Consider the following 123,144-nt stretch of genomic DNA (forward strand, 5'->3'; position numbering starts at 1 on the left):
GCCTGTCTGACCTTCAGGCTGCTTCCCTGTCACATGACCAGAACGCTGCATTCTTCTCGTTCAGGAGGGTCATGAGCTCTTTGGTGACCCAGGGCTTTTTGTTCATGATGCTGTTCTAATCATCTTTAAGGAACCAGTGGTGTCCACACAGACCTTGATGAGGTCTGTGATGCAGTCCCTGGCGAAGACAGGAACCGGGACATGGACAGGGCTTGCAATAAAAGGTCCTCTTCAATCCACCCGATGATCTGGCCCTTCAACAAGGTCTCTTGGGGACTTTGGACGTCACTCACTTGCCAACTGGGGTATTTCATTAAACATCGTGGAGAGACTGTTACTCCACATTGAAAGGTGACTATCGATAGTTTCTTGGTGAAGGTAAAGATTTAACTCCTGTCAAATTCGTAGTACGACCTTATTGCATTACTATTTTATCATGGTCATTTTCTTTTTAGTATAAGTCAAAATGGAGGACATCATTACAACATTAAATGTACTATTATGGTTTTGGACATGACTAAGAACATATCTATCAGAGGGACAGGAGCAAATACAGCTCAAAACAGTGCAAAGAAATGTTTGCACTAGTGCTTCTCTTCATCCGTCTAAAAAAAGGACATGGTCTGGCACTGTCTGTGGCAATTCTGGAGATATTGGACAGACCAGATGTTCTTGGACAAAGCTTTTAGGAGTTGCTGCTGCTGCCAGTGGCAGAAACTGCACATAGACACTTACATTCTTGAGTTCCATTCAAGACCTCAAGATGTGGTGTTGAAATCTTTCATATATTGTAAATTATAACCTACTATAAAAATAACAATCCATTTAATAGCCTGCTTAATAAAATATTTAATATAGCAGTAGTTTTTAATATTGTCTTTACTTTTTACGTTTTTTCAAAAAGTGGATACACTACTACAGCCCAAAGGCGTCTCAAAGTAGAACAGACAGCGCCCCAATAGTGTTTGAAAAACTGCCACTGGTTGTCTTGGAAACTAATGCACAATCCACAGTTTGGGACAGCGGGGCTGTCAAGTGTCTCTAGTTTACAGGTTGATCTTTTAGTCATTCCCAGGAAACCGTTGATTCAGGCCTCATCACATAACCAAGAGTAACTAAAACATTTGTTTTGACAAGTTGCAATTACATAAGTATTTATTTTTACCAGTTTATGTTTTTAATCTATGAAAACATTTTGCTCCTTTATGAATAAATTGTCGAATGGTTGTCACCCTTTAAATCAAGGAGTTGGAACCGATATAACTGATTCTGATACAACCTTTTGAACTTAAAGATAATACTTGAAGATAATACACAATGGGATGGCCCACGAAAATAATCTGCATGCATGAGTCATGCATACAGTATTCAAAAGGTACTGTATGCATGACTCACGATTATGCCACAGGTATATTATATTACACACGGTTAAGGTATTATTATGCAAAAAAAAGGACTCGTTCAGAAAAAGATAATCCATATTTGATTCAGCCAGATATTTAATGTTAGGTTTAAGGTGCGTGTCGAAGTTGGAGTAAAGGTTGCAGTGCAAATTCATGATTGTCAAGCTGCAAAATAGACTAAATTCTAAAATACAAAAATAGCATTTCCGTCTCCTTCAAGCAAAACAAATACATTGAAAAATGCAACATCATCTTACAATAGACTTGTGTGTGAATAAGCATAACCAGACAGGTGAGTTTGGCGGTGAAGCTTAAAGCTCGGACTGGATAACAATTAGGACGCAGTGCGGACACAAACCCTTCCCCCTCTTTTTCTGCATAGACGGCTGCTGCATAATCGTCACACTTCACTTAATATCACCAGGTAGGACTTATATCCAGACATTGAAATTCCCGTATGTGAAAAGCACAGAAGAGGAAACAAAGCAATTTATGACTGACTTCCAGCTTCACAATCAGTCAAAAACGTTCCATTACTATAATCGGTTACATTCATTACAGGTTAGTTTGAAAGATGAACCCAAAAAAATATGTCAAAGGCTACCCTGAAACATATTACAGGGGCATTATCCTGAGTTTGACAAAGAAAGCGCTCTAATGTTCTGTACACCTAGCATGTTCAGTACAGCTAACATGTTATCTGTACAGCTAACATGGTTCTGTACAGTTAGCATGTTCCGTGCAGCTAACATGTTATCTATACAGCTCACATGTTATCATTACAGCTATAGCATGGTTATGTACAGCTAGCATGTTCCGTGCAGCTAGATTGTTCCATACAGCTAGAATGTTCTGTACAGGTAGCATGTTCCGTACCACTAAAATGTTATCCGTACAGCTTACATGGCCTCAACTGCTGTTCTTATTTAGGTGATTAGTAGGCCTAATGGTTTGTGCAAGGATCACAAGTTGCCATTACTCAAATGGCACACAAGGCTGGTATTGTCAGTGCTTTGGGCTACATTTAGAAATATTAAGGCAAATTTTTAAATTAGCTTGTGGTTTGTAAAAGAAGGGCCTTTTAGGCAGTGATGAGTAATGAAACTAAAATCTATTCCAAAACTTATCAGGCACACAGATTTTTCTTATTTTTTTTAAGAAACAACACTTGGATTGCTTGAGTTCAAAAACATTTTCAGTCCTCACAAGCATGTTTTGGCACAATATGGCACCCCACTGTCAAACAGCAGAGCACTCAACAAGGTTACACAATGCCATGTTTACAAAACAAAAAACATATTTATGAGTAAAGGGAATGTCCATCCGGTAGCTCATCTGAATGTCAGGCATTGTCATTATTATACACTAACCTGGCTTCCTGTTTCACTTCAACCATTTCTTTCATAACTTCATAACTAATAGTTAAACTTTTGTTAAAAATACAACAGGGAGTAATTGATAGATCAGAGGTTCACAAAGTCCCTTTTATACAGGGTCCTCCAGAATGTGCCAACCCATGGCTGGGGCCCTCAATGCTCACCCCCCGCTGACTATCCAAACATACATCTGTACATGTTGAACGTTGATGTCAATCCAGAGACTAAGGCCAATGAGTGAGTGTTTATATATTGTTTAATAGCTAAAGCTAAAATGGTGTATGATATGCGTTTTGATATATTATGGTATTACGTTGCTTCTCTGTCCAAATCACTGCTCTAGATCATCAAATGGCATTATTGATAATCAACTTAAAGGTTGAAACACCCCCTTACAAGGTCGCCATTAAGTGTCATTGGGGAACGACAACTATTAGCTCTGTAAACAAATGTACACATCTGTAGACAAGCGATTTAGGCTAGACAGAACAGAGAATGAAGCAATGGATGCAGAGTAGGAAATGTTGCCTGCGCGTGAGATCTACTTATTTATGTAAAACTTGTCTGTGAAGAGGGGATGGTGTATGGTTGCGCATCTGTAATATGTGGACGCTGGACACTAACCCATCCTTACCCATACATACCGAGGGATTTGTGATGTCAAATCCTAATCAGGGTAAATATAGCGTAATTTAGGTCAATAAAAACGTTGCTTTGCCACGTCTTGCATGAGAAACGCTGTGGCAGATCCAAACATAACAATATCTCCGTATGACAAATCATGTCACAATTAATGACAAGACAATGACCAGAACACCATTACTACCAATAAGCTTCCCATATGCTCCTATAACTCTGAAATGGAGTCGGATCATTGTGATCAGGCATCATCCTTGTAGTTAACTTCAAATAAAGACATGACGTCGGTCAGGTGGTCAATCAATTGCCATGCTAAGAATAACAGACTTAGTAGACTGTTATCTTAGTAGCAGTAACTACTCAGCTGCCTCGTTATGATAGGGGGCTAAATAGAAATGTTCACAGAACACCAGACTCTCGGTCTATTAATATGATGTCTGGGGTTAAAGTAGCAGGCCAAAGAAGAGCAATTAGTCGGCCGTTTGGCGGCTATAAAACACCCCTCATTTTCTCTTTATGCTTCCTAAATTTAGTCCAAAGCATTTCTAAGGGGTTAATTGGCGCCCACTGTATCATCATTCATTGTTTATTTCCAATAGCAGAGCACCTTATACTCAATAATTTCAGTATTTATGAATTATTGGCTGCATGGCTGATGGAAGCGGTGTCTCGCGACGATGCTGCACCACTGCTAGATGCAAGAAGGGGTCACACTGACGGTAAGGGTGGAGCCGGAGAATGGGTGAAGGAAAAAGAAAATAGGAGGCAGTCTCCTCCCGCCTCTCCCCCGGCCGGCTCTACTCCTGCTGGTCCATGCTGCTGCTGGTGGGGGTCCAGGTGTGGCTGGGACCCGTGGTGGAGACCAGGGGGGGCGGCGCCGGGGGTCTGTCCGCCTGGGGGGGCTGGTCCGGCCCGGCGGGCTGCGGCGGGGGGCAGGGCAGGCGGGTGCTGCTGTGCATGATGTGGGCGTCCAGCATCTCTAGCAGCAGGTCGTACAGCGGCACCATGTTCTTCATCTTCATGCAGTGGAGGTGATCCATGCCCTTGTTGCTGCACCGGGAGACAGAGAAAGAGAGAGAGAGAGAGAGAGAGAGAGATACAGGGAGATTGTGATAAAAACGTTTCCTTGACGCAAATGGTTGTTGTTAAAAAGCATATTTTTACTTAAAACAAGTAATACAACCGTCGAGTCACTTGCACAACTCAAGCCTCCCCCCAGTCTAAAACTCAGGCCCTCTTAAGGAGCACCAGAATGGGTTTGGTTCAATTAGCCTATGAGCCACAGCTGCAGACTATTACGTCTAACAGCCAGACAGGAATATGTGCATCTTTTAAAACATGGTTTAAAACAGTGAAGATGCCATTCAAATCTTCAGAGAGACACAGAGACCAAGACAGAGATAGGGAGAGAGAGAGAGATACAGGGAGAGAGAGAGAGATACAGGGAGAGAGAGAGATACAGAGAGAGAGAGAGAGAGAGACAGCGGAAGAACAGAGAGAGAGAGAGAGACAGAGAGAGAGAGAGAGAGAACAGAGAACAGAGACAGAGAGAGAGAGAGGAGAGAGAGAGAGAGAGGAGAGAGACAGAAACAGAGAAGAGAGAGAGAGGAGAGAGAGAGAGAGAGAGAGAGAGAGAGAAACGGAGAGAGAGAGAAACAGAGAGAGAGAGAGAGAGACAGGGAAAATGACAGAGAGAGAGACAGACACAGGGACAAGGAAAAAGACAGACACAGACCCAGAGACAGAGACAGAAACCCAGAGAGACAGAGACAGAATCAATTAAGTATTAATGATGTAAAATTAACATGTGATTTATGTAGTATGTGCTTCGTTAAGGATTTGTGATGCAACAAAAGAGGAATATATGAAACATGACTATTTTGGTCAAAGTTCTTTGACCTAATTAGAGAGAATCATAACTTGACACCATCAAACCAAAAAAAAAAAGCTGAAAAAGCTGAAAAAAACTGGAATAGATTACCTACATTGGTGCGCTCGAAAACACGGACCGGAGTTTTGAAAACAAACTGGATCGGGAGTCCGGATCGGGATTTTCCCGTGCAGGCCGATCCGATGATATGATATACATTTTTTTGCTAATATTGGCGGCCGATCCGATCCAAATATCGTATCGGGACATCCCTAACCAACAGCTCATTATTTTCGATGTTGTAGTTAAGGCGGCGAACGTGTGTTGGCTAGCCGGCCGCCTAAGCTGTAAAGTTCTGTGGGAAACCCTACAAATTACCTATTCTAATTTATGGTAAGCCTTCAATATTCATACTTCATATTCTGTAATGAAAATGCAATTGTCCGCATTTTGTTTTTCATACAGCGCTTAGCGTGAATTATTGCAAAACAAATTCACAAAAAAAAACATGCATAACACACCAATGATATTGTGTGAAACGTCTTTTAAATCACTGCTGAGTTGTGGTGGTCCATGAATGAGGACGTTGTGGCTGTTAAGTGACTTGTGTGAGGGGGACTGGAGAGCCGTGGTCCGGCCTACCTGACGTGGCGGATGTGGGAGAGCAGCATGAGCAGGTGGGCCAGGCGGGTGTACTGCTGCCTGTAGGTGAGGCCCGTCTTGCTGATGACCCACACCAGGGCGTCCGTCACCGAGTCCAGCAGATGCAGCAGCCTGGAGCGACCCTTTATCTCTCCGTCGCCGCCGCTATCGCCGCCATCGCCGTCGTCAGACGAGCTGAGGCACATGTCTGGTGGGGACGAGGAGAGAGGTAGAGGTAGAGAGAGAGAGAGAAGGGGACAGACAGAGACATAGAGAGAGACAGACAGGGATACATCCAATGAAAGAGAGCGATAGAGTGACAGACACAGACAGAGATAAAGACAGAGAAGAGAAGAGAGAGAAGAGAGAGAGAAAAAAAAGAGCGAGAGAGTGACATGTTATTATTAGACGATGTGAGCGTAACCTGTTACTTATGTGCTTCCGTATCAACGCTGATACAGCTGTTCATGGAACAACAATAATATCTCTTCACAATAATAAGAGACGGGGAGAGAGTGCTATTGAGAGAGGAACAACTAGAGAGGAAGCACTAGAGCGGGAGGGAGATGGAGGGGTTGGGAACAACACAGTGTTCTCATTAAGTTATGTATGTTCAGTTATGTAGCTGTGGAACTCCCTGCAAAGCCTCCCTTCACTCACTCCCACAGAACGGAGTCTATCTAGAGCAACCATGAAAGACCTCTGAAAGCACCACGCAACTTAATTGTATTAATGAAAAGCTGCACTCACACATAAAATAACACAACGCACCTGGACCCACTTGACTGTTGGAAGCACAAACACACACACACACAGACGTACACACACACACACACACACACAGATGATGCGCTGGGCCCCGTAAACAATGACAAACCAATTTTCGTCATTACACAGCCACATTCATATATTCACATGCACAAACACCTTTCCGGCGCAGACAGTCTAATGAAAACAGGTTATTGGTGGTGTTGCTTTTCTCAAAAAGACAACAGTACAACCGTTTCCATGTCTGCCTCCAGTCACATACTATGACAGGGGTCGGCAACCCTAGGCACGCGTGCCAACACTGGCACGTGGCAGCATAATCATTGGCACACTTAAACCAAAAAAATCGTATACTTTATTTTATTATTATTAAAAAATTGCACCGCACAATACAGCAGCATAATTATTACTACCGATTATTTTTGCACTTTATTCTGTTTTGGGCATTTCCTCCAAGTGCAAATATGATTAAATTAGTTACTGAAAGCAGTGTTCTGCAATAGGATCAATTGAGAAGAAAATATTTAAAATATTGTTGCAAGTGCCCTGTATGCATCGCCTTAACATGGTTTTGCAAAGCTGTACATGTATTAAAGATATTGATGTGGATGGTTCCAACATTCTCATCTATTCTTGTTTTTTACATTTCTCACAGTGCAAATATGTTTTTATTTTTGGATGAGTTTCTGAAAGTGGTGTTTTAAGATGGGACACATGTAAATATAATTTGTAAGCCCATGCATGTAGCAAATATAACAACAAAAAAAACATTTAAAATGTTGATGCATGATTGTGGACTATTTGAAATAATACAATTCCAGGAAATGTTTTTGGTCGCCGTGTCCTTAATATGAATCTATTGTTGCTAAAGGCACACTCATTAAAGAGAAAATGTTCCATGGAAGGGGTTTACTGTGTGTAGCCTAATGTACACACGACCAAAACCCCATAACAAATGCATCAAGTTCATTTAGCTTCCTTCAACAAATACCTCAAACAATTATTTGACTGTACAAATAGAAGTGCACTGATAAATATGTGCAATCAAGGCACTAACATAGTCTAAGGCTACTTAACACATAAACATATATCCATGATTGTGCCATACAATGAATGCAGAGGCTGAGCTGTGCTGTACTGTGGTGTTCTTCATAAGAGGAAACGGTGGTTTGGAAAGGGCTTTGGAGGCTTTACATGCCATGCTCTTCTCTAATAGGAAGGTATGCACATGCACTTGCATGAATAATATTACATTTCTCTGATTAATCACAGACCGCCTTCGGACCTCCCACACACATACTCACTGGAGTTGAGCAGGATCATGGCCTTGAGGCAGACGTACTCCTCCTTCTGCAGCTTCAGTTCTCTGAGGCGCGCCGTCGCCGCCACCAGCATGTCAAAGATCTCCACAAAGCCCTGCACACAGCTGCCCTCCTCTCTGGCAGGACGGACACACACACACACACACACACACACACACACACACACACACACACAGCACCACAGCGCAGCGAGCACATCACACACACAGCACACACACACACACACACACACACACACACACACACACACACACACACACACACACACACCTCTGATACCTTGGCCAGCAGTAGCCTGGCAAAAATAGCGTAGAGCAAAATGCATCTGGAGGCAATTGGACGCGATTGGGTGGACCTAGCACCAATCAGAGCAACAGAACACGTCATACTTCGGGCAGCCATCTAGGTTGATAGATTAGGCCTTATCGGCACTACCATAGGGTCATGTAACAAACCTGCCTCTTATTAGATAAGTGGTTATAACTGGTCTGACGGCTGAATGGTCTGCTAGTAGTCTGTCCAAACAGCCAGATGCATATGCTAGAGCAAGGTCCATAGATCTTTATATTTGCGGAGCGCACTCACTAAGAACGGAAGTAGTAAAAACTCAATAATGTGAAGCTAGCTACTAAAGTCTGCAGTTAAGTTATTCCTTTTTTTGATTCAATTATACTGATTGCATTCAATGGTGCACAATGTAGCACAAACAAATTACAATCGTTAAATTTTACTATAACCATGACATTCAAACAAGTTACAAGATGTTCGTAAACAATGTGTCAAAAGATGCTCCAAACAAGCAAATCTTTTCTCAACTGTGAATTATGTTAGTTGTACGTTTGTAATTTTCTCTCTTGTCGTCCATTGTCCATGAACTATGATAGTATAATTAACAATCTTTTTTTTTTTTTTAAAGACACCTATTGAAAACTCAATATAGTTATTTACTGTTATTTGGGACATTTGCTCTAATTTGATCACTTAAGGGACTGTTTAATATAGTTAAGTTTTCTCTCCTCAATGTTAGCTGGAGAAACCCGAGTGTACCTGCTCAGACAGAGGTCTGGCGAGAAGATGAGCTGGCCAGGGTGGTCCACAGACCTCCACATCAGCCCAATCATCAGCACCTCCAGCCAACAGCACTCCAACAGGTGCACCTGGTCCAGCAGGCTGAGCTCCACAAACCCTGGGATGACGTGGAGACGTCAGATGGGTCACGCACGCACACCCACACCCACATAGACAGACATACAACATTCTGTCCAACAGACATGTTGGACAGCATTAAGTTCCTGGGGGTCCACATCACCAGAGACCTCACTGGGAGGAGCCACACCAACCAGGTGGTGAAAAAAGCACAGCGGCGCCTATTTCACCTTAGGTGGCTGAAAAAGTTTGGCATCACTGCCTGGTACGGGAAATGCACTGCCCAAAGCCGCAAAATGCTGCACAGGGTAGTGCGGACAGCTGATAGTTTCAGCGGATGTGAGCTTCCCTCCATCCAGGAAACCTACAAGGCCCAGTGTGTCAGGAAGGCCCTCCGAATCATTGGGGACCCCAGCCACCCCAACCAGAAACTGTTTTGAGCTACTGCCGTCAGGGAGGCGGTACCAAAGCCTAAGGGCCCAAAACCCAGAGGATGAAAAACAGTTTTTTCCCCAAAGCAGTCAGACTCCTGGAGAAACACACTACCCCCCAACCATCCACACACACACACCACAACAACAGACTGGTATTTAACCATCGATTGTATTGCACAGCATTTATCTATTGCACAATAACCCTACCGGTGGCTGCTATCACTACCACTTGAACACCCTACACTTCACACTTTATTACACCTCATTACTTTTTATTATTATTGTTGCTGCTACTTACTTATTTATTTTTATACTTATTTTATATTTTTTACTTTGTTTCTTTTCATATGGTTTCTTATCGTTATTTATTTTTATCTTGTACTGTTGCTGCTATGTGAATGTGGAGGAATCAAGCCTAAGAATTTTACTCTTGTGTACTGTACAATAAGATGTAATAAAAGTAATTCTGATTCTGACGTAATAGGCAAGTAATTCAGCAGTGGCTGGGCGTTAATATCTCAAACTTAAACGTATTTATTGTTGCTTTATTCCCGTTCGCACTATTTCATAATTGACCACCAACTTCACGTCATAAATCATGCTCTGCTCCTTCTCTACTCTGCATCCATAGTGGCATTGCTGGAACCTTTTTGAAAGAAGAACTTTGAAATGTTTCTCCTTGCATTGGCTGTGGCAACAAGCTCCCTGCTTCAGGAGTGCAAAGTAACTAATGGCTTGAAGCGTTACAATTAAGATCACACTCTTGGTTTTGTTGAAAACATACAGCCCAAATCTTAGATGGAACCAGCTTTCCAGACGTTGACAATATTATTATTATTATAAATGACATGATTATCAGACAAGCATGAAAATGACCTATATTACAACCCCTCAGCAAAACTACTACAGCAACAAACCAGTTTGGTGCGTACTGATTCCTGGCCCAACAGGCCTCCCACAACACCTTTATACCACGGCCTCCGGCTCACCACATCACACAGGAAACCAAATCACATTTAAGGGGTCACGGCGGCCTTCACAGCCCCATTTAGATCAAATGGCCAGTTTGGCCACTAATGAAGGGGAAACTGCACTGACACACACACACACACACACACACACACACACACACACACACACACACACACACACACACACACACACACACACACACACACACACACACACACACACACACACACACACACACACTACCTGGAATCTTCTTGGCCCAGCTGATCATGTGAACCAGCTCCTTGTCGGCGAGGCGGGTGAGTGACATCATGACGCCGGCCTCGGTCAGCGGCCTCTTGATGTCCCCCAGGAGGTAGATGTCTGGCGGCTCCGCCTCCATGATCCGCTCGATCAGCTGCTTGGGCGTGAGCTCAGCGGAGACCAGTTCCACCAGAGCCCCTCCCCCGGCCGCTCCTTCGCCGCCCAGGGCCTCTCTCCTCGGACGGCAGGCCCCGCCCCGTGACGAACCACGCCCTCCCCGCCGCAACTGGGGGTTGCGGATGTTGCTGCGCTCTCGCCGCATGCCTGAGACAAAGACGGAGCAGAGTCGTGGGGCCAGGAGAGGGTCTGCCCTATATTTGATGTGTTAAGAGCTGACGTGGCCTTAAATAACACCTCTTCATTCTTTCACGTGGACATTTCCCTGTGTGAGATATCCTACTTCACTAGGAATGGGAGGGTTTCGCCCACTCAAATTCTCGGTTACTTACAGCACCATCGGTTCCCAAGGACAAACAATAAAATGAACATAATATATTCCTAGAAACGCTAAGTGGGCTGCAGCAGCAGGGTGGCATACAGGTACAATGAGCTGCAGTCCATTTAAAGATATTTGGTCATGATAAAGACAAGGTGAAAATAGGTGAGGCATATTGACAAAACAAGTCAATAAAACCAAATGGAGGATAAACGCTTGGAGAGTTATGCTGAAGTTACCAAAACTTGATCATATTATCATATTTGCAATGTATCCCACTTTATAGCATGCATATTTGTAGGTATATTATAGTACAACTTTTTGTATCTGTATATTTTTCTTTTAATATCAGTATCGCATTATTACAATTACAATTGTAAGTATTGTTAGCGGGCCATCAAAACAAAGGGAAGGAGAGGATACACACCACACTTGGTCATGCCAACTTCATAGCACTTGCGGAGACGGCAAGCCTGGCAGCTCTTGCGGCGATTCTTGTCGATGGTGCACTGGTTGGTGGCGGGGCAGATGTAGTCCGTGTGCCCTGGCGACGAGACAGGGGAGCGCGTGAGACAGAATGTCTTAGAACAGGTCAAATGCAGCCTCCATTCAACCTGTTTAATTGTCATTTTTAATACTCTATACTCGCAAAATGGATCCCGAATTGGGAGGGAGTGGAGAAGAAGAAGATAAAGTGGAGAGATCTATGGAGCATGGAGGCTAGCAGGATCAGATTTATGATAGGTGCCACTTATGATGTGCTCCCATCTCCCCAGAACTTAAATCAGTGGTATGGTGAGGATGAGACATGCACACTATGTTCCTGTGTATGCAGCCTCCGCCATATCCTATCAGGGTGCAAGGTAAGTCTCTCCCAGGGGCGGTATACGTGGCGTCACAACCAGGTATTGAAATGTTTGGCAGAGGCTGTTGATGCTAAACGGGGAGAAGCTAATTCATCAGCCGCTAGTAAAGAGGGTAGGCAAATTAACTTTGTGCATCAGGGGGAAAAGGCTAGACCATTTAGAGGCAGGCACAGAGGCGGGCGGCTAAGTAATGGAGGAGCCTGGGAATTGAAGGCGGATCTTATTCAGCAGGTTGTTGTGCCTCCACACATTGTTAGCACTCGGCTAAGACCAGATATGCTATTGTGGTCAGACTTAGAGAAGATTGTTTATTTTATTGAACTTACAGTTCCTTGGGAAGACAGAGTTGAAGTAGCTAATGAGCTTAAGAAAGCGAAGTATGCTGAGATGGCTGAAGAGGCAGCACAGAGAGGCTGGAGTTCGCGACTAAGGCCTGTTGAAATCGGTGCACGGGGGTTTGTGGCTAGATCTGCTATTAGCTTGCTGACTGAACTGGGTATTTGTGGACGAAGTCTGAGGCAGGCGGTTAGTAACATGTCCGTGGCAGCAGAACGAGCAAGTGAATGGCTGTGGGTAAGGAGAAAACATACTTCCTGGGGTGCAAGCTGAGGTAAGCCAGCTGTGCTAACGTGAGCTAATATGCCAACGTGTTTGTGTGGTCAGGGTTAGGGGTAGGGCTAGGGGTACAATGCAGGAAAGAGTGTTTAGATGCTTTAAATGTGGCAATGTGGTGGCAGCATTGAGGGGGGTGAATCAATCCAGGACGCTGGTTTCATTGTTAAGCCTTCAGGAGGTGTCGTGGGCCTAACTTAAACGAAACATCTGTGAAAGAGGGTGCCCACTTGATAACCCCAATGATATTCTGCTTACTGCTTACTGCTGTATTTACTGCTGTTAATTGGGCTAGTTGTCTCGTGTTTTTTTTCACCTTTGGTTGGTATCTCAGTAGCCAGCGTGCTTATAAGGTTGGTTTGGACAGGGGCTTCTGAATATGTGTTTTCCTTGGATTTTGGCACAAGGGATTATAACATCTGATCCTGTGTATTAATGAATTACATGAGGTTTTTTTACCCAAATTGATTCGTTTGAATTTAAGGAGTGATATTATGCAACCAGGTGTGACTGTGATAAGCCATTACAAGCCGTTTTAAAATCAGTGTTTTAGTGAAATCAAAAGTTGCAGTGTCGACCTCAATGTATGATGGATAGATCACCAACATTTGTTAGTCCACTGTGTAGGCTGGTAGACTGATCTATTCAGCAGACATCTAGGGGGACACTCCCACTTGGGTTGTGCCAATATTCAGACGGCTTGTAAATGGCTCATCACAATCACACCTGGTGGCAAAATATCACACCTTTAAGTCCGACTAGGTTGAGCAATTCAATACTAGTTTTATAAAAGAGGAGTAGTGTACATACGTACTGTATATTATACAGACACTGTTGGAACAAGCTGATTGACATCTAATCTACACATAATTTCCTGACTGTGACTTCACTGACTGAAAGGCAATATTTTAATTGGGTGATTAATGAAAGCACTTTTGCTATTTTTCAACCTTGACTAAACCAACTGTCATAGCATATTTGGAAATACTATTTAACTATATTATGATTATACTAATAATCAAAAAATGTCCTCTGATAATAATATATAATAATAATAATGTAAAAGCACTAATGTCATTCACCAAATACGCCACATATTTGCTGGGGTTGCTGTATCATCACTTATTACGTAAAGGTTACATCAAATATATGTCCAGAAGCCATAAACAGGAAGACAAGAGAGTAGGGGGCAGACTGAATCGTATATATAATAATAATAATATTATAAAAATAATATTAATAATATAAGCAAAACATTACAACCGGTACGATGAGGTAGTTTATAATAACGTTACTCCTCTTTTGTTTTCCTGTTTGAACCTGCAATATGTGAAGGGACTTTGTTTGACCGGGAGGAGTTGATTGGCTTTGCTCTGGCAGTGTAGCTAGTTCACAAATAAGAGTGTCACAAATAAGAAAGCTTGTTTTTAGCTGGGTTTATGAAAACCATAAACCAATATTACAATCAAAAGGTAGGATAGGCTGTACCTTGCAATGATTGGGTTAAGGGTTAAAAATTAATATAATGGTTTATTATTATATCCTAAAACAAGAAGAATGAACAAAAACAGGATTATTTCGCCTTATTTACGCCTATTTCCACTTTTATTCTAATACAAATAGTTCTTTGGCCTCAAGAAATACAGATAAAAATACAAATAATGGGCTCTCTGCACATCGCTAAAAGAATACGTCACTCTGACCGCCTGGAGCTTTTTGAAAACGTAAGACTGCTGGCAATGTTTGGAAAGCAATTACTATCCAGCCAAGGCCAGGCAGATATTCAGTGTGTAACGCAAACGTGATATCGCGATGGTCTCACAAGGCAACCCTGTGCCTCCTCTCTCTCTTATCTCTTATGCACTGAATCTGTGGGAGTGTGTGTGCGCACAGACACACACACACACACACACACACACACACACACACACACACACACACACACACACACACACACACATAAACCCAGACCCAGACCGGACCAGCATACCCTGGATGCTCCTCTTGAAGAAGGCCTTGCAGCCCTCACACGACCAGACCCCATAGTGGTAGCCCGACGCGTAGTCGTGGCACACAGCGCAAAAGTGCAGGTCAGCCTTCCCCCCTGACGACACCACACTCTCCTCGCTGTCCTGGGGGCACTTGGTCAGGGCCTTGCTGAAAAGATGAGAGGGAACGACACAGAGTGAGAGATAGGAGACGGGTGGGAGAGAGGCTGAGGGAGGCATTCATGAACTGCAAAGGAACATTTAGTGCAACAATAACTCTGCTGGCGCGGGCGGATAGCGGGGGGGGGGCAGGGGTGTAAAGATGATGCCAGGGTTATGAGTTACGCTGTGAACATTGATAAAGAGGCCTGGGGAAGATATGTAGATATCTGACCCTGAGTGAGTCAGTGAGTGAGTGAGAGAGGAAGTGGCAAGCGGTGTTTGACAAGGTAGGGTTCATTTTAGGACCAACTGTCTGGTACTCTCTCGTGTAAGGAGCCCCTCTGGGCTCTAATGGCAGAAAAAAGGTGTTTGTTATCTGTGCCCTAAGATTTGTTTTTTCACAGCAGAGAATCAAGTGGACCAGATTTATAAATCAGTTGTTATTGTTTTTAACCATGTGAACCCAGAGGAAAGCCGTAGTCCATACTGGTGGAAAAAGACTGGGACATTTCTGTACAATGTGATTCATGCTGTTATGAATAAAACATGGGCAGATCAGAGGGGGGTGGTCGGGGGAGGCCGGCCCCCCCATCTTAACATCCCTGCACCGCTAAGAACCATCTGCGACATGGAAACAAATTAGGGCGAATTCTAAATGAAAACCATGTGTCATAATAATAACTTACATACAATATTTTGTTAAAGACAAATCTAGTCGTAGCTGGTCTACTTCACCAATCTTTCCTTCACACAGTACCCCACACAGTACCCCATTATGTTACGAACCACACTTTGGGTCACACCCCGGACCGAGTAACACAAACTGAAAGTCAGGACTTACGTTGAAAACAGACGTTTTATTTTGTAGACGCTGCCTTGTACATGGCGGGACGGTTGTTAAATCAACGAAAGGAAAGATAATAAAACAGAAGGAAAACCCTAACTAACCCTCTCTGGGGGACCCAACTTGTCCTACTCAGAAAGTAAAAGGGAATGTGAATTAGTCGGGACCTATAATAATAATAATAATAATAAATTTTATTTATAATGCACTTTATATTCAAGAATCTCAAAGTGCTTCAGAGAAAAAAATACCAAAAAAAATATTAAAAAGGGGGAACCTCAAAGAAAGTTTAGCTAAATGCTCTTTTAAAGAGATGGGTTTTGAGGTTCCGTTTAAAAAGAGCTGTAGTCTGTGGAGCCCTCAGGTGGTCAGGGTCTAGGGGCAGCAGCAGAAAAGGCCCGATCACCCATGGTGCACAGCTTCGTATGTCGGGTTTGGAGGGTGTGAGTGGATCCTGAACGGAGTGTACGTGAGTTTGTCGGGGGGGTGAGGAGTTCCTGAAGGTAGAGGGGGGCAAGTCCGTGAAGGCACTGGTGGGTGAGGAGGGAGACCTTGTACTCAATTCTGAGTGAGACAGGGAGCCAGTGCAGTGATTTCAGGATGGGGACTATATCTACTCTGCTCCAACCTAACCTAAAACGTGAAAACAACCATCTCCAACCAACAACGTATAAAGTGAAGTAAAAAGCAATAATGTTCCCACATGGGAAAAGGACGGCACTGGACCGCAAATTATTAACACAAGAGAAACTAGTTCACACATGAACGATCGGTGACTTCCTTGTATCGCGACGGAGAAAAACAGTAAGCGTGCGGGACCAGGAACGAATTCCCCCCCCTTGCAGTCTGGGCTGGGCGGTCTTTTAGGCGACGTCAGGCCGCGGCGGGAACAACCAGCCTATAGGAGGAAAGGAATGCAGAACAGCGCAGCTGCGCAAAATCTCACATTTGTCCGTATAGGAACGTAACACCCCCACCCTTAAGAAAATAAATTGGGGGTTAAGTTTGTAAAATCAAGCTGAATATTTACAAAAATACAAATATACACAAATGTACATAACATTTCTTTTTTTTTTTTTTTTAAACATCTTAACAAACAATTTATCTTCACTAATCCAGACGCTAAACCCTAGACAGGGCATCTGCCACCACACCACCGTGACCCTTTGGAGACCATTGAATGGATCTCCATCGTTTTAGCAAGCCCCTTCCACTCAGCTGAGTCAATGGAAGTGCAATTCTCCCAGCCAAGGCAGTGGACAAAATAAACACTTCAGTCCAGTTGGCTAAGCCAATCCTCACTCTGAGTTCTTGTTTGCCTTTTATTTGATGAACGATGGGGAGACCCTTCGCAGAAATTGTCATTAGTATTTCAAAAGTGTGATTATATATACAAACACATTTTTCAACTGTCGTTGTCGGGCTATGATTTGGTTATCAGTTCGCTGGGCAGTGTTATCGACTTCAGTGGGCAGCAGAGGAATTTACAAATTATGCTTTTTAATATTTATCGATATAGCTCAGGGTACCGAATTGAGTTGGGGGCTTGTTTTGTGTATTTAATGTAATCAACGGTAATAGAACATTATGTTAAACAACCTCTTCTCTTGCCAGTCCCAGCTTCTTTCAGACACATAACAGCCCCATCATAGCCCCACGTAGAGCATAGTACACACAAGGACACACTGAGCCACCGCTCTCACCTGCTGTCTGCGAGAACGCTTTCCTGTGGGGACAGCTCCGCCCACGAACCGTGGAGGGGCTGAGCGCGTTGGCAGGACAGGGCGCGGTGAAGGGGGATGGCCGGTCCCATGTGGGCGTGGCCCGGCCAGAAGAAGGAGGGGCTGAGAGACTGCCGAACGGGCGAGCGATCCGGTAAGCCGGGGCCGGCGTAGCTGAAGATGGTGGGGCCGTAGAAGGGCACGGCGCCAAAGTCATGGCCCAGGTCGGTGTAAGGGGACGGGATGCATATGGGGTGGCTGGAGTCCAGGGCCAGGCTGGGGGAGGGGGGGGATCTGAGGACGGGGGTGAGGATGTGGGCTGAGCTCATCTTGCTGGAGTGCACTTCTTGCAGCTGGAGAACTGGTTGCTCCCGCTTTGGGGAGGAGGTTGCCATACCAACCCCAAAGAAATGTGTAGAGTAAAAGAAATTCAATGAAACTATATCATGATCGGAAATACTAGACTAAGGCAGCATTAGTAAAATGGGGTTGCGTTGTTACACATGATTTACAAATCAAAGATGTCATGGTACATGGGTCATCGGTCTAATCCTTATGTCCACCTGCTGAAGGGTACCTTCAGGTCTTTGCTGTGAGCTAAAGGTGAGAGATGTTCGACTGTCAACATTAGATGTCCGGCTAGCATCGATGAGGGAGTGGTTCTCTCAACATGAAGCGCTCAACACAGAGCCCTCAGACATGATGGGAAGGTGCTCTGAAGTCGCAGATCACAGGAACACTCCAGAGGTCCTAGAATAGACACAGGGAGTTGGAAAGTTGGTTACAAAATGAAACATTCCTTCACAGTATCAATATTGATTCATTACTATGGTGCGTCTCTGTGAAAATTGAAAATATCTGAAAATGTTTCTTTGTCCACACTGAGTGTGGACAAATGTACCAAGTAGCCGCTAGAACAAATATGGAGAATGGTAAACACACACACACACACACACACACACACACACACACACACACACACACACACACACACACACACACACACACACACACACACACACACACACACACACACACACACACACACACACACACACAGTTAAGAGATAAAAGAGAGGGAAAGGGAGTGAGGAGGTATGGAGTGACCTGAGGACATGCATTTCTTACGACACATTTACATAATAATTGATGGTGCAGCAACTTCAACGGTTAGTTAATCATCTCTGGAACAGCTGTCGGTCACTGTCTGGCCATTGTTGTCCTAGTCTAGGGGATAGCAAAAGTCCATTTTTGTTCATTGTCTTCTCTTTTGTCGACTATTACTTTGCGTCTGCAAAAAATGATTTTACAAAGTTCAAAGAACTGAATAATAAGGAAGCACTGATACTATTTAGTTTTATTAGACCAACAACATCAATAAAAAGTATTCCTGCCAGCTAGTTACAATAGTTATTGCTTGCAAATCTGGGGTAGCCAGGTAACAAACATCAATCCACTCATGATTTCTCTCCTCTGTTCAACAGAGTTACTCAGGAATCTGCCATGTGAAGGGCCAAGCCATTAACATAAGTAAATATAGGTTTGATATTTATTTGATTTGTCTCAATATTATTTGTGTGAACAGACTAACTAAAATCTGTGCCCTCATTGGAAATTTGTGTGCATTTTTTTATCTGTGTGAATATATTGCCAATCCACTTGAACCTATCGATAATCCCTGTGTACATTTGTAATTTGTATGGATATATTTTTTTCAATGGCTCACCGACCGTGTTTCGGAAGGCGTCTACATCGCGAGAGTGGATGAGTGGAACACAAATCAAGTACGGTTTACATCTCGACATAAACACCATCACTGATGAACCCGGGGTATTAGCAAACCGGCCAAAGCCCTTAAAGTGGCAATCTCAAAGATCTCAATTTCATTGTGTTTGGCGACATCTATTGTGAAAAAACTCCCAGTACACCACTACAAACAGGTGGGTTGAGGAGCGGGTCTGCTGCAGTATGTCTACCAGACCCTCTGGTTGGACCACCCATGCTGGGGGATGGAAAGTAGCCACTAACTGCACCACCATAAATGCATAGATGGTTCATTTATAAATTGTTATATTTCATATAAATCTTTATATATAACATGAGCAATTGTTCTCAACCAAAAATGTTCCTAGCTCATTGAGATACATTAAAAAACAACAACAAATGTACATGTGGCCCATATCATCCATTGTGGGGACAGGAAGCACGGCACCAAAGCGTACATCCACAGGTGAGTAAACTGACTTGTCAATTGTAGGTATAGTTTAGTTTAGTTTATTGTTTATTTGTCAGGGACCATGTACAATTCACAGTCCCACCAGAATTAACCTCACTCTAGTTTTCCTTCTGCATCATTTCCTCCAAAAACCTGCCCAAATTTTTTGGTAAAATAATTGGGAGAGATCCTTGCTTTGACTACTTGACAGTAGTCCATTATTTATATTAAAAAGAAAAACATCTCACTTTAAGCTTCCAGGAGGTTTTCCGGTAAATTAAGACAATTATGCTTTTTTATGTCTTAAACCACCATTTAGCAGGGTTTAGATGCCCATAAACAGTTGTCGTTAGATGTCTCACAAACTGTGTGTGTGTGTGTGTGTGTGTGTGTGTGTGTGTGTGTGTGTGTGTGTGTGTGTGTGTGTGTGTGTGTGTGTGTGTGTGTGTGTGTTTTAGGGGGAGGGGGGGAGGGGGGGAGGATCTTTTGATGCTTTGACCTTGACTTGAGATCTACCTCCTGACTCGTCAACCCTCCCCTAAAATAGGAGTACTCCAACCTAAACCTGAGCTAAAAAGATTGCGATAATGAGACAGAAAAATACATACAATGTAAAATGCTTATTATTAGTATGAGACATGTTTGTATCATATTCAGCAGTTTACTGTTATTCTGTCTGAAGAATCTCTGATGATGAATCACTCAAAATACAAAAAAATTAAATATTCACGTTATACATGTAAACAGATGTATAGGTGGCACACCTACACAAACACACACATGTGGCGAAACACTTTCCCGGAAAACCACAGACGTAGAATGCAGCCAAAATAAGCCGAAATGTGGAGCGAAGAGAGGGATCCCGGCCACAAGCCAAAGGTTTGTCCATTTTAAACAAAAGCCCAAGGCCACTGCAATGTTCCCATCCTCCATGCTCGTTGACTCCCTAACGCCGGGCGGAAGGGGAGAAGGTAAAATGTCTCTTTCAAGAGGCTTTGCAAAAGGAAGTGCTTATATATTGAGGGGTGAAGGGGGAGGCTGTCGCTACGGATGCAAGTTGAAAAACATGTGTGAGACGGATGCAGGAATGAGTATACAAATCTATTTTTGCATAGCATTTTTTGCTGCATATTTCGTATAGGGAGCAAAACAAATATGCTGCCCTGAACTCCCTCTTTGAGGGAACGCATGAGCCAGAGAATATATTTGTAAAATTATATTTTAGATGAAGGTGGTTGAATATGGTATGGAGACTTTTGAGGACAGCAAGAAAAAAACAGTGTGAGCATAAATATGGTATGGGGTTGAAGAGTCAGTTGTATCATGCATACAGCTGTTTCACATTGATCGCTTTGGAAATGACTTAAAAGTGTATTCCACTCACATGAACAGAAGCTAGGCTACTGTACTATGCTAATGGATCAACCAAAAGCCAATGCTAACCCAGAGACGGCACTTATGGATCAGCAAAGATGAGTTTGGAAGTTAACAATACGTCTGAATCTTAGTAAGACAGGCACACACAGATTTACAGATATCGTGGTGTATCCCTTTAAGTTTTGCTAAACAAGCACTGCCATATACTGCCTATCAATGGATTCACACTTACATTCAAATTGACCAGTCAGGAATAGTACTTGAATAGGAAAATGTTTGAATATATAGCTAAACATTGATTTATTTCAAGTGCTCTATTGTTGCAACAGTTGTTCAAGGTTCTACCACACAATACAATTTTGGGTGGGTTGCCAATAGGGAAGAGGGTTGCCTTATCATATCTTGATAGTTATTTGATAACCATATCCCTTAATTCTATTAACTCTACCATTAACTTCCCTTTCCCATTTCAGTAATTCAGTCATTTGCATGTCTAAGAGATTAGTGATTTATGAATAAATGGCTTTATAAAAGTTGCTACAACGATTAAAGCCAGGCTGCTCAGCCATGAAAGTGTTCTTCGAATTTGCCTTGCCTTGTGATTTTGCACAGAAATTTGGTTTTAATGGTAGGGAGATGGAATTTCTATGGCACCCATGTCCTCAGCAGAGCAAAGCTTTTTTTCTTTGTGGTTCCAGTTTTCGAACCTTCCGGAGAGCAGAGATCTCTCAAGATGTCATTCCGTGTACACATGCCCTGCACATCAGAGCTGAGGCTGCACGTTAAATAGCCATAAATATTTGAGAACAGAAAGTAGCTTGTTCAAACCAGAACGTTCATTGTTTATTTCACTAAGAAAATCCAATATCTCACCCTTTCCAGTGATATCAACGATCTATCATTTCACAAAAAAACAAATACACATAAGTAGTCATTGTCACTGTCACATTTCATTTTTCATTAAAAACTTTTGTTTACCGCAGAAGCAAAACCTGTGGCTTGTGTAATCCGTTAACGCCATGATATTAACAAGCAACATGGGAGGTTTACAACACCATTTTCTAATTAAATGGTTAGTTTAAGGAAATCAAATAATGTAAACTTGGGGGTGAATAGGGTTTGTTGGGAGCAACTGAGGTCTTGCTTGGAATACAATCTGCCAGCTGGCAGATCAGACGAGCTTGTTTACACAATGGTAAGTTCTTTCTGAAGTACTCTTGGTCTCATACGGCTTGTTCAGATTGAAACCGGCAGTATCATCCTCTGTAAACACAGCCAGCTACTGCAATAACGTGAACACGAACACATGAAAGAACCAAGAACTCAAAATTATAACTATTTTTGTTAACGTGATATGTAATATACAAGGGGTATCACGTTAATGCAAAGTGAAATCCAGATGTTTTCGCACACCAGCGATACGACCATATATATACTGTCAGAATAATGTGATAGCAGGCCCAACTGCAGCGAGTCAGTGTTTCCGACGTATTGTTCAGCTGTCAAGTGCCCTGGTTCATAGTACGAGCAGGTGGAAGGTCCCATCAACGCCAAACCGATTGCCATTAAATGTGTCTGTTTGGTTTCGCTTGTTCCTGACTCACAAGTGAATACTCGAAGCAAAGGTGCGAACAGCTCACACTCTGACCCCGTACAGCCTGATATGAATGCTGCGTGTTGTCAACAGACGCTTAAATGGAGTCCTACCTTCAGTCACCGGTCCGGGAGCACCTGTTGCCAAGTAACTTGCTTGTCATGTTTGGCTGCTTAAGGGTAGGCTAAAACAACCGAAAAAGCCTCTCTCAAGTGTCGTCCGTTTCAATCTGTATCAGTCGAGTCTATTCGATAAAAGCTTACTGTCTCAAAGTGCAGATATCCGGAGCAGTGGGTGAGTTTTGTGATGCTGGGACCGCACTACCAGGCCGTTGTTTTAGCTCTCCATGTCTGTCTGCTTAACTTAAGGCGCGAGACGTGCGGGGACATTCTGCTCGCAGAGGGCTACGTCACAACAAACCAAACCCGCCTCGTGCCCGCCTTCAACTGGCTGCTATCTCGTCTGGGTTTTGTTTTGCCTCACAGTCCCACGTCCCGTTTGAAGCAATGCATCCGTGGGTTGCGAGTGCGACTTATCTAATCTTTTGACTATCCATAAATAAAGCAGTTCGGGTGTATCCATTTTGCTTTATTTATGGAAGAAAAAAGGGGGAACGGGGTGTAATGCAATACATTGTTGTTTAATCGTTTGTTGTGCCTAAAGGTCCCAGGGCATGAAAATCTCACTTTGAGGTTTCTTACATAAATAGGAGTTCCCCTGGCCTATGCAAGCATATATGTAGCAAAATTGTAATGGAAATGCAATTTGCAATTCAGTAAGTCATTACATTATGCAATTGACAATTCATTATGCAATTTGATAATGTAATTTGTAAAAACGTTATTCAAAGTGTATCTCAAAGTGACAATGAAATCCTCAATAAAATTATAACAAAAATAGAATAACATTTTGTAAAAGACTTTGCAAAAAGTTTTGCAAAAGATAATGTAAAACGCTTTGCACGCCCTTCTCCGGTGCAGGCATGTTGGTCGCTCTTTCGTACCCTGCATCCCGTTGGTCGCTCTTTCGTACCCTGCATCCCGTTGGTCGCTCTTTCGTACCCTGCATCCCGTTGGTCGCTCTTTCGTACCCTGCATCCCGTTGGTCGCTCTTTCGTACCCTGCATCCCGTTGGTCGCTCTTTCGTACCCTGCATCCCGTTGGTCACTCTTTCGTACCCTGCATCCCGTTGGTCGCTCTTTCGTACCCTGCATCCCGCTGCTCCCCTAGAGCTCCACGCGTGGATGATCAGCTGATCTGACGAGGAAGTCACCTAGTTCCCGCCCAGACGCGATTGGCTGATTTTTTTGCAAAGCGTTTTGCATAATCTTTTGCAAATCGTTTTACAAAAGTTTTTCAAAATCTTTTGCAAAGCGTTTTGCATAATCTTTTTCAAAACGTGTTTTGCGGATTGAAAGGTAATTTGAATTTCGCAACACATGGAGCGTGGCGAAGTGCATTGCAATCACGGGGACGCTATAGCTTTTCAATTTGAATAAAGGAAATCCAAAAATTTGTCTAAATGTTAATCTATTTTTATTGTTATAACTTTTGCAAATTCTATTGAGGATTTCATTGTCACTTTGCATATTAAAATACACTTTGAATAACGTTTTTACAAATTACATTATTAAATTGCATAATGAATTGTCGATTGCATAATGTAATGACTTTGAATTGCAAATTGCATTGCCAATTGAATTTTGCTACATGTATGCTTCCATACTAGCCTGCCTATGGTCCCTCAGTGTCTAAAACTTGCGTTCGGTGTAAAACGAGCACTATACTAGGTGTTCTGCTCGCCTTTGAAAAAATGAGGTTCAAGCACGCTGATTTGGAATGTGGTCCCTTATGTTGTCATAAAGGATCTAAAAGGTCGGAATAATGGAGCGTCAGAGAAACGACATGGAGCCTAACTGACAGCTGTCTACTGAAAACATCTATATCGAACTCAGAGTTTGTTGTTGCTGGTGACGTAAAAAGGTCAGCCCGTGGCTCTACTACCACAAGTTGAAATGGGTACAGCGTCACCTTTTCTCACCGTCATTTATACTCGGACAATTGCAGTTGTCCAATTGAGGAGCATAGTCGAACTATGGCTCTAATCGGATTAAGCTGTGCATGTAAACGTTCTGATTGACAACAAGCCATCTGTGAATAACCCTTCCTCTCTGAATCAAACATGATCAGGTGCTGGAGGAAGGATTGTTGATGGCTTTTCCACACGGAAAAGACTGAGTTCACAAATCAGTAATGATGTGCCAGAAATACCCTCTAAATCTCAACAAATGCTTGTGTAATCGTTTTGTATGTGGTTTTTTTGTGTGTTAAAAAAATGTGATCGTTTGAAGTAATGTAGCATTTACAATTGGATAGTCTAATCACGTCTGAGCAGGAATTGTAATCCATTCGAAATATTTGGAAACGTGAGACGTCTCCGGTTGAATTGCATTTTAGTGAGGCTATTGTTAAGGGAAGGGTAATTTGAAATTCGCCTACTATGTATAAATATTGACAAAAAAATGGCTCCATAAAGGATGCTGCTGCCCATCAATCCCTTGGCAGGTATAAACCGCTAAACAAGGGAGTCGTACCGGTGATCAATGTGAAGTTCCCCACGTCACATCGCTGTGTTTCCAAAAAAGTCAACTGTCTGTTGAAAAGCCAACATCTTTCAAACTTTGTTTTAATTTATTTAATGTTACAAAATCCGCCCAAAAATACTTATAAGTAAGTATTCTGTGGGAAACACTGTTATGTAAATGGTAGCGTTAGAAAGTTACAACAACGTTCAACATGCTCAAGTATTTTTTTGTATTATTGTTTTTACCACAGATAACAGCGATGGGCTAACCCATAATTTAATTCCCCACACATTAGCTATAGCTGTTTTTTGGGTAGTCTACTCATCTATTTCTAGGTTAGAAATAAAAAAATATTATGTTTCTTCCGGCAATTAAATTTGAATCAAATTACGAAATAAAACGTGTGGGGAAAAAACTTGAATACATTCAATCGTTTGTGAAAAGCAAAGGATTTCACTCAAGACAGATTTTCTCCAGCATGTTGGGTAAGAAAACAACTCCCAATTTCCCACGCTTCTTCATGACATCATCAAACTACACCTTCTGTTATGTTTAGATTGAGAGACCTCTAGCGGCAGAAGTCATGCCTTTGAGTGATATATTTATATTATATAATGTTATGCTAATGAATTCAAAGTAGAGTTCAGTTTAATAACCCATTACTTTGATAAATTGATGGCAATGTTTTCGAAAAGGCTAATAATTAATATGGATTTTAATGGCCTTACAATACCACTCTGGGATAAGGCAAGCATACAGATTGCTATTGCTTTTTTGTAAACTAAAATAACAATAGCATTCAATTATTGACCAGGCCTACAGATAATGAAATGGATAATCGATCAAAACCATACGGTGCAGATGACAGCTCGGTAGTATGATAAATGCGTACTTCTTTGAACCAACGTAGAGGAATATGAGTAGCCTATAAGAACTCAGTGTGAAGGGTGCCTGGAACAGAAAGTGTCAGCCACAAGGCCGGCCACCGTCCACACCGAAGACAACATACGCTTGCTAGATACTATTTCATATGATTTCTCTTTTATTTGCAGGGCCATGCAACCCTGAACCTTATCTTATAACCCCAATATAAAATATTGATTTAACCTTGATTTATGGTCAGACTCTTACAGTTCTAAACAACATTGAACCCAAGATAAAAGATGGCCACTATTCCTCTGTAAATGCATGCAAATAATGCAAAGTAATAGTAGAAATATCTTAATAGAGGCAAACCAAAATCATGATCTTACCGGATACCATTATTATTAATACTTAGTTGATAATCATGCTGAAACTGCAGCCCAATCACACCACTGCAAAGTTTCTCAACAATAGCAGAGCTATCCAGGGAAGATTTTCCCATTGCTAATGTGTGTGTTTGTGTGTGTGTGTGTGTGCGTGTATGTGTGTGTACATTGGTCTGTGCGTGTGTTTCCGTGAGTGTGTAGGGAGTATTGGACATGGACATTTCACGATGTCCATGTTATCTTCCTATGAGTGACAGAACTAGAAGGTCAGGAATGGTCAGAATGGTCATGTTGATAACATTTACAATAATGCTTGGAGGGAGAAGTGAGCTGGTTAACCTTGTAAGTATCTTAACATGGATGCAGTCAACCATTTGAAGCCAGTGGAAAAGGAACACTACACAGGAGGGCTGGGGGAGCTGCTGGAAGAGAAATCAGATACAAATTGCTTTCTCGGGCTCAAAACTTTATTTTCTGAGTGCATTTGCATTGCCTGACATTTCTTTAGCTATTCAAATTTAGTTATTTAGCTGAACATTTTTCTCACAGATGCCTACAGGCAGATTGTTGTCATCAGGGATCAATCCCAGGAGTGACTACACTATCCTTCTCCTACGTTACAGTCTTAGTGATGGTGGTTGTTCATGCTTCAATGTGCAATCCTTTTTTTCGGGAAAAAATGTTCTGGCTGTGCTACCAGCCAACCACGGTTCACTTCTACAGATGGTTCCAAATGTAGCAAGAATCTTATTTAACCCCATACAACGCCTGATCAATAATGTTCCACGAAATGCAATCTTTTTCAACAACGGGACGCCTTTTGATGGTTCCGACTCAATGCCCTACAAATCCTGCATTAAAAACAACGGTCAACTAGAACTATCGTCCAGATGTTTCCTTGACAATGCAACAAGCAATCTGCTCAAAGCGCCGAATAAGAACATATTTGAATTGCAGTGGACTTAAGTCAATGAAAAGCTTATTATAGATTATAGTAATGGAGAAACCACTCCAGGGTTCTTCTGCATTGCTAAGCAACCTTGGCTTCGCCCTGGCCGCATCACACGGGACACGGCGTGATCGTTTATTCCTTCCAAAGCGGCACACCGATTTTACGCTTTTCAATAGCTGGCACCCTGTCGCGGGCTCAAGTTATAAACTTGGCCCCCGCTTCCTCAAACTTGCACCCATTATCAAGCCCGGTGCCCAAGCTGCCCCCGCCCATGTCATTAGCCCATTTATAAATGTCGACCGCCATTCCCTTTGTAATCCAGACTCCTTATATCTTGATGGTGGAGTGAGCCACGAGCTCAGTACATTCGTCTCAGGGCTGGATTCTTAGCCCTTATACCGGACCATTGTACCAACACGGCCACCTCATCATTCCCTGCTGTCTAATTGGATAGGGTAATTTGCTCACCTCTCCACTGTGATAGCAAGTGAGTGATGAGTGATCTGGCACAAACTAAGTGTGATAACTCCCACGCAGACCCTTCTTTTTATCTCTGTACTGATTGGACTATTAACGTATTGCCATATGCTGCATCATAGGCACATTGTTTTCCATAAAATAAACACACACACACACACACACACACACACACACACACACACACACACACACACACACACACACACACACACACACACACACACACACACACACACACACACACACACACACACACACACACACACACCACACACCAGAGTGTTTTAATGTATTCCTTAATGTATTACTAACATTTATTAAGTTTATCTTTGTCTTGTTGTTTCTCTAGATGGGAGGGAGTCTTATAATCGTTCCGGGGTATCCACACCATCCCTGCACTTGCTTTTTCTTCTTTGAACATGAACTTTCCTTGTATTCTTTCATTGTGTGGATCAAAAGACAGAAAGTACGTTCATTGCTGTATTTTCCATGCACCAACTCAGCAATACGAACTAGGCATTGCTTTTTAGGCTAGCAATGCTGCATTCACATCCAATTTATTTTGGAAACATGGGTTGTGGAGCACTTCTAATTGTAGCTGCCTAAATGGTTGTTGATTGTATGCTTTTAGAAAATGTATTAGAAACGTTATAACTGTTATCACTGGCTCAGTTTTACACTGAATTATTTGATTGTTACATTTTCATCACGTTACATTGGTTGTAGATAGTCAAACAGGGAGGTAACTATTTACTGCCAACTGAATTCCCAATTTCTGCATCTAATCCCTTGGGAGGAGTCAACTTTTGATTGCATTTGCCGGTGTGAGCCTGAGAGAGTCCATGCATATGCACTTTCAAGCACACCTCTTTCCTCCCTTTGTTTTGCAAAATAAAATACCAGATCTTCTGGAAATACCGTCCTTACACCCGCAGATATAATCATGCAGAATTAGGAATGCGCTCGTGTCAAACCCTCTTGAAATCCTATTTTGGTAATTACTATTTTCTGCTTTGAACCGTTTTATGTGACTTTTGAAAAACCTCTTTGGCATCACATAACAAGATAATCTTTGTGCTGTGGCAAAACCTGTGTGCCGGCACCAGGGAAGAGCAGGGACAAGGTGTACACTGTCTTGTGTGACTAAGGCGCCGCCATAGTATTCCCCTAATTGGTTTGGTGAGGACCTTGAGATCCAGCTTACCCTCATATTAAAAGCTGACCTTCCTTTTTTTTCATGTTGTGTAAAAATGGCCACGATATATAAACAAAAATTCTCCAAATTGTATAGATGGGTTTATGGCAACTGTATTATCAAGAACTGATTTGTTTCATATTATTATCGATTTAACTTTAAAAATCAATGCATCTACACTTCTAAAACATTGTGATACTATATAATTCACAATTGAACATCCCTCTAATCACAAATTGAGAAGATCAATTCATGATGTATCGATCAGCCTGGGTTAGGTTTTCAACAGGTCTGAGAAGGTAGGACCTTTCAAATACTGTAGCTTAATAAATATTAATAATAAAAATAATGCAAAAGTGGTGCCCTCAGAGCGGAAACAGCTGGTCAACACTGTCAGAAAAAGGAGAAGTGCATCAATAAGAGGAACATATCAGGGTTATGCCCCATAATCTCAGAAATCATGGCCCAAACCGTAGGGGTCAAGAGGTCATTGCTGCTGACAGTTCACATCTGCATCTCTATAAGGCAGAGGGGGCAAGTGGGCACCCATTCCTAATGTTAGAACCCTGCCAGGGCTTCTTTCACAAGCTTTGTGAGGTCTTTATCTAGTCGGCAGTCTATCGTCCGAGGACCACCCTCCATGCTGAAAATAATTGAACAGCATAGGAGGGTCAGGACATTCCTAAACGAAGAGCAACCCGTTTCTGAACTTCAGGTTCCCCTATTATGCAGTTCATATAGGGCGCAGTGAAGAACGCTGTGCACGGGCACAGTTTGAAAGAGCAGAAATGGGAATCAAAACTAAGTGACATCCTAGGGTGGCAAGGTCCCTGAGCGGTCACAGGTTCGAGCTGACCGCAGTGGGGCACGGGACTGGGCTGGCATCACATGTTGTCAGCTTTGTAGAAGTGAGAGTGGGAACTTGTTGTTGTTAAGCTGAGGGTGGTGCGGGGTCAGGCCTGGTCAACGTGCGGGGGCATGGCATATTGACGGCTGGCATCGAAGTTCTGATTGGGCACAGGGTGGGAGAACATTTTTTACAGCGATTTATTTACGAGGCCCTGTTGTGTTTCTGTCGAGGGGGTGAATGTCAGGATGAACTGCTGATGTCCTTAGCCTCAGGTCACGGAAAAGTGTCTTTAAAGATGATTCGCCTGAACGGCTCAACTGAACCAGGATTGCCGCGATTCCCCTAAAGGTTAGTTTAGGGTGCTAAGAAAAAGGTTTTCTTTTATCTTTTGTGTCTGATTCGTAGCAATTCAGGTAAGGGCCAACAATGCTTCCATGCAGGTGAGTGACCGAGAAAGACAGAGGGTCAGCGGGTGGGTGGGCGTTCTGCCGGACAAAACAATCATTGGAGACGATACACAGTGTCGAAAGGAACATCTGTTTCCACTGCATATCAGCAACAAAGACAAAACGCCTCTTCCACCTTGTTAAGGTGCAACGCGAGTACAATCGTCTCCATGGTGATCCAACTGTGAACAAACAGCAGGTTCCGGCTAGACAGTATCGGTTGGTTACTTCCAGGTCTGCAATTCTGGTAAAGGGATGTTTGGTGTCTAGGATGAAAGAACAGCCTGTAACGGAGCAGCGTGAGTCGATGATGCTACATTTATTTTAGAGTAAGATGGGACGGATGCAGGTGGGGGGGGGGAGAAGAGGACGGGAAGGGTAGGCAAACGAGAAACAGAAGGAAAAGGCAGGGGGAAAAGAGACCCAAGAAATTCCGTACGAAATGGAAGAGCAATGGCCAAACAAGGAAATCCTCCAGGTTTATGAAGCCGGATTTACAATTCAAACGCACAATTTGGATGGGATTAGAATCTAAGTGTATCTGCAAATGCATAAGAATCTATGTATTTGCTTGATATTTGTAGACCCGGCTGTTAGACGTTTGCTCTGACAAGCTTCAATTCCTTCAGAGGTTTAGGCAGAGAGAGAGAGAGAGAGAGAGAGAGAGAGAGAGAGAGAGAGAGAGAGAGAGAGAGAGAGAGAGAGAGAGAGAGAGAGAGAGAGAGAGAGAGAGAGAGAGAGAGAGAGAGAGAGAGAGAGAGAGAGAGAGAGAGAGAGAGAGAGAGAGAGAGAGAGAGTGTCCCTGGGAGTTGCTTCCGCTGCTTTCTGTGAAGGCCGAAGTTATTTATGACTGAGTGTACCGTGCCTCACATTCTCCCCTGGTACACAGTGTGACGTGGGAGTAATGCTGCTTTTCCCAAAAAGCAATTAAAAAACAACGGCATCCTCAGAAAAAATAACCCTAAAAAACTCAAAACCCACAGAACCAGCCACTGTACGGCACGAAAAAAAAAAAAAAAAAAAAAAGTATGAGGTAGAGAGTTCACTTTAATTATTATGAGATAGGGTTCAATTTTGATTCATATATTCTACATAAATTATTGAATTATGTTGCTATAATATATATTTACATTAGAAAAATTTTGGTTTCGACTTAGGGACCTGTCAGCCTCTCAGGCAGACCACCTTATTTGTCGTATAAAATTGGGGTTAATTGGATGGAGTTTAAAAATATTAAGCAGACATGAGCATATATCTTCTATATTCTTCTATATTTTTTGTTTTCATACCTTTACGATCATACTGTATAGGCACGTTATAGGCAATGTAGATCGCGGTTTAAGGCTTTAGATCAATATTGGTGTCTTGATTCAGACTGTCAGTTCCATTAACTTTGGTGGTTGCTTATTCTTCTTTGTGTAGGTGCGTGTGTGTGCATGTGCATGTCTATCCAGTCTGTTCATGTGGTGTATGGTGATTTATGTAAAACCTTTCAGGTTCCCTCCAAAGGAAAGATTCTTTATATCCCCCTGGTCCATTTCCCCCTCTTTTTACACACGATAAAACCCTGACCATGCAACAACCAAGATGTGTCGTTTTTTTTTGTTCAAGCTAAAAGCCATTTAATGGTGTTGTTAAGTTTCAGCAAGTCAACAAATCATGTCGAATTGACATGCATTGAAACAAGAAGAGGGGAGGGCAAGGGCATTTTATTGATTCTTTTTTAGTTTTTACATCACTCATTATGCGTTCCCATGGCTACAACCAAAGGGAAACGTCACAGAATGACATTATTTATTACAGCTTGTCAGCTGTGGATGCAAGCACTCCCTGCGCTAGGCTTGTTTCAAATTTGGAGCGCCAATTTTATTCCTCTGTTGACTTGATTTAGCTTCGCTAAATGCTGCACATGGTTAAATGTGTTTACAACAGAATGTTGCTGCCCTCTTGTGGCTTTTTAAAAAAAATAATAATAATAATATATATCGGGCGCACACACGTATTAGTAGCCGTTTATTCGTTAATCTTACTAATACTCAGCATCATCAGTAGTGTTGCCTTAGCATCCCTTAACTCTCTTAGGTTACTACTTTGGTTACTGCTCGTTTAACCTGATGCTTTAAAATGATTCAATGGGTCAGGCACTTGGCCTTAAATGTTTGATAACAAGGTTATAAGAAAAACATTTAAAAAAAACACCCATCTAAAACACTATATATATGATATAGCCCCCTTCTTGGAATGAGATTCGAAAAAATCTAAATTTCCATGAGCTTGAAGTTAAACAGTTATGCATCTGCAATTAAGAAAGCAGTTTCTAATTTTCCCGTTGATCAGGTGAGCCATTGGTCAAGATAATCTATTTTTCAGGTGAGCGTCAACCATTGGTCAGGAGAAAGCATTGGTTAAGAGAACCATAGATCAGGAAGCCTGGTGGAGGTCTGGACTCGGACCACAACACCTCGCTTGAAGATACCCTGCATGTACCAAAGGCAGCCCAAACATGGGCGGTATTTCCCCCTCAGCATTATCATGGATAATGCTGAGGGGGAAATACCGCCCAAACATGTGCGTGGGCGGTATTTCCCCCTCAGCATTATCCATGATAATGCCCACCTGGTTTATGCCATCAGGGCATATTTAGTTCAGCAGATCAACTTTTGCAGTGACCTTTCATTAATGGAGCCGATATTTATATTACAAAAGGCACATAGAGGAGGACGATTGGGGGGGGGGGGGACTAGGGTTTAGTATTGGCCCTGAGTGAGTAGTAAAGTTTGTTTGCGTAGCCGTTGAAAGGTTTATGGTTATGTGTCACCCCGAAAGCCAGAAAATCCTGCATGACTCCTCACTCATCACTCCATTACGATGGAGACTGCCAGAGATTTCTGTCGGCCAAATTAAAGTCAAGCCGTTAAAAAAGCAGCTACGCCAGAGTTTCACTTTGATGATGCTGTTGAAGTGAATTACTGGTGTTGATGAATGGGTTCTACTGAAGGAGGGCTCTTCAGAACTTGTGAATTGAGCACCAAATGAGATTCGATTCAAATGTTTCTTTGGTTTGATTTTAAAGCAGACATTTATTTACTGCACATCCCCTATGTAAAATTAGAAACTACTTACCATATATACACCATATAATATATTATATCTATACTTTATTGACTCAGTGGTGTTATTCGACCAAGGTGGTCTTTTCACTCTTTGTCGAAGTGAGTCTCAGCAGTGGCTGAATTTGAGTGTAATTTTTCCATTGCCATGCCTTGGCTATAAGTGAGTGAAATGATCTTTGAGAATATAATTTTTGGTTGACTCTCTTCTTACAGTTTTCAAATCTTGCCTACCGCACCTCAAAGACGGCACAATCACTGTCACAAAGTACAAAAAAACATATCAGAGGAGCTGCCACAATACCACAGTCAAGGTGATGTGTCGCTAAGACAAGTGTTTCTTGCTATCACCAGATAACATTTGCCCCGCCATGCAGAGCTGCAAAGTCTGCCCATATGTGGAAGCATTCAACAACCACTTTTGGGGGAATAGACACAGCTGTCACGCATACCTTCAAGTAATTAAAGCACAGTCCAACTGTGGCGATACGATTATATTCTTTCCATGAAAAGTTGAACACTCTGAGTCTGATGGGCCCTTGAGGCTTTGGTTTTGTAATGAGAAAAAAAGTGTTTATGAGTTTGGATGGGACCTACTTTCATGACAAATCCATTGTTTCTTATAAGTGCATTATTCCTGTAAGACAGTAGTACAATTACAAAAACTTTTTCCAACCGTCCACGACTATAGGAATAAGGTTGAACATGATAGAGGGGCAAATTTGTATTTATGCTTTAAAGGTTAGGTGACAAACAGAAACAAAAAACTGTGGATACAATGGCTTCTTGTGCTCCTACTCCTACTTGCTCGTTTTCACTTTGAGCAACAAATGGCTCTACCTCCCCTGCATCAAGTGTAATGGCTATGCAATGGTAATGAATGTACTAAATAATCACATCAATCTGAATGCTCGATAACCCGTCTTTCTCTAACTTTAAAGTGCCATAAATTCTAAACAGAGCACACTAGAAAGTAAATGGAAACAATAAAACAAATCATAAAAAATATAAGAAGATATATAAGATCATTATTAACAAGCGGGTGCAATATGAAGAATACATTTCCGTCAAAAGTAATTGTGTGTGTGTGTGTGTGTGTGTGTGTGTGTGTGTGTGTGTGTGTGTGTGTGTGTGTGTGTGTGTGTGTGTGTGTGTGTGTGTGTGTGTGTGTGTGTGTGTGTGTGTGTGTGTGTGTGTGCGCGCGCGCGTGCGTGTCTGTGTGAGAGTGTCTACTCTTCTGGACATAGCGGTCCTCTCTCCCTGTGATGTGAGTCCTCTGGAAAGCCAGGTTTGGCTTTTTTTTTTAATGGGTGCCGTCAGTTCAAGGAGTCTGGTTCACCAGCCCGCACGCACACATACACGCGCACACGCCGCACACCCACACACACACACACACACACACACACACACAGTGTAGCAACATGATTCAAGCTAGCTTGTAGGCTGAGCCACGCTATCATTCAACGTGATATATATTATAGCGCACCACGCAATGTAACCCTCTAAAGGGAAGACCATAAACAGTACAGAGTGGATAGCATCTTTTATAAATAACGTTAGGTGCAGTGCCTCCTGTGAAAGTTCTCAACGGCGATTTGGCAACCTCTGTCAGTTTCTAGATCAATTTGCATTGATGTAACATTTCTTTAATAAGGCATGAAGCATCTTATTTAACTCACCATCTAGGGCTGGGCGATAACCCTATTTCATCGATTAACTCGAGTGTGTAGCTCACGTCGACTTGTTTAAATGAAAATCGGTTTTCTCTTCAACATCCGCCAACGCTTCCATCTCAGTTCCCGTAGTTCGGAATGGGCTCAGCCCTCTCCCCGCACAGAGCGCGCATTTACCAAAGTGATACACAAACATGGCAGCGAGTGTGACAAGTTGTATGCAACAATTTATTTATACATGTATAATCAATTTTAAGGTGAATATAATTAATTTGAAATAGATCTGTGTGGTTTCATAATTCGTCGATCTGTTGGTAATTCGTCGATCTGTTGGTAATGCCTCCATTAGGGGGATCGCGCTCCTCTTCCTCATTCAATACAGACGAGTGAAGGAAAGAGCTGCGTGTGTTTTTCTCATTCTTCTCCCGTTACTATTCCCTTTTTTAATGTAATTACCGTTTGCAAAACACTGTATATTTATGAACACATGTTGAAAGTTTGAATGTTATGTTGCCACTTTATCGCCTCTTATCATTAGTAATACTTTATGTTTACAGAAATATTTTATTTTATAGTTTATATAATTTACATTTTATGTTATGTTACAGGTTACAATGTTTACAATGGCAGGGCCTGCCATAATGCATTTTTATGTAAATCGATTTAAATCGGAAATCGGACTTTTTGTGAAAAATCGGGTTGTTTTTTTTAGGCAATATCGCCCAGCCCTACCATCAACGTGTGCCTGTGTTTGGAGGCAGCACAGCATCGCCCAGCGCACACACGAAAGGTTAATAGTCGTCTCTCTATGGTGAACTACGACAATACTGCCCTCTAGTGGTCATTAAAAGATGCAAATGTGCACACACACACACACACACACACACACACACACACACACACACACACACACACACACACACACACACACTCAAACACACTAAACACACACACACACACACACTATCAAACACACACGCACGCACGCACGCACACACACACACACACACACACACACACACACACACACACGCACACACGCACACACACACACACACACACACACACACACACACACACACATACAGTAATTAACTTTGCAAACACCACCGTTTATATACGGTTACACTGAACCAAGACACAAACGTATGTCTCTGTATTATGGGTGTAGCAGTTTGTCCCTAAAGCAATTCCATCAAGTAGATCAGTAGAATACACTCTATGTGGCTTTGTGTTGCTTTCTTCTGTCACTCAATGAATGGTGATCAGTCGGGACTGTAGAAATGCTTTTGTCTGCCTCCCCCTGCCATCTGGCCAGTCTTACTCCAAGTAAGAGACTCCCACCTGTGTGTGTGTGTGTGTGTGTGTGTGTGTGTGTGTGTGTGTGTGTGTGTGTGTGTGTGTGTGTGTGTGTGTGTGTGTGTGTGTGTGTGTGTGTGTGTGTGTGTGTGTGCGCGCGTGTGCGTGTGTGTGTGGTGTGTGGCATGTGTGTGTGTGTATGTGTCTGCATTTGCAGTTGTGTGCGTGCATGCTTGTGCGTGCGTGTCTTCACGACTCTCTTCGCCATATACATACTACAAACAAATGGCTTCAAGGCCTTTCCCCACCCAGTGTTTACATCGGTACTGTGTAGGCCTGCACGCAGCAACGGAACCGTCCCAACCTGAAAGTAAGCCTATGTTTGACTCCCTCTTCTGACCCAATGAACTTGTCCTCAGCATGACCCAGCTTGTCCTTGTCTGATCATTTGTCTCCCAGAGGGGCCATCCTGGTGGAGAGGAGAGAGCTGTGTGTGACCAAGGACATCATGCCAACGCTAAGACGTTCCCTTCCTCTGCCTCTTCGCGCTTCTTCATCACTGAAGGAGCCATCGGGCCAGCACAGCAGGGCCCCAAGACACAAGGGGTTAGAAATGTGTGTGTGTGTGTGTGTGTGTGTGTGTGTGTGTGTGTGTGTGTGTGTGTGTGTGTGTGTGTGTGTGTGTGTGTGTGTGTCCCCTCAAGCCAAAGCACACCACCTCCACCTCGACCACCGCCGGCCCAGTACCCAGTAGCCACCACAGAGAGCATGACACGGCTGCATTGTGCCTCATTGTCCCCCAACCACAACGACCCCTGATTGATAGCCCCACCAGGAGAATGGCTCCCTTTGTGTTTACAGTCAAAAGCAGAGAATGTCGGAGCGCTCCGTTATTTAGCCGGGTTATTGTCTGGGTGCAAAGGGGGAGGGTGTGGGGGTCATTCATCTGTAATGATTAAGAAACTCCCTAACTGCGACCTGCTAACTTAAAAGAGAGAAGGCTGTGGTGGTTCTCGTTTGTCTGCACGGCATCCCCAAGTATTGTCCCGCCACACACGAATGAATGAATTAACATTATGATTGAATAACATTTTCACCTAAAATATCTTTGTTAAGTACGTTTTGGCTGCTGCTTTTTCATTTTGTTTTAAGTATCTGTGACGATAAGATCTTCCAACTAGAAGCTATGTGACTTTTTCGTTCTTTTTGGACAACAATGAATGTCCATGGGACACAAAAGCAACGGTGAATATGCCAGACAGACATGAGAGCAGCACTCTTATTTTCGGTCGCTTCCTTCCATCATTGAAGGAACAGAATTATACCTGCACTCAATCTCAAAAACAGTGTGTGAAAACATTTTAATTTTAATATAGCAGGCCACACACTGATAGGCTAAGAAGGACGTGCTGTCGTTTCAGCCTATTGCTTAAGCAACTTCTTCAAATCGTTGTTCGGTCAAGGTGCGCTGCTCATGATACAATAGTTATTTCCTTTAATCATTCATACTGCAGGGGCCGCTATAGAGCACGAGCACCGTGTGACTTTACTGGTTTGGCGATAGGGGTCAGTGCAGCCATTTTTGAATAGCTCATATTCAGACACTTGGTTCAAATGTAGGTATCTTAATCATACCCAAATCCAACGTCCACATTTCATTATGTATCTTTTAGTAACTTTGACGGGATTTTCGTCAAAACTGTAACATAATTGCAATGTATAATAATTGCGAGATTTGAGGAAGTGATACCTTAGGGATACATAGGAATTTAACTCAATTAGAAATTTGGCTAACGAATCAGCAATTGACTGTTACTTAATATTTGGCTCTATTCGAAGGACAGATTCCCTGTCTTGCTTTGATTCTCCTATTTCTTCTATGTCCAAGAGGTGCTAAAATACTGCCCGCCTGTTTACTGTTTTTCTTGATTAGAGTTGGCTCTCATTTTGGAACAGTTTCATCCATTTGGCTAGCTCAGCTTCCTCTTTTCCCCGCTTTTTGGCAGATATTCACAAGTCTCCATTTTGACCAGAGGGCTTGGTGTAAAACACAACCCCTTTAATGTTTAACATCAATTAGGGAGAAATCATTGAAGGGATTGAATGGGATCAAAGGATTTATGCATGCGGTATGCATGCATGAGGTAGCAGACTTCTTCCAATGTCCAATATGCCATCTACTCAACCACTTCTAATGGCTGCAGTTACCATTACAACAAAACACGCATAACATTTTCTTGTTTGTGCATCTGTTGAATCCCTCAATCCACCCACAATGCCTTGGAGTGTAAAGTAAACCCCACCTACACACACACACACACACACACACACACACACACACACACACACACACACACACACACACACACACGCAAACACAATCACACACACACACACACACACACACACACACACACACACACCCCCCGCATGGTGTTATCTTCTGTCCAGCATATCCCGGCTACGAGCCTACACTCATCCAACTCTGATTTCCAAGTCATCTCACTGATAACGAAGGGAAGAATGTTTTTACGATACAGGAAACTAATATACAGGAAACTTTCATACAGGAATTTATTTTTCTCCATATAAGCTTTGAAATCCACTGGCAACGAACAGCATAACAACAACCACCTTACAGGAAGGCACCATCAATGAATCCCCAGACACCATTAGGGGAGGATGAATATCCGTCTGCATCGCGCTGTCAGACACACACCAACAACAATAGCGCTTTGTGAGCACCTTCATACAGTCTCTGGTTGAGACACATAACAAAGCAATGTATCTTTAACGCATATGCAATGCAACAATGTTCATTCAGTGCCACGTCCTAATTATACAATGGTATAGAAAAGACTCCCTTTTCCTCCCTCCCTCCCTCCCTCCCTCCCTCCCTCCCTCCCTCTCTCTCTCTCTCTCTCTCTCTCTCTCTCTCTCTCTCTCTCTCTCTCTCTCCTCTCTCTCTCTCTCTCTCTCTCTCTCTCTCTCTCTCTCTTCCCCTCCTTCCCTCTCCCCCCCTCTCTCTCTGTCTCTCTCTTTCTCCATCTTTCTCGCCGTCTCTCTCTCTCTCCCCCCCCTCTCTCTCTCTCTCTCTCTCTCTCTCTCTCTCTCTCCCTCTCTCTCTCTCTTCCCCTCCTTCCCTCCCCCCCCTCTCTCTCTCTCTCTCTCTGTCAGTCTCGTTCTCCATCTTTCTCGCCGTCTCTCTCTCCCCCCCCCTCTCTCTCTCTCTCTCTCTCTCTCTCTCTCTCTCTCTCTCTCTGTCTCTCTCTCTCTCCATCTTTCTCTCTGTCTCTCTCTCTCTCCCCCCCTCTCTCTCTCACTCTCTCTCTCTCGCTCTCTCTTTCTCTCTCTCTCTCTCTCCCCCCCCTCTCTCTCTCTCTCTCTCTCTCCCCCTCTCTCTCTCTCTCTCTCTCTCTCTCTCTCTCTCTCTCTCTCTCTCTCTCTCTCTCTCTTTCTCTCTCTCTTTCTCTCTCTCTCTCTCTCTCTCTCTCTCTCTCTCTCTCTCTCTCTCTCTCTCTCTCTCTCTCTCTCTCTCTCTCTCTCTCTCTCTCTCTTTCCCTCCCTCTCTCTGTAAACTGGCTGACCTCCCCCTGCCTGCTGCAGTGGAGCTGGTTGCTGCATTGACTCCTCCACTGGAGAAAATCAATGAGCCAGCTTCAAAACCGCCACGAGGAGGAGGAAGCTGAGTTGGTAACACCATGAAAGCACTACAGGCAAGGGGTTTGTTTGAAGAAATGCATGAGAATAATTATGACGATAAGTCAACCGGGAGGTTCTTCTTGCTTACTGCTGTGTACTGGCAGCCATGTCTACCGATCAATAGAAACCTAAAATGGGATTCTTGGCAGCGTTATGGCGTGTGAGAGGTTGCAAAGAACGTAACCTTTGCTCAGGGTGTGGGGGGACTATGTCTCCATTTACCCCAGGCGTGAATAAAGCACTCGTCTATTTATCTTCCACTATTTTTTTGACAATTTCTGCGAGATCGAAATGTTAAAAAACAATGGTGACATAAACATAGCTCTCCATCTCGCATCTCTCTCTCACATCGCCACCTACTTTTTTGCATTATGAAATGTTTCGGATCGCTCACACAAACATGCACGAACAAGCCCCACCCCCCTCCCTCACCTCCACCACCTCCACCACCCCCACCACCACCACCTCCACCATCCCCACCCCCCACACACGCTGAGTAAAAGGCTGATGTGTGAGGTGGCTGCCTGGCGGTTACCACTCACCACTCACCATCCCTGGCGGTGATTCTGCTGCCAACAGGTAGCCCTGTATCCACCCCTGCTCTCCTACCCATCCCTTCCTACACCACCCCCTCTCCCCCCACATCCACCCTTATCACCCCCCCCCCCCCCCCGCACCCCTTCTGCATCTTCAATGCCACTATTTGTATTCTCATCACTTGATCACAGCACAAGCGCTGTTGCATTTCATTACATCAACCCACACAGCGAGGCAGGCACACAGAACATCAGATGATGATCTATCCTCCTTTCTTTCCAGGTGGAGGGAGAAATCCGCCCTGCAGATACTGAGGCTGGGCGCTGGTGGAGGAAGACGAGAGATGAATCACGAGCCCAGCCGCCTCGTTAGACAGTATGACACTCATCGCAGGACAACCGAATCTGTTCGAGGATCATCAGCCGTCGGTGGACAGAGTCTTCGGTGGACAGAGATGCTATCTGAATCGCTCCTGTTGCTCAGCGGCTCAGCGACCGAGTCCCGTTTATCAGGAATGGTGCAAATCGTTTTTTTCAGCCAGGCCTTGCAAAATAAATAATGTTCACTGAGAAGCCCTTTAAACCCGAGGCACGTTTGATATTAGTATTCAGAGTATGTAATGCCCGTCATCTTTAAGCAAATCATCTGGTATGAAACATTTTACGCTATATCTTGATGAGACTTAGACACGCGCTTGCAAACAAACACTCACACACACACACACACGCACAAGCACACACACACACACACACACACAAACACCCAAATTGACTATAGGCTTTTTTTCTCAAGCTAATCTAAGCTAACCCTGGGCACCCTTGCCTCAAACTGTCCCCATAGCTCGCTTGGCAGGCGTGGGAACCCGAGGAGATAAAAGCCTGCGACTCAACACTCCATGCTAAGTGAATCCCCAGTACAGATGTAGTCTTTCTTTGAGAGGCTATTGGCAATTAGCCACCGCTAACCGTCCAGGAAGGGCAGCAGACTGGGGGGTGTTGCTGCCCCCGGTGGCCCCTGGGAGAGCAGTATGAAGGTCATCCGCGTGTTCTCAGTGTGCTCAGGAGGAGTCTATGTTCTCAGCCTCAGGGACGTAGATCTAAGAAGTTATACCATTACATGGCCTCACCTCATCTGCAAAGGAGAGAGAGGGAGAGAGAGAGAGAGAGAGAGAGAGAGAGAGAGAGAGAGAGAGAGAGAGAGAGAGAGAGAGAGAGAGAGAGAGAGAGAGAGAGAGAATCAGAAAGGTGCTACGTGTGGGTTGGTGCGTATGATGAGCAATGCCTGTGTACTCCTTGTGTCAGGAGCAAAGTGGTAGTCTCAAATGATATATGGCTTTCTCTCGCTCTCCCTGTCTCAACTCGTTCAGGGAGTTCTCAAAAGGTGTGCAAATGGAAAAAGTGGCCCAAATGAAGGGAAAAGTCATACGTTTGGAATTATAATGGTCTGAGGTCTCTTCAACCTAGCCGACTGTGATAATTGTGTTGCTCTACTTTTGCCTGCAGATGAGCTACCATCCAAGGATTGCATGTGTGTGTGTGTGTGTGTGTGTGTGTGTGTGTGTGTGTGTGTGTGTGTGTGTGTGTGTGTGTGTGTGTGTGTGTGTGTGTGTGTGTGTGTGTGTGTGTGTGAGTGTGTGTGTGTGTGTGTGTATCCTTATCCTATATGTACCATAAAGCCCGCTGATGCCCGGCTTGATTGGTTGGCATCAGACGGCATGGCTGAGAGGCTGCAATGCTGCACACATTAGAACCCACAATCAGGCTGTGCTAAGAAACAGGTGCATGCACACATACATACAGCATGGTCCACATGCCTCCAACGACCGCGGCACTGCCTCCACAATGTCCCCACCTCACTAAGTACGGGCTCCGGCCTCGGAACAGCAGGTCACCGACACAGTCATGGTTGGGGAACGCACTGGTTTGGGGGGGGTCCCTGCACTGATATTTTATTGTTATCGACACTCAATAAATGAAACATTTACAAAGTTTGAGATAATGATATGTTGAGCCAGTGCTACACATACAACAATTCAGTACAATCGCTAACACACTCACGTACAAACAGATATGCACACATGCACGCACACAAATTGATCCTAAATGCCGACTGCCCCCCCCCACTTCAGAGCGTTGATGCTTCTTTCAAGAGAGGTTATATTTATACAGACGCCACTGGCGCTTATGTTGCACCACAGAATTCCACTGTGACAAACACACACACAAACACACACACACACACACACATACACACACATACAGTCAGGTATACACAGACACACACAGATGAAGACACAAACAAAAACACATGCAGGCAAAACACACATAAACACACACACACATACACATACACAAACAGGCTCATGCACTGGCACACACACACACACACACACACACACACACACACACACACACACACACACACACACACACACACACACACACACACACACACACACAGAGCGAGAGCAGCATGTAAACACGGGGCCGGCTGGAGAACGCGGGCCTCCTTATCGACAGGAACCCAAAGTTCCTCCGGGGGGAAATGTCTTTGTTCCCCTCACGGCTGACACACAATGACTGCGACTTTCTGGAGTCGGCCGAAAGCCTCCGAGACTGAGCGAGGCCCACTCTCACTCCAAGAACAGCGAAGGACGTGGCAAATACTTTGACCTTGGCTCCTGAGAAAATGCTTTCTGCACAGCGGGAAGTGTAAGTGCACCGCACTGCACACACGCTGTCACCAGGGCGTACACAAGCAAGCACGCCACTCGTCCACAAGGCCCCCAGCATCAGAAAGGCGCTAGCAAGCAGTTCTTTGGAGGAAAACATTGTGTTATTTCCTCAGGCGCATTTTACTGACATTTTACCCTGTAAATGTCAGTAAAATGACAATAGGTATCCTCAGATACCCTGTGAACACCTAATAAGGTTGCATATGAGAAGGCAGGCTTTATGTAGATAAGTGTGTAGAGTGCATTGCGCAATCGGACCAATGACTAAGCATGAGCTGTTCTGATCCGTACCTGCACAGGCTGGTCCAGTGCGGAGCAGGACTCACTGCTGGTGTGTTATGATTTATGCGATGTTCTCCATCCAGCCCACGCAGATACTTTGCCTCCAGAGAATGCAACAGTGCAGATCTGAACACAGTCAGCACACCTACAAGAGCACACACACACACACACACACACACGTACACACACACACACGCACACACACACACACACGCACACGCGCACACGCACGCACACACGCACACAAACACACACACAAACACACACACACGCACATACAGACACACACACACACACACACCTTTCCCCCTAATGACTTGCCCGACGGCAGCAGTCAGCTGCTCCTCCCGTGAGGGTTCTAAATCTTGTTACGGCCGGCTCTTCACGACGCCTTTAACCGCATTACAATTTGCTCGCACGTCTAGGCCCAATTCGTCTATCAGACAAGATGGTGCAGAGAGCTACAAAAGATGCCTGGCAACAAAAAAAAAAAGGTGGTTATTTTTTTCTCCAACTGTCCTCCTAATCCCCCTAATTGGATTAGTGGAGAGAGGGAGAAGAGACCTTTGCGATGGGCTGGGGTGTTTCAAACGGTAGGTAAGCACCAGTGTGTTTCTCGTTTCCGTGCGGATGATACTCAGAGAGCATAACTAGTCCTCTCCTGGGCCCTGCCCCTACATTGGGACGGTATTTCCCAAGACAAAACAAGCCAGACCCAAATGTGCCAGGCAAAAACACAGACACACACAATTCCATGCACGCACGCAATGACGGAAGTCGAATGGCACACTCTGGCTGGACGGGCTGTACTGTGAGTCACATGCGTGAGCGATGGAGAGGGACGGGTATTAATAGTAGAGGAGGGGCAGGAAGTGAGGTGGGAGGACGTGGCGATGATCAGCTCACTTGTGAACGACCGGTCCCGTGAATTCAATGCAGGCCCATAGTAAACGTACTCACAAAAGCTTGGTATTTTTCCCTGTATCTGATGCACTGAAACGTGTGTACCCTAGCACTGTTAACATCAAGAAAAGAGGGACAGAATGGAAAGAAACTGTGAAAATGGGGGTTGAGAAAATTGAGAATGCAACACGAATACAAAAAATGAAGGACTACAGCCGCAACCATATGAACTGAGGCAAATGCTGTCTTTGGATCACAGATCAGCAAGAGCAGACAGCGCTGTCTCTGAGATACTTATACTAGCATGAAGGTGACCTCAGTGCTGAAACTCGCATTACATGACCATCCACTGTCAACACGCAACGAGTCCTAACTGTTAGCCTCCACTGTAGCCGATTTCATGATGGTTGATCAACACTTGACGAGGCTAGCAGTAATGGAAGGTGTGATGGAAGGACTCAAAGAAGACTCCAAGAAGAAATCCACACTCCCTGGCAAGGTAAAGGGACGCTTTGCTCCGTCTTGGACAGAGGGCTCTGTTTCTGCCTGTATATCCCCCTCACAGACACAGCAGGACAGCCGGTGTGGAGGACGGAGGGCGGGTGGGGGGGGGTGGGGGGTGCAGGGGGAGGCGGCTGGGAGCAGGTTGGAGGGCATGTGGAGTGCATGAGTGCATGTTTTCTTTCCTCCCAGATCAAAGGGCCATCCCTCCCCCAGATCATCACATCCACCTGCTCTTCCCAATGGAGGCCACCTGCCCCCCCTCATGCATCCCCCTTGTTGCCCCAAAGCCACCCCCCCCTCCCTCCATCTTCATCCCTTTCTTCACTACCTGCTTTCGAGTGTGGGTGAGGGGTCGCACCAAAGGGAGACAACAGCACAACTGTGGTGAACGAATGGGAGAGAAGAAGAACAGACTGACTGAAACTGCACTAGGAATCAAATGATTGAGGCTTTTCTGGCTGTCGAGTGGGTCTTCAATTTGGATGGACGACCAAGGGCAGAAACCGATTGTAACGAGGGACCTTAACGATCCACCCATTCATTCATGTATTTGTTCTTTCATTTGTTCATCGGTTCATTCATGAATTCATTGCGTTCAGGCAGTGGTCGGAGAGAAGGAGGAATGCCATCCATTCTTTGTCCCTGGGACAATGCCTGTAACCTTCAGTTACACTCGACTCATTGTAATGGCATTGATTGAATCGGAATGGGGTTGACCCCCAGAGTTTATTAGCTGATGCCAGGTCACATGTGTCAAGTGTCGAGTAGGGGACAATCGATCAGAGGTGCTTCAGCGATAGGATGATTTATCTTTAAGGTACTGAAGGGGAGTGCATGTTTCAAAAGCCTCTGATGGGTGGGTGGGTGACGGAGGGACATGTCTTTGTCCTTTCTTTTATGAAGCCTTCCACCGTTAAGGCACACAAGAATTTTTTGAGAATTCAGAACGTAGAATTAAGAAAGACGGATCAGAAAGTACCACTAAGGCGAGTAGAAGTGTACCGGATAAAGAAACGTTAAATACATTTTTTTTAAATTGTTTTCCTTAAAAAATAAACTACATGTTTTTCAGCATGTATAACAGCTAGATACGTCTTCAAACTAACAGAGTTACAGAGCTAACAGTGCTACAGCCTCGCCAGAACCCCGTTTAGCACAAGAACATCGATTGTTTCATTAATGGTTCATCTGTTTTCTGTCATGTATTTGAAGGTGCATTCAACCTTATTTGAGGTGTGTTAAATATTGACCTTTATAATACATTATAGGATTTGACATGCCTGAATTCATAGTTCGTGGAAGGTGTCATTCAACAGAACCTTTGGGTGTGGACACGTGCTTGGGCGCTTGATCATTTTCCCTCAAGTCCCATCAAATCATCAAACACGTTTGCATTTTTCACCTTCACTTTAAGTGGCTCAAGGCTACGCATTTTTCTGACATGCCCAGACCAACCCCAGGAATTTATAATCAAATAGTTTTTTTGGCAGATGTAATCTGACGAGTGACTCATGTTTAATTTACGTGGCAAGCCGCAGGAGGTATTCTTTGGAACAGATTTCCTATTGACATTTGAAAAATATTCAACATATTGTCTTTGATTCCGTTCATTTGGAGCTAGTGGATGCATTAGGAACATATTGTAACAGAGTTCTGACCTTTGACCTGGCCACAGGTCCTTTAAGACTGTTCAAATCAATGTGACTGGAATTAATGGGAATATCTTAATGTTAATATAACAAATAAACAGCCATTAAAGTTGATCCAGTGGCTCATGTTCGCCTACATATGACTAGCATTCATTTTTAATTAATGACTAAGATTTCTATCATAGCCGCGTGCAGAGCCAACATTTGCATATTAAGGAAACATCTGTATCCTTCAACTTGTCATCCATTAAGAGGAAAGGAATTTTAGATGCAGCACTGCCAACAGTACAGAATGTGCACACTTTAACGATGGGACTTGATGGCCAGTTCGGGTAACGCAAAAAAAGGAAAAAAAATTACTCTCCTTTTTTACTCTCATCTAACACATTCTAAAATTCAACAATAATCTTAAATGAAATAAATAATCCCCTTCCAGTCCCCCAGAATACGTCTGGAGCACTAAAACTGAAGGCCCAGTGGGCCTTGGGGGGGCAGACCTGCAGAAGCAGTGGAGGGCGACCTTGCACAGATCAGCAGAGGGCTTCACAGCGTCACTCGAGCTTGGACAAATAGACATCTACTAAGCATGTGGACGGAAATACGGTCATGGGATCCTGCATGGCCCCAAAAACCGCCCAGAGCACGGATACACGGCGGGAGGCGCGCGCATAAATAGCCCTGGGAGCGTCCGTGCACAAGCTGGTTGGAGAGCCCCAGCTCTACACCATCGCCGCATACCTCAGAGAGCGCACAACCAGGGGCACTGATGCAAGGAAGTGCAAAGACACGCTTGTGTAACTCTGACACGTTTAGAGTATTAATGCATGGCGTAATGACCCGGCACTGATGGAGAAACACACACACACACACACACACGTGTACATGTTTGCGCTCGCGAACGCACACACACACACACACACACACACACACACACACACACACACACACAGACCTTCAGACAAACACGTGTAGGCACACACACACACACGTACATACATGTACATGTTCGCCTTGCGAATGCACACACACACACACACACACACACACACACACACACACACACACACACACACACACACACACACACACACACACACACACACACACACACAGCTATTGTTTACCAGCATGTTGAAGGTCAGACTGAAAATAAGTAGTAAAGTAAATCATTTTCCATGGAGGTTATATGGTGATCTATGGTTAGGTGGGAGATACAACCGTGATCTGTTTTAAGTCTTGGATTTTGGACAACTTAGGAAAGAGTTTAAAGGGTAATAGGTTGAGGTTAGGACCTTAACCTCTTGTGGAAAGGATCTAAAAGGAATTAACCGCCACTGCTGCTGCTAAAGATCCTGCCGCTATTGGGCAATGTCATGAGCCCAATATAAGAACCAAAAGCAATGGTATCGCATTGAACTTTCCTTTGTTCACATCATGCCTGTTCAACATTTTCCTCTGAACTTTAAAAACATTGTAAGCTGTGACGATGGAATAGTCACAGCTTACAAGTAGTCACAGCTACACCTTACAAGTATATAGCATCCATAACTTATCCTTAAAAAAGTCACAGGAACTGCTTTGACTTAATTAGAAGACGTAGGGGATGCGGGGACGTGGCTGCTGCTTGTCTCCATCAGAGCATGGTGAACGAGCAAAAAGCTTGGAGGCAGAAAGAACATTATTGGAACCCACCCAAGGACAAAAAAAAAAAAAAATCATATCAGGGTCACATCCCTCATGTACTTTTGATCAAGATGATAATAGATGGATCGTGTTGCAAGAAACCAAAGCAGATGGTCGGCACCCTGATATAACCGATGCATTTGATCAGTATGTACCGGGTTACTGCTCAGGATAAAAGTTGTCTGAGCTTGTGTGTGCGTGTGCGTGTGTGTGTGTGTGTGTGTTTGTACGGATGGGCTTAGGAGGGCTTAGCCTAGAACCCTGCCACCCAGCATGCTTCCTCCTTACACCCCTTCCCCCTCCGCGCACCACCACCACCACACCCCCAAACCCACAGATATACCTGGTATACTATAATTTAATCTGGTCTACGAGTCATCCGGTCATTCATAGACTCCACATCGACCCGGAAGATTAACACTGGCTAGTATGTGTTCTAATCTACACCATGGCCTGAAAGTAACACACATATCTGTGTGTGTGTGTGTGTGTGTGTGTGTGTGTGTGTGTGTGTGTGTGTGTGTGTGTGTGTGTGTGTGTGTGTGTGTGTGTGTGTCAGAGTTGCAGTGCAGAGGTCTAGCAACCTAGGTCTTTTTGGTAGCCCAGTTGGGTCGAGCCGGGCAACAGGAATACTACTTGTTTACAAATACCTAGCCTGGAGATGTCCTTGGCCGCTGCAAGGAGTCACTCCAGGAATCCGGTGTCGTTTTACCCGTGCAGTCTGTCTGGGATGGTGGGCAGGGGGGGGCATGCTACCCGGGTGGACCGATTGGGGTAGGGTGGGGGTGCGTGCAATGTGTGTGTGTGTGTGTGTGTGTGTGTGCGATACATCTAAGCCACTTGGCATCACGTTTCTACTACGTTCTTAAAAAAGGCAAAATTCTGTGGTGTATCGATGGCGTTGTGAAGAATGGGAACGCGGCTATTAATAAATGAAAGCGGTTGGTCAAACAAGGATTTCTCAGCCCCCTGCAGGCCTCACTGAAGTGTCGACGCGGAAGACCGTGATCCGAGATCCTGAAGAGAGGCTACATTCAAGTGAGGTCTTTATGTTGTCCATTCCAGATTCATAAAGTAAAAGTCTTCCACTTTTTTATTAATTTAACCTGATTGAATTAGTAATCAGCACAAATGCAAAAATACATCAGTTAGCAAAGGTGTAATGGTTTAGAAAAAAAACAAAAACTTTGAGAACCTGGGAGCACCCTTCTCCCAGGCAATACATTGACAATTAAACTGCTGTAATAACACTAAGATGATGCAGTTAACAGAGATGCTGAATATTTGAATATGACCGATTGGTGTTGGAAAGCTAGACATATCTGTAGTGTGAGTGCACCCTACTGTTTAAAACCGTTTATGTGTGCTATCTTTAGTTCCACGTGACATTATTTCCCAAACAGCATCATCAGATCCCTGGCCCACTTCCTGCTATTCCCTGCTCTATCACCATGACGATCCTGTAAATTGATCTGGATCATCTGGGAGACAAAAAAATGAAAACGTCCCATTAGCAAGGGTCAGGGAGGAAACCGTCCCAGTGCATCATAAACTTTAACTCATGAAACATTCACACAACCGTGTGTGCTGGTGTCACGCGGGCTCTCCTATTGGCCGAGAGCGTATCAGCCCAGAACGTAAGACCTCACACAATTGGTTAATGGTCTCAGCGGTTGGTGGGAAGGCGGGGAGACCAGTGGGTTTATTATTGGACCGATCGACCCAGCCTTCTCAGTTCACAAGTGCAGGATGCTACGTCCTTCCATTCAATTTGTATTTGCCATCCGGCAGAATGGAGTGAAACGCATTGGGATTACATTTCTTTTCGAGTAGAGATAATATCCATGATTTGGATTAGTGTCAGGGCAGCAGGAGCTGTGATCCAAACTGATAATTATAACATTGTTAGATAATTGACACTGGTGAACATTTGTGCATTTCCTTTGAAGGAAATAATGATGAGTTATGCAGTCAGGCATGAGGCAGAGGCCGGAGTTACTCATTTGATATCAGGGGCATCACCTTGTAAAACTAGTATGAACTTGCTGAAAAAGGTTTCCAGTCAAATCAACATTACTTCATGAACTTCACACCATGCTCTTCATTTCGTGTTCATAAACTATGCTCTCTGTGTTGACTGACTGGCGAGAAAAAAAAGAGGCAAGGCAATATCGTTTAAGTGAGGAAATTGAGCATTACCACATTTATATGCCAAGACGGTACTTATTTTGTGAAGGGGGTTGAAAATGTAATTGTTTAATTACCTACGCCATTTCAAATATCAGTGACCAACATGAATATGAGCCTTTCGTGATTAACTAGGCAAGATTGCATCTGTAATTCTTTATTTTGCAATGTCCCATTCAGAGAGAAGATGATGCCTTTTGATTGATACAAACATGAATATGAACCGAACAAAAAAGAACAGTAACTGCCAACGTTTAAACCAAATCAGTTTGAATTGCTGAAACTTTGATGAAATAATACAACCGCATGAACGCAACGACAAAAAATTGTTCCCTTGGTATGAGCCTTGAATCAACGTCAGCATATACATTGTATATATATATGCCTGTTTAAACAGTCCACACACACCGTCTCTCACGGACATGACGTCAAAAGGAGCCATGGTTGGTTTCCCAGGAACGTGGGGAAAGTGTTCATGAAAGCAAAGTGAGAGGGAGCGCACTTCAGCCTGGCGAATAAAACGCGCCACGGAACACCACACGTTTTTTTTGTTCTTTCCTTTTCTCAAAAGAGTAACTTTGTGTAAATAGTGAAAACAAAAAACATAAAAAAAAAAAAGACCATTGGTTACATAATGCGGTACATGTTACATTAAGGCACCCGAAGCCAAAAGGTTTGTGGACGTGTCTACCAATGGTTCTCTCTGTGGCTCAGAAAGAGAGCTGAAAAAAACCAACTCTTAACGTGCTGATGCGATAATGCAATAACGCATGGCAGAAATAACCTATAGTCATCGCATAGAATATATATAGGGATATAAACGATGATGTACACAAAGAAGTTTCACGCCAACATTTTTTCAGTGCATGTATTTTGGTTATTTTGTCTGCCCAAATCAAACCACACCATACTGGTCGAAGACAACACGCATAAGTGGCTCTATCGAAGACACGAGACAAGACAAGAGACGTGTCGAGGAAACGTCTCAAGCCACTGAACCATTAGTAAACCAGGCGGACAAACCTTCTCAAGTGGTACCTCACTGTAAATGCTCCTGACTTTGGGATCCTGGCTATAATTTTGTTTGAAATGTCTTAAAACCTGCCCCATTTAGACTGGCATAAATAAAAAGGAATGGAACGTAAAAAAAATAATTCAAATAATAATAAAGAATAATAATAAAAATGTGCGACTTGTCTTTAAGTTACTAAATTCAAATATACACAGCGACTCCCTCAGTATATACACGTATTTACAGACCTCTCATTTCCTCTATAAACAAAATAAACAAGAGCATTGCTGTGGAACGTGGCTCTTCAACACACACACACACACACACACACACACACACACACACACACACACACACACACACACACACACACACACACACACACACACACACACACACACACACACACACACACACACACACACACACACACACACACACACACACACACACACAGAGAGAGAGAGAAGAACAACCGAGACGCCAAGACACAAAGTAACACACCTCTCCTCTTCCTTTGTGCGAGATTTGGAGAACACACAAGAGGTGGAGGACCGGGGCAGCGAGACACAGCGACCCCCCCTCCCCCCCACCCAGCGGAGGGCGGGGACGGGGGGAGCTCTTGGGAAGGCACTTGCTACCAAGTCAAGCTGGAAATAATAAGAACACAAATACTGGAAATCAAACAAAAAAACAAAAAACAAAAGAAGGAAACAAAAGTCCTCCGATAAACCCCGAGAGCTTTCAGCCATTTCAGAAGACGGAACAAAATGGAAGGCCACATAATAGGCACTGGGGTGGTGTCGTTGTCCTCCTCCTCCTCCTCCCCCCACATCCAGGCCCGGGGTGTGTTTTGGTTTGGGGGGGGGGGGGGGGGGGGGAAGGGTAAGGCTAGGGTTGGGTACAGAGGGGGTGGGATGGTTCCACAGGAGCAGGATGGAAGGTGGTGTCACTCAAGGAAGGGAGCAATGTTAATAACGTTTGGGGGGGGAGATGGTGGAGGGCGGCTACACTTTTCATGGGAAGAAGAAGAAGAAGCGGTCCGGTGATCTCCCCCCCCACCCCTTTTAGTGTTCGTTGGTTGTTTCACCAATGAGGAGCCTGCTTACCAAAACACAAACCATCATCATCTGTAAACAAACAAAACGAATACAGGAACTATTCTTTATCCATGTAGACTTATCATCCTTACAAAAATGGTACAATAATAATAATAAAAAAAAAAAGATAGGGATGGGCATTTTCCAGCCTACTGGATAGTTTTGTTCTACTCCTTCGAACATAATGATATTCATAAAAATAATAATAATAATATCAATTTAAAAAAAATCCTGAAGCCAAAACTCGAAGCCGACTTCTTTCTAACGCTTAGGCTGAACAATTCTTCAGAGAGACAATAGTAAAAAAATAAATAAAAAAAAAAAAAGAATGGCTTCGTTCAACTTAAAGCCTTTTTTTTAACCCCTTTTCGTATCACCCCCAAAAAAGTACAGCCACTCAACGTGCGCTGTCTCACGTCTTATGGTCCAAAAGTCCTGCTGCTTCGTCTCTCTACGCCCCCCTAGGTCCACCTTTATACACAATGGTCTCTGGAGCCTCTGGGCGCGGGTGCGCCCACGCTGGGGTGTCTCCAGCGGTTGTCTTTGGGGCAGTAGGCGGGCGTCCGGTGTGGCGCCTTGTGGAGCGCCGCCCCGGTGCTGCGCGAGGTGCAGATCACCCCCTCGCTGGGCTGCGCCGCCCCCTTTGAGTACTTGCAAACCTGCCACTTCCCCGCCTCCATCGCCACGTCCCCCTCAAACTCCAGCTTTCCCTCCATCTCCTCCTCCTCTTCCTCCTCCTCCTCCTCCTCCTCCTCTTCCTCGTCGTCCTCTCCGTCACACGTCCGATAGGAGGAGCCAATGAGCTTCTTTCGCTCCTGCTCCGCCTCTCGGTTGCTGTCTTTGAGCAGCGGAAGCTGCTGTTGCGGCGGCTGCTGCTGCTGCTCCTGCTGCTTCTGCGGCCGGAGAGCCTCCCATTGGTTGTTCACGCTCTCTGAGGCCGTGCCGCCGCCGCCGCCGCCGCCTCCCAGGGCCCCGCCTCCGCCCCTCCTTCTCTCCCGCTCTTTTCTCCGCTTGCGGGTCCACCAGGCGCACACGCACACACAGAGCAGGCAGAGCACGCAGGAGAGGGCGCACAGCAGGGGCACCAGGTAGTCTGAGGGGACGACAAAACAAAACAAGTCAGGAGGAAGGCCGGAGGAAAACGTCAAACACGGATTAAAGCCGCCACCAACAAAAGCCCATCATCTTTGACCATCGCCCCTGATGGACGCCATTGATTGCCCGTCTAGCGTTTAGTCATGATCCGTGCGTTTTAAAAAACAACCTTGGTCGAATGGCCTCTCACACGGCAACAGAAGCCGCCCGACTTATAAGGTATTTGTCGAGGCCCGCATAACAAAAGGCTCGGAGGAGGAGGAGGAACGCCTTTTTCCCCATCCTGTTTTTTTGTGTTCTGTTCCCACAGTCCCGCGCTGCGCTCACCCAGTGACGGAGGAAATGCCTGCGTCTCCACATTGACCTTGATGACCGCAGGCATGACGGTGCTGTTGTGGCGCTTGGACAGCGTGCCGACAATGATGCTGACCGCGTCCTGGATCCTGCTTTGGTCTGAATGGTCCTGAGGCTGGAAGGACTGCAGACACAGAACACACCGCTCGCTTAACAAGGGTTCTTTCGTTTGTGATGGTTATTAAAAAAAAAGGCGCGGTCCAGTCAGCATGCAAGTAGGGTTGAAAAATGTAAAACTAATAGAAAAACAAATCATGTTGTTATTATATTCAGACAGATATTGTGATAGCATCCACTTTGACAAGGAAGGATTGTTTTGCATCACACTCTGTCAACATTTAATAAACGTCATTAAATGATACTTGATACTGAATTGGATAAACAATACAGAGGATTACAACAACAATACATGAATGAAACGGTGGGCGTTAAGAGCAAATTTTAAGTTTTGTCTTCAAATTATATGGATTCTAGACCATTGTGTGAATGTCCCATTAGTTCACAACCACAAACATCCGAAGGAAGCGTTATAAGTGGAGCAGAATGAGCTGGGCCACTCACGATGGCCACCTCCACGGCGTCGCTGGTGGAGTGGGACAGGTCACAGAGCAGGACCAGGGCGTGGTCCTGGGCCAGAGACCGGGTGTCTGGCAGGTAGCGCAGCTCTGAGCAGATGTTCTCCACCGTGGTGCCCTGGGTTAAACAACAGCACACACACACAGAAGCACACACAGTTTGGCAACAAGGACAGTGGGAGTGTCAGGAGAAGATCATTCAGTACGCATACATGCAGAGCCAAACACCTCGTTAGGGAGCGTGACCAGGTTAGGGTGTTTATCGTGTTTACATGGCTGCCATGGCAACTGGGAGGTACGGGAGGTAGATCGGTAGAAGGAATGGCACGCTTGTGTTGGAATATGACAGATACTGACGCCTTGCAGACCTGATACAACAGTGAGTATGTGTACATGCACTGCACCTTCAAGGTTTTTCAATACGTTAATCTCTCATTTGATCCAAAATAATACACGTCTCCTTGTCAGTACGAAAGTGCTCTGAATGCCACGTCATCATAGGTCTATGCCGTGTCAACACAAAGCAATCGTTATGTATTCGGTGACTACCTGAACATTCAGAGCATTCACAGAAATAATTAAACAAAAACACAAAATGTCCCGAAACCCACTAACCATGTTTACATGACAAATAACACTGGATAAGAATCCCGGCTCCCTCAAACGTCATAACCCGGCTTTGGCGTTTGCATGGCACTTGAGTAACCAGGTTACAATCTGGGGTTTCCGATGCGCGAGTGAACACGACGACGCCACACACCCGCCCGCCGACGCCCGGTACTCACGGTGGGCACCTTGTCCCGGTTGAAGACCAGCGTGATGTGGGCGCAGCTGTTGTCCAGGTAGCCCGTGTTGGGCTGGCACTTGGTGGGCGGGGGCGTGAGCAGGGGGCCCGGGGCGGAACAGACCCCCCACTGGTGGCAGGGGGGCGAGAAGCAGGTGAGGTAGCCGTGCTCCAGGCACTCCCGGCCCGCGGGGCACGGCCGGCGCACGCCCCCGCCCGCCTCCTCGCCTCCTGGGGGGCTCTGGAGCAGACAGGGGAGGCGTCCGCACAGCACCTGGTCCCAGGAGAGGAGGGGGGAGAGACATACAGTGGTCCAGTTAGGCATTAGTGCCTCCTTCATTTATGCTATCGATTTAGGAGCGGATGAACGACCGGATAACAGGGGGCTTGGATTAGAGAGCAATACTTTTTTTTTTTGGTCCCTAGGTAAAAGGTATCCATGGTGATCAGCCGAGGTCTGGCCATGTTCTTTGTTGTGATCAGACATGGGGCGGGGTGTGTGTGTGTGTGTGTCTGTGTGTGGTGCTGGTGAGCTACCTTAGTGCAGAGCACTTTGCCGTCGGCGCAGCGACAACTGTTGCACTCCTCGTCCCAGAGGCTGCCGTGAGGGAACTGGAGGCCGTGGTGGTGGCAGGTCTTCCCGATGCCCACGACTACAGAGGCCCACACAAAGTAGGAATTAACAACTGCAGTGACCGGGTTTCACCAGAGGAGGCACTGTCCCTGCGATATGGTTTGGTCACCCTTGAAATGTGATACTGAAGACACACACACACACACACACACACACACACACACACACACACACACACACACACACACACACACACACACACACACACACACACACACACACACACACACACACACACACACACACACACACACACACACACACACACACACACACACACACACACACACGTCCAGGAAGGTACATTTTATGTAAAAACACAGCGTTATACTTACACTCTTGGCATAGCGTCCCCGTTCTCCCCAAAGGGCAGATGCAGCGGAATCCGTTGATCTCGTCCACGCAGGTGGCGCCGTAAGCACAGGGCGACGACTGGCATTCGTTTATATCTGATGAGAGAGAGGCAGAGGGAGAAAGAGAGACCATTTATATCACCAACAATGAAACAGCCCAGTAAACTGGTTCACAGTGATACCCTTGCGTTTCTGAGAATACTGCAGTGAAAAAGCCACCAAGGGGATTCTAGCTTGGGTCAAACGTAAAGCAGAACATCTACTATGGTCTTAACTACATAGTGTAGTTATGACTACATAGTGCAGTTATGACCAAGGCTATAAATACACTATGGCTTTGGTCGAGAATGCCCTAAAAACACGAATGGCTCAATGCTGAGTAAAGGGCCAACATTTATAAAATGTACGCTTGAAACCAAGAATATACTGCTAACCGAACCGAACTGCATAGGCCCCTATCTGAAACTGGCAGCTCTGCCTGCAATGTGAGTTTTTATATTTGAGAGCTGCTCAAGTGTGTGTGTGTTTGAAACCCCATTCAGGTCAGGCAGAGAGAGAGAGGGGACCTCTAGCACGGCCAACACAAAGACAGAACAGGGAAGAATTTCTAGGTCACCAAGTAATTTGTTGTGTGTGTGTGTGAGTCAAAGACGTGTGCCTGTGTGCGCGTGTGTGTGTGTGTGTGCGCGCGCGTGCGTGCGTGTTGACCTCTTGAGGTCAACGGGGTCACGGGTTAAAAAATATATATATATGCATTTGGGTCTCTCCTTCATCCATTTGACCCTTCGTCACCATGATGAAAAGTAGAAAAGAAAAAAGAAAAAAAAGAGGATAGGGCTTGTGAAGACCCCCAGATTAGATGCTTCTGTTGCAGGTCTGGTACTCACTGATGCGGCAGTCTGGACCAGCAAAACCGGGCGCGCACTCGCAGCGGAACCAGTTCACTCCATCTACACAGACACCGCCGTTGTAGCTGCGCAGGGCGAGAGAGAGAGAGACAGACATAAATAGGGCCATAGAGCCACACAGGACCAAAGCACCTACATTAGTAGTGTGTGTGTGTGTGTGTGTGTGTGTGTGTGTGTGTGTGTGTGTGTGTGTGTGTGTGTGTGTGTGTGTGTGTGTGTGTGTGTGTGTGTGTGTGTGTGTGTGTGTGTGTGTGTCCCATCAATACACGGCCCTGGCTTTCAGATGCTAATAGGCGTGTCCCGTCCCCTCCTCTCCTCAGCATCCCTCTGTTCCCCTCCTCCTTAGAAAGGACACCCCCTCCCCCAACGACACCCTCCCCCCCGGGTCATAGTCCTCCTCCCCCTCCCATCCCCCATCCAGCAACTCACTCTCTCAATCACTTCCCGAAATCACACACACACACACACACACACACCCTCCCCCACTCCTGTGCAGCGACATCCAAGCCCGGTGACTCGATGGAGATCTGTCTGAGGCTTGATTTAAGGACACCTTCCACTGCCTTCACTGGCTCCTCCACCCCCTCTCCCCTCCCCCTCAACCCCCATTCTCAGAAGCCCAATGGAGGGAATGTGAGGGATGGGGGGGCAGGGGGGGGGCTTGGAGGAGGAGCCAGTGGAAGGTGTCTTTAAATCAAGCCTCAGACAGAGATCTCCACTGAGTCACCAGGTTGTTGTTTTTTTTGGCGAGGAGTTTCTCATTCCAACTCTCAGGAGTACGGTACGTGTCCTTTGGGCTGAGCTAGTGATACTAGAGGGCTATATGGCACGGTGCTAGGGGACGACGGGGGGATCACCTCCGTAGAGCTGAAAGCAGGAACGTCTACTCACCACGGGTGAGGGTTGCAGTCGTTGGTGTCTGATGGGAGAGGCGGGGAGAAACGCAACGTAAATACAATGATCAATTGTGGGAAAAAGTAGTTGCTCAACATCACAGACGCTTATCCAAATGTCAGATACGGGTCATAAAGGAGCAGGTAGGTCTAAGGGTTAGCTAAAAAGATGCTCGCATGCAGTCAGATGCCCTTACCAGGACAATATTCAGCCCCTCCCCCCCCCCACCCGTCAAAAATTAGACCACATCCTTCCGTCTTCCCCACCCCCCTCTGGGGTGGGGAAGACAGAAGGATGTGGTCTATTTTTGGATGTGGTCAATCAGTAGCTGAAGCCAAGCAGAGGAACCTACTTCGGCCACAGGCGGGGCCCTCCCAGCCCTCTTTGCAGATGCACGTGAAGGTGTCTCCTCCGCCGACGCAGGTGCCGCCGTTGGAGCAGGGGCTGGACGAGCAGGTGCTGTTCATGGCTGCGGGAGGGGGGGGGGGGGAGGCAACGCAAAGGAAAGGTGAGCCAATCCCGGAGACACCACAATTCAGATAGGATTGAATTAGGTACATAAAGAATACCCAAAAAGGAGTGCTACTTTTCCCCATACATGTCATTTAAAAGACGCTTCTTTAATCATGGGGATCAAGGATGGCGGCAGAAAGACTGCAGATATGCAGGCACTTGGGCTCGAACCCCCGGCACCTTAGCGTGGAAGGCTTCCAATAAGGGGGCCTTACCCGTGTTGCAGGTGTTGCCCCCCCACCCGGGCGGGCAGGCACAGCGGAAGGCGTCCCCGTGGTCGTAGCAGGTGCCTCCGTTGCTGCAGGTGGTGGAGTCGCACTGATTCTCGCCTGCAGAGAGCACAACCCTTTAAGTTCAACGTTAAACAGAAGGTCCTCGAGGACAGCGGATCACATGGACCGTCTGGTGTGATATATCCACACACACACACTTACGCGAGTGGCAGGTCTTGCCCTTCCAGCTGTCGGCACACTTGCAGTGGAAGTCGTTGACCAGGTCAACGCAGTGCCCGCCGTTCTTACAGGGGTTGTGTCTGCACTCGTTCACGTCTGGAGGGAGGGAGCACAGCCAGGCAGAGACGGGAGGGTTACTATAGAGGAGAGCTCCAAACACCATGCACCACATTCAGACCAGACCAGACAGGACGGGTAGGAAGGAGGAACTCACTGAGGTCACAAAGTCGGCCTTCCCAGCCGTCGGGACAGATGCACTGGAAGGAGTTCACACCGTCGATGCATGTTCCTCCACTGCGACAGGGGCTACTGTCACAGTCGTTGACGTCTGGGTTGGGGACCGAGGAGAATAGGAGGGGTTTGAAGAAAGATTACATGAAATTCATCATGAACCTTGCTTTTTAAAAGGCTGACATTTTAATTTTAGAAAACAAGGAGAAAGACGGACACACAGTCACACACACACAGTCACACACACACACACACACACACACACACACACACAGACAGACAGACAGACAGACCTCTGTGAGGACTGAAGGAGTGAGAAAGAACTAGAGAGCGGGACCTCGGTGAGTCTGACTCGACTCACTCTCGTGACAGTAGGTGCCCATGAAGCCCGGATCACAGAGGCAGGTGAAGTTGCCCGCCGGCTGGCTCCTGCATGTGCCCCGGGGCCCGCACACATTGGAGGAGATGTGCCGCACCTCCGACGAGTTGTTGGTCGCCACGGTGATGGTGCAGCTGTCAATCGCTGTAAAAAAAGAAAAAAAAAGTGTGACGACCGAGATGTTCCTCATTAGGACAGTGGTGTCCCGAAGGCCGATTCAAAACAAGGGAGCATTGGTTGTCAAGGTAGCTGCTTCTTATGCCGGTGGGCTCACCTTGACAGGGCGGGCTCCGGCAGCGGTCCCGGGCCTGCCCACAGGTCTTCCCCTGGTAGCCTTCGGGACAGGCGCAGTAGAAGTCCTGGGCCTGGCCGTGGCACCTGGCTTTGTTCTCACAGGGGTCGGGGTGGCAGGGGTCGGAGGGCATCCAACTGGGGATCTGCCGAGGGCAAGAAAATGCATGTTGGGGGTCAGCAGGTTCGCTCCAATTGTAGCCAAGGCGAGCGTCGCCATGCCGATAAGCCTGGGTGTTGATCGCTTCAAGGGCTCTCCTCCTTTTGGGTGGGTCCTAATGCTGGCTTCTTTTGAGCACAGTTAAGAGAATACGACAAATATAGCGTTTTCTTTTTATATTGTTTGCCCTAAAAATGCAACTAATTTGAAGACATGGTATACGCCCGCTTGCTGGATATAACTAGAACCCATCCGTCTAATCACTTTGATGAGCAGCTATTTAATATACCAAGGGACTTCTGCGTGTCAGCTTTAGATTTGAAATGCGTTCATAATATTCCAATGAATCCTATCGTACACTGAAGAAAATGGACTTGTAAAATGTACAAAGAAAAGGAAAATAAGTCAGTGCTTTGCCAACAAGGAAGGCAGGACACTTCGACATTGCAAGGCATTAGTGCAAAATTCTATTCCGATCAAAGTTGGGTGACAACACAGAGCGCAAACCCACAACCCTGAACACCGACTGAAGACACACGACTGGGCGCGACATCTGCAAATATGGAGCTCGGTGCTCAAAACCCAGTTTTTCCTTCTGTAAACGAAAACCGACTGCATATAAACGATGGATTGAACCCACTGCCATGTAAGGTGCTCGGTGTGGGGGCCGGGGGGGGCAAACCGTTATCTCCTTGTGCGCGGCCACGCGCTCGCATACAGTTTACTTTACTTCAAGTGGCTGAGCACCATCTATTTATCCTATGCTGGTTAGCCGCTGGTCTGAGCCGTGAATAGGTGTGGCCTTTAGTGTCTGCGGCGGGAAGTCCGAGGGCATGACCTGTGATAAATCACAGCGCAACGTTTAGCGCAGGCGTCCTGTTCCTAGAGCTGCAGTACGCAGCGGCGCAAACAACTGCACAAATTAAAGACCGTTAAAGAGGCATCGCATCGCTGGGGGCTGAAGGGTTTACATTTCCATTTAATTGTTTACACTCATTTTGATACGCGTCGTTATCCGCGGCACGACCTGTGACCGCTTTTTGATTGCATTGCAGCGCAAACTTGAAATCGACCCAACGCTAATATTCCCGGCATCGTCCTAAACCGGTCCTATATGAAGGGTAGGTACGAGCACGCGAGACACCTAATCCCTGCTGGCATAGGCGTCGTGCTGCTGCTGCTGCTGCTTGAAAGCACAGCGACGCACAGCATGCCGACGGGAGGCGCAGAAGTGGAGCAGAGCAGGGGTAGAGTTCTGGGAGGTATGGGCGATGGCCTCCATTCAGGACGGGCTCATATTTATAGCAGGAGGGGCTGGGAGGGAGGGGGAGGGGTGGGGTGCTAAATCAAGGCTAGCTTCCCAGCCGACACCGATCTCCATCCAGGGCTCAGAGAGAGAGATCTGTGGTGTTGATTACATCTTATTTATCATTACCCCAGATTGGCTACACGCATGCATACAACAAACAACAACGCATTTTATGAGCCAAGCCGGGTGTTTGCAGCCAATTGAGAGGATGTATAGGTTGGCAGTCGGGATCGCTCATTCATTAAAATGAGTTGATGAATAAACGGGGTCACTTAAGAAAGGATCGAGAATTGGGAGCTTCCACGTCCAATAAATCAATCAGACAGTGTGTGTATGTGTGTGCGTCTGCGTGTGAGTGCGTTCCTATTGCTGGCACTGACCTCGCACAGTTCTCCTGAGAACTCGGGGGGGCATTCGCACACAAAGCTCCCCCGGAGGTCGTGGCAGCGCCCCGCGTTGTGGCAGGGCCCGGAGTCGCAGGCGCTCGCCCGGACCTCGCAGTGGGAGCCCGTGAACCCCCGCAGACACTGGCACTGGTAGATCCCCTGGGCCTTCTGGAGCGAGAGGATGACACATTTATTGATATAGCACTTTGTGTGTGTGTGTGTGTGTGTGTGTGTGTGTGTGTGTGTGTGTGTGTGTGTGTGTGTGTGTGTGTGTGTGTGTGTGTGTGTGTGTGTGTGTGTGTGTGTGTGTGTGTGTGTGTGTGTGTGTGTGTGTGTGTGTGTGTGTTAAAATCGGTCTTACCTTGCACGTGGCTCCGTTCTGACACTGACCACGGCAGCTGCTGACCTCTGCAGAAGAAGAGCAGAAGCCAAACGCGCGCGTTACAAGTAGAAACATAACATTGGAAAGGGGCCGGGGACGCGCCCGCCCCCCTCCCTCACTCACTCGATGCTGAGCTCGGCGTTAGTCTGAGTGAAAGACAGGAGGAAGGTAAGAGTGAATCATCTGGAGCGTCCACAAAGGCACAGAGGACAAGCCTCCGCAGAGAGGGGTTCCCGCATGCATGCATGCACGCCGGGGCTGGGTCGGAAGGGTGAAGGAGAGGGGGCCGTGCCTTTGAGCGGCAAGTCAAGACAGGAAGTGAGACTCCCACGCGTCGCAGGGAGGAATTGCCGCGTATGAACGCAGGAATGTGTTCAAAGTGAGAAAAGGAAGAGCTTTGGAAGAAAGGTAACCAAACCAAATAAAATGACACAAAAGATAGATTAGTGATTCTTAGATCACTCGAATAAGAGTGTGGCACTAGTGTGATTAGCCCATTAGAAGCTTTGCCATGAGGTTTGGTGCAGTTTTAATTAAGTGTTTGGTTACTTGTTGAAGAGCTCAAAGAAAGACAGATTAGGTGTGTTCATTTGTGTTCGAGTTGAGTTTGGTTGAGCAGAGATCGGAGGGTCAAGGTTAAAGTGGGTTGAGTTGGTTGCGTAAAAGTAAAGTTGGGTTGAGTGGAGTGTGTGAAAGTTAAGGTGTGTGAGGAAGAAGCAGTGGAGAGGACAGAAACGTAGGGACGACACCGAAGGATATAATACATAATACTGACTGATGTCACAGTTCTGTCCGGACCATCCCCAGAGACAGGCGCAAAGATATCCACCGATCAAGTTTTTGCAAGAGTGAGCGTTGAGGCAGGGCTTCCCCAAGCACTCGTTAGCGTCTGTCAGACGGAGACCAAAGGGTCCAGCGAGCCCCAGAGAGTTTGATGGAGGGTGAGGTGGAGAGAGAGACCGAGGGAGAGAGGTAGAGAGTGGAGCAATTAGGGGAGGGGAGCACGATCAATTCCACCTTTAGATCCTTCACCCATCAAAAGTATCCCACCAACGTTATTGTGCGAGTCAACAGCACAGCAGAGGCTACAACATGTTATACTTCAACAGGACATTACAACTGGCAGATCTTCCAAGATGGGCTGCCCGCCCAAAAGCAGCTTTGTTCTACGCACTCATACACCGTCTGCCTTCCTTCTGAAACCCAACCCTTTGGACCCATGCATGCACACACACACTCCCCAGAGAAGATATTTGATGGTAATTGCTGCCTGTAAGGTGAGAGCAGAGCTAGAAAGATGAGACCAAACTCTTGGGTTCCCATGTTCCCAACACACACACACACACACACACACACACACACACACACACACACACACACACACACACACACACACACACACACACACACACACACACACACACACACACACACACACACACACACACACACACACACATCCTTGTCAAAAGAAAGTGATCCGTTAGACACGCACCTATCTGGCAGGTCTTCCCTTTCCACTGAGGGGGGCAGACACACTCAAAGCTGTTGTCCAGGTCGATGCATGTCCCACCCTGGGCACACGGATTAGAGGCACACTCATCCAGGTCTGTAAAAAGAATAAAGCCATAATTATGAGTCTATTCACCAAAACGAACCCCTTTGGTCTGTTTGTAAAGCAATGCACATAACGGGACCCAACAGCGGGGGCAACATGTGTGTTATCTGTTTTGGATGGGCTCAAAAGGAGTGGCAAGCGACAAGGCAAATCCACCCGTACGTGCGTTTAGCGCCGAGCCATCAGTGCCGGGTGTAACCCCAGTAGGCATCCAGAGACACCAAGCGGAAACACGCACCCACGCGCCCTGCCAAGAACCCAGAACCCAAAGGCAGGCTCAGGGTGGAGGGTGCAAAAAGAAATGTGGGTGTGTGTGTGCGTCAATTCAGTTATCACCCCGGTTCACCCCAACAACGCATAATTACTGCGTTATGCGTCGTTCCGGGGTACTCCTTGGCGATTCCACGTTGAAATTGGGTTTGATGACAGGTTTAATCATTACGATGACGTTTTCCAAGGATTTCTCTGCCGTGAGCGTTGTGTGTTCTTTAGGCGCCAATGCACGTCACAAGAAGACGCCATTTAAACGCTGCTTTTATTCTCAACCAAAAGGCGGTTCAATTAGTGTTTTATGGCCTGCGGAAGCTTCGGGTGGGCACCGAAATAGAGAACCTCCACAATGGGGGGTTTCTGGAGGGAGAACAACGTACTGTTAGCGCAGGTGGGGCCCTCCCACCCCGGCGGGCAGTGACAGTTGAACCCCGAGGGGACCTCATGGCACGTCCCGCCGTTGGCGCAGGGGTCCGAGACGCAGGCGTGCTCGGCTGGGGAGAGACAAGACGGACGTTATTCAGCTGCAGATATCGATGACGGCTCGAGGACGAGATGCTTCGGCTCAGCGTCGCAACGCGTTGTTCTCTAGCGTAGCGTTGACCTCCGTGGGGCTTTAAAACGTAAATGTGCAACGCGGATAAACAAGGAAACGTTCAACCACCGGGAAACACAGAGCGTCCCTCCAGCCCTCCCTTCGGTAGCCCAAGCAGAAGAGTCTGAGGAGAGACCAGCGCCCACCGGGCCGGGCAGCTCACCTATCTGGCAGGTCTGGCCGGAGTAGCCCTGGGGACAGAGGCACTGGTACTGGTCGGGCTCCGTGTTCATGCAGGTGCCCCCGTTGATGCAGGGGTGGTGGCGGCCGCAGTAGTTCAGGTCTGAGTGGAGGGGCGACAGGTCAGCGAGCGGGTACAGTGTGTGTGTGTATCTATATATATTCATTTAACGACGAGGACTCCTTGTGCCGAGAATCAAGCAGACGCCGTCGGTTAATGTCAATAGGAGTTGTATGCTGGCCAAATGTCAACATGATATAAATAGGGATTGGAAATCAGCGGATACATGGTGATACGATATGATGTACAATATCGTAACGCGTGTGATTGTATCTCTTTAACCAATGGGTATATAAGTGGGGAGTGGGTACCCTAAACGGGTGCTTTGGCAGGAAGCTCTAAATAAAAGCCTTTAAATGCAACAAGTAGTCATACATTTCTTTACATTTGAACGCCACAAGAGAAGCGTTTGAAAGCAGACTATGAGTAGCTGCACAAATGCACGTTTTAATTTGCTGGACAGCCGGCACTCAGCACTAGTCTGTGGGAGGAGAAGCAAGTGGGAGGAAGGGCGAGAGAGAGAGAGAGAGAGAGCGAGAGTGAGAGAGCGAGAGAGAGCATCCGATCGGCCTACAGGAAAGGTGATGAGATAAATAAATGAACAGGGGATCTGCCCGAGCGGCGGCGGCGGCGTGGACCCGGGCCTCATCCCCCAGAGTGCCCCCGGTGGCGCCCGCGGGGAGGCGGCCCGGATCCAGTGTCCGCTGTGGCGGGTTCGGATCACACCCACAGTAAAGCTATCTGTTCTCCCTGCCAACGACGGGACGGGAACAACATAGTAGGAGCGGGCCTGGGGATGGAAGCGTTCAATCGTGCGCCTAATGCGAATTCACCAAACATCTTTACCAATGAGTATCAAAAGTGTTACATGATTTCTTTCCTCAGACGCGTCTCCAAGTCGACGACGTGACCACGAACGTTAACGTCATCGACACGACTGTGCGTCGGGTGTAAAACGTGACCATCTTCATGTCAGTCTCTGTGTGTGTGTGTGTCTCTCTCTCTCCGTGTGTGTGTCTCCGTGTGTGTCTCCGTGTGTGTCTGTGTGTGTGCGTGTGCGCACGTGTGTCCACGCCGCTCACCTTTATCACACAGCAGGCCGCCCCAGTTCCTCTCACAGCTGCACTGCCACGGGACGGCGCAGGTCCCGTGCACGCAGCCCGGGTACGGCACGCAGTCGTCGCAGAACGGCCCCTGGAAGCCGTAGTTGCACCTGGAGGTTTACAGGGGGAGCGACCGGTCAGAACCGGTCAGCGAGGAACCATGAACACACTTGACAGGCGATTCAACAGAAGCGTTTGCACATCACATCGGGGACCTTTAGGGCGGGGATTAGGGAAGGAACCTGGCTAGGGGTTTGCACAGCATGGTTTGACCCGGCGGCGGGGTGTGGGGCGGGGTCCGAGGGAGCAGGGGGAAACACGGGGGCTCTCGGTTGAGGGCGGTCATCGGTGCAGAGGAGCCAGCTGTAGTGCGAGCAGTGTATCGCGCACATGTTGAGCATGAAACTACGCATCAAACAGTGGTAACAGCAGCATTATCCACAGTCAGAATATCAAAACATAACCAATGCTGTACGCACGTCTTCACTCGATACCCAGGGTGCAACACAGCAAGAAGAAAAACAACTTTTTTTTAAATAAGTCTTTGGAGCCGTTGTTGGGAAGTCTCCATGAGATCCCTGGATAGCCCCGTCTAAAGGGCGGGGCTAATTTGGTCAAGAGTAACATTCCAGGGCAAGAGGGGTTAAGAATACACCCAGTAGGGCTCCAACACTGGGGTCGAATCAGAGAGGTGTGTGTGTGTGTGTGTGTGTGTGTGTGTGTGTGTGTGTGTGTGTGTGTGTGTGTGTGTGTGTGTGTGTGTGTGTGTGTGTGTGTGTGTGTGTGTGTGTGTGTGTGTGTGTGTGTGACATGCACTCCCATCTCTACTGTCCCAACGCTATCTCGCCAACGCTGCAGCACTGTCGTTGTCGTCTTTGGGACAGCTGTCTGGTCCATTGACGAGCTATTTTCAGCATACACCCCCCCCCCCCCCCCCCCCCCCCGACACACAAACACACCCTCCCCCGCAGTCGGCACGGAGACAGCGTTCCCCCCACCCACCGACTTGTCTGGGAAATAAGGCCTTCAAAACCGAGCCAGAGCAGGCTGGGGGTGGGGACAGGTGAGGCTAGCCATCCTTAGGACTGGCTTCAGCGGGCCGCCCAAGCAGCCCACCGGGGGGCAGTTTAGTGGGAAACTGTTGCTGGTGTTTGCAGACTTCCTCCATAACCTGTGTTACAGCAGTATCTCGAACAAGCCTTCTTCGGCCCTCCTTTCACATCCTGAGCACAGCGTGACACAACGTGACCGTCGATGCTTTGGGCTTCATCACGGTGGTCCGTTAGACCGGCGAGGGCTGCTCTGGGTCTGCTTACAGATCAGCCGGCCAGTTCCTGGCTTGTGGGTTCCCTCTTGCGCAGAACATGGAGGCTATATTAAAAGATCATAGTGACCATGCCTGTGAAACAATGCTGCTTCCGTAGCATCAGGATCTTCTGTGTCACACACACACACACACACACACACACACACACACACACACACACACACACACACACACACACACACACACACACACACACACACACACACACACACACACACACACACACACACCCCCCCCCCCCCCCCCCCCCCCCCCCCCCCCAGTACAGTGAGGGATGGTTTTAAGGACAGCTCCATTTCCCCTGGCCCTCTCCCGTTGCTAATCAGCCTTTATTACGAAAACTTTAAACAATGCAAGCGGGGGCAGCACTGCCTTCCTCCCATTGGTGCAGAGCGTCTCCTTGTGACCGCATAGAAGCTGATCTGTCCATCTCACATGGGGACGAGGAAGAGGGGGTGGGGGGGGGATCTCCAGTGGGGGAGGGGGGGGGGGAACAGGTGAAGAGTAGGAAGTACAGTTTCCTGAGGCGCTGAAGCTATGTGGCTCACGTCACTTTATCAAACCAAGGCATTTCCTTTTTCTCCATTTTCCGTTTGTTTTTTTCCCCAAAGTGCATACCACAGTGCGATACACAACAAGGCTTCCCTTATCACAGTCGTCAGGCTGCAGAGCCCCAGTGGTGACACAGAGTAAGCTTGACAAAGAGAGAGGAGGGAACATTTCTTTCAGAGGAGTGAGTGGCATGCGTTTATTCCAATGTACAAGCTTTCCCACATCCAAAGCAGGGGGGAAATGGTGCATGATATTGTGCGTGACAGCGACATGGGATTTATTAAAGGTGCTGTAGGTAAGATTGAACAGCGATCAGTTCAGTGTCTTTTGGGAGAAATATCAGCGCCCTACATCAGCCATTGGTGAGCGAAAGGCTCTCTGAGAATACCTGATCGAGTTGATCGTGCCTGCCTCCGTATGAGCCGATTTAGATCGACCACAGGTGAGCGAATCAAACATCTCAAGTGACTGAGGGGACGTTTTGCAAGGGGGTTTTGTGTTTTCTAAGTCCCTTCTCTCTCTTTACAGCTCTCCCATCGTAGCTCCAGCCCCTTTAAGGTCCCTCAGGAAGACATTCTATAGGCGTGATAACAAAGGGCCGTGTGATTCTCATGAGCTGCGGGGGGTCTCCAACACAATAGGAATCGCTCCACTTACTTGCATTCCCCAGGCTTGCCGCAGCTCCCGTGCAACAGGTTGCAACCCTGCTTGCAGATCGCTAAAAGAAATCGGACAGAAGTCATGGCAGGAACATGAGTACGATGCAAAAGCCGAATACCTTTTAAATACAGAGAGCCTTGTAAATAATGTATTTTTCCGTTACAATTCAAACAAATCAATTCAAAATGGCCTCCCATGTTGAATTGGGGGAAGCCGATGGACTGAGCCTCAGTGGAATACATCCAATACATTAACGCATCAAACCTCCTAAACTTTTTTTTAACGATTAATCGCTACCCGCCACATTCACACATCAACGTAGAAGTGTGCAGGACCCTGGGATTGGTCAGTGCCTTGACTGACAACACACAAAGCATTACGACTCTGACCACACACACCATTAAACAAATCTCAATTGTGTTTCTTCTAATTCCGAACACTATATGGTGGAGGGGGGGGGGGGGGGGGTTTGCTCGCCTGTTGCTGACCGTCATCCTAACAAGACGTGAGAATTCACTGCACACCCCCCGATGACCCGGTGGGCTGTCAGAGGTGGGGGTTGGGGGGGGGGTTAAACAACTTTATCGCCTGGGGGCAACAACACAAACCCCCCCCCCTGCTTTAAAGGACAACAGATCACCTCCCACTAGTCTCACCCGTAAGGCCCTGCTGGGTGATTTATTATGAAGGGAGGCCCCCCCACGCACAGCTAGCCTACCTAGAAGCAGGTGCTGATACATTTCTAAATGTTAATATTACGATAAGGTATTTAGTGATATAAAAGATACACGAGTGAACCGGACACATCACGGCCCAGTGTGGCGCGTGCTTATTTCAGAATAGTACGAAGTTAAAGATATACATTTTTGATAAAATTGAACCCATCGAACCAACCTACCGTTCACACAGACAGTGTCAGCGAACCTCAAAACACACAGACAGACACACACACACACTGACATCTTCTTCAACTGAACAACACCCGTAAGCATGATGTTGTAGCAGGGGACATTGGGCTCATGTCATCTTCATCTTCATCATCATAATCATAAATAATATTCATTTCCCTGTACCTATGGTGCAGTCCTTGCCCATCCAGCCGTCCAGGCAGGCCCGCTGGCCCGACGTCTCGCAGCGGTAGTGGCCGAAGTAGTCGTCACGTGGCACGCACAGCTCGTTGCACTTGCTGCTGTAGTAGTGCTCGTCGCAGCGGACCCGCACGCGGTACGTCAGCCGCGCCACCGGCCCGTTGTGATGCTCCGTGTGCCACTGCTCGCCCGGGTTCAGGAAGCCTGTGTGCACGCTGCGCTCGATCAGAAGCTTATCCCCGCCTGTAGGGGGGGGACACGTACCAAAGTAAGCTGAATGGCTTTTCACTTCATTATGTCGGTGGAAAAAAACGAAAGAAAGCGATGTTGTACTGAGGTATGAATATGTATGAACATCTCCGTCCACGCCTCACGGTATAAATATGCATTGTGTTTTCCATCCACCTAGGAATGTTCCCCACCCGGTAATCACCTTCTGTGTGCATGTGGTACTGCAGCTGCTCTCTCGAACCATGCAACCAAACACAACCTTATAGTACGGTTCCGGTTGATCTTCAAGAGAGTCAAGCGATGACACCCCAGATCAGCACCGAGTGCGTTGATGCTTCTGGGCCAAGGAATCGGATGACAGCCAGACCCCGGAGGGTTTTTATTATTTACTAACGGTACCTCGTCCACTGCCGTTTGGTCTTGGCTAGTCTTCGTAGGTCCAACTATGAATCACATTGTCGTCAGCTTTCGACCCCTATATCCACTAACGCGGATATAGAGTGCCTCGATCAGTGCAACAATAAGGGTGATAGATAGAAGAGGTCTACTCTGTACTGTGAAAAGAAAAGCTTGTTTAACAGCAGTGTTTGTCAAAGGAATAAGTAATGATCCTGTATGGAAAAATGTGGGTGCAATGCATCAGCCGCTGGCTCCCACCCACCCACCCACCCCCAGGCAGGCGTCAGACACGCTGTCAACAAGCAGCTAATTGGAGAGCAGGCCTTGTACTGGAACTGTGTTGACACCCGATAGCTTCCATTACTACAATAGCACCCAGAGAGAGAGCGAGGGAGGCGGAGAGCGAGGGAGTGAGCGAGAGAGCGAGGGAGTGAGCGAGAGAGCGAGGGAGTGAGCGAGAGAGCAAGGTAGTAAGAGCATGAGCTTGAGGTAGGCTCCTGAGGAACTGATAGCCGCGACCCTTTTTCTTCTATCCTAGGGAGAATACTACCTGATACACAAATACAATAACAATATTCTCACAAGAAACATGGCATCCTTGAAAAAATTTTTTGGGGATATGAACTACATTTCATCTATTCTTGGCCGCTTTGCAGAAAGGCACCCCACAACTTCACTCCATGACACCAGCCGAGTGAAATTAACTCCTCTCCACTTTCTTCAGTTTCCTATCTGCAACGATGGTTTCACGAGCTTCCCTTTATGTCCCCTGAATAATTCATGCAACAACAGTAACCCAAAAAGGCCTGCATCACTGTGGCCATCAGAGCATCATTGTATCTGTTCCCCTCAGGTCACATTCAAAACGCTGGGGATCCCATTGGCATTCTGACGCTGGCTGTGAGCACGTGACAAGCTGCTGCCGGGATAAGAGATCAACATCCAGGTGAAGGGCCATGTCCCCAGCGAATGAAAAGCCGAAAATCTCATGCATGTATAATAATATATAGACACACACACACATGATGGAGTCAAAACACATCATCTGCAGACTAAACCGTTTCCTGGCATCAGCATATAGATATTGTTTGGCCCGTCTCCCGAGGGTGTTTTAGATGTTCATTTGAAACGCCTGACCATTTCACCTCACCCCGCATCAATGCTCACGGTAAACAGCCCCCCCCCCCCCCCCCCCCTCCCCCCTCCCCACGGCCGCCGTCTTAATCGAGACAGGATCACAACCCTTGAAACTATTTGTGTGGAAATAAGAGGGGCCCAGCGATTTCCTTTGGGACACACACACACACACACACACACACACACACACACACACACACACACACACACACACACACACACACACACACACACACACACACACACACACACACACACACACACACACACACACACACACACTTCAGCGGAGGACCAAACACAATGTCAGGCAGAATTAAGCAACAATAACTGAAATAACTCCCAGCAGATAGAGAACAATGGGGCTCCGGTGGCGGGAGCCTGCCTCCATGGTGTCTAAACACGGGGGCCACCGTTCGACCAGCCACACCCACTTCCTGCTCCACAAACACAAGGCAAGCAGCCAGCCCTGCCTTCCTGAGGACATGGGGGGGGGGGGGGGGGGGGGGGAGCGACTTAATCAGCGTGTTGTGCTCCTCTGATGTTGGGACAAGACGCCACGAGAACCCCTTGGCTCAAAGGGGTCTGGATTAAGGGATACATTATGATGCTGATACGCGTCGCACTTGAGGTCCACCTTGATGGATAAAACCAGTGTCTCCACTCACTAAAACAAACCCCTTGACCCCCTGGCGCCCTGGTCGGGACGGGCCAGCGTTGAAGACACACAAGTCACAACGGACTGCTCCTCTCTCAGCCGTAACAACGACAGCGAGTTAATGAACATTCACCTTCAATCCATTTATACACTTTGCTTACTTTATTTGAATTGCCTTTTATTATAACAAGCTAGCTCGGACATTTCAGCACTGTCATGCTCTCGCTAATACTTTAGTGCCAACATGGTACATAAAAAAAACAATTGGGACATGTTAACAAACCGGACTGCCGGGGGGACGCACCGCGCCCACCTGCTCCCGCCTCCTTCCAGACCCCGCCAGGCGGAGTCCTAAGTACCTTTAATACAAGCTAGCCCGCGCTAATGGCGACCCTTACATCACACAGCAACACTCCTTCCGAAACCCCCCAATCACCGGCCCTTGTGATCTTTGAAGAAGAAGGCAGAAAACTGTGCCTTTGTTCCCATAGATTACGCCTCTTGAACCAACGACATCAAGGTAGAAGTCAGCAGACACATGTGACATAATAGCCGCCAAACCCAAAGCCCATCACCCAAGGTCTTTAAGAGCTAATTAGCAACCCACACACACACACACACACACACACACACACACACACACACACACACACACACACACACACACACACACACACACACACACACACACACACACACACACACACACACACACACACACACACACACCTCCCAGCTTTCTTTGGGGTATATACATGCATCATTGGGACAACTGTGCGCGGTATCCCATGTAGACCATGTTGTAGCCTACGTTGGAGACTTGTTACAATTGACCAAAGCAAGGCAGTTGCTCTAGCGTCAACATCTAGCGGCTAGAAAAATATGCCTGGTTAACGAAAGAATGTTGACCGGTGGTCGCCGTTCAGCAGGGCGGGCCCTCTGCAGAGTGACCGCGGGGGTCTCACACCGGCCCCATGCCAGTGCAGCCCATGTCCATCAGTACTAAAAACAGACAAACCGGAACCAAACCCGTCGGATGCGATGCCGCCAACGCCAACGCCCCCCCCCCCCCCCCACACCTCATAGGAACCGGCTGATGATAACATGTCTATTTCCTACCCTCCATTGTATGTGCTCGCCATCGGAAGGGCTTTTGAAGTCATGTACCAAACAGGATGGAATGACCCTCCACGTCATAACAAGACAACGAATGAGAGGACACCCCCCCCCCCCCCCCCAACACACACACACACACACACACACACACACACACACACACACACACACACACACACACACACACACACACACACACACACACACACACACACACACACACACACACACACACACACACACACACACACACACACACACACACTTGAGATGAAGATGCAACACTCACACACAGCTCCATCTTTGCCGATCCATACCGCCACAGTCTACGCAAATCAGAGTACGCACATACAATGACTTGGTATGTCCCGCATTCTTGTGGAGGTGTACTTCCTCCGAGACTGGGCTACTAATTTAATGGTGGGGGGGGCAGACGTCGGACCAGCGGACATAGTCAAAGGAAAACAGGATACAGCTGGAGCACATTGGCCAGGTCAGAAGCAACACTGTGATCCCCAGAAGCTGTCCGGAGGGACTCCTGGGTGATGGTGGCGGTGGCGGTTAGTGGTGGTGGTGGTGGTAGTGGATGGGGGTGGAGGGCTGGTGGCGGTTAGTGGTGGTGGTAGTGGATGGGGGTGGAGGGCTGGTGGCGGTTAGTGGTGGTGGTAGTGGATGGGGGTGGAGGGCTGGTGGCGGTTAGTGGTGGTGGTAGTGGATGGGGGTGGAGGGCTGGTGGTGGTAAGGAACCAACACATTTGGCATGTCGGGCTTTGGAACTGCTGTCGAACAAGTGGATCTCAACAGGATACAATCTAGTGGTGTGCCGTAGCTATGAGGTCACCAAGAACCTGACCCAAGAAATTTGATCCCCCCCCCCCCCCACCCCCACAAAAGTGTGAACTATGCGTGTGTACACTGGGTCAAAAACCTGCCCTCTTTGTCCGTGCAAACAAACTTATTTGGAAACTAGTGGTGCGTGATATCCTGTAGCTTCACAACTCACCTGGACACATTCTGACCAGGTAAACTCAACATGATGACGTTAGAAAACTCAGATGCATCTGTTCCTAGTCTCTGAAGAACTCGATCCATGAACAGAGAACTGGTGTGAGTATGAACTTACTGTTGCGTGTGGTGTTGTCCCAATCGAAAGCGGCCACGATCAGAGTGTAAGTCCGCTAGTGAAAGGGAGGGAGGAAAAGAAAATGTTTGCGTTAGTTGTACGTTTTCAAATAAAGACCATCAAATCAGATAGCTCTATCTTACAGTATTGCGTTTTATTACATCAAAGTCAATTCACAATAATACTGTTCATTTCAAACATCGAATAACTAATAAATATGATATTCTAACCAATAAGCCCCATCTGCAGAGGCTAAGCAATGATCACATGGTAGACCTGTCATCAGGAGACCAACGGTCGCCTAAAGCCATTGAAAATAAAAGCATAAAAACACAGTGCTAGTGCTTGTGCTTATGGGGCTGCCGGCTTGTGATCCACATTAGCAGGTGTGGATGTCAGCTTGCCCGGTATTAAAGTGCTATTCAGGTGAGACGTGTTCAAGATGTTTATATACACCATGATGCAACCCAGTCCCAGATACACTCTGGCTTAGACCAAGACGTACACACGTAGATGGAGCAGTGTGGATTCCAAAGCCACTACTGCCTCTCGTATTCTACCTGGACACCGGTGCCAAGATGGGAGCTCCAGTTACAAGCTGCAGTGAAACCAAATGCTGCAAGCGAGTGGATTTTGGGGGGGGAAGGCCCAATATTGATCTGGCCTCACACTAGGAACAACGACTGCCCTGAACAGCAGAACAAGGGATGCAGGATGCTAGTTCTGACATACCAGGATATGTGATATACTTCCTGGGGATTTCGATTATTGTAGTGTTGATGAATAGCAAATAGTCTTTTGCTGATTCTAAGACGCAAAGACAGACATTTTGTTGGCTCTTCCGCCCAACTGAAATAGACAAATCAATCCCTCTAATAGATTAGATCAATTACACTAATCAGTACTTGTGTCTATGTACCATGAAAACCCAGTTGGCATAGTATGTGTTGTGTATACATATACTGACCAGCTTTTAAATAACAATATCAGAGTTAAGAAATAAATAACCATTGCGAAAGTTACTCTATAGGCAAAAAAAACAGACGGTGGCAGAGGCTTGGGAGGTTCAGAAAATGTAATGAGATTATTCTGCTTCCCAACAGATAGAGTTCTGCTTTTTAACAGTTGATCTGATGGGACATACTGTGGCCTGGACTGACCACAGACATACACACACACGTCACACACACACGACACACACAGAGGATGAGAGTCACCTCATTGGTGTGGCATAGGAGAAGATGGAGAGGGCTACAACAGGAAATTGTGGCGAAAATGTAATCAGTCTGTCTAGTGTCTATCTATCTATATCTATAAAAAAGGGAATATAAGCGGTTTGCATTTGTAATATTGCTGTGAACCAAAGTAATGCAGTTGGATTTTAATCAATAGCCGTCATGGGATAATCTAATATTATGTATTATTTGTTACTAAGGAGGTCACTGTGTCAGGAAATATTGCACTGTGATAACCTTTTTGTTTCATACAATACCTACAAATTCTGTTTTTTAGATTTGGTCCTTGCATTGGCGGTCACAAAACAATAAACCTCAATTTCCAAGAAAAGATTTATAGCACGTTCAGGGAGCCCTCCTACCCCTTGCTACCTTTCTCGTTTTATTGCAATGATGTAACAACACTTAAGTCTCGACCATGAAGCATTGGTTTGACTGGGGGGGCTTAAGAGCACACACACACACACACACACACACACACACACACACACACACACACACACACACACACACACACACACACACACACACACACACACACACACACACACACACACACACACACACACACACACACACACACCAAGGTTACCCTGCAGCCAAGGGGGGTAATCTAGCTGGTGTGTGTATGCTACGAGGCCCACTGCTAGGCAACCAGCTGACCTAAATAGCGCCTCATTACGTCACCAGCGTGTAAGCAGCAGTCGTTGTCGTGGGCACAGTGTGTGGGACTGACTTTGACCTCCGCCGCAATGTCATATGTGTGACATTGAAATTGGTTGAGGTGGCTTTCCTTACAAGAAAAAAATTACAATAAAGTGCACTGAAATGTGGCCGTCCTTGTCGTCTAAATAAGCAATCCCACATGACCTTTTTGGTTTTTTGGTACTACAAATATTTTCGGGGAATATTATCGTAAGGCCAATTCTATTTCCTTGGCATTTGCCTCTAAAACACACGTCAGTCGAACTACATGCATTCAGACCTGATGATCCGCTGGCTGATATTTGGCTGGTAACTCGTAGCTGACCTAGCGTTATTATTAGGTTCTGGCTGTGGTTCAGGAGCAAGGCCAGAAACGTCTCTGACTTGCTGTGCCCACAACAACAACCAGCGCCTACAGCGACCGCCCATAAAGTGTGGTGCATCAACACTTACACTAATGCTAGATTTAGAGTAAAGTGTGCATGTGCGAGTGTGTGCGTGATTGCGTGCCATGTATGCATCTAATGTGTTGTTGATCTGTGGGAGCAGTGAATTGAAGGGCTTCAGTCAGTCAGTCAGTCAGTGTGCTGGGCTGTGGGATTAAGATGGCTTGTCTGGCTGTGGGTGGGAGGTAATTGGGGGGGGGGGGGGGGGGGGGGGGGGGTGTTGTGGGAAGAGAGAGAAAGAGAAACGGGGGAGAGTTACATAGGGGTGAGCAGTGGTGGGCTCCGGGTGAAAGACAGGGGCCCGCAAACTGACGACGCCGTTGACAAGGCGATGGAAAGGTGACGCTCTCCCCATCGGCCAGGCATGTGAGGGATGGCAGTGTTTACTGGGGCTTGTCAATGGACAGAGGAGGAGGAGGAGGAGGAGGAGGAGGAGGGTCCGGCCAGCACCACAGACAGCAGGGCAGATGAAGCCCTCCACCAGAGAAATAGATTATACGACGTGGATGTGGATCATCCCATGACTATGCAGCGATGGCTTCTGACCCTCTCAACCCAGTCCATCCCTCCTCCACCCATTACCAGCCCAAGCCCAAGCCCCCCCCCCCCCCCCCCCCCCCCCCCCCCACAACGGTTGGCTTGCTGGCCCGTGCAGTCTGACCACGTGAGTGCGAGTGTGCGTGTGTGTGTCTGTCTGTCTGATAATTGCGTAAACACTTCTGCAGGAGCATCTGGGCGGTGGGACATGCCGCGCTGACGACTGCTGCGTGGTCTGGTGCATGATGTCATCCGCCGACGCTCCTCCAGTGCCGCTGACGGACGGACGGGGACACTGAACGCTACGGGGAGACGCTGAGCGTGCAGACCGTGGGCGGAGAAAGGCGTTTTGGGCAAAATAGTTGAAATTAATCCCACCATTAAAAACCAAAAGACTGTGTGTACGAGTGTGTGTGTGTGTGTGCGCGCGCGTGTGTGCGTGTGCGTGCGTGCACAATTTGGCTCGTCTGGTTTCCCACAAACCGCCCCACTCTGATTAGCAGGATTAAGTGACAGCTGCCCAAATGGCTAAAGCTCGCTAGATAGATGGATGGGTGGGTGGGTGGGGGGGGGGGTTGACAGAGGGGAAGGGAAGAGGCTACTGAACAAAGGCACAAACCCCCCACAAACCCACTGCCGACACAGTAGCCTCCCCCCTCCCCATCCCCGATCAGGCTACCCTCCTGCCTTATTGCACAAGCAGCTAGGAAGTGTTGGCATGCACGCGTGTTTGTGTTCTCCCCTCCGTACACCCGTCCCTCCATGCACCCATCTTCAGGTTACACCTGAACTCCGACTGCCCCCCCCCATCTGCTATGAGCCCTAACCTTCGTGTCGCCAGTGACATAAAAGGACTGCCAGTAAAATTGCTATTAATTATGAATGAGGAAACTTAACACAAGTCCTGCTTCTTACTCCACTGATGTTGCTTGTTTTAAAATGACAGCCTGCAAGTCATAGCAGCTTTGAAGGCTATTTGATGAAATAGACAAAAGGAAAAATTACACTGTGTTCAATCACCACATCCTTCCTGCAGTGGATTATGGGATTTAAGCAAATAAGTCTCAGTTCTCAGGCCCCGGGGGCGAGAATAAGAGCCCAAAGCAAACACATTTGGCATCAGATGAAAAGTTAAAGTCTGAAAGTTAGGATGATCCGACACGCAAAAAAGCTACAAAACATCCAGTTTTAATCCGCAGGGCTCAAATTACACGAATGAAAGGGAGCAGAACAACATCAGCTCCATAAACTAGTACGTAAACTAAACGAGTATCCGTTAGTTGTTCCAGCACCAGTAGAGGATCCTGTGCTCCCCCAGGGCTCTGTCCAGCCACCAGACGGACAGACCAGCTGGTTCAGGTGTCCAACGGTCATCCTGACACCCGACAGAGAGGGGCTTGGTCATTCAGAGCCGTGACACGAGTCAAAGGCTGGGATGGACCGAGTGGGGGGGGGGGGGGGGGGGTTGTTCCGGGGACTGGAGGGGGGGGGTGGGTAGGGTGGGGAGTCCTGGGAGAGCCACAGGTGCAGGTTCCCACGCCGGGGAGGGGGCCGCTGGGGGACTGAAGATAGTAATTTGAAATTAAAGGGCTGGGGGAGCTTAGACAACTGCAGTGGATGTGAGGGGAGGTCGGGTGGATGGGGCATCGGGGGAGGGGGGAGAGAAAAAAGGGATCTGCTCAGGGTGCGAGACGAGTGAGTGAGTGACAAAAATGTCCTCACATACACACATTATATCTATATATATAGCTTTATCTATATCCATCTTTATAAAACACACACATATCTTCTCTATCTATAAATCTATAATTAAAAGGATATTGTGTGTGATGCTGATGAACTCAGTCACGCAATAGCATTTTTTTTTTCATGTTTTGGTATTCCTTAAACGGCGTCTCCATGTTTTGGATGGAGGCGGCGTCAGCGAGACGTCCCCTGCAGGCCGGCTGTCTCGCCGGTGAGATCCGCTGACGTCTCCTGATTTATTGCCCTCCGAGGGACATGAGATCACCTCGGTCCATCCCAGGGTCAGTAATCGCTGCATGTATAATCTTCATTAATCTAGGATGTCAATCCTAGCTTTTGGTTGTGCCAGGGGCCACGTTTACGCTATGACTCCTGCGAGAGCATCTGCCTACCTAGATACGGGAGGAACGTTATAGCAGCCGGAAGGCAGGTAACAGTGATGGCATCTAGACCAACATATAAAGGGCTTTTCCTTTTTGCAAATAAAAAGCCACACAGTCAGGTATAAACGTGAAAGCAAATCTCAACAACAACTGCCAAGTCCTGTTCTACGGTCAAAGGAGACTTGAAACTTAAATAATTGTACTTCTTGATTCTTGGAAACAGGTTGGGTGATGCCATGGTGTCTGTCTTAGGATCCTGTGCCACCAGGCTGAGCTCATTTCCTCTTTCCTGCTGGTGATTTTCCTCAGTCTTTCTATACCTTTTCAAACAGAGTTGGTCAAAAGATTTTCAGCAAAGGAGCAGCATTAGACAATGTCGCATCAATCTCCTTTCCTCTAGTGATAAGGAATCCAGGAAAACTGCTTTAAAAATGTACAGCCAATTCAGAGAAAACGCCTATGTCAGCCGTCAATCAGAAAAAACATTTAGCAGGTTTCACAATCCTTATTTATACCAGGGTTCCCACAGCTGTCTATAGGCGAGGCACAGCACCCTACCCTACGCCATGAAGCAAAGTAATGAGACACAGCCTTTCACTTGATGAAAACCTTTCACAATTTGACGACAATTTGCACGGCTGTTTAAGTCAGTATCTACGTTCAATTTGACAGAAAATAAAGGCTATCATTAGCCTTATATGCTATAATATAGCACAATATAATATACCGTAGTGAATATAATAATCATTCAAATCAAACCATGGCCGGCCTCTGTTGACACTGAGAAAACGTTCTGTCTGACACGGTATTCACATCCTACAATAGAAAACACCCATCGATAATGAGAAGATGGAAGCGTTTGACAGACACAAATAAAATACACCTAAATGATGCATTACAGCTTACAACAAAAGCGGCACCAGTCAATTTTGCACAAAAGCAAAATTCTCTACAAATGAGAGAACATCGTAGTCGTGGCGCTATCGCCTACTTTCTAAGCATGGAGGGCAACTCTTCTGATATATATATTTTTTTTTTTCAGGAATCCATCTTCCCTTTCAAACACACACAGCTAAGCCCCGCCCGAGGCGTGTGACAGAAACCCTTCTCAATGGCAGGAACAATTAAGGAAGGAGGGTCCATTGATCTTTTTTCGTGATGTTTATTTTTTAAAACCTTGCTCTCTTCTGCTCGCTTGCCAACTCCCAAATCTGGCCTACTGCGGCCTTTCACCTGTGATGGTCCTATAATGCACATGTTTTTTGGTCAATTTGAAACCCACAATGCAGCGACTTCGAGAACTTTGGTGGACTCATAAGACCATCAAACTGTTCAAGTTCGCCTCACCCTCCGAAGCATTTGCAGACAAAGCCGGGGAGGCTTTGTGACGCGAGTGACCACTCGAAAGACTTCCACCAGATAAAGACAGAACACTCTGGCCACAAGAACCTGCGTTGCTCGTCTCAGATGACAACGGCAGCGACGTCACCCGACACTTTGTATCGACGGAGCCCGCTTTCCGACCCAGTGCCCTTGACCCCCGCTTGTTAACAAGCTGCCCCTGGATGTGGCTCGCTTTCAACAAGCGAGGAGCCTAGTAAACTGCTGAATATCTTTTTTGCGAGACGGGCCAACGCGCCTCACCAACCACCCCTGGTTGTGCGCGGCATTAAATGCAATCTTGTGTGCCTTTGAGAGTGCTAGAGATGACAGAAGAGCACTTCAGCACCAAGACCATGGCGAGAAGTCGAGTGGGTCCATTTACATTCAGTTAGGGTTAGCATTTTCAGCAAACAATTTAAAAAAAGCCATTGATAAAAATAATTGATTTATAGATTGATTTCTGGGAAAGACACAAGATATTGAAGAATTGAAAGACCAACACTTGCACAACCTCTCCAGGCTGCGATGGGTGAGCAGGGATCTGGCCGCAGTCGCTCACTCGGGGAGTCGTGCCAAGAGACGCCACGCAGAACGCAAGGCACTTGGCCCACGCTCCCAATGCGACTGTGTGCACACACGGCCCATTGAGCATGACGCTACTATGCCAACAGGACTTTCAATAAACATGCAGCCGCCATACAGCCCTCAGCGTGCCAGCACCCCACACACACACACACACACACACACACACACACACACACACACACACACACACACACACACACACACACACACACACACACACACACACACACACACACACACACACACACACACACACACGAAAGGTTGCTTAATAGTTTTACAGCTGTGGGGAATTCTTGAATATAATAACATATTGGCAATCTTGTGTAGTTGTGTTCGAAGCAAATTTAGTTGTGAAGAAAAAGGAAAAGCATACATCTTTCTCACACCTAGTTTACCCTTCCTTGAATTGAAGGATTGCTAAAGCAGAAACTGTCTATGCCTGAAATGTGTAAAGGGGGAACAAGGTTAAAGGAAAGGCTCTGAGATTCCACCTGTTTTGAATCTGAGAGGTAGAGGATTATATTGTGCACAGGAGTTCGGGGTTAAAGACTGACGGTGGATTTCATTTTATGTGGAAATTAATTATGGTGAACAGACTTGTGATTTGTTCTTCTGAACTTTTTGGACATCAATGGTTGTGTACAACATCAAAGGCAAGCGCCCATTGATGGCTGGACTGACACTTGTGAGGAGCTTCTTATCATTGTAATGGGCTGTGGGCCATTGATTAGCATCGTTATACTAGGAAACCATTACATTGTCCGAACTACGCAACACACACGCGTCTACATTAGGGAAGCTTTGCAACCACCATGACCCACGGCTGTCCTTCCTGGAGCTCTGCGAGCCGACCCCGTCTCCATTAATAAGTAAAGATAAATAGACTTCGAAATATCGCCGTGCGTGCATATTTGGCAGCGGCCCCTTTTCCACTCCATCTACGATGTAGGTGTAGCGCAACGTGGTGTACCCGGGGCAGCGACACCAGAGTCAGGTTCTCGGGTGTCACGTCACTTAAGCACCACCAGAGACCATTAAGGGGAGTGTGTTTCAGGCACCCAATGCACAAGTGCAGTCACATGAGGTCCACGCTCGTAACAAAAACAAAAGGCTCTTAAATGTATTTCCCCGCTTTCCAGTCCCTCCAGAAAAACGAAAAAACATAAATTGACGCTATCCGCGCAAAAATATGCGGGGCTTGCATGATTTCATATTCCCCGCTTTTTCGTTGCAAAAGAGTCACATATATCTTAGCAGAAAGTTGTAAAATGTTGCGTTTACAATGTTACGTCATGTAATCGAAAGGCTGCAATTTTCGAAAGTTCCCGCATTTTTTCGCAAGTTCGCGCAATTTCATCGCATAAAATTGCATAAATATGCCGCATATATCATCGCATTTTTTAAGAAAACGTGCCGCATATTCAAGGATTTTTAAAGTTTTAAAATGTATGCAGTTATAAAATTATAAACACACACACACACACGCACGCGCGCGCACAAACACCTTTCTATTTGGGCTTTGAATGGGCAGCTGGCCACATCCAAGTCAATACTACAATGCCATGCATCTTAGTTGGCACGCAACGGAAACAACATAGACGTTGCCAAGAGTCGAACTCTAATGGAGTGTAATGGTAGGCAGGTCTATCTGGCACTATCCCCTGCGGTGCAGGATACGTTTGTTTAGCACGTCATCGGGTCAGGGATTTCAGTTTCTGAGGTGATACAATGTTTCAGCCTCGCAGAATCAACCAACATGCACTCTGATACTGTTCAGGGTGTGAGTGAACGTTTAAATAATTAGACTTTAAACCATTACATTTCAGACCATACTAGGATTTTTACTAACTAGCCGTCAACTATACAGGCTTTGCATCAACCATGCCACAACATATTGTCATAACGACAAGTAAGAATATGTAAACGTTTAAATGTTCACTCACACCCTGCACAGTTGGTTGATTCTGCTGCATGCTGAAACATTGTATCACCTCAGAAACTGAACTCCCCTGACCCAAGCTCAACATCTTTACCCTTTTATCTTTCCAACACGTTGTAACCCCCCCCCACAACTACAGGCCTTCACCACCAAATCAGTGTTGTGTTGCCCCGTACATCATATCTATATCCCAATAGTCAGTATGTGATATTTATCTGCCCAGTCTTTGGATTATTTGACACAGAATACAAAATGTATCTATAAAGAGCATTTCCCTGGGGTTCAATGTGATATGTAAAAACTGCCATTTATGCAAGAGTATCAAGGAGTCTGTAATGGTTACACCTTCATCTGTTAATGAGAATTACTGCTATCCCTTAACCAATTCTTGCACATTATCCATGTCGCCCACCGTCGTTTTGTTCTCTCCATACTCCTCATTTTCTGAATGGATCCAACTGAAGTGATTAATTGGTAGCCAGTCATTTGCACAATATATGCTGTCCAAACCACTCCACTAAGACTCTCTGCAGTGTATGGATAATGAGTTAAGTGCAGAAAAGTGGGCAATTCACAGGGGACTCAATTATATCATAAAATCCCTGTGCTAACTAAAATAGCGCAATGTTCTCTTTAGAAAAGATGGCACACTTGCCTCGGTTTCTGACCGCTTTACTTTTATTAATTGACTTTAATACCTTTTATGTGACAATATTGCCATATGGCCTATGGCTTGCCCATTTATGGCCATAACCAATTACAATGTTTGTCCCTTGCTCACCAATAATAAGCAGAATGATAGGTAGGACTCCCCAAGGCCCAAAAAATAAAGAAACAGAGCTCAGCGCCACGACAACAGAGGAACATTGTTTACTGGAGGTCTACCTAATCATCTCCTAGCAACGGCCCTACCAACCTTACTCTCCCCTATCAGGTGATGCCAGGCATAGCGGAAATGGCTACCTCGTGTTTCTGCATCCTTCTCACAATGCATGAAGTGCATGCAGGTGAGCCAGCAGTCACGCAAAAGATGGCTCTATGTGCTCCCTATCTCAGCGAGCGATGAAGTGAAGAGATGGAGCAAAGACAGGACAGAGGAACCTCAACACTCCTGGGATGGCAACACTCTCGGCCTGCTCCTTGTTATGCATCACCCTCATGTTCCTGAAAGAGACCTCCAGGACTATAGGTGATCAATGAGGCGTGCTGTTTTGGTGGCTGTCTAGATAGTATGGCATCGGATATGCTTTATATTCCAAATATGATTGTGCTCCGCATCAGTAGTCAAGAAAAGTAGCAACCAACGGCAAATCTGTGGAAGAGAGCAGGAGACGTAGTTGACATGAATTAATAACAGCTGCAGGCTGGCTTGTAAGAAACGGAGAGGGAGAGAGGAAGATGGCAAGGAGGGATAAAGGAGTCTGTCAGTAATGTCATTAATGACCAAATGGAAGTATAATGACTTGCGCTCTCTCAAATGAAACAGAGTTAAGGAAGTATCCCTTGGCCAATCAGACGCTGGTCTGAATAATTTTAATTTTATTTTTTTAATTCCAAAACATTGTGGGCTTCCATTACCTTAACCATCAATACGACTTGAACAGTACACACACACACACACACACACACACACACACACACACACACACACACACACACACACACACACACACACACACACACACACACACACACACACACACACACACACACACACACACACACACTTTGATTTGTGTTCCTCTGCATATCTCTGTATCTCCAGCTCCTGGCTAATGAGGGAAACGTCTATGATCTTGCCAGCTTAAATAAAGGCTTGAGTTCAATATTGTAGTTATCAGAGGAGCAGAAGTGTAATATAATGGCCTTACGAGCAAGACTCAGAAAAGCTTTCTGCCTAAGATGATTGCTCTCTTGATTTTCTAAATTGGCACTTATGCGAGTCTACAAGATGACTTTGATCAAGTGTGTGCGTGCGTGTGTGTACGTGTCTATGACAGCATCAGGTCAGGACGAGACGGTCAACAGATACTACACAGTGTGCATCGCTGGTCTCTCCAGGGAGAGTGGCAGCGAATGCCATGAAGCAGGCGGCCCCCCGTCCCCCCACCTTGTGATTCTGGCAGGGAAATGGAGCCCCTTCATCCACCCAAGACGCACGCATAGACCCTCCCAGCCTCTTCAGGCGGAGGACTCTTTAAGTAATACAGTCTTCTCATCGTTAGCCCGCTAACCAGGGAGCGCAAAGAAAGAATGGACTGCCTGGACTCATCATCATCTTTGGCCGATTCATTTGTGGAATGATAAAGCCAAGGCAAATATTAGAAATATGTAACTTCAAGGAAGATTTTACCCCTAAAATAAAGAAATGATGATCAGCTTGCCAACACTCCAATAATAGGGATATTTATCTAGGGATAGTTATCTGGCGATCCCAGATGGGGGGGGGGGGGGGGGTATCCATGTATATAATAATTCATACCCAGGGCTCAGGTAAGGAAAATGGACTGTTCGAGGAGGCACTATGTTATGCAACACAGCAATTTAACAAGCAATTACATGAAAACGAAGATGAATTGGTGGATTATATGTTAATCAGCAGGGAACACCACCAATAAGAATCTCTAATAAAACACTAGGTTCTTTTCAGGACAACATAGAACACCATTTATGGCCACCCATTGCAAAATGGCGTTAAATCGTGGTCATTGGTGACTGTAGTCCCGTTTTAATCCCCCCCGACAATCAGTCATTCACGGTAGGCTAGTTTAATTGCACCAAAAGGGGGCACCTGGCTCCCGGGAAGCTATAAAGAGAAGCCGTAGGGTGCATGAAAAGAAAAGGTGCCAGAACATCCAATAGCTCTGCTTGGGGGCATCGAGGATCTAGCATTACTATGAACAGCTTAAGAGGCGCCCAGCACCACATCCAGAACCAAGATAAAATAATCACCCAACCACCAATCGATTAGCTGAAACACACACAGGGATTGGCCTATTATTGACTGGGGCAGGTGCAATGTCATGAATTGGAACAAAGCCAACATCATACAAGACAACTGTAGGAAAAGCACCAAGTAACATTCGGGGAACCACCACTGCAACCACTGGATTAATAAACAGCATGCGATCATTCATGTGGGTGATTGATTTAAGATGGGGAGAACTCACCGGCCAGGCGAACTGGAAGGGGATCATGATCTTTCCAGCGTCGTCGAATTTATTAGGGTTTTTGGAGCTCTTGAAAGAAAAGATATTTCCACCGAGTACGGGTGTCGATTTAGATCCGTAGGTGCACTTGCCTTCCGTGTTGACCTCCATCTGATACTCCTTAAGGCAAGCGTCGACGTAAATGTCGCACTCGTCTCGACTACACCTCCGGTCCTTGGAGTTCCTTGTGCCATCGCAGCATTCCCCGTTCGCCAACTCGCCATTTACATTCTCTACGTTGATCAACTGGAGCTCAAAATAGCCGGTTGACTGGGACACCTAAAAATATAATAAAAAAAAAAAAAGAAAAGGTTAAAAAAAAGGGTAGACTAGAGCACCATCGCATGCGTAAAACGGAACGGCCGACTAAAGCGCGTGCAATCGGAACAAAAACAAGATATTAATAGAGATCCAGGATTTCAAGGAGCCGATTGTAAAGATGTTAAATTCATCCTTTGCTCCAATAGTTCAGTGAATGCATGCGAATAGACGTTGTACAGTCAATGAGTCTACTATAATATGTAGGGGGACAGATATTAAGCAGTGTAGAAGGCAATTGATACAATTTAGCCTAACTTACAACTTGTGCATGCAGGGCCCTGCTTTTTTTTTTAAAACGTGGATGATACAGTATTTCAACAAAATGGAGATGAGCCTATATTAATTCCCTAAGACAAATCTTGTCATGGTAACATTATTCCATTCTGACGGCTACGTGTATTTCAATTACCGGTGCATGCGTTCGTGAATATGCAATATTAACAGAGCAAATAAATTAGCATACGCCCACCAACTTTTGACATTGACTACTTTAACAACCATCCTAATTATTTAGCACAATATTTGGAAAACATGAACAACCGCCCACCCCCCCCCCCTCCACCTTCTCTTACCTTCGTCCATAACGTCAACAGCAGACACACTAATGGGAGGCAATTCCTAATCCTTGTGCGATTCCACATGCCTTCGATTAATTACATGTGACATAGGGGGAAATTTGAAGAAAAAAAACGATATGCGGCCGTGGACCAGCGACCAATTCCTCCGTTCCTGACATGCAAAAGCGCACGGTTGTATTTGTTTCCAGCAGATTCCACGTTCAGATTCCACCGAAACATTACATGCGTGTTTAGCAAAGGCGAGCAGCCGATTTCAGCGTAGTGCTGGCCCATCCACAAGAGACTCCCTCCGTCAAATCACTCTACACGGCAACTGAAGGGCTTCGCAGGCACAGCACGCTTGAGGAGAGGACGTCTTCTTTGATTGGCAGCTCAATAAACCACTTAGAAATTCGCCTCCGGGCAGACTCTGAGCCAACCGGATTAAGGGGCGGACTATGGTGTGCCAAAACTTCAATTGCATAGGTTTATCTCTGGTTATCCCCGGGTTTGAATTAGGTGAACCGCATTGTGGCATTGTGTGCGAAGAATATGGTTTATAAAAATTAAACAGACCAGTAAGTCGGCACATATTAACATGCACATGAAATAATATGATTATAATAAAATAATGCTGAACCTTTTATTTTATTGTTCTTATTTCGGTCGCTTTGCCACTATTTTCAATAGGGCAAAGGAAAAAGGGCTTTCCATTTAGTGGAAAATAGTACATTAAGTAATCAGTTGTGGCCGAGAGCAATTTAACTTAGTAAACAGTTCAAAGAAATAGGTCCTGCTTCATTCGCACGGGATAGGTATCCCATATCTCGTGGACCACTGCGCCATTCATCCTAATTATATCAAAACCTTATGAGCTTCCCCGCTCTAAATATAAAGCCAATTGACATTCTGTGACCTTCGCTCGGTCTCAAATCAAGACACCGCCGCAGCCAGCCATCACGGTGAGGTACTACACTCCGGTCCCTGTCCTAGAGGCCTACATTGCGGTAGTTCACAGCGCCCTCTTCTGTAGAATAGCACCACGACGCGGGAAAGTGCTATCACACCGGATTGTTAGTAGGCTACTTTAAACGGACTCGAGCGAGCGTCGCATCCAGTCCCATCACTGACCGTCTGCAAAATATAGGTAACAAAAAACAATGTACGAGGCTGTCGAGGTGGGTTTGTTCATGTCGGAATGGAAAAAAAATAAACTGGTTTTCTCGGAACTGCATTGATAAGAGGAAGTATACCTCCCCCCCCCCCCCCCCCATCCCACACATCTGTCAAGTTTATTTTTCTAACCTGAAGACTTGAATTTATCGTTTCTTCGCTTATTGACAATTGTTTGTTGATGTCGGATTTAGTTGAGCTGTTGCACTCAGGCCGGTCAAGCGTCCTGCCTGTTCTCCCTCTCTCCAGTCTGAATTCATCTGTCTGGCTGAACAGAAAACCAAAATGAACAAAAACAAAAGAAAGACAGACAGACATAAAACAACATGAATTTAAGGAAAACCATAGGTCTAGTATAGTATTCAGTGATATATTAAACTCTAAAATAATGGCCCAATTTATATACAGTGCCTCCACCCCCCCCTCCCACAGCTCCTTGTCTCGCTGGGTCTTCCTCTCATCAGACGACTGCCATGTCATCAGATAGGACTTTAAGAAGGCTAGCGATAGCCTGAGCAGCTACAGGCGCTTCCACTGGAACATTTCACACCCTGTCACACTGTCACAAGTAGCTATAAATGTGTGTTGGTGTCTGTGTGTGTGTGTGTGTGCGCGCGTGTGTGTGTGTGGGCGTGTGTGTGTGTGCGCGTGTGTGTGTATGTCTGTGCATGGGTGTGTGTGTGTTTACTCATTCTTTTGTGTTCATGCGTCCTTGTCATTGTGTGCGTGTATGAGCGAGCATGCGTGTGTGTGAGCGCATTCGTGTGTGTCTGTGTGCATACAAATAACACACAGACAACCAATCACATATGTCTCATACATGAATAGGTGTTAGTGTTTTTCCTTCCATGTGTGTGTGTGTGTGTGTGTGTGTGTGTGCGAGAGAGAGAGAGAGAGAGAGAGAGAGAGAGAGAGAGAGAGAGAGAGAGAGAGAGAGAACGAGAGAGAGAGAGAGAGAGAGAGAGAGAGAGAGAGAGAGAGGGAGAGAGAGAGAGAGAGAGAGAGAGAGAGAGAGAGAGAGAGAGAGAGAGAGAGAGAGAGAGAGAGGGGATTAAGAGTGGGAGGGGTGTTGGAGCTCTGTGGGGGGTTAGCCAGTTTACGGGAGAGCAGTGTGTGTGCGTGTGCGTGTGCGTGCGTGTGTGTGAGAGGGGGGCTGCTGGTATGTGAAGTGGGTTTCTTCTCTCATCCATTTTTCATGGCTTTTCACCTTTCAGATCTTCTATCCCAGCGTGTCGGGCCAGGCAGGTCGTTTCCCTTTTATCTTTTCAACTGTTTTTGGGGGAACTGTATATGTTGTCCATATGTCTATGTGCGCCAGTGTGTGCTTGTGTGTGTGTGTGTGTGTGTGTGTGTGTGTGTGTGTGTGTGTGTGTGTGTGTGTGTGTGTGTGTGTGTGTGTGTGTGTGTGTGTTTATGTGTGGGTGTGTGTGTGTGTGTGTGTGTACTCAAATGTGTTTATGTGTGTGTGTGTGTGTGTGTGTGTGTGTGTGTGTGTGTCTGTGTGTGTGTGTGTGTGTGTGTACTCAAATGTATGTGTGTGTGTGTGTGTGTGTGTGTGTGTGTGTGTGTGTGTGTGTGTGTGTGTGTGTGTGTGTGTGTGTGTGTGTGTGTGTGTGTGTGTGTGTGTGTGTGTGTGTGTGTGTGCGTGCATGCCTTTATTTCTTTATTTTTATGGACAAAATAATTAGATTACACGTTACTATTTAGAATAGGATATGGAATCAGATTATTGTTTCACATCATTTTCTTCCTCTCTAGTCTCTGGGCAGCAGACAATGCAGGCTTTAAAACAACACAGTGCTTGGCGGCGTTAATTCAACTTATGATCATGTTTAAAATCCTCAGGGATGCCTCTTTCAAGGTTTATGAAATCATGACTACTTCAACCCTAGCAGGTGCCTAGACTAATACAGTACTAATACAGTCGACCAACATGGATCATCTAAACATCATCAATCCAACACCTTGTTCAGGCTGTATTTAAAAAAACATTGAAGTACTTTGAATTGTGTGGATTTTAACCCTGCCGAAATGCTACCATTTACCTTACGAAGTAGCCATTTGATTTAACAGGAAACAGAAATTCCATAAATCTAATGTGAAACATTTGATTTGTTTCTTTTTCCGTATTAACAAAAGAACAAATGGGTGCCTTTGTCCAAGGTCAGTATGTTATTTGTTTCAGTAAATATGTTCACATTAAATCCTTTGAACCTACGTTGCTCTCAGTTCCAAGTACTATTCCTGATGTGGACTCATCAATATCAAACCCCACAATGATTTTCATTGGTGTTGATTCAAATCAACACAAAAAAAAGGACATATCTTTTATATATTTTGCTAGATACTTTAGGTCCATAAAACAAGACGTTCTCATGTAAAGCCCTTAAACCCCAGCCATGAAGGGGTCTGCTGATGCCCTCATGCCCTGTATTCCCTCATCCCATCCGCTCCACTGTGTTGTGTTTATGTGTCCTCAAGCATCAAGTTCGTATTTCCTGCCGGACGACTTTGGTTACGCAACATTACAGGTAAGAAGAAAGAAAAGAAATGAATGAAGACAAAGTGAAGAGAAACGTATTGTGACTAAAGCCACGCTCCGTTCTGAATGTTATTGATGACTCCGGCCACACCTCATATTTAACCTCGCCTCACCTCGATGTTAAGATGCCTGTTGCCATCATTACGCTTGAACTCCTATAGAAACTTAAAACCAAGATGTGCAACTGTTTGCGACAGGGACCCCAGCGCTCTCAGACACAACAAGGGGATTTAGGTTGAGATGTTTTATATGTTTTATAGACGTTTTATTTATAACTGTGGAAAATGGGTTCAAATGTGATCAGAACCCAGAAAAAGAACAGTACATTTGAAATGAAATGATGTGTTTCCATTGCACACTGCCTATGTGTAAGCGACAGGCAAGTTGGAATTTGGATTGTGAATCATAATGACAAAGAACTATAGCAACTGAGATCTAAAGAGATCTAATCAGGTCATTAGGTCCTTGTCATCTTCCAGGTCATGTATTTTGTGTGACGTGATAAAAGAAAGGGCTTGATGTATGCATGTGTGGCTTGTTTCCGGTTTGAGGTTGTTTCACTGAGGATGCACCTTCACACATTTACATACAACCATACATTCATACACCGATGGCGGAGTCAACCCCGCAGGGCGACAGCCGGCTCGTCAGCAGCAGTCAGGTCGGGGTGTCTTGCTCAGGGACGCCTCCACTCTCGGCTAGGAGGATCCGGGGTTCGAACTAGCACCCTCACGTTTCCCAGTCTGTCCGCTCTACCTCCTGAGCTACTGTCACCCCTTCACCTTTAAATCTGCGGTTATTTTGAACCACCTTTGACCAAAATAACTTCCATTGGCTCAATATCAAACAATGGAACTCAACCAAAGGTAGCGTAAAAGCTGAAGTTGACACTTGCGTACTGCATGCACATGGATGAGCGCCAACAAACTGGTATGCAACGTTACAATCTCAGATGTTGGTTGTACCTGTAAAACTTCCTCTGCAAGATATTTATCAATGGGCTGTGCCCTGTTTAATGTGTTTTTTCATTTCCTCAAACAGGATAGACGTCCTTTCCCGAGTTGACGGCATGTGACAGACAGGACTACAGATAGCCAGCTTCAACAGAAAGCAAGCAATGGAAGGTGATGATAGTGTGTGTCTGTGTGTTTGTGTGCACGTGTCGGCGTGTATGGGTGTGTGTATGTGTGTCTGTCTGTCTGTGTATGTAAGTGTGTGGGTGTGTCTGTCTGTCTGTCTGTCCGTCTGTGTGTGTCTGTCTGTGTCTGTGTTTGTGCACGTGTCTGTGTGTGTGTGTCTGTGTGTGTGCTTGTGCACGTCTGTGTGTGTGTGTGTGTGTGTGTGTGTTTGCGTGGGGGCTCTGCCATTCCACGTGAAGACCTTATCTTAAGCTATCGCCCATCCGACAAACAAAAAGGAAGCCGATAAGAGGGATGCGCTGTATCTGTAATAAAGGAGTGGAGGTGTGTGTGTGTGTGTGTGTGTGTGGGGGGGGGGCTTGAGCTTTGGGATGCGTCAGATGTTCCTCTCCTCTAAACCCTAGCAGAGCCGGTTGGGGCGAGGTAGCTCCTCTCGCCACATTCCACAGCAGCAGCTTGGGCGCGGGGACCTCGTAAATCCACGGGGAACCGATAAGACGCCACAGATGCTGAGCGGGATGCCGGGTCAGAGACCGTTGGGCTGGACCCCGTCAAGGGGAGTCCAGTCTGCAGTCGGTAGGTGGTGTATCGACTGCAGGAGTGTCGACTGCTGCGGTATTGGTGTCGGTTTGGACTCAACACCCATATTCACTGGAAGTAGGAAATTCAGCAGGTTACCGACATGTATGGAGTATTTTGTTTGTTTTGAGTGGTTACAACAGTGTGCAAAGGGGCCTTGAAGAAGTTTGCTCTACTAACAGTTGGCAACAACTGGTACCTCGCCATTGAGGAAGGCGCTACTGCCACCGTTGCCTGGTGGCCATCTGCTACTTTATCTACTAAACGACTTCTCCAAAGGTGTGGCGACAAGGTTAACGGAGGCTGGGTGAGCTTTCGATACGGTGGTAACCATGTGACTTCATTTGGTGGCAACCATGGGACCGTTGAAGAGCAACTGAATCAGTGGGGCTGTTCACAACATTCACATCGCTTACTCCTTACCTCCTAATCCAATCCACCCTTTGGATGTAACCATCAAAAAGCAACCTCAACCCCAAATAATGCAGCCAAGGGAAACCTCCCGCTACACCGTTTTTCTACAACATTGATGATAGTTCACCTCAGAACTACCAAACAAATGGAGTAATCAGGCAGTGAGGCAACAGGGAGGCTGCACTAGCGTCAGCCATCCCTGCGATCACACCTCCAGCTGCACATTATCCATGGATGCTTCCCTAGCAGGTAGCGTCCAGCCCTGGGCCGCTACAGGACTCCCCCTCTCCAGGCCATTGTGTAAAAGAAGGGCAGCAGGGGTGAATCATTAACGGTCCGTAACCCCCTCAACTCTCTCACACACACACACACACACACACACACGGCCACATTTGCATACAGGTGGACAGCGGTGCCAGTGTGCTGGAATCATATTGAATGCCAACCCCCCCCCCCCCCCCCCCCCTACACACACAAAAACACACACAATTTCGACACACACGGCGCTCTTTTTGTCCCGCCTTGTCCCCTCTGTGCTCCAGAGGTGGCTCTTCTGTTCCCTTCAAGGACAGCTGGCAAATCACACCTGGGAACTGGTATGTGTGTGTGTATATACTGCATGTGTGGGGACCGGGACGTCCTCGGCCCGGGACCCCTCAGCTAGGAACGCATTCTAACACACACACACACACACACACACACACACACACACACACACACACACACACACACACACACACACACACACACACACACACACACACACACACACACACACACACACACACACACACACACGGCCTCTGGAGGAGAAGGTCTGTGTGATCCCACGTGTCCAATTACAACATGAAAGACGCTGGACTGAATCTCGCCACGTGGATGCACAAAGCCAAGAGCTGGAAGGGGGATTTACTGTGTGTGTGTGTGTGTGTGTGTGTGTGTGTGTGTGTGTGTGTGTGTGTGTGTGTGTGTGTGTGTGTGTGTGTGTGTGTGTGTGTGTGTGTGTGGTAGTGTGTGTGTATGTTGTTGAGGCTTGGGGATATTAGTATCCTTTACAAGAGAAAGGGACACCAGGTTGTGAATGGAAAGCTTTGGAGAATAATAGAGTGGTCAGTTGGGTTAACTACAGCCACCGGCACGGTCATCCTCCACTTTGGATTAGTTTCACATTTGACCAGCAGGCCCAAATTAACATAAGGGTTACTGATACATTAAGTGTTTGTGTGTGTTGGGAGATAGTACTTTATCGTTGGTGTAGCTCGAATGGAGTACCGAGCAAGGTAACCAATGATCAATTAGAAATATAAAAGGAAATGTACATAATGGAAGATATTAAAGCAAAAAAATTATTAGAAAAGTTTGGCATTACTGCCACATTTCAAAACAAAAACATATATAAAACTTGCTACCTGACTGGACTAATAACTGCCCTCATTTTAGTCACTGCTGACAATGTTTCTAAAAGTGCAAACATATTTTCCTAAAGATATTACGAAAATTACCAGCATTTCAGTTTTGTGCTTTCATTCAATCATAAAACATTACTGGAACATTGTCTGATAGAACAATGCAGGGAACAGTTTGTGCTGTCCCCCCATCCACCCACACACAACCCCCCCCCATACACCCACACAGAAGACAAGCATTTCAACCGCCTTAACGTTTCAAACTCTGAGGTGACAGGGGAAGAAAGACCTGCATATCAAGAATATCAAGCATCAAACTTATTTTATTTCAAGTCAATGCAGTTCAATTAAACAGTTAGTGCACATGCATTATATTTAAATTATACACATATATATATGTACCCATATATATACACACATATATATATATATATATATATATATATATATACACATATATGTATACATACATACACATATACTGCATACATATATACACACACACACGTATGTACACATATACATATAAATATATATATACACACACATTTATTTGTACCAAGTGCCAGTTTGTTTAAAATGTAAGTATTGAAACATGTATATAATAAATACAAAACGAAAAATGGAATCTTACTCAACAGCACTGCCCACAATGAATAGTCACTCCAAATAAAGCATAAGAAGTGGCACTCCAGCGCCTTTGAAAATCCATTTTTATGAATATTTTAAAGAACACATTTGGTGTAAGACAATACCCAAATTGAAAAGGAAACCAACAAACAGAACTAAACAGTTGTACACATGTCTACATGTTTGCCCTTACCAGCAGAATAGTGATAATAGTGGTTCTACTTCAAAAGGTATTCTGTGTCGAGTTCTTCCAGAGCGCATACTGCAGTCTAGATCAGCACATGTGCTACACTGGGCTCAACCACTGCATCCAAGGAGCCCTTCAAGATGGCCGCTCCACAAACTGCCCTAGCAGGAATCGTGAAGGACAAGATTTACTTGATAAGATTTCCCTTGACAGGTACATCAGCCATATATAACAAAATCTAAGTAAAAAATATCAACTCATATCTTTTCCTGACGAAGGACTAACTTTAAGATTATCAGGGCTACACATTTAAGAAACAGCAAGAAATCAACAGTGAAAAGGCTTCGTCAAAACTGATTCAATGACAATATATCCGTAGAGAAGTAGAGAATACTAGACATAGCACCTCAGTGATATTTTGCAAGATACAACTCAACCCGTGGTCACTGACAATACATAGAAAAAACATTTAGGAAAACACAAACTAAAAGACAAAATAATGCTGAGTAAGCATTTACAGTGCAGGGATGGGCTACACTGTATAGACAGACGCTCCCGATGCAGACGTTTAGCTCGTAAATCCGATGGGTTGGGCCCTCAAAAACAAGCAAGAGCATGCCAAAATAAAGGTCTACATCTGCTGGGCCTATACTGGCCGAAGTTATGGTGGTAGAAACTCCAAACAGCAATTCAATTCAATTCATATAAATCAACAGTAGGAAAGCCGACTGAAAATCTTGAGATTCCTGCACACCCACAATACTGTGAACCAATGATGAAAAGGACTCGGAGCAATTTTATTTAAATAGCACAACGTTTGAGATGTTTACCACCCATTTATTCGTATATTGTTTGGCAGGATGGTGGGCAGATAGGTCATTGGATGACCGCGATTCAGAGTTACATTTTAATCCAATCATATTCCATATCCGTAAGCATACCTCTTGTAAACCATGCCGAAAGGGTGATTCATCATGTGCCATGATTGTGGGATTGAAATGCTAAGCAAACACAAACATCAGACCTCAGGGGTAGCACGATCGCTGGTGGAACCCTGGTTATTGCAATAACTCTCTCTGATTGGCTCAAATTGTGCCAGGTGAGATGACCTCTTCTCTGGCTAATGGCACTAAGTGTGTTCCGTGCCATCCCTGAAATGTTAGCGTTTGCTTATGGCTTACCAATGGCAGTCTGAGATATTTTCTGTCGATGACGTTTCAGCCAACCTTTTCTCGAGAGGAAAAGGTTGGATTACAGCCATACAACTGCAGCATATATCCATACTAATATATGCATATTTTGATAAAAAATAAATAAAAATACAGACCATGACAATGAAGTGACACTGGTGTTTTGTTTGTCCGCGCAGATAGATCCCAGATCCCATGTTGTAGAATAGGTTGAGGCCGACCTTCACAAGCCACCATAGATATTTAGTTAAACCTGGTCCGTGGTCCTTTGACTGGGGGTCGATGTGAAGCGCACGGACCTTCCTGATCACTAAACTATGTGTTGGGAGAATCAAACGTATAGTGGAAACTCAACAAGCAAACAATAAGAAAAAAGAAAATATATATCGTTTCGACTTTTTCTTTAGCTTGTGAAGCTGTTGTTATGTGCCATATGAATTGCTTCTTCAATGCCTCATATATCCCTCCCCCACACACTGTTCAATTCAGCATTTATATGCAAATAGTGATACTCATTTTGTACACTTAATGAGGGAAGAGGTAACCGGCCATGTATATACAGTGTGATGATACATTTAAAAAAGAAAGAAAAAACAAAGAACCAAACTCAGTGTGCACCGTTGTAATCATTCATCGTACGATTACGATATTTAGATTTGTTAAAGACATACTTTAGATTGTGCCAAGTAAGAAAATAATTGCTTTTCCACATTTACATACTGCTCCTTGTTTAGTCTGGTATCAGGCTCTTTTGGCTTGACTGTCAAAGGCCAAATTAATATATTGTTGGATGTTTAAGCTGCCAAAACATCATTACTTGTTGGTAGCTTGTAAGTAGTATGATCAAAAATCAAGTTCAATACATAATATAATCATCATGCATTTGGATAGTGATAACATGCATGATTTGCACCTGAGAGCTTAGCAAATGTGGCATTGTGGATCACCTGTTTCTGCCAACAATTACATATGACTTGTAGTCCTGCTTTGTATACGCTTTATACTAAATGACTCAGCAATGGAATAAACACTACAAGCCGACTCCCAATGACTCCTAGCTTTTACCCAAGTATAAAAAGTTTGGGTCGTTACCTAGATTTAAATAGAATAAAATTGATGTTTTCCATTTACTATAAGAAAGAAAAAAATGGTGCTGTACTACTGAAATCTTGGGAGTGAATTAAAAACAAAACAGACACAACACACACTCAAAACGTTAACGTCAGTCACACTGGGGTACAATGTATTGCTATCTCAAAGGAGGAATGCCTGTAGAAGTAGAGATGGTTATCAGACTCCGGAGACCCCGTCTTTGACCAGGCATTGTTTAGTTGTGTGTAGATTTTTTGCATTACGACTCATGGCTTTATCATTGGCAATCATATATACATATATATATTGATATATGAACGATGGCAAACGAAAGACTTGGAGCAAACATCGAGAACACAAAACTAAAAAGTGCCAGTGACCCCCCCCAGCATATGGCGTCTGTCGTGATGAGGAACACTTTTCACACACGAGAAGAGAACCAAACTCAAAGAGGAGAGAAAAGTCGCCAACGAGACAAGGAACTTTATCGGCCCCTTTATCGCGTACGAAGGCGTCAAATGCGATGAAGGATTAAGACCTTGCGAGGAAGGAAGGTTGGGGGATGGGCCATCACTTGCCCTCATTTGATATCGGAGTCGAGAGGGGGAGGGGGGTTGGCGGATGCGACACACGATGGCAAGGTGGGGGTAGGGTGTTGCGCAAGAGTGGCTGGTGGATTTTCTTCCTTCTCTACATTTTTCGTATTACTATTTTTTTTTTTCTTTACACACTGGTGACGACACACAAGGTGGATCCTCAAGTTAGTTTTTCTTTTCTACACGTTGGTGGAGATCTTGTACTTGGGGGACATGTTGTTGTGGAACCAGATGAAGCTGAAGATGACGCCCATGGTCTTGGGGATGCTCTCGTCGTAGGCGAAGGTCATGGCCTCGTGCAGGGGCACCGTCACCACCTCGATCAGCTCGCCCTCCTCCGGCTGCCCGCCGCCCGCGCCCACGCGGTTCTCCTCCGACACCTCCGCGTAGAACATGGTCTGCTTGGCGCCCGTCACGCCCACGCCCGACCTGGGGTCAAGCAAGCACGCACGCACGCACACACACACACAAACACACAAGCGGAGGCGCGCACGCACACACACACACACACGGGGGGGGGGGGGGGGGGTCAGCAACAACACTTAAACAGTAGGGGGAAGGACACAAGCAATTGCAATGCCATATTTTAAGAGCCTTTGGAGAAACGGATCAGTGCAGTTCACAGAGCCTGTAACGCCAGCAGCCCTGGGTACGTATGGAGGAGCAGCACCGGGCCCCAGCACCGGGCCCCAGCACAGGCCTCATGAGCAGAGATACGGCCCTGGACTCTGACTTTAATACATCCTTATACTTTGTCGTACCGTTATATTGTTGTGTATGCTTTGTACTACATTATATTGTGTACTCGATCGATGAATGATATTTTGAAACATTAAAACGATAAAGAGAACCAACTAAAATATTATTAAGATTCAGATTTTATATATATATATATATATATATATATACACATCCAGATGTAAAACATAGTATTCTAGTGTATCTGGAGTGAGACGCTGACCTCTGTATGCCTGACACCAGAACATGGGGGGGATGGCTACATCCTGCATACTGGTCATGGGGGCAGAGACAATACATGTATCCATGTCCTGGAAGTCAGCCAGCACACAACAGGCGATAGACACTACCAACACATCAGGGTGACTCGGCCAGACAAACCATAAGCGTGCATGGGAAGTCGTCAGTCTTCGCTGTGCGGGTGTGCGGGTCTGCGTGTGTGTGTGTGTGTGTGTGTGTCCGCCTACGCCTTGTCACATACTCAGCCAGAGAAGTGTGAATGTGTGAGCTCGCCATTTACACCCCATGACATTGCCATCAAAATCAAGTGAATTGCTACACAGGAGCAGGTAGGCGTTAGCCATCTTGCTCAGGGATACCTAGAGGGAGACTTTGGGGGTCGAGCCCGTCCCTTTTTGGCTGAGAGACTATCCTGTCCTAAGTGTGTGTCCCTTCATTCTGTGTAGTTACAGCGTAAGGACGATCGTGGTAACGTGGACTGCATTACCCACAATCCCCGCATGGAATCGACCTTTCATCCACAGCTACGAGCATGTCCCCAATGTGTGCACGAAACAGGTCTGATCCGGACACACACACACACACACACACACACACACACACACACACACACACACACACACACACACACACACACACACACACACACACACACACACACACACACACACACACACACACACACACACACACACACACACACACACGCGCGCACACGAACCTGTAAGAGGTGATCCTCCGCAGCTTGGCCACGGGCACATCGTAGCCGCACTCCTCCAGCACCTCCTGCCGGGCGATCTCCTCCAGGGAGAGCTGGGGCTTGTCCACCAGGCCGGCGCACAGCTCGTAGGTGACCCCCACCGCGGCCGGGGGCTGGCCCCCGTCCGCGGGGGGGGAGGCGGACGAGGAGGAGGAGGCAGCAGCCCCCTCTTCCTCGGCGGCCGCCGGGCCCTCGGACGACTCCTCCACGGCGGCGGCGCCCTCGGCCGAAGGAGTGGTGGCTGCGGAGGCGGCGGCAGCGGCCCCGCCCTCCTCGGCAGTCTCCTCTGAGGGTTCCGGCGGTTGCTGCTTGGCTTTCTCCCACTCACACATGTACACAGCTGTTGGAGAAGGGGGGGGGGGGGACGGACGACAGACAGACCGGTTACCGTTTCAATGTAGGTCTCTTTTGAGGAAGTACCTGAACTACACCTGCGCCAAACAAAGACCTTCAGGTACGGGATCGGCCCCGGATGATATCCTGTGCCCTTTGTTGATCTGCCAACGTTGGTTACAAGACAATGACTGTTCCTGCAGGCATACCGGCCACCATGAGGCCTACCTTTGGTTTTATGCATGAAGCTTCTGTCAATAAAAGAAATGTATTGCTCGCTTTATAATCCGATTTGTTTCTCATTTGTCATCATCGGTAGAGCACGACTACCATCCTACCATCCATGTGGCGGCCCGACATAAAAGCACATCTGCCGCGGTCTGGCCACCATGCCGAATCACCAACGGGACTGAAGATTGGGGACATGCTCAATGACTGACCGCCTCTACAAACAAATTATATATCCACAATATGAATACAATGTGCGCTTCCGTTCATGTCAGCCTCTGCCTTCAATTTGACAGAAGAAAATAGGCTACCATGAGCTAATATACTATTATATAGGCTAAAATGATATACCATAAGCTCCTCGTCCTCTTAGCTGTAAGCAGCTAAGAGGACGCTGTGCTGTGTTGGTCACAACTTCTTCCATGAGGCCATCGCTCATGAAAACATAATTCTTATCTGATTGTATTACATGGCAGTAAACTCAAGCATATTGCACCTCTATTGACCGCTTGGGTCATACTCTTTGTATCTGCCTGCCTTTTTTTTTTCTCACAAAAATCGACATCTGTCACGTATGAGGGAATTTCTAGCAATAAGTCTGTGGAGCGCTCCATCTTTCAGAGCGGTCTAAAGTGATGCTTCACAGACTTATTGACAGAAAGTTGCTCATACATGACAAACGTGGATTTTTGAGATACAATGGCAGATAAAAAGAGGGTGGACCGAGTTGTCCGTAGAGGTGTAATATTGGTGAGTTTATCATCATTAAATGCAATCAGCTGATAATTTAATGAATGGGTCACTCAAGGGTATTGTGACTCAAGAGGTCGGAATTTGCGAATTAACTCTTAGGGCCCTATCTTGCATCCAGCGCAATTGACTTAATCACTGGCGCATGTGTCGTTGCTAGTTTGCAACTGGCGCAGAGCGTTCTTTTCCCTCCTGCGCCACGCGTCGGTAAATTAGGGAATGATCTTGCGCCCCAAGGGGCGGTTCGGCGAAAGGAGGAGACGTGTTCTGGCGCAAACGTTCCCTGGTGCTATTTTGCAGTTTCAGAAACCACTTGCGCCACAAACCAGGAAATACCTGGTTTAAAGTCAGTGGCGCGTTGTTCAGATGCTATTTTAAGGGCCCATGCATAATGTTTCTTGTGCACCTCGCGCATACGATTTGCTTCTCTCATCTACCTAGCCACACATTCTTGGTAAATTATTTGGGAAAGAACAGCTGATACAGCGGTGATAAGTTGTACTTTTAAATAAATGCATCTGCAAACACCGTACAGCAAACACATATTTTCTTGACACAGACATCTTGTACATGCCCATAACTTTTAGGATTGATGAGTATTTGATCGTGAGAAAACATTGTTTTACCGCGAGTGAGTGTTAAAAAGGATGAATGAATGCGGGCGCGCGTGTGTGCGTCCATCTGTTTAAACACACGCAAACTAAACATGTAACGCATAATACAGTCCATGGAAATGTATATTAACGGGGGGACACATCATGCATATTAGGAACGCAAGTCGATAACGATAATGCATACAATACTGATAAGAAACGATGTTGATAATGTATTGTGTATATCATTAAATAGAACCACAGTTACCGCATATCATATGTTAAATCATATACGTTTTCTTTGCCGAAATTTATTTGAGGACTTTGAGGAGTATTTCTGAAGTTGTGGACGAAAACCTTATTCCATGGGTGAATCAGGCCATATTATTTGGCCATAAACTGAGCCATTTGAAGTTTGGAATTCATGTGCATCTGTCTCATCGGAGACTGCATATGCGCTGTCAAAGTAACAACTCGTCAGATTCAAATGCGCTCATGGCTCTTAAAGGGGATGGGAGATGGCACTCTGACACTCTATTGGTTTATTGCACGTTATGCCCAAACCACACCTACGGGTAATGAGGCCACTTCAGACCAACCCTTTTTAGATATGCGCCGGGCGCTAGAGTCTTTTTTCGCGCCGGTAAACTAGCGACATCGCCGTAGAACCGCCCACAAAGCTACTTCTCACTTGCGTTTCAGACAGTTAAAATAGGGCGCTTAGTCACTTGCGGTGTCTTTTGATCATGACAACACCCGCATCGATAAAGATACTGGAGAAGGTTTGGACCGATTTAAAATAAGAATACATGAGGATCTGTGAGTGATACCTAGACGGCCTAGATGATACCATAGAACAAATGCATTAACATTCAACTAAGCAGTACAGCGAAAAGGCAAACAAGTACTGACAAAGAGAAACCTTTTGAAGAGCGACTGCCATGATATGACATCTAGTGTTGAAACAGTTGGCATTTTACATTTTAAATCTAAATCGTTTCTTAATGCTGCCAAACTTCTGAAGATTTTTTTGACTGAAATTGTGAATCCTTCTAGACCAAGGGTTTAGAATGGGCTCTACTTAAAAGGAAATGAGAGGATGGTGCGACCGCCGTTACACAAAGGGCTATCAAACAAACAATTAGTACTTGTTAAAAGCAAAAATAAAATGCCACTCGTTTTGATAAACGACGATTCCAAATATGTTGGAAACCTTTGGAAATTAATTCAAAGTGTTTTCACAACAAGCTACTGTAACTGAGCAAGTCAATGGAAGCGGCTAACGTAAAGCAATTAATAACCCAGCGTAGTCCTCTACTGGACGCAAAATTATGAATTTGGAATTACACAACTTGAATCTGCGACAGGCAAACGCCAATCTCTGCATATCTGGGTACTGAAGGTCGTACTAGCTAAACATCTTACATATCTTCTTTAAACAAAAGTTACTTTTAAAATATGACAAGTTACATTCATGTTAAAAAAAAACATTCTGTAATGAAAAAATACATTTATACCTAAAGGTAGACAATTTGGAGCAGCCATCCCGAGGCATTTGGATTTTGAAAGTATCAAACCAAAACAATCCCAGCCCTTTCTTCAGGCGGTCACTAGCTCACTAGCTAAAGCAACAGGGGTGTTTATCCTTGTGGAAGACTCATGTCATGCCCGATGAGAGCATGGGCAGAGTGGGTGCAGTTAGCGGGGTAGTTAGGTAGACAGATAGGCCCGCCAATAACTTAATTAGGGCCGAATGAAATGATTGGATAAGCTTATCACAAGCCTGCAACACCCCCAAATACCAGGTTTCTTGCTTATTTTAGTCATAGCTTTTAATTGATGGATAGCTTTTCGTTTCTAAAGAGAATTCCAACAAATCCGACCAACAATGCTTCTAAAATAAATTGCCAACCCTAGCTTTAACAAATGCTTGTGTTGTATTTATGGACCTGTGACTATTGCCATCGGACAAAGGCCAATTCCCTATTTTACAACAACAAACAAAGCCCAGCGATGCCGCCACTTCCTTGGATTTAGTACAGAGTGCGGCGTGGAGCAGTCCCAGACGAGGGGAACAAAAGGCAGGGCCGGCCGGCTTTGTCACGGCCTCTCCTGCGGTCTATTTCGGAGGGGGCATTGTTGTAAAGGTCTCCTAGAATAAACAGCAGCGGACTGAACTGTTGTCGTCGTTATTTTTCTCTGGGTATTGTACGGTGGCTGCATTCCTCTCAGACTGCGGTATATGCTCCATTAAGTTTTGACAGTAAAACAAAAAAACATGTAATCAATAAAAGCATGCGGACAGGTGAGTGTAGAGCTACAGCTCCACACTCACCTGAGGATTGAAATCGACCCGGAGGGTGAAACTGATTTTTTCTATTTTTTATATCCGACCTAGAGCCATACCATGGTCCAGGGTTTAGCAAATCTTGCTTCACTGGTCAACAGTTTGGATGTGTTAGAAATAGACATGTTGGTTTTATTTTTACACGGTACTCGGTAAATGATCAATCGATCCCTGGGCCACTATTGATTCAAATAAGAGATAGTAATGGCGGAAACGGCTATTTGCATCTGCGCTGTTTATTTAGCCTGCCTGTTTATTTTGGTCGTTAGGCACCAGATGCCCCATCTGCATCCATCGAGCGCTACGTGCAAGGCTACGGGCACAGCCTACGTGCACAGGCTAAAAACGAGTGGTGAGAAACAGGGGGTTCCTATATCTGAATGGCCTCTCAGACTGAAGTGTCTGTGATCAGAGTACAACAAAACACAGGATGTAATTACTCAGATTACATAAATGTGTGTGTGGTTGGATTTATAAGAATGAGTAAAGCAATAAGGGCCAAGATGTTATCTGCAGGTGGGGTGTATACCAAAGCACGAATAAATTATTTCAACCAGTTAATAATCCTTGTTTTCAATGTCAAAAAACAAAGACTCCAAGCAAAGCACGAGTGACAACTAGAATCTATCAATAGCTGCAGGAATTATGACACCTTCGAATTTTCTTCAGAAGCCCAAAATTATATAATCTTTTTGATGGGCTTCAGTTTGAAACATGTCCTAGTATATAAGCAAATACATTATTGATGTCAGTCTGGTGCCCAAGATAAATAAAAAACAGTGATTAATAAATATATTTCTCGCTCTAGATTATCAGATAGGTTACAATAAAGTCAATGACAGTGTTTTAGCACCATAAGCAGGAGTAGGCGGCCAGATGTTTGACATTTTAAAATGCTGTTAGAGAATGGTAGGATGTGATCATACCTGGGCGGAACTGCTTGACCAGGACAAAACAGTGTGAGGTGGTGTTGAAGATCAGGACCGAGACACTGGGAGAGGGCACAGAGGGAGGAATAATACATTACACTGAATGAGAACATTCAAGTTGAAAACTTTCCAACAACGTGGTTTATAAATAAATAGTTAAATCAAATGAAAATAAATCTTTAATTTCTGCAAGAATTACAATTCCGATAATTTGCCACCTGCAGATCTGAGTTGTCCTTACATTGTTTCAAATTAATGAAAAAGATGAAAATGAAAATAAAATGGATTTGTTAATGCTATGGATCAAATTCAGATCTTTAGCAAAACATATCTGAGGAAGCTTATTGGTTTGCCAGTAGGCTACCATCTATCACACATATTTCACAAGCCATTTATTGTTACTAAATTAGGGACACTCGTTTTCGTATGTTTTCACTATGTAACCTCTTTTAAACACATTCATATTTACTTAAAAGGAACGGTTGTGCTACCTATGAGATGCATTTTTCTTTTTTTAAACCATGCGGTCTTGACAGGGTTGATTAATATTTAGAAAGAATTTTGACATTGTGCAATGAATCACTCTTCTTAACCACTGTCTCAACGTTTGCCCCTAAACGATATATGTGGGCTGTGGGGGCAGAAAGCAAGAGGGGACCAAGAGCTGTGGCATCGGTGAAGTGTCGTGTGTGTGTGTGTGTGTGTGTGTGTGTGTGTGTGTGTGTGTGTGTGTGTGTGTGTGTGTGTGTGTGTGTGTGTGTGTGTGTGTGTGTGTGTGTGTGTGTGTGTGTGTGTGTGTGTGTGTGTGTGTGTGTGTGTGTGTGTGTGTGTGTGTGTAGTGTTGTTTTTGTGGGCGCTGAGACTTGAGGCTGGAGCTTTGTGTTGGGAAAGCGGATGTGTCCGGGGAGGCAGGAAGCCCAGCCCCGTCTTTCCCATGGTGATAGAGACATGGGGGGGGGGTGGGGGAGCATCTAAGAATAATCATGCTAATTTGCAGGGGAACTAGAGCTGATAGTGGATTTTCCCCTCCCTTTCATGGGAGGTCCATTTTAAACGATAATGGGGACGTCCAACAAAAATATCACTCTTTTCCTTCTTTGGGCATCGTTGCAGGGGTTAAGCTTTTGTGTGTTATTTTTTTATTGCAAACTTTGTTAAGGATTATCGACGGCCATTGAGAACATAAGAGCTGCTTATCCTTCAGATTGGCGTGCTTGTGTTTTCACACTGGGGAGGTGACAACCGGCTGGTCTGTTTATACTTGTGGGTATCTGACACATGCCTCTACATGTAGGTGGGCTGCTGGCTGTCTGCAGATAAGGCCTGACTAATCAGCCGTCTGTACTGATTTGCTCAGGTGTTGACATGAGGAAATAGAAGGGCTGGAGACTAATAAAAAATTGGCCCATCAGCCCATTCTTGTTCTTGTTAAAATAACTAAAAAGATCAGAAAAACCAAAGTTGGACAGCAGAAGCCAAGCACTTGAGATTATTGGTTCACCCCTAGTCATTGACAAACTTAGATTATTTGTCATTCAAAGTGACACTCTTATCTTGTGGAGCTAAATGTGGAAACCACTCTCTAGGTGTCCATCCCTTCCACCGGCGTTTGCCCTGTCAATCAAACCACTTCCCTTACTACAGCTGGTAGTGGAAAGGAAATCCCACTGACCACTGATCTCCTGGCCATTTTAGTCTAGCTTTTTTAAACAGTATTGATATAAGTATGGATCAAACATTGAAACCAAACATAAATAGCATTGAACGATTCCAACCAAATTACGCAAATTACAGATATTGCCTCAATCTCTGATTCCTGATGCTATTCAACAACCAAGCTTAGACCAATTCGAAGGCCAGTCGAGGGTGAAAAACAAAAAAGAAAATCTGGAAGACAAATACTTAACATTTCTACCCCTATCCCAGCTTACGGGCTAGATACTGACTGGAGGGAGGGAGGGAGGAAACACACACACACACACACACACACACACACACACACACACACACACACACACACACACACACACACACACACACACACACACACACACACACACACACACACACACACACACACACACACACACACACACACACCCCTGAGGAAGGCCTGGATCCTGTACTACAGTTCCACACCATTTACCACTGTTCCACCACTTGTCTTGAAAACATGAAAAGCAAAAAAAAAGCAAGAAAAAAAAAAAAGCAGGACCAGAGCAACACATTTCCGGGCTAATGGTTAAACCACAGCACCGGCTTAACGGACACTCTGCACCATTTCACGCGCCATTAGGCCTCTGAGCTTTCTCTGCGGGCCGGGGCGGAGGTGAAAGGCTGTGCCACGGAACACCTCGGAGAGACACATCCGTTGTCCTGTGGTTTACGTCGGGCCAGGTCTGTTACAGTCCAGACCGTCTCGTGTCACAGCTCAGTTGTTCAGTAACACTCGTGTTATTACAGCTTTGTTAAATCGTTGTTTCGAAGAAAAAAAGGGAAAAACACTCAAGATTAAAAAATACCATTATTATTTTTGCGGTTCTATTTGTTGCCATAGTATCCTGTGCTTCCCAATATATTTGATAGTACCAATATGCACAATCGAGCAAAGCAGGGCGCATGCATGTACATATATTCACGCCACAAAAGGGCCAACTCATGGGCGAGAGCCATGGACACGACAAAGGACAACGACGAGAGACGGCTGCTATAACGTATATCTCCTCAGTGCCTCCAATGACCTTACCTCTAGACCATGACCTCAGGCACAAAGTACACACACACACACGTATTTCATGGTTATAGAAGCCGTGGTGACATCTTGAAGAGCCAAACTTTAAAAGACGCGTTCATGAACACTTTGACTGACTAACCCTAGTTAGACTAGGTGATTCAGGCTGTCTGCTCAGAGGAGCAGAGCGAACCTCCAGATGACATATTAAAGGAGTTCTGCATCAACAACCTCTTGACCTTAGCCTGTTAGCTTGGTTCGAAGCCATTTGACATCTTCTGCCAAGCATCTCCAAAAACAAAACCAAAAGAGAAAGAATTTGGAAGAAAGATAAATACTGAAGGAATTTAGTGTGTGTGTGTGTGTGTGTGTGTGTGTGTGTGTGTGTGTGTGTGTGTGTGTGTGTGTGTGTGTGTGTGTGTGTGTGTGTGTGTGTGTGTGTGTGTGTGTGTGTGTGTGCGGCGTGACAGGTTGCGGGGGGCCTCTAAGCCGGAATGGCTGCCAGAGAAGCAGCTGGATTTACACGTTTTATTCTCGGTTCGCTGACGGCTTATTTTACGCGCAACACACTGTAATATGGTCCCGTCGGTCTGATCCCACCTCTGTGGGCGGGTTTGACAGTTGCATTCGAAAATGCCTTTTCGAAGTATCCCCATCTGCAGTTCGCATCTGCACACATTTGAATAAATCTGAATGTATGAACCCAGTCTACAGTGGAGCCTCAAGAAAGAGCCTTTAGCAGGGCGAGGGGTTAGTGTCGGGGGGAGGGGGGGGACCCGGGACCTCCCTAAGGGGACGGTGACGCCATCGCCATAAAAACATACAAGGTTTAGAGCATCGACACAAAAGTGTGACATTTCCCACGTTGAGGCCACAACAGAATCCCCCCCCCCCCTCCCCCCTCGGCTTTAAGTGTCCCATAAAACAGAAGCCCACGTCATTATGTCATGTGTACGTTCAGCACCGTGAGGGGAGGGGGGAGTGATGCTATGCTACAGTTCAGATGTACCTGCTGATCCCTTTTATAATGCTGCCGGTATTAGAAGCGAGCAGTGGGCCATTAAGGGGTCAGTGTGAAAGGGGCATTAGTGTAATGATGCAACCCAACAAGATGCTCGCCGCAGTGCCTCGCGTCTAGTGTCCGGTGTAGCGATGGCTGCCACTAGAAAGATAATAGCAGTGCAATGCATTAAGGATCTGATTGCAGTGTTATTTTCCGCTAATTTCCAGCCACAATTTGTAAGTTATTATATATATAACGACCTATCATTTGTCAATCATACGAAGGGAGCCTGCCAAAAGGAACGGACACAACAATGTGGCAGGATAGTTGTCCCTTTATATTGAAAAAAGAAGAAGCTGCAATTCATGTAGTTATTTATACATTCATGCTGCCCACTTGCGCATGAGGGTTTGTTCAATGGTCACTCGTGTAGATCTGTCTGCAGAGTGTGTCCTTTCATCTCAATGAAAGGAGTGGTGCATGTTGGGCCAGCTCATCCTACGTAGCGTCCAGGGTTGCTGCTTTGCAACGCGATGGATGAACAATAGAAGCCATTTACCTGTCGTGTGTCCGCATGAAGTCCCAGGATTTCCTCGTTCCATTCTGTAGAGACATAGTACAAAACATGAGGATACAAGTATGCTTAATACACATGCCTGAGATTGTATTTACATTTTTGTTGAATACAAACGAGGAGCTGCAGTGCAGTACTTTAGTTAGTTCCATTGATGGATATGTCAAGTAACCCTTCAAGGGGCTTGTGTTGGTGGACTCTTGTCAGTGTAACCGCATCAACCTGTGCAGTTGAACATGCATGTTATAACTCAATGGCATCTCATTAGCTCACAGCTTAGCAGGATATATCAGAAAGACCCTGCATTCAGGAGTTAACAGTGAAAGGAAATTCCAGACAACCAAATACTGAAATGCATCTCATGCTGCTAGTCCACTTGGATGACTCAGTCTGTTAGTCAATAGATGATACGCCCTCAGTACATTTCCATCAAGCCAATATCTATGCAGGAACAGGTGCAAGTCTGGCAAGGAGCTATTCCTTACGTAATGTGTTAAAACAACACATCAAAGTTTTTTTTCCTCATACCAAAAATAGGACAAAGGTGTAATTATGTAGAAGATGTTCATGAGCCTTTATTGCAAGCATCAAAGCACTCTGCAAACACATCTTAGGACTGTCAAAGATGCCTGTTTTGGATAATATTTAAAATCATTTCAAATGATAAAAGGGCCATGTCATTTGGAATGATTACATGATCTTTAGAAACCTCTTGGTATGCAACATACGCCAAAATATAATTTGAATGAAAATATTTTTGGTTTACATACTGAAATATCTCATCTATGCCATCGTATACTTTAGTCCAGCCTAGAGAGTTAAGCTATGCCTATGGCCCGCCCACATCAATCTTACAGCACAGCGATGACGGACTTACAGCCTAAGCAAACCGATTGGCAAATACAAAAGATGTGTTGTGTGAATGTGTTGAGAGAAAGGTATTCGCATAGCACCTGCGTATTGCTGCCTGGCACTTGGATTCTCCCATATATTTGCGAGTTTAGCTGAACTAAGATTAACTCAGAAGTCGTATTTGTGTTGGGTTTGAGAGTGAAATGTTCACTGAACAAAAACAATGGAGCGCGGTCCTAATTGAGGTTACCGAGCCCTGCACACAGCCTGTGTGTATCTCATCAAAGATGTGAATGGTTTCGAAATATCTGCTGACTCTACACTTTTTCAAAAGCAAATAAAAAGACACGGCATGGAAAACAAATATGCCTAGTTTGGGAGACATACAAAAGGATGCAATATTTTGCACATTTTGTATTCCATGTTTTAAAAATGTCAGAAACGGTTAAAAAATGTAATTGAGTCTTTGCAACTGTTGTCGGTTTCATTGACATTCAAAAAAAAAAAAAAAGGCAAACAAATTTGTTCCACCTTCACAGTGAGCTGTTCTGATGCTCTTATACAATGCACACTAAATAGACAATGTCACATAAAAAATAAATAACCTAAGCCTGTCCAACAGGGCCATGGAAAAAGTGAGCGTGGTACAGCCAGCTTGTGATGTACTAAAGTCTTGAGAATGAGGAAGGACTTGTTGGTGCCGTACACTCCTCAGGTTAAAGAGCTGGGCACAGGGTCGAAAAGCAAGAAATGAGAAACAATTGAACTGGTTTACTGGAGTATTAAATCATACTTCTTGAGCTGCAGGAATGTTATGCACGCGAGGGCGCCAGTGCCCGCTGAACGAACGTCCTGAGATCCGGTCAATAACGTGTGTCACAATCAATATAGAAGATTTTAAAAAAAAAAACAGACAAGGGGCTAGCGATTAGTCCTAACCTTTCAACCACTCCCGATTTCGTTATGTCACACTGAATGTATGAATGAATGGAAATTGATCCGGCTTTGATTGGTCAATGGTAATGGGGTCAAAGGTGGGGTTAGGGTTAGCTGGCTGTGCAAGAATAGGCACTCTCTCTTTTCGAGAAATTATTTTTTGGTCATTTAAAAAAATATTTAAAGGTTAAGGTTGTGCATGTGTACATGTTCATCCCTGTTGAATGAAGGTTTGAGTTCTGCACGTTTGATAGCTTCCTACACAAAGGGTTATGGGGAGAAAATGAGGGCTGAGTGGATGAACTGTAATGATGGATGGTGCTAAACATAGCCAGAGGACATGGTTTAATGTTCTACAGCACCATGAGGAAACCATCTGGTTTGCTGGTGGACTTTTCGTGGATTTGGCTTCGGAAACTTTTGCTTTCGGTTTTCAAACGGAATGTCGGTACTAGGAAAACATTCACATTAATGAAGCAGGTCTATCCCTATAAAAATAAAAAAATGGCCCCCCATCTCCTCTTCCATTCCGGTGAGGTAACAGCTGGCTAGTTGAGGGCGGGGGGGGGGGGGGGGGGGGGGTCTTTGTGCTAGTAGGTGGGAGGGGGTGACACAATGAGTTCTTTGCTTTTCAGGGGTGGGGGACACCGCAGCGAAAGATCAAAAGGAGACAGAAGGCCGGCACCGTTCTCCAAGGAGGGGACAAACAGGTGGGGTCCACCGGAGTGAGCCCACCTAGCAACACAGCTGCTGCCGCCGCCGCCGCCGCCAGCCCCGCCGGCCCCGCCGGCCCTCAGGAGGGAGGCTGGGCCCGCCGGCACCCATGCGCACAGCCAGGGGCCAGGGGCCAATAGTACGGCCCACGTGTTCACACCCATCAGGGCTACGTTTCCCTGGTGCTTCATGAATTCAAATACAAGGTCCTTACAAAGTCATACAAGTTGCTTGTATATGTTAGAACTAAGGAATGTATTAATTGAAGGATGACTGTTGTCGTTTTATAGTTGGAGATTAACGAGCACGCCTATAAGTAGTAGTTGTATGTTTATATTGTTTATAACGTGTATATTTTTTGCGTTTCACAAAATCATATGGTCACATTATCACGGTAGGAAATCAAATCAAACCGTAAATGGGGGCCATAGTTCTGCGGTATTCTGTTGCCCACACCACTTTAGTGGCCTGACATCACTCACAGATGGTGGGGTTCCCCTCATTATCAGGGCCACTCGCTGTGGGGAAGGGGGGGGGGGGCAGTGTATGTGAATATAGCCCAGGGGTGACTACAGACAATCATGGCCCACTGTGGATTACAACTATTAGAGATTAGCCCACGCTGGAGCAGGGAAGAGGTTGTGTGTGTTGGGAGGGGGGGGGGGGGGGGGGGGGTAGGATGGGGAACTTGAACATTAATGTGGTCTCTTAGGAACCGGGCATGAGGGGACAGGCTCCAGTGTTATCAATGGGGATTCTAGAGTGGCCCGTGTTTGTTCTCCATCTCTAGCATGCCATTGTGTATCCATGTGTATGCATGGGCGCATGCACTGACACATGCATACTCATTCACACACACACACACACACACACACACACACACACACACACACACACACACACACACACACACACACACACACACACACACACACACACACACACACACACACACACACACACACACACACACACACACACACACACGTCCAGCTGGCAGCTGTCGTGGAAAAGAGAAAAAAAAAATCAATCAATTAAAACTAAATGTGTTGCCTCTACATAGAATAGTGTTTTAATGCCCACCATGTGCTCTCCTATTTTCCCTGGGAACAAATCATTCTAAGTGGAGGCGGCCTTCCCTTAGCCCTGTTGAAAGTAAAAGCATTAGCTTCCATGTGCTGTGATAACCTAATAAACGACAGAAGGACAAAAGGGTACAGGCTAAAGCACCAAACATGGGATGATACAACAACACCGCCACATCCCTACTAATAAGGGAGAGGCAGTACTCGAGGCAGAACAGTTCCCAGATAAAAAGAGACTAAATCCAGATCATAGGCCTACATACAAACAAACAAACAAACAAACCGGTGCTTATTAGCCAATTCAAACTGATTCATACATCAGAGGGGTAATTAAAACACACACACACACACACACACACACACACACGCACACACACATACGCACACACGCACGCACGCACACGCACGCACACGCACGCGTCTGGGCTAGGCTGGTATCTCCAACCAGGCAAACACAGCACCACTTTTAAAGAGACCATTTTCCCAGAGGGAGGTCTGCAATCTATGCCAAATAGTTTGTCAGACGACACACATTGTACTGCTAGGAAGGGTTGTTTTTTATGTGCTACACACCTTGCTCACTAGGCTGGTGAGGTGCAGTAACCCAATGTGGTACCTTTGACTGTTTATAAGTTAGCCAACGAACATGCTACACACTCATTTTCTTAAGGGAACAGCAGCTACTCTCAATATTGTTTATGCCTTCTAAAGTAGTATTCTCAACGATTTCCATTTTGTTCCCTTTGGCGACACCCTTGACAATAAGCGGCCAAATTTCCCAGCGATACAAAGAGTGTCGCCACAACACCCAGTTCGTAACATTAATAATACTAAATTAATAATGCTGCACATGCAAGGGCTTTCATCATTGAGCCAATCACTATCGGGTTGCCTCTTTCCGCGATAGATTGTTACTTATAGACATTTATTCACATGGAAATCAAATCTTGGATACTAGCAAATTAACATTAGACTTCAATATATAAGTTTCTGAAGCATCCCCATTCCCCATGCGCCAATCTTTGACATTACATGGCCTCATGCTTGCTCAGTCGCCTGCTTACAACGGCGTCTCCCTGCCACATGACACGAGATAAATAATTCAGACGGTGTGTGAATGAATGGGACACCGTTAGCCCGCGGTGCAGCATTAGCACGGGGAGACAAAGACACGTGCATCCCCCCCCGACCCCCCCACAGAGTCAACATGAGATAATCACCTGCTCTGGGGTCGTGGGGGTGGGGGTGGGGGTGGGGGTGGGGCTGGGGATGGGGGGGGTGCAGGGAGGCATCAGAGGGCTAAATGCTGCAGAGGGCCTCTTGTGCGTTGCATTACCTGGCCCTCTTAGCCAGGGGAGACACTGAGCAGAGGGGGCGTCTGCCCTACAGGTGACCGCCGCGCTGCAGATGTGGTGCAATTACAACGCAAGGACGGGTAGTAATAGGGCTGGCCAAGATAATAAGAGGATTGTTTTCCTGGCAGGAGAGTTGTGCACCTTTATTGCTTTAACTGCCAACACATTCTGGGAGTATGTGCCTATTAAACTAGATTCACCAAGTTTCAATATGTGTCAAAAACTGCCTCTCTCAAAATAACCATGTGGATTATATAATTATCAGATTTTTATCACATTGTGGCATATCTATAATCCATAAACCTTTAAAGTTCCGGACAAATCCCAGTTTCATTGAAGTGCTCCAATTGAATGACCATAACAGGGGATCTTCCAACGTTTCAGAGTTACCCAATGTAGACCTACTATCAAAAAAACCTGCAGGTTTGTTTGGCATTAATTCACAGGCATTTATACAAGTTACTAAGTCACAAAACATAATTGCCAGCAACTCTGTTGGACCGATTAACTACATCTAGCTGCTTTCATTCACACACCCTACCCTTCCACCTATGACTCCGTCCCATCAATAAATCCCCTGTGACAATACACATGCCAGTTTAGATAGATTGGCAAAGCAGTGGAGCACATACAGAATACCACCAGTAAATGATTGAACAAACCAGAAATAAGCAACAGCCGGACAGATGTTTAGTAAGGAACAGGGAGGAACGACAGATGTTTACATGAGCACAGTGGTGTAGATCGACACACAAATAACAATGGAGGACAGGGGAACAGCAGGTGAATGAGGCAGCTGCTGCAGCCGCTGACCAACCTACTGAAGCAAAGTCTCAAGCCCGCCCAAGGCATAGGTGTGACTGTAGACATCTGCCTGCAATGCAGACAAATTTGAGTGTTTATCGTAACGAACTGGCTACATCACTGGCTGCTGACGGTAGCAAACATCAGGAATTCTGCATGTTCTTTTAAACATTATGATGGATGTGTAATAGAGAAGAGACTAAAGAAATAATGAGTTTTGGGCCACTAGTCCCACAGGAGGTGAGTCTAATACACTATGCATTGTGGGTTAGGTTGTGAGCTCGCTCAATCCTTTGTGCTTCTGCTAATGTCGAGCTTGTGCAAAAGTAACAATTAACGCAATCGCCAGCTCCCTCCCACATCGTTTTCCACATGACTAATGTCCCTTTAATATTTATGCAAATGATAAATAACAGAATTTCAAAATGAGTTGATTTTCAAGAAACATCAGCGGAAACTCATTAAATGGGGGTCCCAACTGCAGAGATTGTATGCGTGCCTGTATTTGTGTGTTTGCATACTATATGCGTGTGTGTGCGTGTGTGTGTCTGTGTATATGCGTGTATAGACCTCCTGAATGGAGGATGGAGTGTGGGTGTCAGCGTGCAGCAATGTGACTCAGTGATGCGAGCGCTGGTGGAGGAGTGAGGCGTCCCCAGAGAGCGCACACAGAGGAGACACAGGGAATGGAGGTAACCTTGAAGAGCTCCATTTACACTATGCCATTCCTGTGCTCTCTGACACAAACACATTCATCCTGTTAGTTAGCTGTGCGCACAATGAGAATCCAATGCATTCATGATACCTCCTGTAATGAACGATGCCATTTTCCCCACACAACTACTAGTTATGGTGCTGATCTATTGGTTGCAAGTATTACAAAGTTTCTTTCCCTAAATAATTTTGCTAATTGTTTTGGACACACTACCTCAATCCAGTTAACAGTGCTGGCCATCCATCCATTGTGCCACTGTTGGAGGACTTCGGCAACATCTCTCATGGTAAACAGATGATGAGCGATTCACATGATACCGCAGCCACACTCCAGGCGACCTCTCCATATCGAGCCTTCAAAGGTCCTTTCGGAGAGCTGAAACGCTACCCCAGTGTTATCGGGACATACTACGCAATGTTTACAGCGGAGGGAAAGGGCTGAATTGTAGGGCTTATAGCTAGTATACAACCTCTGAATTACCACCTGCTTATATTCTTTCAATTCATATTGCATACTGGATGTTCAAAGTAGTTTCACATTTAGCTACTCTGTATGCTTGAAACTGCTTTTCCCCAAATCAATGTTATATGTTAATTTTATAAGAATAACAAGTCCAACAATGAAGCACTTCTTCCTATGACCAAAACCTACTGTACAATGGCTAGAAAAGGCTGAGAGGCGCTGTGTGCCACCACTGCAGTGCAAAAACTGCATGCAGTTCTCTGTTTTAACCTTGGACGAACGTACTGTACATGTATGTTGTTTATCTTTCCAGGTCCAGCATATTCAAACCATCCCAGTAGGTACGTTATTTATCCCTGAGGGAAAATGATTTGCAACCATCATGTGGTTTATACTTGCTAAATATACTTGTGTGCAGCTCCTGCACAGGCGACCTAACGTTAGCTGTTGTATCGATGTAGTAGGGTCAAGGATCCATTCATGAACCCTGTCCTTTCTTCATGTGATTCGCGTTTACGTTCCTATGATCAAGACTAACGTGGGATCCTCGCCATCGGAAAACTAGCAATGAAGTCCCTGCACGTAGCACCGCTAACCCATGATAACTGATCACCCTGTTCCTAACGTAAAGCATGTGCTTGTGATGATGCTGGACCACCAAAAGCTATGCAGATAGCTACCATGCTAATCTCAGTCTTCGCCATAGCCGGATTCATCTTGCAAAAAAAAGCACTATCTGCTGTACTATATTATTTAACATTATACAGTCGGACCCACTGCATTACACAACGCTCACAGTGTTGACCACCGCTACTGTCATCGACGGAGAGATATGTTACCGGTTGTCATGATCTGCTAGTGATAGCTAAGTGCTAAACGAACGAACGTTGGGTTAGCACACAGCATCCACCAGCCACAGTCATCAATAGTGTGCCCACTATCAGCGCAGAGATAATGCGAGTGGGCTATTTTTTGGACTCACCTGATTGTAGTGCAACCTGAATGGTTTCAAATAGTTAGAGTTGGTACATGGCACGACTTCAATGTTGTTGATTTCTTCCATAGTTTATGCCTTTGGTGAGGTCGGTGCGCCTTCGATGCTTTTCCCACTGCACTCACAACGACAACAACTACTATATAACACTATTGCAAGTCACAGCGATGGAATGCTTACGGAAGCCTCTGGCGGACAATTATTTATTTTTTTCGGAATATTACATTTCATGGGGCCGCTTCATGCATTTCTAATAACACGTGACATATTTTGTAATTTTAATCATTTGAATATGATGAATATGATTTTATTAAATGGTTAGCAAGTAGACATCTACATGCACAATTACAAGTAAACTACAGCCTGATACATTTTTATTTCTGTATTAACCAATTCAATATCAAGTGGCCTACCAAGTAAAGACCATTTTTTCCTAATTTAACTATGCTCTAATTTAAGATTTAAACTATAGTTCATGTAACATAGTTGTTATTGTTCTTCCTGATTTATTATGGGAGGTATTTGTTCATAGATTTACTAATTCTTTATGGCTTTGATCCTTTCTAATAGTGAATAAATGGGCTAGGATGTGTCATGCTTTTTCCCCAAAAATTGAAGAGCCCTAACGTCATGCTTTCTTATCACTCAATACCTGATTGGAGTTATCTGACGCCCCTGCTTGGTCTTAGATGATTTATGTATTCGACATCCAGAAGCAAAAACATGTGGCTCAGAAAGATGCTCAGGGGGGAAAGGGCAAGTGTACAGGCTGAGTAAAGGCAGACCCCAGCGGTAGGCAGTGGCTTTGCATACCTGACCACTAGATTGCAGTTCAACAGTTCAGAGAACTTGTGGAGCCAGAATAAGACATTGTATCTGGTGCATATTACAGTTTAATTACCAGCTACGAAAAAAATAACCTATGTTTCATTAAGGAGGAGCATCCCTGCAAGTATGGTAAATAAGAACATGGTTAGTTTAATTTGTCAAATAAAAAGGTTGTAAATAAAACGCAGGACCAAATACACACACATATATGGTATATTTGGTCTTTTCATACAGCCCATTGTTGTACCTTGTAATCTGGCACAACAATGTAATCCTTGATATTAATACCTAGGCTTTCTAAAGTCAAATATTGGAAACAACAACACAGATGAAGCATATGATTAGTATATACTCAAATCTTGTCCCAGGTCTGGCAAGTGACATGAAAATCTGATGAAAGTACGATGGCTGCACCCTACTCATGTTCAACAATTGGGGACTTTGCTTTCTAACACATCAGTCAGAGAGGAGAGAATAAGGGAAGGTGGGTTGTGAGGGGCATCACCTCTCTTATCAGCTCAGCTCACACCAGCTAAAGGGACCCACCCTGCTTACAGCTGATGACTAACAAATAAGATGACGGTGGAAAAGTGCCGATGATGTCACCTGCTCCCCTTCAAGGCGAAGGCCTCAAATAATAATGGGAAAAAGAATCACAATCTTTTAGTGAGCTCCGATCACGATAACTTCGGACTTCCTGTACCGAACAAGCCCCAGGGCTCCCTCGCCCACCACTACACAAGGACAGGATGTAACACTTTTGCTAGCTGATTTACATCTAAATAAATACACCCCCCCCCAAGACAAAACAATGTGCGGACCCCACAAAGGGGAACAGGCGTCTTTCTTCTGGGCAGCTCCGATTTATATTGCCCCGATCCGGGCCAATGTGCAGGTCCAGATAAGCTGGGGAGGTTCCCCGCTGCCTGGGAGCATTGTACTGGAGGAGTCACTGGATTTCTCTAGTGTGATGCCCATTTTCACAAAAAGCCCCCTGGACCACACTCAGTTCATGGGGTCAAGGAACTGGACTGAGATGTAGTTTAGGGCGCTGTTGTGTTATTTTTAAATTGTGAATATGATTTGTCTCAATAAATGATGCCATCATTACCTTCTATGAGATTGGATAGTCTCCATCAAATATGTTCAGGCCATCGAAAGAGAGAGAGAGAGAGAAAGAGAGAGACACAATCTTACACACGCATACAGAAACAGACTTGACTATCTATCTAATTATTAGTGTAATTATAAACACATTTTCAAAGGAGTTTAATGCAATACATTGGGTTGATCTCCGTTGCAATAAAGAGATAACCTTGATATTCCAGTGTGAGCTTTCATCTGATTATTGGCTCTTTTGAGGGACAGAGTCGAACATTTACTGTAGAGGCCAGAGCGTTATCTGCCCCTCGGTTAGGGTCAGTGGAGTGGGCCAGGGGTCGGGGGACACACACGCTGGTGCAGGGCCCTCTTAGTCCTGCACCATTAACGTCTGCAGGAGGCGGATGGAAGCCAGACTTCCCTGAAGCTTAGGTGGAAGCCTGCCTTTCTAGGTCACTAAGGCCTCTGAACCTCTTCCTGTCTGTAGTTTAATGCCCATCCTGTTCTCCCTGTTCTCGCTGTGTCTCTATGTCTCTCTCTCTCTCTCTCCTTCTCTCTCTCGCTCTCTTGCTCTCACTCTCTCTCGCTCTCTGTTTCTCTCGCTCTCTTGCTCTCACTCTCTCTCGCTCTAGGTCCATCGTGACTCGGTCACACTGGAGTTATTCACCATAGTAATCCCGGTTGTAATCCGTGGTACCAAACCACAATGGTAAACAGCAGTCTTTTCAACAGTCTTTTTGCTATTGCTGATATCACATCATCACAAAGTAACAAAATAAAACAATAGTACTGCTATAGTCACAATACCACTTTGTTGGCACTCAGGGGACAGCAACATTTTTTATTTAATTCCCAAGACAGGCCTAAATATATTGGAGAAAGAACGAAGCAAACTGAAAGGCTGACTTAAAGTGTTCTATCCATAGCACAGTTTATCAGTCGGGGTCAAGCAGGGGAGGACGGAGAGCAGGGGCCCTTGGTGGGTGTACAGGGGTCCCCCCCCACGCACACTTTTCCCCAGAGAATGCACTTAGCCATGGTGCCGGCTGTACCTCTGCTCGCAGTCCCAGGGTGTTCGGTCCAGTCTAGTCTGCGTGGTCAGTCGCCACTCACCTCCTACAGGAGACAGCGGCAAATCCTTCCACACGACAACAGGTTTCACAGGGGCCGCGTGTCTCCAGGGGGCCCCCTTGAGAGCCTCCGAGGCTTTTAAGTGGACTTGAGCCAGCTGCAATGTTGTTGATATATATATATATGTATATATATATATATATACTCAAAGAGGAAAATTCATAATTTGAAAATAAAGTGTGAGGAATAAAATAAAAGTTCTGTTATTTGTTGTAAGCACGTGCTAGAAAAAGAATTGCCCAATATGTGATTGTTCAACGTTGTGTGTGTTGCGCGCATGTGTGTCTGAGTCCGTATGTTGCAAGCTAAACTCTGCTGATCACTAGGCATGGCACAATGCAAGCAGGTGCGAGGCACGCCGACGTGGTCGCTATGGTTGGGGCTTGTAACCAGGTAGGACCTAAAGTCAGAGGAACCCGATCTGTGAGTGGAGCCCCTGTTTTGAAAATGAATAAATTTGACCCTAGACCCCCCCCCCCACACACCAATGCAAACAGACACACAAACACACAGACACACACACACACACACACACACACGCACACAACAGGCCCAGTGCCCTTGGTGCTGGCGTTTGTATTGTGGCGACATACCTTCAACGTGACCCCTGCATCGTATTTTTAGTCAAGGCTATTTATTGTTCCACTTCCTTGTAGCCGACGGACCTTCCATAGTGTTCTCTGGACAGGGTCAGGCGTCATGCTGGGGGGTCTTTATAGCTGGTCTGCCGGAGGATGGGAGATCATATAGAATGCAAGGCTTTCGGTGCTCCTTTCCTTGTGGTTCATACATACATACATTCAACTGTAGTTGTATCAGTGTAGCCTTTGAAGTCAATGATGAATTGCAATCGCAAGCTCAGTGACGTTTATCTTAAATACAGCGGGATGAGGCTACTGGGGAGGAAATTGAACAATGCACTGTTTAAGGTAGATGGAAAAAGGTGCCAACTTTTCTTTTTTAGGTCAATACAACATACTTCATTTGATTCCTTCATCTGAATCCTAGTCTAGTTCTTTGGCTCTGGTACATGTTATTTTGCACACAGCCCTAAAATCTATAACACAGAGCACATATCTACATCACTTACCTACACCTTGCTACTTGAGCGATACTAAAGAAATTTGTCCGTGACGATGGCCATTTTATTTTACCTCCCCTAGATTGTGTGACGGGCTGCTCTATAATGCATTGTTTCCCTCCATTGCTCCTTTGATGAAATTTAGTGGCAAATAAAATGTAATGACCCTTGTGGTTCTCAAGACCATTGAACCTTGATCTCCCTCCTCTCCCAGCTGCCGACCACACACACACACACACACACACACACACACACACACACACACACACACACACACACACACACACACACACACACACACACACACACACACACACACACACACACACACACACACAGGTATTTTAACAGGCCAGACCCATTGTCTTTTCCCCAAGAATTAAATGCTTGACTTGCATAGCTCTTATTTTGGAAGCGTCTGTGTATTTGTATGTGTGTGTGTTTATGTATGTGCAAGCTACAAAAGTTGTGTGTCATTTTTTGTGTGTGTATGTGTGTGTGTGTTTGTGTGTGGGTCTGTGTGTGTGTGTGTGTGTGTGTGTGTGTGTGTACCCTTGATCGGGTGGGGGAGAGTGCGAGGCCACCGTGTCCCTTTTATTTGCATCGCTATTGGTAAAACATGCCTTGCAGTGGTTATAACCTGCATGAATGGGCCAATTGAGGGGTCCCGTTATTCCCCTAAAGGCAGGTAAAGCGATAACCTCTGAGCAGCCAGTACAGTAGCAGGGGTGGCCTGGAGCCAGATGACGTCTTGGGTATGTCTGGCTCGGGGTGTTTGTGTCTCAAAATCGAGATTATCAACAAAGAACGATGACCACCACAGCTCCCCCCCCTTCCTCACACGCACACACACACACACACACACGCATAAATGCATCTACATTGCAACACACCCACACACACACACACACTATCCACAACCCATATGCATGTCTAATAACAGCTTACTGAGGGAAAATAGTACACAGGAACATTTATTTGCAACACTTCTCAGTACAAGGTTTTCAATGATTTTAACCCGCTTGATGTTTGACAACTTCACCCAACAGACTTACTTTCAGACTTCAATACCCCTGCTGGTATTGCTGCTCGATGCTGGATGTGATCACAATAAAATAAACAACCTTTCTCTCCTCCTGCTGCGGCCCATCTGGTGAGTTAGCCCATTTAAATGTCACAGCATTCAATAACGTTAAGTCTTCAAAAAATGATATATCAACCGG

At 45.7% G+C, this 123,144-nt stretch overlaps 3 protein-coding genes and 1 long non-coding RNA gene across 6 annotated transcripts; 1 reads left to right on the forward strand and 3 right to left on the reverse strand.

Moving 5' to 3' along the window:
* Positions 1-448: 448 nt before the first annotated feature.
* On the reverse strand, positions 449-35,346 carry esr2a (estrogen receptor 2a). Of its 2 annotated transcripts, none has more exons than XM_056580884.1 (10): positions 35,237-35,346; positions 18,082-18,254; positions 17,487-17,878; positions 14,780-14,946; positions 11,739-11,855; positions 10,816-11,139; positions 9,068-9,206; positions 8,003-8,136; positions 5,931-6,138; positions 449-4,468 (listed from the first exon to the last, which is right to left on the reverse strand). In XM_056580884.1, exons 2-10 carry the CDS (start codon positions 18,148-18,150, stop codon positions 4,216-4,218), a joined length of 1,803 nt encoding a protein of 600 aa, XP_056436859.1. In that variant the 5' UTR covers positions 18,151-18,254; positions 35,237-35,346; the 3' UTR covers positions 449-4,215. The 2 variants fall into 2 exon arrangements, with proteins under 2 accessions (XP_056436859.1, XP_056436858.1); XM_056580883.1 differs by lacking the exon at positions 35,237-35,346 and adding an exon at positions 22,804-23,100.
* Positions 34,783-41,244, forward strand: LOC130374222 (uncharacterized). The gene is made up of 3 exons (XR_008893588.1): positions 34,783-34,845; positions 36,989-37,135; positions 41,051-41,244. It is a non-coding gene; the product is annotated as an uncharacterized LOC130374222 (long non-coding RNA).
* Positions 41,245-52,589: 11,345 nt separating this feature from the next.
* On the reverse strand, positions 52,590-88,053 carry jag2b (jagged canonical Notch ligand 2b). 2 transcript variants are annotated; one of them, XM_056581120.1, is made up of 26 exons: positions 87,705-88,053; positions 86,773-87,090; positions 74,641-74,695; positions 69,962-70,219; positions 68,886-68,946; positions 66,329-66,459; positions 65,169-65,288; positions 64,791-64,904; positions 64,018-64,131; positions 63,298-63,411; positions 62,502-62,548; positions 62,135-62,308; positions 60,269-60,431; positions 59,977-60,138; positions 59,599-59,712; positions 59,367-59,480; positions 59,148-59,261; positions 58,772-58,888; positions 58,417-58,444; positions 57,505-57,590; positions 56,600-56,713; positions 56,168-56,283; positions 55,632-55,904; positions 54,833-54,964; positions 54,245-54,395; positions 52,590-53,915 (listed from the first exon to the last, which is right to left on the reverse strand). In XM_056581120.1, exons 1-26 carry the CDS (start codon positions 87,771-87,773, stop codon positions 53,296-53,298), a joined length of 3,879 nt encoding a protein of 1,292 aa, XP_056437095.1. In that variant the 5' UTR covers positions 87,774-88,053; the 3' UTR covers positions 52,590-53,295. The 2 variants fall into 2 exon arrangements, with proteins under 2 accessions (XP_056437095.1, XP_056437096.1); XM_056581121.1 differs by lacking the exon at positions 63,298-63,411.
* A 7,379-nt stretch (positions 88,054-95,432) lies between these two features.
* On the reverse strand, positions 95,433-117,973 carry nudt14 (nudix (nucleoside diphosphate linked moiety X)-type motif 14). The gene is made up of 5 exons (XM_056581262.1): positions 117,769-117,973; positions 109,849-109,892; positions 105,553-105,617; positions 100,337-100,715; positions 95,433-99,066 (listed from the first exon to the last, which is right to left on the reverse strand). Exons 1-5 carry the CDS (start codon positions 117,847-117,849, stop codon positions 98,817-98,819), a joined length of 819 nt encoding a protein of 272 aa, XP_056437237.1. The 5' UTR covers positions 117,850-117,973; the 3' UTR covers positions 95,433-98,816.
* Between the last annotated feature and the right edge of the window lie 5,171 nt (positions 117,974-123,144).

The sequence above is a fragment of the Gadus chalcogrammus genome, chromosome 21 (genome assembly GCF_026213295.1).
Source record: "Gadus chalcogrammus isolate NIFS_2021 chromosome 21, NIFS_Gcha_1.0, whole genome shotgun sequence".
Classification (NCBI taxonomy): Eukaryota; Metazoa; Chordata; class Actinopteri; order Gadiformes; family Gadidae; genus Gadus; species Gadus chalcogrammus.

Coding starts and splice junctions, on each gene's coding strand:
- nudt14 (XM_056581262.1), bottom strand. CDS start 117,849: ATGGAAGAAATCAACAACATTGAAGTCGTGCCATGTACCAACTCTAAC. Junction 105,618..109,848: donor TTCATGCGGACACACGACAG/GTAAATGGCTTC, acceptor GCCCTCTCCCAG/TGTCTCGGTCCTGATCTTCA. Junction 99,067..100,336: donor CGGAGGATCACCTCTTACAG/GTTCGTGTGCGC, acceptor GCTTGACCCCAG/GTCGGGCGTGGGCGTGACGG.
- esr2a (XM_056580884.1), bottom strand. CDS start 18,150: ATGCTAGCCGGACATCTAATGTTGACAGTCGAACATCTCTCACCTTTA. Junction 14,947..17,486: donor AGCGTTCTCGCAGACAGCAG/GTGAGAGCGGTG, acceptor TCATCTTTTCAG/CAAGGCCCTGACCAAGTGCC. Junction 11,140..11,738: donor AGTTGGCATGACCAAGTGTG/GTGTGTATCCTC, acceptor TCTTTGTCTCAG/GCATGCGGCGAGAGCGCAGC.
- jag2b (XM_056581120.1), bottom strand. CDS start 87,773: ATGTGGAATCGCACAAGGATTAGGAATTGCCTCCCATTAGTGTGTCTG. Junction 63,412..64,017: donor AGGGAAGACCTGCCAGATAG/GTGCGTGTCTAA, acceptor TCCGTCTGACAG/ACGCTAACGAGTGCTTGGGG. Junction 57,591..58,416: donor GACTGCAACCCTCACCCGTG/GTGAGTAGACGT, acceptor CGCCCTGCGCAG/CTACAACGGCGGTGTCTGTG.